Source organism: Rhinolophus hipposideros (genome assembly GCF_964194185.1).
Source record: "Rhinolophus hipposideros genome assembly, chromosome: 4".
NCBI classification, from domain to species: Eukaryota; Metazoa; Chordata; class Mammalia; order Chiroptera; family Rhinolophidae; genus Rhinolophus; species Rhinolophus hipposideros.
Window position 1 is genome coordinate 20,416,554 of NC_138050.1, and position 119,217 is coordinate 20,535,770.

General features: G+C 41.0%; 1 protein-coding gene and 1 pseudogene across 2 annotated transcripts; both read left to right on the forward strand.

Annotated features, from left to right (window-relative positions):
- The first annotated feature begins 6,101 nt into the window (after window positions 1-6,101).
- Window positions 6,102-6,617, forward strand: LOC308496848 (PRELI domain containing protein 3B-like; annotated as a pseudogene). The gene has a single exon. The product of its transcript is annotated as a PRELI domain containing protein 3B-like (transcript).
- Window positions 6,618-36,298: 29,681 nt separating this feature from the next.
- On the forward strand, window positions 36,299-114,551 carry FAM124A (family with sequence similarity 124 member A). The gene is made up of 4 exons (XM_081046635.1): window positions 36,299-36,519; window positions 47,157-47,188; window positions 64,793-65,526; window positions 109,867-114,551. The coding sequence occupies exons 1-4, from the start codon at window positions 36,455-36,457 to the stop codon at window positions 110,665-110,667; spliced, it is 1,632 nt and encodes a 543-aa protein (XP_080902761.1). The 5' UTR covers window positions 36,299-36,454; the 3' UTR covers window positions 110,668-114,551.
- The last annotated feature ends 4,666 nt before the right edge of the window (window positions 114,552-119,217 follow it).

Here is a 119,217-nt window from a genome sequence, read left to right on the forward strand (position 1 = left end):
CTAAAAAAATTAGTGGAAGAGTCTGGTGAGTTGAAAGAGGGTAGGTATTTGAGGAGCATCAATTTTCACCACCTGAATGGAATACAAGGTATGGCACTCATGCAGGATGTCACTATTTCTTGGCGCTGGGTTCCCAGTAACGGTAGGGCTTCTCTGACTGAACACACACACACACACTTTTAAACACATTCACGCACATACACATTCATACAGACATGCGCTCCCATATACACACATATTACTCCTCCCTCCCTCCCTGCTTGTCTCCCTCCCTCTCTCTTTTCCCCTCCCTCTCTGTTCCTAGCTCCTTAAATACCTAGAAGTCACTGGCCACATTTATTATCCAAACAATTAAAAGTATTATCAAAGAAGCTACAAAAGTTGGAATGTGTCTACTGATTTAGTTATTTTGTCTACCCTCTTCTGTCCACTCCAGACCTTCAACACCTTTAAAACAAACACTGTACAGTTTATGAAAAACCTACTGCCCGACCCCAAATTTCTGATGGTTGCTTTAGGTATTTTTCATAAACATCTATAAGATTTTTTTCCACATGCTGCTGGGGGGGAGGAAGTTTTATTTGAAAAAGCTTCATGACTGTTCTGAGTCTTCTGGTTCTCCCATTAATTAATCTCCAACAAATTTTTCAGTAGCTTTGGTGCTAAAATCCTGCTGCATGTTAGTATTCCCTGGGGAGGTTTCTTGGGAATCCAGATGTGGAAACCTCTGCTCTAGAGCCGTGTCTCTCACAGTGTACTCTAAGGTCAAGCAGCATTGGCATCACTTGGGAGTTTTGTAGAAATCTGTGGCTCCACTGGGGTCTCAGTGAATCAAAATCTGCAACCAAGACTCCCAGGCGATTCTATGCACATGAGTGCTAAAGAAATGCCTACAGAATACAGTCATTCTTTTCTCCATTCTTATTACCTCAAATTCTGACTCTATCTACTTAATTAAGAACATTATATAGTGCACTTAAATTGGATTATTCTTCACCTGTACCTTGCACCAGTAAAATTTAAATCCCATCTTAGACCACAGGTAAAAATAGACTTTAAACTTTGTAACGTCCCTCTTTGAGGTCTCATTCCATTTTATTTTCAGAAGGATATTCCCCATAGGTCTACACCACTGGCGTCCTGAGCTTTAGCGTCCTACACTTCTGGACTTTCGCTTCTCATGTAGGTGTCACTTCCAAGCCTGTTTCATCTTAGCTGTGACATTGTCAATCATCTCCTACTACCTAAATTTTCAAAATCTTTCCTTTGACAGACTTCCCAGGCTCCTATCTGCCTTTCACTGTTTTGGCCAGCTTTAATTTTTGGTTCATATGGAGACCCCAGTTTCTGGAGGCTCTCAAGCCAGAGGCAGTGACCTATTCCAAGTCTAAATTTCATTTCTAGGAAATTGTCTGCCAATATCCACTTTCTGGCTGTTCCTACTTCTCTTCGAAATGTCTGGATAAAGGTGATTCATCAATCACCTTGACATTTCATCTTCCCACTGCTGGATGCTTGCTGTTACTCAAACCGCTTCCTTGAGGATCCTCAATTTTTCATGTTCCGTCTAGATATGACATAGACGAAGTAGATTGAAAACACAGGAGAATAGTGATTGGCTTGTTATAATAATAGAAGTATCAAGTAAGCAATGATATTTAGAGCAAGAGGGTGGTTATGAATGAATTCTGTCTCAGTGTCTTTACTTCCAAAGACCTTTCTACCACTCCCTCTCAGTCACTTCTCCCTGGATCAGACCTTGGACCAGGCCATCATCAGGAATGGTCCACCTCTGACACCCTGAAGGCCAATTTCCCACTGTCAAATTTTTGATGAAAAAAACGTTATCTGTCCGTCAGACTTGTACGTATTACCTTTTCCATGCCTGTTGACCTGATTCAGGTGAAATCAACCAGAACATGAACTCAGCCTGTCAGCACCTTCCAAAGAAAATCAAATTACCTAAGAATGGCATCATTTCTGAGGGCAGTACTGAAGATTTTGTGGAATCACACAGAAAAGCTGCATCACATTTGCTTCAATATTACTGTTCCCCAAAGTCCAGTCCTCCCCAAAGAGGGCTCTACCCTCCGTACTCCCGGAACTTAACCCACAGATTCCTCTCTTTGATACGCCCTCCTCTCCTACTCAAGATTTCACCCGACTTCTCCCATCCCTCATTCAGGGAAAGTCCATTCTGTTCCAGCTCCTGCTCCTCAAAAGTATCCGCTGAAGCTAATCTTAGTGTCTAGCAGGCTGCAAAATTCCAGGAATGCAAGACAGGAAAACATTCTGGTAAGAGATGAGACCAAATGGCAACGAATGTGGAATAATGAAGGCGCTCCAAGGAAAAGGGTTTGAGAACGAAACCACTTAAAATCAAGGTGTGCGTGCATTCTCTATGCCTCATGTTGACCTAGGTTTTTACATCACTGTGTTTCAGTGTACGAAAATCATGTGAATTCACTACAATTGAAGGATTACAGTGCACATGTCCATCCCTTCGGGCTCATAGCACAGAGGTTAGATCCAAGGGCTCGGGTGTTCACCTGCCTCCTTACTAGCTCTCAACAAGCTACTTACCTCCTCTGTGCCTCATCTTTAAAATGCGGATAATAAAAGTATCTGCCCCCCGCCCAAGAGAAGTGATGAGGTTTATAGAAAATCATTGATGCATAGTGCTAAACACAGAGCCTGGCCCAAGGTAAGCACTAAATGCATTTCAGTTATACTAAGGATCAGAGTTGGTCACAAACCCTTCTTTTGAAGGGCTCCCATTAAAACAGCATTTTATTTTGGTAACTGTCCTTTTTTTTTTTTCTTACATAGCTTCTGTGTGGATCAAAAGACAAAAGAAATAAAGATATAGAGTGAAGGAGATGTTGGTTGAAACACTGGACTTTTAAATAAAAAAGTGAGGAAAAGGAATATAATTCCTATACTCCAATGAATTGTTAGAGAAATAGACTCCAAAGTCAAATCAATATTGTCAAGGAAAATGAAAGCTCGTCCACTTTCTCCCCTGCCTTCACTCAGGTCCACATCCAACTTATTTCTGTTAGACAAGGATAAATTTTATTTTCAAAGGGTCTTTCAGCAGAGATTTGGCATTCTCCCTGAGCAACCAATTCCTTTTCTTCTGTGAGACTGGAAAATGCAGGTCTTTTTATTCTAGAAGTGGATGTGTGTGTAGAACGAAAACTGAGTGGTGAGTGTACATAGAATTGACAAAGGTTGCTGTCTTTTATTTACAATTCTGCCTCCTAATCACCACACATGATTTGTAGTGAATAGGAAATAATTGCCAAAAACGCTGTACTTTGACTCGTATATTCTTAGAAAAACCTTACAGTATTTCCTTAGTGTGTAAAACCCTTGTCACTAGTATAGTTTTGTCTATCTAAATTTGTAAAAACGATGTTAATCATATGAAACTATGACTGCCATTTCAAGGACAGGACTTCAGCATTCTTGGGTTGTAGAGGGATAGCTCTGGCCCTGGTGTGCAGGAAACATAAGAAGGCATGGGGAGAGGCAGGAAGACCAGCTCTGAGGCTGTGTGGCAAACAGCTGAGAAATGTTGAAAGCCCAGAATAGGCAGTACAGTGGGGGACGGGAAACAGGGAAGAATGTAACGGTAAGGAAGTCAGACGACAGGACAAGATAACAAATTTCTTCTGTCTAAATTTTTGTCATTTATTATAACTAGTCTTCAGGGGAAAAAAGAAAAAACTTCCCGTCTTTATGTCTGGCAATGCATTATACTTGTATAGAGTTCCAGGAGAAGAAGAGGAGAGAAATAATATTTCCTGAATGTCTGTTAGGTCTTTGGAACTCTTCTCTATCTGTACCCACTCCCTTGGTGATTTCAACTAACCTCACAATTTAAAATATCTATACATGAAGGGCTTCAAATTTTCTCTTTTTTAAAAAAATATAGCTAACATACAATATTATATTAGTTTCAGGGGTACACCATAGTTATTCAACATTTATATACCTAGGAAGTTATCATCATGATAAGTCCAGCAACCATCTGACACCGACCCACGCTATCACAATGTTATGGACTATATTCCCATGCTGTACATTACATCCCCATGACTTAACTCGTTTTATACCTGGAAATTTGGACATCTTATTCCCTTTCACCTTCCCCCCTCCCCTTTTTAAATTTTTCAGTTACAGTTCACATTCAATATTATTTTATATTAATTTCAGGTGTATGGCATAGTGGTTAGACATTTATATAATTTAAGAAATGATCCCCCTGACTAGTCTAGTACCCATCTGGAACTATACATAGTTATTACCGTATCATTGACTATATTCCCTATGCTGTACTTTACATCCCCATGACTATTTGGTAACTACCAATTTGTACTTCTTAATCCCTTCACCTTTTTCGCCCAGCCTCTCAACCCCCTCCCATCTATTACCCAACAAATCTAGTACCCATCTGATGCCGTACATAGTTATTACCATATTACTGACTATATTCTTTATGCTATACCCTGTATTCCCATAACTACTTTGTAACAACCAATTTGTACTTTCTAATCCCTTGCCATTCATTCACCCACCTGCCCCAACCCCCCTCCTATCTGGCAACCATCAAAATATCCGCTGTATCTATGAGTTTGTTTCTGTTTTGTTTGTTAATTAGTCTTAGATTCCACATATAAGTGAAATCTCATTGCCTCTGTCTTTCTCTGTCTGACTCTCCTCTCAGCACAATTCTCTCCAGGTCAATCCATGTCGTCGCAGATGGCAGAACCCATTCCCTTCCATGGTTAGGCTTCAAATTTTCCATGCCTAGCTTTAACTTCTTTCATGAACTCCAGGCTTACATATCCAGCTGCCTACTCAACTTCACCTGCATGCCTATTAAGCATCTTAAACTTAACATGCACCTAAATGGACGTGTGATCCTTCTCCCTCCTCTGTCTTTTTCATCTCAGTTATTGGGTTCTCCATTTATAAACGTTCAGGTCAAAAATCTTCCAGTCATCCTTGACTCCTCTTTCTGTTACATACCTTTTCCAGTATAGGAAAGTCCTATTAGCTTTACCTTCAAAATATACCCAAAAGGACTCCTCCTTTCCGGTAACAATAAGCTGTATCATTCAAACCAACCCTAACAACAAAAAATTTTGGACAAAAATTTTTTTTTAATCTAAGAGCTGAAAGATAAAAGGGAATTACAAAAACTGAAGAGAAAATGATAATTTGTGAACTGAAAAAAAAAAAGAAAAGATACATTTCCCCAAGAACATGTGCGTAGCCCAGAACATTTTCCTTGTGAATATAAACATTCTGGGGATATAATAAGAAACTCTCCCTGCGATAAGTTGAGACCTTGAAGAGTCTACAGTGAGGGGATGGTGCAGGAATGGTTTTTCCTCACATGGAATTACACCTCAGCTTTATTTCTGGATCATCTAGTGAATCTCAAGCCTTAGAATTGATTTAAGTTGATTTCAAATTGGTAGCATCCCCATGCCTGGCAGAACCAAAGACAAATCCTTTCTAGATGAAGCGTCCTTAATTAATTATAGGTCCCAAATTATTCCTACAATATTTTTTTCAAGTAAAACATCCAGTATCTAGTAAAAAAAAAAACCAACAACAACAACAACTAGGCACGTAAGGAAGCTAGAAAGAACCAGCAGAAACAACACATAACACAGATCCACAAGGCTTAGATATAGGACTTACCAAAGAGTCTACAAAGTGATCATCTTACTATGTTTGAATAAACAAAAGACAAATTTGAGGATCTCTGCAAAAACAAAGAACAAAAGTATACAAAAACGACAAAGCAGACAAAAGTAGAATTTTGTAGAAATAAAAACAAAAAATTTAAAGTTACATGGATGGATTCTATAGAAGGTTAGACACAACTGAAGAGAATTAGTGAACTGGATGATATTTCAGAAGAAATTACACAAATTGTAGCATGGAGACGCAAAATCATTAAAAAATATAGTGTACAAGTAGCCAGCTGGGATGGATGGGGGGTGTGGAGGGGTGGGGGCAGGTGTTGTCTCAGCCTCATTATTTCCTAGTACGACCCGGCCATCACACAGGTCACTACCACCATGAAGATCTGGACTTTCAGAGCATGTCTTTTACATCCATGGGAAGCTGTTACAACAGCTGCAATGCAAAGATATCCAAACTCTATGAATTGGAAAGATACATAAATCCCTCTGGAAAGTTGCACAGCCATAAACTTCTCATCACAGAGTGGGTATTGCCTCCCATTGTGAATTTACTTATTGTTGCAGCAAGAACCAAAGCTTATGTGTAAGAACATTCTATAATCCTGCAAAGAAAATAATGGAACTTAAATCCACTAATATTTCATTTATAAATATATATTTTAGTAGATGGGAGATAAATGCAAACCACATCCCCAAGACCCAGAAAAAACATTTTTAACTCAAGAAGTTATAATGACTTTGAAAGGAATCAATCTCAGCAGTTTCCTAGAAGGACCAATGGCAAGTGCCAGATCTTCAAATGGTAATAAAGCCTGAGAATCAATGGACTGAGTAATACATAAAATAAATGCCAACACTGATAAGTTGATCACTTCAGCAAGAGGAAGATAAGGACACTCACAGCAGCAGCAACATTTGTAGAGAAATGATAATGAAAATTGGGATACAGCATCAGGTTCCCCAGGTATCTCTAAGCTGGCAATACATTTATTTGTTATTTTAAAAATACAACTACATTTTAGGTAGAATTTTTTTTCTTAATAACCAGAAGAAAGGCTACGTGATTTCTGACCAAACCAAAGAGGTACAGGTTTTTATGTAAATCATCCAAAATTAGTGTTGTTCGAAACGTTCACCTAATTTTGAAGGTCTCAGTCTTTATGTGAAAATTTAGTAATTTTTGAAAAGTACTTTGAAATTGGTATTGGCATTCAATCTCCTTAAGGTCAAATTTGAAGCTTTTCACACATTGGAGCTCTAGCTGGCTTCGGACCAATCTCAGAACAAAGCAGAGCCACCTCCTACATACACACGATTGCCCAGCTGTGGAAAACTCCAACAGCTGCCTAAAGGAACTCACTTTCAAATGGAAAAATTATCTCGTTTTAAAGGCAAATTAATTTATATAAAATAATCTGCTCTGCTATAAACCACTACTAAGAATCACAGTGTTTTAATTTGGTACTTAAATGATACTTTGGAGAGAAAAATCACTACTAAATGTGGTTTTATTGTATTAGCAAGCACTGTATTAATTTGCCAAAGTTTTGTAACTTAGTGAAGTTACAACATTCCTTCAATTTGTACTTCCAAAAGTCTTTATGATTTAGTATGTTGTACCATGGGCTTGTTATGTCAACTGAAAATATAGACATACCTGAAATAAAAAGTTTAGTACAGAAAGTACCAGAAAACGGTGAACATATAATGCAATATATAGATGATGTGTTATAGAATTGTACACTTGAAACCCATGTAGTTTGATTGACCACTGGCACCCAATAAATTTTAATTAAAAAATAAAACAAAAATGAAAGTAACAGAAAATGTCCATCGTGAGAAGTTTTCACATGCATTAACTCAGAGTCCAAAAAAGAGTAGAGAAAGTAGGGAAGAAGCAATACTTCATGAGATAGTGACAATTTTCTAGAACAACAGAAGGGCACCAATCACATATTCAACGAGCTATGAATCACAAGCAGGAAAATAAAAAGGATTCCACACCTAGATACATCCTGGTGACAATTCAGAAAACCAAGGACAAACAGGATGTCCCAAAAGCAATTAAAGGAAAAAGACATATTATCTTTAAAGAATTGACAGACAGCAATGCTTTTCAAGAGCAATAAAAGAAGTCAGAATGCAGTGAAATTACTGTCTTGATGATTTTTTAAAAATCTAAAAGTCTGTATCTAGCTAGAACATCCATAAAGGTAGAAAGCCAATAAAGATAGGTTCAAACAAATAAAACTTGAGTTTTCCATGAGCAGATATGCAATGAAGAAAGTTCTGAAAAACGTATTTTAGGAAGAAAGAAAATGATCCCAAATGAAAAGTCTGAGATACAAGAAAAAATGAAGACCAAAGATACAAGCAAGTATGAGCATAACTTCAAATAAATATTAATTATGTAAATTAATAATGATTATAATTTCCTTGGTTTTTAAAATATATATATAATTAAATAATAGCATATAAGTCAGAAGAGGTGTGAATGGATTTTAAACTATTCTAATGTCCTTATAATCAGCCAAGAAGAAGTGACTAAAGTATTTAACAATACTACACTTCGATAAGGTAACAACGCATGCTGTCATTTCCACTGCAACAACTAAAAGAAAAGAAATATAGTATATAACTTCCAAACCAATCCAAAGCTAGCAAAATAAAACAAACAAATGTGGAAGGAAATAATAAATTTAACAGCATAAATTAAAGACATTAAAAACAATTATGTAGTAGAAAAGATCAACAAAGCCAAATACTTTAGTTGAATTAATAATTCTCATAAAAAAGAAAAAACACACAAATAACAAATATCAGGAATGCAAAAGGAAACATCATTATAGATCCTGCAGTCATTAAAAAGGTGTAGGTGCCTGACCACTGCAGTGTACAACCGAAGCTGTAGCTGAATAATAATAAATGTCAACTATAATTATATATATATGCATATATATGTATATATATGCATATATATATATATATATATATATATATGTATGTATTGCCACTGGATATGGAGTACAGCATAGGGAATAGAGTCAGTGGAATTGAAACAGCTACATACGATGTCAGAGGGGTAGTAGATTGGGGGAGGGGACTTATCACTTTGTGAGGGGTATAAACATCTAACTATTACATTGTTTTGTACACCTGAAACTAGAAAAAAAGAAAAAAGAAGTACAATCTGGATTAAAAAAAAGGCATTAAGAAGAACTTAAGAATAATTTAAGGCCAATAAATTGGAAAATGTATTTGAAATACTTGTAGACTAATTCCTAAAAATACAACCAATCAAATGTGATTTAGAAACAAAAATAGAAAATCTGCATGATTTATAACCATTTAAAAAATGGAATCAGCAATACAAAATCTTTCCACCAAGTTTCTAGGCCCAGATGACTTCAGGAGAATTCTAAAAACTATTCAAGAAAGAAATAATTTCAATCTTTCTCATCAAACAAACTCATCCAGACAATACAAAAGGAACTCATTTTATAAGGCTAGCAAGTCCTTGACATAAAAATTGTCCTGAGACATATATGAGGGAAATCGCAGGCCAATCTTTCTAGTAAACACAAATGCAAAAATTCTAATCAAAACATTAGCAAATAAAGTTCAGAGATAGATAAAAATGTAATACATCACAATCAAATATAGTTTATTCCAAAAATGCAAGGTTGATTTGACATTAGACAATCAATGTAATGCACCACAGAAATAGCATAAAAGAGAAAAACTATGTGTTTATCTCAAGAGATTCAGAGAGAGTTTTTGATAAAATTAAACATCATCACAAAAACTCTTAGTAAACTAGGATAGAAAAGAATCGCCTTAAGTTGATTAAAAGTATCCACCAACATCATACCCAACCTGAAACACTAAAAGAATACTTTGAAGCAAAGAATATGACAGGAATGCCTACTAGTACCACTTCTATTCAACATTTTACTGAAGTTTTCTAGAAAGTTCAGGAAAGCAAGTAAGGAAGGAAAGAAGGAAGGAAGGGAGGAAGGAAGAAAGGAACGAAGGAAGGAAAGAAAGAAAAGGAAGAAAGAATTTTACAGATTAAATTGGAAAGATTGAAACTATCATTGTTTGAAAATGATGTTAGTGTGTAACAAGTCCCAAATCAATTGCATTTAACACTGAAGTTGAAAGCCTTAAATTTAATGCATATTTATATATGTATGTATTTTGAAAAATGGACATATAGAAGTATATTAAGGTTAGTTTTACAAATTTAATTAAAAATAAACTTTTTCAATTGGTTAGAAAAAAATAGATCTTTAAGTATAAGTTCCTTTTTCCAGCTTTATTGCGACATAATTGACATATAACATTGTGTAATATACGATGTGTTGATTTGATCCACTTCCGAGTACATACTGCAGAATGAGATTACCAGTATAACATCACATCACATAATTACCTTTTCTTTTTGGTGGTGAAAACATTTAAGATCTATTCTCTTAGCAACTTTCAAGTATATAATACAGTATTATTAACTTTAATCACCATGCTAAACATTAGATCCTCAGAATTTATTCATCTTATAACCGGAAGTTTGTACTCTTTAACCAATATCTCCCCATTTCCACACCCTACTCCCCTCTCCCAGATCCTGGTAACCACCACTCTAGTCTCTATTTCTATGAGTTAGACTTTTTTAGATTCCACATATAAGTGATGCCATATAGTATTTGTCTTTCTCTGTTTGACTTATTTCACTTAGATAGTATCCTCAAGTTCCATCCATGTTATGGCAAATGGCAGAATTGCCTTCTTTTTTGTGTGCCAACAGTATTGCATTGTGTATACCGATCACATCTTCTGTATCCATTCTAAGTATACATTCTTTGGGCCTTTGCCACTTTAATTTATTTTAATAAATGTTCCTAATTTATGAAAAAAGTTTAAAGATTTCAATAACAATTGTTTCTTATTGCTGTACCCTTTCATAATGATGCTTGTGACTATTGCTTGCCTTTAGATAATTTTGACATACACCCATGTCTTACAATTCTTCATTTTTGCCTTACCTAAATTGAGGCTTGAATTAAGATTAATAAAAATGTTAACATGCCTATGTACATAAACTATCTTTAGGTTTTTGGGGATAGTCACCAAGTAACTCAAACATTTGCTCCTTCAACTTGTAAAAGAAAAGATCATAGAAATAATTGGGTTGGCTTGACATTCTCCAAATTTTAGATAACTCATAACTTTACATAAATGTATTTCAGTGACTATGGGTTTCTTCTTTCTTGTTAAAAAATATACTCTTCTTTAAGCACAAATATTGACACAATAAATATCTATAATAGGTGGAAAAGAATAGTCTCTTTAATAGATTGTTCAGGGATAGCTGGATATCCATATGGAAAAAAATAAACTTGCCCCCATTCACCCATGTTCAAAAATCAGTGTAGACCTAAATGTGAAAGGCAAACTATAAAACTGATATATAAAAATGATATTAGAAAATTTCTTCATGATCTTGGGTAAAGGAAGGAAAGAAATTGATAAATTAAACTACATTGAAATTAAGAGCTTCAGTTTATCAAAAGACACCATGAAGAGGGTAAAATGGCAAGTCACAGAGTAGGAGAAAATATTTTCAATAAAAATAACTGACATAGGACTTATATGCAGGCTACATAAACAGCCACTAAAATCAATAAGAAAAAGATAACCCAATTTTAAAAAAAGGAAAATTACTTGAATAGGCACTTCATGACATAGGAAATGCAGATATTAAATAAATATATGTAAAGATGTTCGACCTCACTAGTAATCAGGTAAATGCAAATTTAAAACCATTCTTAGATATTAGATAAGACCTGAATAGCTAAAATGTAAAAGAATGATAATAAGTGTTAGCAAAGATGTAAAACAACTGAATCTTTCATACATTGCTGGTGAGAATGTAAATTGAACAGCCACTTTCAACAACAAACTAGGATTATCTATTAAAGTTGAAAATACCCACACCACACGATCTAGAAAGGTATATATCCTGATACAGACATATAAGTGGATAGAGATAGGGACAGAGATAGAGATCCATATGTTAATATACCCAAGAGTAATGTATACTGATAGACATATAAAAGAATGTTCATAGCAGCATTATTAGAAATAACTGGAAAATGGAGACAACCCCAAAACACTCAATATGCAATAGTTTTAAAGAATTGTGATCTATTCATTCAATTTAAAGTTGTGCAAACATATTGTTGAGCAAAAGAAGCGGGACACAAAAGAAGACATCCAATATGAGTTCATCTTTTAAAATTCAAAAATCAGGTGAAACCAAACATCACACTTATGTGGAAAAACTATAAAACAATCAAGGAAGTGGTTCCCATAAAAGTGAGAAGTATGGTTTTCCGGGAAGCTGATGCTTATGTTTGAACCTGGGGAGTGCTTCCACGTACACCACGAGCTGTTATCTCTCTCTTTATGTACTTTTCTGAATGTAAATTATATTTCCCTATACAAATGGATTGTTAATAGTCTTTTTTATAAAGTCTTAACTTGTGTAAGTTTCTTAACTTCAGTTCCCCCAGCTTTAAAAAATATATAATAATCTCTGTTGCTTTATAAGAGGTAAGGATTCTGAATATTATAATAACTTAGTACAAAGTTTTCTTCAATTTCCTCCCAACATCCAAACAGCTGAGGGTGAAGCAGTTCACAGGAGCAAAAAAGATTGCAGCATCCTTTTTTCATTTACCTTGGTCCTGGAGACCATTGGCTGGAGGCTAAGGGGGAAGGGTGGGGAGCTTTGACATAGCCAGAAAAGACTATCTGTCTACTATCTATCTATCTATCTATCTATCTATCTATCTATCTATCTATCTATCATCTATCTATCTATCTATCTATCTATCTATCTATCTCCCCTTCCCTCCCACCTTCCCTCTCCCTCTCCCTCTATCTCTCCTCTCTTTAATCTTCCTACTACCATTTGCAAGGATTAGCTTCTTTGAAGTGGGAACATGTCCACCTCTACTGTTGCTTCCCTATGCCCTTGGTTGTGGGGAGAGGGTAGTGGCAGATTGAGGAAGTGTCAGAGGAGTACATGAGGAGACCAAATGCTCAAGTCCCGAGATCTTTAAACAAACAAAGGAATGTTTTAGGTGGAAAAGAAGATAGAGTGAGATGGAGTGGACAGGTACCTAGCAGCCTGCAAAGTCATTTTGTCCTGCCACCACCACCACCACCACCACGTTATGGAAGAAGAAACAAGTGAAGGAGAGTCAGCAGGAGTGCATAAATCTTAACTTGCTCTATTGAACTGGGACTCCTAGTGGGGTCCTTGTTCTCCCCTCTGCTGACTCGTGAAGTCTCATCCTTATTAGGTAGGATAAATGGAGCAATAATAGTAAACGAGCCAACCCAAGGAGGACATATGAATGAATTTCAGCGGCATTATGGATTAAGGACTTTGGTGCTATAAACTAACCATCATGTTTAACATGGATTACACAGGAAAATACTTTCCAAGTTCCAAACATACAGGACTAATTTAAAAAGTCCTCTATGCACTCATTTTTTTAAATTATTATAATTTATAATTGTGCTTTCTAAAAATTTTGGAGCTATAAACTAAAAGCCAGGTAAATCATACTCATTAAAAAGAACCAGAAAAAGATAATTTTAAGAGAAGCTAGTAGATGTCATCAGGCAACTGGGATACATTGGTTACTATGGTTGAGGACAAGCCCTACTACCAAGACTCCTGGCAGCTTAGTGTGGTGACAGAAACATCTAGCATTTCCCTATAGAGGAGTGACCAGAGGACTGGGAAGAGAAGAGGGGACTTGCTTCTAACGAGCCCAGGGCATTGGCAGGTTCTCTAACATCTCTGGGCCTGTTTTCTCCTCTGGGAAAGTAGTATGATTGACTATATTACATTAATGTCATTTTTAGTTCTAGATGCTGTGACTCATCTTTGATTCACTGATTGATATATATTTTTTTATCTCAAAAGCTTTAAGTGAAAAAAGCCAGACATACACAAAAGGCAACATATCCTGTGATTCTATTTATATGACATTGTAGAAAAGATAAAACTCTAGAATTCAAATCCATAGTTGCCAGGGATCACGGGTGGGAAAGGAAATTTGGACATACCAGATTCTCTATATCTTGGTTTTTGTAGGGTTTACATGACTATATATATTTTTCAAAAGTATCAAATTGAGCAGTTAAAAAGGCTGTTTTACTGCATGTAAATTCTATCTTAATAAATCTCACAGAAAAAATTGAAGTTGTAGAAAAGTATTTAATGACATGGAATAGTGACCATGTAGTATTAATAAAGGAAGAAAGCAGATTATAAAATAATCTATATTCATTTTTATAGATCAAGTATTTTATAGATAGATATATAATACATGAATACAAGAAAGAACAGAGGAAAGTACACCAATATTTCAACTACAGTTGCTTTTAAGGTATTGAATAATGGGTGGGCATTAATTTTAGATTTTTGGTCATATGTATTTTCCACGTTTTCTTTAATAAACACGTATATCATGTAATTTTTTTAAAGTGGATTTTTGTTGATGGTGGTGAGGTTCAGGGTTTTTAAAGAACATTTGAATGCCTGAAGATGGCAGAGCAGATAAACACTGTGCCTATATCCTGTGAACATATTAAAATTAAACTAAATTATAGAACAATCAACCTAGAGAACCATCTGAAGTCTAGCCAAACAGAAGTCCTAGAATTAAAAATTTAAAGGAAAAGACACATCAAAACCAGCAGGAGGGGCAGAGACATGGAACAGGCCCTCCACCTGTGCATGGTGGTTGAGAATCAGGAAGGATACCTCCCCTGCATTGGATCCCCTGGAGAAGCGAGGCACTCCAGCCGCACATCAGGCTTCCTAGGCTGGAGTACTGGTGTCTAGAAAGAGGAGCCCCCACAATGTCCTGCTGTGAAAAACAATAGGGATTTTGACCATTCAGGTGGGATGGAAGTCTGTGGGAAACCCAGCCATCCTCTTAAACAGCCCACACACAGACTCATTCATTCACAGGCACTCACTTTGGGCTCCAGCAGAGGGACCGTGACTTCGGGGACCTCAGAGACATACAGGGGGGCAGACTGAGGTATGTGGCTTTGGGGGAGGACTAAAGGACAATTGGCATTTTCCTTGTGAGGGGTCCTTCTTCTGTGTAGCCGGCAGGTAGGCACCATCTTGCCTGTGTCCTGATCGATATTTTTAAACGTTCCACTTCAGAGAAATAATTTATTTTTTCTGGTACTGATTTGTAGGGGAAATTTGTCACAGATTTTTTTTTTCTTTTGTATAATGTACATTGAGTGACTCAATTAATAATATGCTTACTACTGTTTTACAAAGGACACAAAAATGTGCATTTAGTAAGCTTTACTGTATCTTACCTCTATAAAATTTAAAGACAAAAATTAAGGTAAACTCGGTATGTATTTCCTAAAGTTTGCTCCATTAGTCCCATAAGATACAACTTGAAAAAAAAAGGTGAAGGTGACAGAGTAAGTGAAGATGACAGAGTAAGTGAACACTATGCATTCCTCCTCCCATGGCCACATCAAAATTACAACTAAATTATAGCACAACCACCCTTGGAACCACCTGAAGTCTAGCTGAACAGAATTTCTATAACTAAGGATATAAAAAAGAAGCCACACAGAGACTTGTAGGAGATGAGAAACGGCTGGTCCCACACCCACGTGTGGCAGCTAAGAATTGGAAGGGATATCTTGGCTGCAGAGGTCCCCCCTGAGGAATGAGGAGTCCAAGCCTTACACTGGACTCCTCAGACCCGAGGCCTATTGCAGGGAAGAGGAGTCCCCACAACAACTGGCTATGAAAATCAGCAGGGACTGAGTTGGGATGAGAGGGAGGGCTGCTGTAGACTCAGGCATCCACTTAAAAGGACCAAGCACAGACTCACTCACTCACAAATACTTGCCCTAACCTCCAGAGAAGAGACAGCAGCTTAAAGTCACCAGGGACATACAGCAAGAAACTGTATTGTCTGAGTATAGGGCGAGGGCTGAAGGGGCAACTATCTCCAGAAATAAAGTTCCAGCAGGAGCCATTGTTCCTTTTTTGAACCCTCCTCACCACCACCCCACACACAGCCTACAGGAACAGGTGGGCACCAAATCCGAGTTTCCATTACCCTGACTAACACCATTCTCACCCTACCTGGGTGTTTCTCTCAGATCCCACCCCACCCAATTCACACCCCTGTCCCCAGCATCTTTCAAAGGCTAATCCACATAACTGGCCACTCTGTGGTCTTTCCTGAGATCTCTGAAAGGTCCACAAACTCCAAACAAGTAGAGGCTGGCCTCAGTGTGCTCTGTACCTCTTGCTAAGTGGCCCCAAGCCTGGCAGTAGTGGCAGCCAGCCTTGGTTCACAGCATAGCTTCTCCCAAGTGTCTTCAAGCCCAGTACAAACAGCTAACAACCACAGATTATTTTGTAGCTCTTACAAGTGGTTCTGGGCCAGGCACAGGCAGCTGCTGACCTGGGCCTGGACTGAACCCCCTCCCAAGAGGCTCTGGAACCAACAAACCTGGTGGCCAGCTTCGGTGACCACCGAGTTAGCACCACAATAGCACCAAATAACACACCCAAAGCGTGGCTTGACAGGCACCAGAGGCCTGCTAAACCAAATCCCACCCTATGGGATCAGCCCCAACAAAACAGCTTATCTGCTATAGTCATGGCCAGTCCTCACCAGTCAGCCTGAGAGTCAATCCCACCTACTGATGTGCCAATCACAATCAAAGCTCAGTTACAACAGGAGAGTACACACAACCCACTCAAAAGACACCCCTGGAGCACCCAGCTCAGACGACCAGGGAGACTGCACCACTGGGTACCACAGGACACCTACTACATCAGGCCACTCCACTAAGACTGGGAGATATAGCAGCCCTACCTTATACATAGATAGAAACACAGGGAGGCAGCCAAAATGGGGAGACAAAGAAACATGTCCCAAATGAAAGAATAGGACAAAACTCCAGAAAAAGAACAAAGCGGAGGCAAGCAATCTACCAGATGCAGAATTCACAACACTGGTTATAAGGTTGTTCAATGAACTTAGGAGAAGAATAGATGATCTCAGTAAGAACTTTAACAAAGAGATAGATAGATAGATAGATAGATAGATAGATAGATAGATAGATAGATAGATAGATAGATATACAGATATAGATATGATAGAAAACATAAAAAAGAACCAGTTACAAATGAAGAATACAATAGCTGAAGTAAAGAATACATTAGATGGAATTAACAGCAGATTAGATGAAACAGAGGATCAAATCAGTGATTTAGAAGACAAGATAGCAGAAAACACCCAGTCAGAACAGGAAAAAAAAGTTTATAATATTAGGATAGGTTAAGGGACCTCTGGAGAAACATCAAGCATACAAATATTCACATCATTGAGTTACCAGAAGGAGGAGAGAGAGAGCAAGGATTAAAAATCTAGTTGAAGAAATAATGACTGAAAACTTCCCTAACCTGGTCAAACAAATAGACACATAAGTCCAGGAAGTGCAGAGAGTCCCAAGCAAAAGGAACTCAAAGAGGCCCATACCAAGACACAGCACAATTAAAATGCCCGAGTTTAAAGACAAAGACAGAATATTCAAAGGAGCAAGAAGAAAGCAGGTAGTTATTTACAAGGGAGGTCCCATGAGACTGTCAGCTGATTTCTCAACAGGAACTTTGCAGCCAGAAGGGATCGACACAAAATATTCAAAGTGATGAAAAGCAAGGACCTACAACCAAGATTGTTCTACCCAGCAAGGCTACCATTTAGAATCGAAGGAGAAATAAAGAGCTTCCCAGACAAGAAAGAGCTGGAGAAATTCATCACCACCAAACCAGTATTACAAGGAATGTTAAAGGGACTTCTTCAAGAAGAAGGGGAAAAAGTAAAACAAATAAATAAGGAAATATTGCAAAAAAAAAAAAACCCACCTCACTGATGAAGGAAACCACATAATAAAAACAGTGGATCAACCAACATTAAAGCTAGTACAAATATTAAAAGTAGGAAGATCGTGTGTAATTACAATAGTAAATTAAGGGATATACACAAACACACACACACACACACACACACACGAAGTAAAAAAATAATGACAAAAACATAAACATGGAGGGGGTGAGTAAAAATCGTAGTGATTCTAGAATGTGTTCAAATTTAAGCGACCATCAACTTAACATAGACTGCTATAAACATAACTTGGTGTATCTGAAGCAAATGGCAACCACAAACCAAAAATCTACAAGAGATACACAAGAAATAAAGAGAAAGGAATCCAAGCTCAACATTATAGAAAGTCATCAACATATAAAAGAGCAAGAGAATAAGAAAGGAACAAAGAAGAATTTAAAAGACAATTAGAAAACAACTAATAAAATGGCAATAACTACATATCTATTAATAATTGCTTTAAATGTAAATGGATTATATGCTCCAAAGGATAAAGATGTGGTACATATAGATAAAATATTACTCAGCCATAAAAAAGAACGAAATTTGTGACAACATGGATGGACCTAGAGGACATTATGCTAAGTGATTATTTCAGACAAAAGATTATTTGTCAGACAAAGACAAATACCATATGATCTCAGACATGGAATAAAAAGTAAACATTAATAAGTAAAACAAACAAACTCATGGATACAGAGAAGAAACAGATGGTTGCCAAATGGGAGGGGGTTGGAGAGCTGGGTGGAAAAAAATGAAGTGATTAAGAAATACAAATTAGCAGTTACAAAATAGTCACAGGGATGTAAAGTACAGTTTAGGGATTATAGTTAATAATATTGCAATAACTATGTATGGTAGCAGGGGGGGTACTAGACTTATCAGGGGGATCACTTTGTAAGTGATGTAAATTTCTAACCACTATGCTGTACACCTGAAGCTAATATAATATTGAATGTCAACTGTAATTGAAAAATGAAAAATTCTTAAAAAGCTTTCTGGTATCAAATAAGGAGGAAAACTCATACTGCACATTAACTTACCAAGGCTCTATAAGGATAGGTAGTAAAGATGTTTTTAAACATAAGTTTCTCAGAACTTTTCATTTGCATTAAAACAATTAATACCTAATATGCAATGGACTGAATGTTTCTGTCTCCCCAAATTCACACATTGAAATACTAACCCGAATGTGATATTATTAGAAGGGGAGGCCTTTGGGAGGTAATTAGGTCACAAGAGTGGAGCCCTCGGGATGGGATTAGTGCCCTCATAAGAAGAACCCCAGAGAGCTCTCTCTCTTTCTGCCTAATGAGGATACAATGAGAAGGCGGCAGTCTGCCACCTGGAAGAGGGCGCTCATCAGAACTCAACCACGCCAGCCAGCATCCTGATCTTGAACTTCCAGCCTCCAGAACTGTGAAAAGTAAATTTCTGTTGTTTACAGAAATGGGATTCCTTTGTTTACAGAAATGGCATTTTGTTTTAGCAGCTCTAATGGATGAAACACAATATAACTAGCATTCTGAAGAACTTGCTGTAGAAAATGCTAATGCTCCACTTCTCTGTTCTCCCTTCCAGAACAAATGACCAAGAATTGCCCATAAATGTTGCCTCTTCCTCTTCATCTCCCACTTCAATAAGGCTTTCGGTTTCTGTACTCCAAGGAAAGGATTCTTTTCAACATCAACAATAACCCTCATACTCTCAACCCCATGGACTCATGTCTGGCCCCAAGGAAGACTTGACCTATTAGCTGATTGCAGCAGACGGCTGCTCCTGCATTCTGGAAGCATCTCTCCTATGGTATTTGTCTCATTGTGCTTTCTATTTTTCCTTTTCCATAGCTGCCCTCCCTCCCAACCTCCTGTTCTGATTCTTTAACCCCAACCAGACTTCTAAATGGGGTGTTCCTCTGTGCACTGGGTCTTCTCATCTTTGCCCCATCTACACTCTGGCTGGTCATCTTTTCCTTCCCCACAATGTTAAATGACATCTTTATGCTGATGGCTCCACAATTTTATACCCACCCAGCCCTCTTGGTCATATCTTGCTCCCCCTTTCTCAATATACCCCAATAATATCATGTTTTCCTAAAAATAAGACCTAGCCAGACCATCAGCTCTAATGCGTCCTTTGGAGCAAAGATTAATATAAGACCCAGTCTTATTTTACTACAAGACCAGGTATAACATAACATAACATAACATAACATAACATAACATAACATAACATAACATAACATAAAATATAGGGTCTTATATTAATATTTGCTCCAAAAGACGCATTAGTTGATTGTCCGGCTAGGTCTTATTTTTGGAGAAACATGGTATCATTTCTTCACTATTGCAAAAAAAGAAACAAGTTTGATTTTATTAAGTTTTTCCTCTAAAGCTCCTTTAAGCTCCATCTGTGATGTTCTAAGAGCTGCTCATGAACCTAAGACTTGCAGGTTGGCTCCCCTTGCCCTAATATCCTTAGCAAGGACTTCCACATGGGCTGCCACATCCCTGCAGTGTCACACAGTTAAGGCAGAAATGGAGCAAGCCCAGATGTTCTGGAAGGGACTGAATTTCCCCATGATCTCTAAAAAAAAAAGGTTTTCCTTCCTTCAGTTAATGAGTGTCCGTAGAAATCTCTCCTGCTGGCCACCGTTGGGCTGCTAAAAGTCTGGGCAGCTGCTGTACTTTCAGATGGTGAGGCACGGCAGGCATACTCTGTACTCCTCTCTGAAGTAACTGAGGACCACACATGACTGAGACAAAAGGATGAATCAGGCCCATGAATGAGTCTTTAATAAAGGCTGTGGAATTGTACTACGAAGTCAATGCTCCCAGTGTGTAATGGTACTTTCTGGTGCCAATTTAATAAATTATATCTCTGGTGTGGTGTTTGCATAGCTATTAAATATTTTCATTATTAGAATAGGAAATTGGACAGCAAAGGATGGAGTTTCAAGCCCCATGTTCGACTAACACAGTGGGAATGCTGGAAGTAAAACCAGATTCTACGCTCTTCAAACTCGGGTTTGAGGAAGAAATGCTTTAAACTCTTGTGTTACACACTCTACTGTACTCAGATAAGCAATTCTGCTTCTAACAACCTATTCTACAAATATATTTACACATGGACAAATTAACAAAGAGTTATTATAAGAACATTCATTGAGCCATGGTTTGAGTTCATCAGTAGGTTACTATTTTACAATGTGCAACTCATTCAATGCAATATTAAAAGGAAAGCTTTTTTTAAAGGAGACAAATCTGAATGTATTCATATAGGAATAGCTCTAAAATAGGTGAAGTGAAAAAGATCAAAGCAATGTATTTCATATATAATATTCTAGTTTGGTTAAAAAGAATAGATTCATAGATGTGAGCATATGCATGGAAAATATCTAGAAGGAAGCAGAAAAACTCTTGGAGGGAGTTAGGTAAAAAGGACAAGAAGTTTAGAAGGAAAAGAGCCTCATTTTTCACTGTAGTTTTGTTCCATTTGAAATATTTCACCATATGCATATATTTTTAAGATTAAGAAATCTTATCACAAATTCAACTTTTATTAACTTAATATAACTTAATGAAAGAATTTGTTAAGATGCTTGAAATCCTTTTAGACAATTTTGTTCTCTTCATTTTTATTGTGCCTGAGATCTTTCAGTTATCTTTTCTTACCCTTGTAGCTTCATTCCAACTCTAAGCAGCTCACAGAAGCATTTTTCAAAAAAAAAGTAAGTCTGTTTTGTTTACCACTATATCTCCAGCACCTAGAACAGTACCTGGTGCACGAGGGAGACAAATCAACAATTAAAATATAGAGCTCTGTGTCTCCCCAAAAGTAAGACCTAGCCGGACAATCAGTTCTAATGCATCTTTTGGAGCAAACATTAATATAAGACCCAGTCTTATTTTACTATAATATAAGACCGGGTCTTATTTAATATAATACAAGATCCAGTCTTATATGAATTTTTGCTCCAAAAGATGCATTAGAGCTGATTGTCTGGCTAGGTCTTATTTTGGGGGAAACACGGTATGTCAGATGGTGGCTAGTGCTGTGAAGAAAATAAAGCAGAATATGGAGGGGTGAAGTATAACTTTTTTAAAAAGTCATTAAGGAAAGTTTTATTGATAAGTTGATATTTGAGTACAGACTTAAAGGATTTAGTAAAGCAAGGCATAAGGGTATTGGGAGTCAGAGATTTCTAGGCAAAAGAGTAACAAATACAAAGGCCCTGGAGTGGGAGTGTGTCGATCAAATAATATGCTAAATTTCTTTTAAATGTTACAAATCAAATATCCAAGGATCATTCCTGAACTTAACACAGGAGTATGAATACAATAGATTTGATCTACATTATCATTTCTGTATTTCTCAGCGTCAAAGACACTAACCAAGAAAACAATTTTATTATCTCAACCAAATGGGTATTACTTTCTATGGGAACTCAAGCTGACGTAACTAGCCTAAGAGAATTGAGGTGATTCTCCCAAGAAAGTATGGGTGATTCCTCTAAGAACCAAAGTTGCTTATTAACAAGTTGTAGCTATGCAGGGCAATTCTGCCAATGACCCTGAGCCACAAGAGTTGAGCCCCCCTTTTTGGAGATTATGCCAATTAGGACACCCAGTCAACACCTGCCTAATGGAGTAATCTACCCATATAACTAGATTCAGGTTCACATTGCCTAACTCTCAAGTCTGATTTAAATCTGTAACCCCTGGCCTGGAATCAACAAACCTGGCTATTGCCCAGCTCTCCACGTGTCTGACTATGAGCCATAGCTTCTCAGTTGTTTTAATGACACGTTGTTTCACTTTTCTGTCAGGCTTTGTGATTCTTCTCGGCGACTTCTTCATGGATCACATCCTACTCGACCTCCACATAGTATTTGACATCCTTGATGACTAGACCCCTTCCCCAAACTCTCACCTACTTTGGCTTCCATAACATGGTTTCTCACTAATCCACGATTGTTCTTTCCTAATCTCCTCCTTCCTCTGCTCTTCCCTTAAATACTGTTCTTACCAGGGTCTGCTCTGACTCTTTTCTCACTGGCTCTCATTTAAATGCTCATAAGTCTCCCTACATTAATTCATAGGGAGAAGTGAGGCAATTTTCTTGCCCATCCCCGCTGCAATTACCATTGTAACTTATAAGTAATGTCACCAGCTGAGTGTTAAACAGAAAATCCAACAGCACAGTACTAACGTTAAACATACATAGAAGAAAACAAAGGAATTGTGTATAAATACAAAACTGATGCTATTTGTGTCTGTCCAAGACCAGTCAAGCTGCCTTGGACGTTCTTTCGTCTCAGAGAAGCACCATTGGAGTGGGATTTTTAACTAAGAAAGGAGAAATATGAGCCATTGTATTTTACTCTTCCTGAGGAAAGACTTTATAGAAGAATGTGGTCAGCAAGTGGCCTAGAGAAGGAGCAAGACCGTGAGGCTCTATCTGTGTGTCCAACACGCAGACCAGAGGAGAGGGAAGCCGTGTGGCCTAACCTGAGAGCTCATCGTGTGGGTTACACTCTGTTCTCCCCAACCTGCCCGGCGGTTTGGTTGAGGTAAGCAGTCTGTAGCCAGGCTCTTAGGAAAAGAATCCCACCCTGGTCCTCAGGAGGAAACCCTCCGTGGCTGCAGACCTACGTCTCCCAAGCGGACTGTGACCTACCACAGTCGTGATGTTTTTGGCTCTTCCGGGACTAACTTGGGAGTGTCTCTCTCTCTCTCTCTCTCTCTCTCTCTCTCTCTCTCTCTCTCTCTCTCTCTCTCTCTCTCTCTCTCTCTCTCTCTCTCGTTTTTGTTTGTTTGTTTCCCTAAGACCCAAGCAGAAAAGAGGAATCAAATGACTTCTCAACTGCTTTATCCTCCTCAGGGAAAAATTTTTAATGAATTACAACCTTCTTCTGTCTGGTTCCTGTTGAGAACACAGTTCTTTCATATTACAATACATTTTGAACTAAGTATTTCTAACTGAATATTTCCCTAGCTTTGTGTTTTTCTTTGGTTGTGTGCTGTTTTTTTTGTTTTGTTTCGTTTCGTTTTTATAAGGGAACAAAAACCACTTGTAGAAAAAATATTTTCATATAAAAGTAAAAACTGCTTCATCGTTTTTATCCCAACCTCCAGTTTAGCTAAGCACAAACAGGATTTTTTAAGACATAGCATTAATAGTGGCTGGAAACAGGTATATGAATATTCTGGACCAATGATTCAATAAGAATCATTCATCGTACTTCCCTCACTTGGATTTTATGTTCAGCAAGCAACTTTCTGATTACTATTTATCTTACAGTAATTTGTCTTTAGAAAAAGAACTCAGTACACTCTTTGGAAGAATTTAGTGCTTATATGTCTCTCTCCAAATTAATGAATTGACATGATCGTACATCGATGCTTGTACATCAATCTCTTATGAGTTAGGTATATACAAAACAGCCCCCTAAAACACTGGAAGCTTCTAGCAAACTAGAGTTCCTTATCCTCTAACCACACCTGGTATGACTGCCATTCTGTGAACCCTGACTGGGGGAACACTTGGTTTATCTCGATAACATCTCCACATGGTTCTGTTACAGCAAAACAGCTCTCGTTACCTCTCCTACTATGACCTCTATGTGCATCTGCCCTAACTGAATGTTCCACAGGCATGTCAAGCCCAACATTTCTAAGACATAATTCATAGTCTTGGCCTGCAAACCCATTCTTCCTACTGTTCCTGGAGGTGTTAGGAGATCACAGAAGAGTTTTAAGCAGAGTAGTAACATGACCTTGTTTGCATTTCTATAAAATGTCTCTACCTGATGTAGAGAATAGATTGTTAGAAGGCAGCAGTGGACAAAGGATGTCAATTAGGAGGCCACTGCAGTCATCTCAGTCAGCAATGATGTTGGACCAAGGGGGTAATATTGGAGATGGAGAGACAAGGACCATTCAAAAGACTTATGAGGTGTATTTGTGCTGATTGAAGGTAAAAGGTGGGACAGGTGGAGCTATCAAAGATGACTCCTTGGTTTCTGGTGGATGATAGGATTATTTACTAAGAAACATGGAGGACAAGCAGCAGGTTTGGGGAGAGAAATTATCATTTCTGTTCTGGACATGTTGAATTTGACGCATCTCTGAGACATCCAGTGAAAACACCATGTAGAGAATGGGGCTCAGCTGGGAGAAGTGGCCAAAGATACAAATTTAGAAGTCATTGGGCCAATGATAGGACTTGTAGGCATGAGCATGCATAGGGTCACCAAGGAAATGAGTGGAGAATGAGTAGGGGCGAAGAGGGGGTGGAACTACTGTAATACTGAGACTCCAACACAAGAAGTCAGAGTGATCTCTAGGCTCTGGCAAAGGAATCTGAGAAGCAGCAGCATCCAGAGATACAAGCAATCCTGCAGGGGTGATGTCCAGGGAAGGGAGTCCTCTAGGGAGAAGGGCGGGCCCTCTGTGTGGGCTGCTGCTGCCAGGTCAAACTGAAGTGTCTATAATTTTTCTCTTGGGAAAAATTCCATGATAGAATCAGAAAATGTTTCCTTTTTTGAAAAACAACTCTCTGGATAGCCATAGGTTATGTTTGGAAATGCATAAATGTAAATCCTAGTTACATATAATAAAGGAACTTTTCAAAAATGATTTATATGGCACCATAATATGGAATTCAAAGAAAAACCACATACCGTAATTGTTCATCCACAAAGTTTGTCACTGCAATGTCAGACGTCTGAATGTTTCCAAATAGTCCAATGTTTGGCATCATGTAAACCAAATAGGCAGATGTTTGGCAGCCATTTTTTTTCGTGAATCATTCTGATATTTAGCATCATGTGTAAAATGACCTAAAGCTTTCCACAGCTCACTAACCCACCTACCACCTTTTTAACATAAAGCCAGTGTTTACACCTTGATTTTTTATGTTATGCACTGTTGTTCTCTTAAATCACTTAGAACACCATTTGTCAGCGTTCCCAGACTCACAGATACAATATCACTTGTACTCCCACCATGAAGCCAAATCCAGATAAATTTTGAGTCAGTGGCATGAGTCCTCCGAGATCCTCATATTGGGCTTTGCTTGTTTCCTAGGTGACCAAGCTGTGCAGCTAGTTACTATTCCAAAGCACACAGCCAGATTCCCATCACTGTGATATATTCCACTTTCTATTCAATTTCATCCCCAGGAGAAAACTCAGGGGTTATATGGAATTGCACATTTAGACTTGCCCTTCTGTCAAACATTAATAGGATCATGGAATCATCATGCAGAGAGAGACCAGGGGAACTCGCGGAATCAATCTACTCCCGTCCGCAGGAGAATGTTTAACCTATCTCCAAGGAGCTAAGGAATCCTTATGTTTATAAGGCAGCTCTTTCCCCTCCAGAAGAGAAGATTCTACAACGTCCAACAAACAATTCTCACTGCTTAGCAACCTCTATCCTGTGAGAACCCTGGGGTGACATGGCATCAACAACCTTCACGGTAGGACATTGCTAGTCAAAAACAGACTGAGAAAATGACCTAATTCACCTAGAGATGATCCAGATATAATACTTTGAATTCTGGAAAATATTATGGAAAAGTGAAATCATCAAAGCACAACCATTCACAACATAATGTTTTCCACATTAGATTACTCATGCCTGGAAGAGTCCAAGGTCACTTGGGTCAATTTTTGAGGGGTTGTGGGAATTAACCACTGTCACTCAGTGTACCCATTTTTCATGCTTCTTCCAGTAAGTAAATCTCCCAGTGGGATGAAAATTATTTGAACTGTGTTTGCTCTTTTACATATTCTGTCCTGCCCATGAAGACTGCTTTAATAAAACTGTACTCGTAAGTCTTTTTTAAAAAGAAAGTGAACATCTTTCAGAATTTTTCTAGTTTCCTCCAAGGGCTTAAAAAAGGCATCATAATATTCACAGCTCATGTGTTCAGTCACCCTTCCAGCAACATTTGAAGAATCCCTACTGTGTGCTAGGCTTTTATTAAGTGCTGGCATAGAAGCATCTGCTGTAATGATACTCACCAGGTGTCAAGCATTGTGTTAGACAGTGACGGTACAATGGTGAATGGAATCATCTGGTCTTCATGAAGCTTATAATTTAGAGGTGAAAAGAAGAAATGATCAAAGAACCACACAAACAAATATAAAATGACCACTCTGTTAAGGTTCTCTGAATGCAGAAATTGGTGGGGGTCCATCTAGTCAAGGAGGCAGGTGATCTGACAACCAAGTAGCCGTCAACCAGGTGAAGATGAGCCAGGAAGAGTATTCTAGAGAGAGAAACTGGCGTATGCAAAGGTATGTGCCTGGAAAGAAAGTTGGAGGAACTAAACAAGGCTAGTGTACTTGGTGCAGAGAGAACACAGAGAGAATGGGATGGGGGGCTGGACATTTGATACAATTCTGGTCTCCATGCTAACAGCACCAGGAAGCCATTGCAATCCCGTCTGACATGGCCAGATTTGTCTTTCAGGAAGAGCACTCTGGCTACAGTACAATGACTGGATAAGAGGGCAGGAATGGATGTGGGAAGCTATCTAAAAGACTAGTGTAATAAGGTAGCCTAGAGAAGAGGAAAAAATGGACTAAGAAGATGGCAGTGGAGTAGAAGGCAAGATTAATATTTCAGGGCACATCGAACAAGCAGAAATGACAGGACCTGGTGATGAATTGATAAATCGTTAAAGGAAAGAGAGTATTTTAAGGATGACATCTAGGGGCGGCCGAATGGCCCCGTTGGTTAGAGCCCGAGCTCTAAGCAACAGTGTTGCCGGTTCAATTCCCACACGGGCCAGTGAGCTGTGCCCTCCACAACTAGACTGAAGGCAACGAGCTGCTGCTGAGCTTCTGGAGGGGCGGCTAGATGGCTCAGTTGGTTAGAGTGCGAGCTCTCAACAACAAGGTTGCCGATTCAACTGCCACATGGGATGGTGGGCTGCACTCCCTGCAACTAAAGATTGAAAATGGTGACTGGACTTGGAGCTGAGCTGCGCCCTCCACAACTAGATTAAAGGCCAAAGACTTGGAGCTGATGGGCCCTAGAGAAACACGCTGTTCCCCAATATTCCCCAATAAAATTTTTTTTTATAAAAAGGATGACATCTAATCTCTGGCTTGCATACTAGGACAGATAATGGTTCTCCTCACTGAGATGAGAAACAGGGAAGACAATCATGGCAGAAGTTAGGGTAGGGGAATGGAGCGGGGGGTTGGCGATCATGATTTCAGTTTGTATAACTTTAATTGGAAGGGCCTTTGAGATATCCAAGAAAAGCTGTCAAGGAGATATAAGATCAACAGGTCTGAGGCACAGAAGAGATGTCAGAGCTGGATTCTCATTAGAAGTCATATGTGTATCAATTGAAATCATGGACTAAGGGAGAGGGTGCCAAGAAAAGAGCTTAGGAAAAGACTGGAGGACTCCAGTCCATAAAGACCATAGAGGAAGCTGCATGGGAGACAAAGTAGACAGGACCAGAGGGGTGGGAAGAAAACCCAGGAGCATCACACCATGAAAACCAAGGGAAGAGCCTGTTCCAAGAAGAAAGGAGGCATCAACCATGTCTAAGCAAACTGAGACCTATCTAGAACAGAAAGGAAATAGACATTACAAACATGGACAATGCTTTCAGGAAATTTACTGCGTGAAGGAGTGGCAGTTGACAAAAGGTGATGTGGGGTTACAAAGACTTTTTCTCTTTCAACATGAGAGAGGTGAGTGTATTTAACTGTTGATGGGAGAGACCTGAGGAGAGATTAAAGACAGAGCAGAGAGAAAAGGCAAGCAATAGTGTAGTTTCTGGCAATAGGAGCCTTAGATGCAGAGATTTGATTTTGAAGGTACTCACTGTGGGTGTTGAGAAGGTCAGGTTCTCAGACTATATTAAAAACAGCAACCGTGTTGCCAGAGCAAGCAGCTTTGTTGCCAGTATCAGGGAACCCCAAAGATACTGTCAGTTGTTCCTCTTGTTGCCACCCTAAGGACAGCCCGTCTACTCAGGACACTGCTTATTGGTTGACCCAGCAGAGCAAACGTCTGAACCTGAGGCTTTGCTTAACATCTCCAGTCAGACCACCCAATAGGGTTTCTCATTCAGCGACCCCATAAGACTTGTAAACCCACAACACAGAAAAAGGGCTCAGGAACCCCAGACATAGGTGAAAAAGAAAAGCAAGTAAGGTGAGTATAGCAGTAGATGTTACATAAAATATCTAGGGGGATTATGGCGGAAAGGAGGACTTTCTCAGCCTGACTTTGGGTTTGAGAAAGGTTATCACATTGTTTTCAAACTGTCAGGTTACTTCTTAACTCTTGAATATACTGGCAGCCATTTAAGGGCAAGTATTGTGCCCTTTTTATCTGTGAGTCCCCAGAGCCTAGTGTCATCCGTGATACAGAGCAGTTGATGGACCAGGAGGCAGGATCCATCACAGAGAGTGGAAGGAGGGTAGAGAGAGAAATGAGGCTGGAAAGAGAGCCAAGGTGGGATAAGCACGGTGTTGTCTTCTGTGAGTAGATGGTGGAAATGAAGGTCCTTAAAACTGTGCTGTAGGGCAATAGCTCTCGAAGCAGCAGATCTATCCAGAGACCTTTCAGGGTGGTTCAACTCTGAGACACATAAGAAGAAGTCTGTATGAGCTTAAGGAACAGGTGGGGAGATGGAATCAAGGGTAGAATGGACTGAAACTGGTGGTCATAAATTTATATCTTGGAATTTTAAATTGCGGTTGAAGCAGGCACAAAATGAAGGCAAGAATTGGGGTGGAAAGGATGATAGTGAGCAAATGCCAAGGTCCTCATTGGACGAGGGGAGGAAATAGGATGACCGTAATACCAACATACCAGAAGCAGCAGTAGGGGGCTGGAAAGGACAGCTGAATGGCCTAGACCTCAAAAAAGAACGGTTTCTGACCTTCCCTCTTTCTATTCGGTGAACTTTTTTCATTCTTTAAGTCTCAACCTTCGTTTGCTACTCTGAGAAATTCATTCCCATTCATTCCTCTTCTTTACCCCCTCCCCGCCCACCCTAGTCAGGATGTATTGTTTCCTCCCTTCCACTGGCTCTAACAGCATCTTGTACATGTTTCTGAATTGAATTGCACACACATCGGTCATAACATTAATGACAGTGTATTGAGGTTTGGGGTCTACTGGTCTGGATCGCCCACTAATGACTGTCAGGGTTCAAGGGCAGGGTCTCTATCGTATTTGGACCCGATCCAGCAGGATACCTAGGTAAACATCATTTTGAGGAGAGAGTGCATGGCATTCGTGTGGAGAGGGTCAAGAGCATTTGGACAGTAGACACATACCCAAGAGAGTGCATGAAGAGAGATACAGATTGGGAAGCTGACTGCAGAGCAAAATGATAATCTCCAACATTTCCCACATGCCAGACACTAGCTCAGCACTCTCCATACAATAACTTCTCAGTCCTCACAAAGCTCTTAATGTGCCAGTGACACAAACAAGGAAACTGACTCTCTGGCCAGCATCAAAATTCAGTCCACCCGTGATACATATTATCCTGCCTCCGACCTGAGACTTCTTCAAAGGCAGTGTTATGGGCTAAATTGTGTACCTCAAATTCATATATTGAAGCTCTAACACCAGTACCTAGAATGTGACTGTACTTGGTGATAAGTTCTTTAAGGAGGCAATAAAGTTAAAATGAGGCACTTGGATGGGCCCTGATCAAATATTACTGATGTCTTTATAAAAAGAGGACATTTGGACATGCAAAGAGACACCAGGGCTCTGTGTACAAAGAGGAAAGACCAGGAGAGAGACCTCAGGAGAAACCAAACCTTGATCTTGGACTTCTAGCCTCCAGAACTGTGAGAAAATAAATTTCTGTTGTTTAAGCCACTCAGTGTGTGGTGTTCTGGCAGCCGTAGCAAACTATAGGCAGTTAGAACTGTGGAAGACTGGGTCAGGGCAGGAACGTGTGAGAATGAGAAGAGGCAGAGGGCCAAGTCTGTCCAAGTTTAGAGAATTAATACGATGATAAATAGATGACCCAACCACAATTCCCAGAAGGCACATCTATCCTCACAGGGGCCTGCAAGGCAATGTCCTGGGTCTAGGATTTCACCGTATTCTTAAGTTTCCGTAGCACTTTTCCAGAGGTCTTTCTCATTCCGTCTCATCTTTCGCCCACCACCCGGCAGTTGGAGGGGTAACCGTGGGCACATTGCCGGACGTCTGGTCTTGGACTGTAGGTCTCATCCCATAAACTGCAGGCTGAGAGTTCTTGGATAGGCTCCCAGGCAGGACCACTATCTCTGCTCTCTTTTATCGAAGCCGAGTCATTTATATTTTAATGAGATTATTTTCCAACTCAACAGTTTATCTTTAGTTTCATTTTCCTCTTGCCATCTGGCCCCCTTATGCTCACATGTAAGGCTAGTGGCTTTCTTTGTCTAAGTAGATTTGTCAATAGTTTATAATTTTTCTTGTCATGATCATAATATTTATTTTTCACATCAGACAAACTCTTCTGGAGACTTGGAAGAAAGTTTTGGATTTTTTTTTTTTTTTTTGTCATGTCTCTCTTTAACCTGAAATTTTTGTTTCTGGGAAATGTGTTTTTTAAAGTAAAGAATTAAATAAAAATGAATGAACAAAACTTTCCAAGCCAATATATCTTCGAGTTCTCATTGCTGCTGGCAACCCTAAACTAATACTTCATTTAAAGAACTGTAGTCTATCAGGCTGGCCTTACAGCAAATAACCAAGAAGGTTTAGACTCATGCCGTGGAAGTGGCCTAGCTTCCCTATGACTTGAAACTCAAATTCAGGAAAATCTCATGTGCAGGAGAGTTTTATTTTTTATCTGTTTTCAATCTCTAGCCCTTAAAGTTCTTATCTTAAAGCTGCTTATCTTCTGCTATTCAGAACCCTTGGCCTGCTCCCAATTACTTTTGGCCTTCTCCATTACTAATCTCTTTCATCATCAATCTCTTTATTTTCCATCAGATTATTTTGAGATTTGTTTTCTCCAGTAAGGGACTTTGAGATTCCAATCCTACTCTACTGGCTGATGTGTACCTGTCAAGTGTTTGTCAGGAGCCGTCTAAGGAAGGGTAGGCTTGTTGGAAAGCCTGGCCTTACCCAGGGGGCCTGGAACATAATAAACTGCCCTCTCCTGACCTCAAAACTCCATTAGGCCAGCCACTGCTTCTGGCCTGTTCCCCAATGTGTCCCAGGCACCCAGCCACTGCCTGGCACAGTGAGTGCTCGATACATAAATGGATGAATGGACTTGTTTTCTAATACCAACCTCAACAAAGATTGAAACAAGTATTATCGGTGAAATACAACATGAGAGTGTTGTTCAGACCTGTTTGAGCAAAAGTGATTAAAAAAAATCAATGATGTCTTATTTATATGATTCATAGTTTCTAGAGAGCTTCAAGTCTCCTGTGAGGATTTATATCAACACCCATTTTAAGGATAATGGGAGCTTCATAAGGTTTTGTTGAGGATTAAGGAGATCATGAATGTAACATCCCTACTACAATCCCTGACATGTAGTGAGAGCTTTTAAAACAGTTGATGGTCTACCCTTTTCCTCTACTGTGTTTCCCTGAAAACAAGACCTAGCCAGACAATCAGCTCTAATACATCTTTTGGAGCAAAAATTAATATAAGACATGGTATAATATAATATAATAATATAATATAATATAATATAATATAATATAATATAATAAACAATAAACATAATAAACATAATAAACATAATAAATATAATATGATATGATATGATATGATGATATGATATGATATAAAATATAATATAGTATAATACCGGGTCTTAATTTTTGCCCCCAAAGACACATTAGAGCTGATTTTCGGCTAGGTCTTATTTTTGGGGAAACACGGTAGTGCCTTGACTGATTCAGGTTCAGAGGTCAGGTTTTGCGTTTCCTGGCCTATTACACTTCCTGCCATACCTCAGCATTCCTCCCACGCTGTCCTCCGACTCTGATGGGAAAATCTTTAGGGCAGCAGGCAGAGTACCCGAAGCAAACCAGTGGCACTCTGCTCCCATCTTACAGGGGTGAGGAAGGAGGGTATTGTACTCCCATTGATTAAAGTGATTGATGCTAAATAGTTAGAATTAGAGCCAGGGAACCATGCAAGATTATGAGCAAGATACCCTATGGTGATCACTGCAAGTCCCCCTGCTGATTCCCTGCTGACAGCTCTATTTCCAAAAACATAACAAATAAAATGAAGCTCCTCAGACCCGAGGATTGAAGTGGGAGCCCACGCAGAACCATGATACATCAGCTCAGAGGGATAGTGATTACCATTCAGACTTTTCTTCCAGATAATAAATGCATCACTGAGATGCCATCAGATACTGTGCCAAAAATAAATGATAACACTTGTGTCCCTTTGGTCGAGGGGACCTGAATCAATGCATCATTTTGAGATGTGGCCCAAGCTTTTTATCTGGTCTGACCTTTCTTTGCATATTTAAAAAAGACTGAAATAACTTAAGTAGCATCTCATTTTCCACAGCCCTCCTTCTAAAGGCCATGCTAATGTCACTCTTTCTTCTCTGACCTTTTTCTTAATGCAGTCTTCCTGAGAATGGACTGGCCCATCCATTAGCCCTCCAGGTAGATGACTAGAACTCCATGGCATATAAGGGTCACCTGGCTCCTCCACTCACTCATTGGGTGGCCTGGGGCAGGCACTTGCTGCAGTTTAGTTTCCTCCACTGTAAAATGGAAAAATACACCTACTTCACAGAACTTTCTTTGTCAAGGGTTAAATGAAGTGACAAATATGAATTATCCGTTCTCAGAATAGACAAAGGTAGATTCCCTAGTGGCTATAAGAATAACAAGATGGTAGAATGTTCATTGTACTTATCTATTTTTCCACTTTTATCACTCCCTTTCACCTGGATTCACTGACTCTATATTTGTCCTTCCACTTTCCAAATAGGCAATAATTGTCTATTGATTTCCCGGAGATGTCACATTTATGTAGAAATATCTATCACCTCTGCCATACTGTGTTCTTCCAGTCACCTAGGTTTCCTTTACCCCCCCTCTAATCACATGCTCAGTGCCCCACCCTGCCTCACACTTGCTGGTCCCCACCTGGGACACTCGCCTCACTTCCCACCTCCACGCTGGGTCTGCTTCCCCTTCATTTACCCATTCACAAAAGGAGAATAGAAGTGTAATCTCATAATGAAGAAAAAACACAGGTAAATACGCCAACCGCAAATCTGAAATGAATTATCTTTACTGAGCATAAAATTAGTTTTATGTAAAACAGAAATGGATATATTTTATTTATTTATTGCTCCAGGTGTTGGGTATATAGCAGGGAACAAACAGAGCCCTTGCTCTCATAGAGCTGGCATTCTTGCAGTAAAGTTGGGGAGGGAAGAGCAGGTAATTAGTAACTAAATCTATCATGTGCTAGGTGCTGTTAGAGTTATAAGAAAGAGTAGGAGAGGTAAGGGGATTCTGTGATGTAGGATTAGTTGGGAAGGGCTCTCTGATGAAGGACCATTTGAACATGAAGGACATATAGCAGGCGTCTTGCAGAAAATCTGGCAGAAAGTATTCCAGGGAGAAGAAACAGCAAACACAAAGGCCCTGAGGCAGCAGAGGGCTAAAATGTCCCTTCCTGACACTCAAATTTAAAATGTTCTCTTTTTCTCGGAGCACACTATGCTTTTCTTTCATAGCATTTACCTCTGTTTATGTTTTATATATTTCAAGATATTTAACTCACTTAACTAGTCTCCCCCTCTGGATTACAAACTCTGTGAGGGCAGGCACCATATCTGTTGCTGTTTTCTTTCATTTGTATATTCAGAATTCACTCTCCTGTCTGGTTAAATCATTGAATGAATTGATAAATTTAAAATCATCATTAATGGCATTGTGTAGTAAATCAGTCACAAAATTTCTTTTGTCGTGTGAGAATTTTCTTTTAGAAATCAGTACTTGGGCGTCGGGAGAAATCTCTGAAGAACTGGCATGTTCCTTTTTCTCAGCTAATGAGCACAAATTGAGTAGAATATATTCATGTCTGTTTTGTGTAAAAGGAATTTTATGCTCAGTAAGGAAAATTCACTTAAGATTTGGGGTTGGCATATTTACCTGATGAGGAGATTGCATTTCTGTTCTTTTATTAATAGTTTTCTCTTTTGTGTAATTTAATTAAGATAAGCATCAGAAAGTGATATTTAGGTGGGGAAGGAAGAAATAAAGGGAGGGAAACAGGAGAGAGGAAAAACAATATATTCCTCTTTACGGTATCATTTGTCACCCAGAGTAACACTGCTTTGCAAGTTGGGAATTATCTATCTTTAAATGTAGCCATAGCTGCCTGTGACTAGCGCTTGGCATATATCAGGACCAACGTTAAGTATTGTACACACATGATCTCATTACATTCACAACAGGCTATAGGGTAGATATCAATAGCCTTATTTTACAGATAAGTAAATTAAGCCTCAAAGAGATTAAATAACTTGTCTTAAAACAGAAGAAAGTAGAAATGAGTGCCTTCTAATTACTTGGACATGGCTGTCAGAATTAAACCCAATGGTTCTGGTCCTCCCTCCCCTTAACCTTCCATACCACCTTATCTGACAAAGGGAAGTGAGTCCTTCCAATAATGATCATTAACTCACCCTAGGTCTTGACAGGGGTACTTTGCAAACATCTATCCCTTTACTGGAACAACCCCTGACTGAATCACATTGAATGGTCTTTATTTTAAAAGACATTTTGTTAAAAAATAGCAAAACAATGCATGGCACCGATTGTAAACTGGAAAGTTGGATGGTGGGAAGCCACTCAGACCTGTGCTAAGAAAGGGGATAATGAATTCAGTGTTGGCAATTCTGAGGAAACTAGAAGAAAACACCTGGATATTCCTATTGTCCCAGAAATGAAACAGATCCCTACTTGATTTCACTGTGCGGTGGGGTATTTTCCCGTGCAGTTCGCTGCGCTGGTCTTGGGAACCTCGGGGCTATCCCTGGGCCTCTGATTCACAGAATGTGGTTCCAGGGGAAAGGGGTGGCTCCCATAGGCACACAGACACTTAAACACGCCACCCGCGGTTACAAATCACAGACAGGCACAGGAGTAATCACATTCAGTACATACACAAAAGTGTGCACTTCCAAACACATACCTCACCGTTACACCACAAACACAGGCGCACGCGACCTCACACACTTCTCCCACTCATGCACGCACACCACACACAGGCGCGCCACACACGAGCTCATAGATGCTCGCGCACATGTGGACATCTGCGCGCACACGCTTACACTCGTGCTCACACCCTCTTGCGCGTGCACGTACCCTCACTCACATACACACATACACACACCGCGCGCACACCCTCACACCCGGAGTACACACCCTCTCGTGCATGCACTTACCCTAGCGCGCACACGCTCACACCGCTGAGCAGCGAGGGGCGGGGCGCGCGGCCCCTGGTGCCCGGCCCCTGGTGGCCAGGAGAGGGCGCGGCGCGGGGGGCCGCGGAGGACGCCGGAGTCGGCTGCCCCAGCCGGGGCGTGGAGACGCCAGCAGCGAGCCCCGCCAGCTCTGGCGGCACTGTGCTGGGCGGCCCCGAGGGAGCGTGCCCCAGGTCACGCCGGCGCCTGCGAGCGGAGCGCGGCACGGAGCGCGCCATGGACCGCAAAGAGGGCGCTGGCGAGGAGGATGACTGCGTGGACTCGGGCGCGGAGACCGGAGGGTGAGCCGACGCGGGCCGTGGGCGGGGGGCGCTCTCCGAGTTGCGCGGCAGCTCCTCCCCGGCCCGGGACCTTCCTGGACCCAGCCGCCGAGCGGGAGCTGCAGCGGTGGAACAGGGAGACGGGGGCTGCCGCTCTCGCCCGGTCCCCAGGGAAGCCAGAGGGTCTGTGGCGGGCCCGCGCCCCCCCCAGGCCGGCCCTTAGAGCCCAGCTGGGTGGTCCATGGTTCCCGGGGGCAGGATGGACCCACCCCGGGGATGGGGGAAAGTGGAAAGACTTACGGTTCAGAGTACCTCCCTCCACAGGCCCCCACCCCAGCCCCTCTTGTCCTCCGTTATTACTGAGATGATGTGGAGTGCCAGGCAAATGCAGTGTCCCCGAGATCATCGTTAGAGAAACAGGGATGCTTTTGCACTTGTTTCCGGAGGACTTTCTTCTTGTATCTCCGGAGCCCTCTGAAGTCCGGGGTGAGGGCTTGGGCATGAGGCAAAGAGGGTAGGACACCCGGCACCTGAAACTCTTTCAGCAGTCGTCTAAGAGGATAGCATTTTTCATTTTATGGCTTTCCATAAAGATCCCCCACCCCCAACTCCTCCACTCCCCCGCCGAACTTCCTCACCTCTTTGCGCACCTGCCCCACCCCTAACTATTTGCCTTAGGTACAGGTGCAATAAAGATCGTGGGACGAAGACCTAGTTAGAGAAATGTTCGCTGTAGAGTTTGAGTTCGCTTCAATGGACTCAAACAGTTACCCCAAACCTTCAGAGACTAATTAGCCCTCTCCCAACAAAACCGGTTTCCTGAATGTCCCTTAGGAGGTGAAAGTCATTGTAAAGTCTTCCACCCAGCCCCTATCTCTAGAGGATTTCCCTATGCAGAGTCAGCGCCATGTCCAGGATGCCTTTACCGACCCAGGAGGAAAGGGTGTCTTTTCCTGTCTGGGGGAGGGAGGGCTGGAGCTGCCCAGACAGAAAACCTCCATCCTGGAAGGTTGGGAGGTTTAGACTAATTTCAGGGGTTGGCAGCATTGTGAGAGTGGCAGAAAGAGAGTCCCGGTCCAGAATGGACCCATGAGTCTGACCAGCCCCAAAGAAGGGCTCCCTACTCAGCCCCTCCTGCAGGCCCACCCCCACTCTTCTTTGCAGCCTCCACGGCCACTGTTCGCACAAATCTGGGGCTTTATACCCTAAAGCATTTACCCTGTAATGGACTTTCCCTGTTATCCAAACTTGTGATCATCTATGGTTCACTACAGTACCCAATGATATTCCAGTGGAGTAACCTGACTCCAAATACTGAACTCCCTTACTTTTTCCCCACACTTTGTATGTGTGGCATTTATCAACTTTAATTGAAGATCCTTAGCTTCCCCTCCCCCCTGCCTCTAGTTATCTGGACCGTGAATAGAAGAAAGCAAAATTAACCAGCTCATTTTCAGCTAGGTTAAATAAAGCACCAACTAGTCCATTTGTTTTCAATTTTCAGAGCTCACCTAAAACAGATATTTTTTCCACGGTCTCCCTCTTGGAGAAATGAGTGGAGAGGAATCCCTGACCCAGGGGGGTGACATCACCCCAGGATCCCAACGAGCAACATGACAGCTGCCAGGACTCCTGGGAATGGGTTTGCTGAACATACCATGTTTCCCTGAAAATAAGACCTCGCCGGACAATCAGTTCTAATGCATCTTTTGGAGCAAAAATTAAAATAAGAACTGGTCTTATATATAATATTATATTATTGTCATGCAGGGTGTCATGCGGGGTCTCAGTTCCCACTCCCCGCACAAGAACACAGGATATGCTGAGGTCAAAAAGGAACACCACCGAGCCATAGATAGGGGAGTCATACCACTATATTCTCGCTGGTGGCTGGGTTGGAGACACAGGAAGCAGAAGCCACATGATCAGCAACCTGCCGTCCGCTTTTCTGCCAACCAACCCCTTGCTAACTGCAATCCGCCATGGTAACTGCAATCCGTGCTTGCTAGCTCAGTCACGGCAGTTATATCAGTGGCTAATGGCTAACTGGTTACAGCTGATGGCCAACTAGTCACAGCTGATGGCCATCTACTACCTGAGCCAGCACCTTTCATCATGAGGCCAAGAGCCTGGAAACTGCTCTCCTGGCTCTGTCCCCACAATTATGTAAGACCCAGTCTTACTTTACTATAAGACTATAATTTTACTATATAATTTTACTATAAGACTATAATTTTTGCTTCAAAAGACACATTAGAGCTGATTGTCTGGCTAGGTCTTATTTTCGGGAAAACACAATACTGACACCAGAGCTTCTGTTCTCTGCCTGTCACAAAAGTTTGCAGTTGTAACAGGACAGAATTATTTAAAGAATTCTTATTGCGTCAGTAGCAGCCTTAAAGATACAGGTAGAATGGCCTGCATTTAAATAAAATAGTTTCTGTGTATGCTTATTAGTCTTGTGTTTGCCACATATTCACAAATCCCTTGAAGTTTAGTTTAGTTATCAAAAAGCTGTTCATAGTTTCCCTGCTTTTCTAGAGCTTGCCCCCTCTTACCCTCTCTAGCTTTCATATTGCTGCCTAATGTTGGGTATAAAATACAGAGAGAGCACTCAATATATATTTGCTATCATTATTATTTTGTAAACACAGATCTGATCATGTCTCTCTACCGTTCAAACTTTTAGTGGCTCTGTCACTATAAAAGGTGAAGAGCTCAGCATAGCCTACAAGCCCCCATGTTATGGGTTTCCTTTCTCTCTCACACACACCTTGCTTCTTGGTAGGTCCATCCTTGTACCCTGCATCTAGCCACATCAGCAGGGTGTTTCCAGGTCCTTGCTTTTGTCAAACTGCCCTCTTTGGTAGCTACACCCTTTTCCACCTGGCATGCCTGTCCACCAGGTGAAACTCTACTCTTCTTTTTTAAGACTCGGCTCAAGTGGCACATCCTCTAAGGCAGGGATCCTTAATTTGGGGTCCATGTATTGCCTCAAGCTTATGCAGAATGATATCATTTGTGAATTTTTATGAGAAGAGACTGATCTTTATCAGATTCTTAAAGTAGCCTGTGATTCCCTCCAAACCAAGTTTGAGCAGGGTGTGAGAAATTTCATTTTCAATAGGTTGCGTTTGAGGTGTTGGGAGACATCCAAGTAGAGATGATGAGCCTGAATGTGCCTGCTTACCTAGAGCTTAGAGAGGAGGCAGGAGTGATGACATTGCATTAGGGAACTATCTGCCTAAAAGTGGCCATTGAAGCCACGTAGATTAAATCAATTAGAGGCAAAAGCAAATACTTCCCTAGTATTACTATGTGCAGGTACTATTCTGAGCCATTCCATTATTTCATTAATTCATTTAATCCTTAAACAACTCCGTGAAGCAGTTACTACTTAAGGCCAGCCTTGAGAAACTACCAGTGTCAGGTAAAGGAAGATGAGCCAATAAAGGAGCCTGAGAAAAAAGTAGGCATGGAATAAAAAAAGGGAAGAATACGGTATACCAGAAGCCTAAGGAAGAAAGAAACAGAACAACTGTGCTACTGAAAAACTAAGATGAGAAACGTGAAGTGTCTTTTTAAATGGAGAGAATGAAGGGAAGGTAAAGTAGTATTGACACTGGAGTGCAGTGGAGTGGCGGAAGTGGAAGCCAGGAAGGAGTGGAAGGTGAGGAGGAGAAGAGAGCTGGAATCCTTTGTCTGGAAAAGGGGAGAGAGAAGGAGAGGCCGTCGCTGGAGGAGAGAGTGAGGTGAGGAAAGGATTTCCTAAACACAGGCAGTAATTGGACAATAAATATGCACAGAAAGGATTCTGTACGAGGGAAAGGATAAAGATGAGAAAAGCTGATGTCACGTCAGCTGTCTGAAAAGGTGGAGGCAGGTGGACTTCAGACCACCTGTGTGGATGGATTGGCTTTGGATAGGAGGAGGGACTTCTCCCCTCCTAAAACTAGCAGGAGAGAACGCAGTATGGGTTTACATTTGGTGAAAATTCAGCCCTCTCCCAGAAGAATGGACATTTGAAATAGTTGTTTGGACAATGTTGAGTGAGGACCCAGGTGAGATTAGTGGTTACATGTTTACGGCGGGAACAGTCTGCCTTGCTATTTCTTTTCCTGCAGCAGTGCTTAACTACCTAGGGGCAAATAGGCAGAGAGATGGTGAGCAGTTGGGATCCCCAAGGCTTGGGGGAGAAGGGCTATTGCTAGTGGAAACCCAAATTAATTTTAGAATTAAGAATAAAAAGCATTTATTTGAGCAAAAGTTGCTGCAGCCTGGGAGACACACATTCAGGTAGCAACTTAAGTTGTGCTCCTCTGACAGAGGCTACCTTTTATAGCAAAAGTTCCTGCCCGAATTCCCAATTAGGTCATTTTATGTAAAGGAGGTATCCAAATTTGTACGCTTCTGATTGATCCGAATTATGCACTACTGATTGGTAGGCAATATGCGTCCAGATTGGTCATTATGGAGCAGTTCTGACTGGACAGGGCAGGTCTTAGTACATTGGTCAAAAGAGGAAACCAGGAACTCCCTCATAATAGTTGACTCAGGTGCATAACAGAGCAGGGCATAATACCGTAAGCCGAGAGTTCAGTTGGAGGTTCTTCCCAATATACAGAGTCTGTGAGAAGCCCCCATCAGAAAATGCCTGCTAGGCTGCTGTTAGTTATAAAATTTGGGCCCTCAGTTGACCATGGGGAGTCCATCTCTGCAGATAAACTCCTTCTCAGGGTTCATATAAAATGAATCTTCTCAGGGCCCACACAGGGTTGCTGATATGAACATAAGAGCAAGGGATTTGGATATTTTTTTGAGCTGATTATTGATCCTTTCATAATTATGGTCAAAGAGTGGTTCCAGGAACCATTGTGGGTCCCACGGCCAGTGGGCAGACTGTACTGATCACTTTGAAAGTTACAATCAAAAGAGCCAAACTGCCAGGGTTCAAATTCTCGTTCCTCTACTTAGGAATTGTAGAAACTTGAGCTAATTACTTATCCTCTCTCTGCCTTCAGTTTTCTCCTCTGAGAAAAGGGGACGACAATAATAGCAACCACCTCATAGGATGATTTTGATAATTAAATTAGTCTATACATTTAAAAGCCTGTAGGAACAGTGCCTGGCATAAATGAGTCCTCAGTACGTTATTGTTGCTCATAATATTGTTATGAAAAACACTCCAAGGGGCAAACTTAGAGTTTTATATAATAAAAATGTGTATTTCCAGGTGTGTTCAAGACCCTATGTTCTTTATATTCACCATAGTAGATGCTCTGATGCTTTTCAATGCCTTACACAATTTGATCATCATTCAGAACATCTGAGACTATAGGACATACCTCAATATTATAATTATTGTTTTACAGATGAGCAAATGGAGGTTCAGAGAGTACATGACTAATTAGTGATGAAGGGGAGCAGAGTTTGCCACCCCAAAATAGGCCTCTTTGGGATATTATTTTAGGCTGGCTAATTTTAAAGAACAGCAGATATGGGAGAAGCTCTGGAAACCAAGTAGAAGTTACCCTTTGTAGAAGGACACTTACATTTGTAAGGCTATTTCCCTCACTGTGCCAAGCCTGCTTACGTGATGAATGGAGAAGGCCTAAACTTAAAGCTGCATAACAATCTTACCCTTGTTTACTGTGCTTTTCCTGGTCACCTCCTATAACTCACTCTCCACCCCCAACATCTTCTTTTGTCTTTAGCTGAAGGTGTTGAGGTGGTGGCTTCTGTCTTTTGGCAAGTTACTCAGTTTTCCTGGGTCTGTCCCATGTATACAGGAGGTATACATGCTATTAAACTTTAATTTGTTTTTCTCCTGCTAATCTATCTCATGTCAATTTGATTATTTGACCAACCAGAGAACCTAGAAGGGTAGAGGAAATTTTTTCCTCCCCCACAGTGGTTTACCTTGAAGCTTGGGTCTCTATTGCACTTCCCACATAGTGAACTTGACTCTCAACTCCTGGAATTAATTCTCGTTTTTCGCTCAGACATATTATTTTGCTTAAAATGCTACCTTTGCAGTCTGACCCACCTAATACAGGCCAAGATTAAAAGCAAACTAGTATTCTTCTGTGGTGATTGATGTCATATCGAAACTCCCATTTTCCACTTGAAAGCAAGCCTTGTGCTTCTGTGTACTTTTTATGAGGAAAAATCTGGCAAGTCAGCTACTGAGGGTGGTAAACTATCTTAAGCAACAGAATCCCTTGATAGAGGAATAAGCAATGTTGTAAACCCAAACAAACAAAAAAAAACACATAGAATAAGTAAGACAAATGCTTTATAATACGTGTTTCATTAGTGAGGTCTCCTATATTTGGCTTCTAAGCCACTCTTTCAAATATGACTATATCTGATGGTTTATTTTCATTCAAATGTTTGATCTGGCATTAATCGTCCTCCACTTCCATGTCACCTGTCCCTGAGCTTCTGAAAACATAGGGTCTGTCAACAAAAGAACATCCAGCCTAAGAGAAGTCTTATAAGAGTTTGTTTGAGCCAAACATAACAATTGCCCGGAAACAAAATCTCCATGAAGAAAATGTTAAGGAGAATGGCTGTTTTGCAGCTCATTTTACACATCAAAATCAAAGGAGGCGGTATAAGGAGGGTTACATGAAATTCATTGGTGGTAGATTATTAAGGAGGCGGGAGAAAGCAAAGCAGGGGCATGGGGATCTCTGGGATTAGATAAAAAGCAAATGGAGAGGGACGTACTTCTTTTACATTGTTGGGTACAGGATAGTTACCATTTACAGTACATAGAGATGGTGTGTGGGCAACAAGATAACAATGTGTTCTGCTCTGTTGCTGGGTAGTGGTATCCTTGAGAGATCTAGAAAAGAAAATTGCCATTTCAAAGGTATGTTATCTGCCATTTCAAAGATATGTTATCCTAGATGCACAAAGTCAACAGACAACGCAATTTCAAAGGTAAAGACTGACTGTTGTCAAGGAATCTGCAGGCCTAGGGCATAAATACCTGCCATGACTTGCTTTTAGTTAGGAATTTTTATGTTCAGACCATCCTGTGTGGTTTCTTTCGGTGTCTTTTAGTTTGTAGGGCCCACACTTCTGGCCTCCTCTGAGTTTCTCAGGTTTCACGTAAGGCTCGTTGTGTGTCCACAGATCATACCATGGCCTTTATCTTTGGGTGTCCTCCAGCTGACACTTAACTGAGATTTAAGACATAACAAAAAATTCACAGATCTAGAGTTTATAAATAGGTGGATGGGAAAGACTGGGTAGAATAAATTTTATAACGGGACAGGTTTCAAAAAGGTAAAAGGAGAAATCTTGCATAGAAGACAAGATGGTCTATTAGGCACTTTACAATCTTTGTGTTCAAGTTGGAGCTAGTTAACTCTAAATTACTTTGGCATCTAATTCAACAGACTGAGAGTTAACAAATGAGGTCCATGAGGCACTGAGCTGATGTTTTACAGAAATGCCAAGATCAGTTCTCATGCCAAGATTTTCCTGGAATAGAGAATTTAGGAAAGTATTCATTGTATACATATGAATTGATAATTAGGTTGTTGACAGTGGTAAACTATCTTAAGTGCAGACCCATTTATATATGATTCCTATATGTATAATCATAATTAAAATACAGCCAAGGGACTGCATTTAACATTCTCTTCATCACTGCCACAGATACTAAATAAATAATATTTGGAAATGTCTACGATATGGGTAAGGTGTGTGAAAATATATAATCCTTGTATTCTGCTCATCTGTATTGTGTCCATAAATTTCTCATCCTAAAATTCATGGACTCAACATTTCATGCTGCTTTCTGGCAGAGTTGAATGTCTTATGTATAGCCAGCTGGGTAAATTCTTAGGATGTGAGACTAGTAAACAGGATTCCCAAGACAGGTACCAACTGCTATTCCCTTCTACTCTAAAAGAGCTGCGGAGTAAATACCCCTCCAGAGACCAAAACCTATTTCGTATATACAAAGTTGTTTTAAGCTTTACAGTTTGTCTTTCACTGGCAATATTTCCAGTGAATAATCTTTTGGGGGTATTTGGACTGTATTTTAAGAGCTATAAAAGTGTTCATGCCTTGACTCAGTCCCTGCTCTTCCTCGTGATAATTATTCTAAGGAAAAAAAAGTAACTATCAAACTATATTTATAAATATCTCATCAACATGTGCTTTGCAAAAGTGAACAATCAGGAACAATCATATAGCTAACAAAAGGGAAATGGTTGAATAAATTATAGTACATCACTTTATCTAAAATTATAATTATAGGAACCATGTAACAGCATGTTTTGATGGTGTTTTGTGAAAAGAGCAGTTTAAAATTGTATCTCCATCATTATGGCAACCACGTACAAATTACACGAACAGGATCAGAGCCTGGAAAGCAATGTGAGATTTTAGGTGACTTTTTTTTCCTATTGATTTTCTGGTTTTCATGGTGGACAGGGATGGAAGTTGGGGTGATGGATGAGACTGTAGACCCATTGGTCATGGAAAGAGTGGTTTGTGCTGTATAATGTCAAGCTTGAACTTCATCCAGAGAGAGACATGATCACATTTGTACTTTGCAAAGATTAAAGATTGGCTGCTGTATGGGGAAGGATTTGGAGCAGGTGAGCGTGACAGTCAGGACACTGACCAGTTGGCAGGCCTGACCTGGGCAGGGCCTTTAGTGACAAGAAATATGGAGAAATTCGTGGCAGGGATATTAGTTGTGCTAGCACTTGTCCTGAAATACTACTGTTGCACTTTAAGATTCTTGAAATACATTTCAAATGTAAATTTCATTCTACATGTATTTCCATCTGTATGCAGATCTTTAAAATGTATGCATATGTGAAATCCATCTGCCTCAAGAATATTTGGAAAATGCTAGCTGAAAATACTGACAAGTTTTTAATACAATAAATCGTCCTATCGCACATCCTTATTGAATGTTTGATTTGAATTGTCATGCAATTTCTTTCCCGTCTAGCCATCTTAAGGTGATCCTATGTAATGGAATTGTTTCATTGTTGCATCTACCGCAGTAGATGTTTGTGGAGCACTGATTGCATTTATATATAGTTACATTTCTAAGCATTGGCCTCAAGTTTATTTTTGTCCTGCCTGATTCCAGGAAACATGCAGTGCACAAACACTGGGGTTACAAATCCTGGTTTTCAGAATGTTCCTGATCCTTCCTCTTTCATTTCCCTTAGCCAGCCAGCGTGTCACCTTGCCCTCGCCAGTTCCTTCTACCTGGCCACCGCCCTGCACACCTAGTTCAAGCTCTTAATCTCACCTCCTGGTCTGCTTACCAATAATACCACTTTAGTCTCCTAATCAATAATATAAAAAATTGGATTAGATCTAGGAGGATGCAGTTGGTAATACATAAATGGATATGCAAATGTTAGTAGTTGTTATTCTTACCAGTTTTAAAATTCAGTGATTCAATGACTACTGAAGTATTTCATCGGAAAAGAGAAAACCACATGCTGTTTTTCTTGCATTTCCTTCCTCTACCAATATATCGGTGCATCAGTTTGTGGTAGAAATGTAGATTATTTTAACTAGTAAGAGCCATGCTTTTTAAGGTTTTTTTTTAAGTTTTACATATACTGTACTTTTTTAATGTGGTAAGACACTCGGGAGTGAAAACTGGATGACTTAAGAAAGGCACTGTGAGACTAAGTAAATATAAGGAGAGCATATCTATAAAATTAAACAGAATTAACCACGTTATGTGCACCACTGTGTCCTCTAACTACCACCTTGACAGACTAAATCCCTAGATGCCTGAGAGATTAATTTCCTACCGAGAATGACTTTAGGTCACTTATAGGAGAAAACTAATAGCTTCTATACCAAATACGTTGCCAGAGAGGGAAGGCTTAGCAGCCATACTAGCAGGGCAGAAGCTTAGTAGAGATTAAGCAGGCAGATCCTTGGCCAGAGGCCCATTCGCACAGAGGCCAAATGCCAGCGGCTGATTTCTTAGCACAGAAAATGATGGCTAATTTCACCCTGGCCCTAACCCTGCCATTTCCCTTTCCCAATCAAGGCCCACATCCTGTTACTGCACTTACTGTCAAGCAGGATTTCTTCTTAGATGGACCTGAAATCATTCAGACATCATTATGCCTTTGTGTTTCCTGATGGTCAGCCACACCTTGAATGTGGAAGCCCTCACAGCTGGGGTCCCCTGCTTACTCTCCCCAGGGTCCACTACTCCTCTGCACAGAAACATTTGCCCCTGTGATGGTATTTGGTGTGGTGATAACATTTGAAGGGAACCTTTTGGGGAATTATGACCCCTTTGAGAATCTTTTGAAAACTCTGAGCCTTCCCAGAAAAATAAGCATCCATTCAAAAATTTGCCAGCAAATTTAGATGGTTCGGGACCCATCTGGTCTCCCATCTGAGACAGTCACGGAGCCCATATGAAGGACTCTGGATTTCTAAAGTGCTTTTCAAGTTTTGCTTTTAAATTCACACGTAACTTTATTTTGCACAAACAATACTCAGCACTATTGTTTTTAATTCGTGTCATTCCTTTACGAGTTAAATGCTACCTACCACTGACTTTAAAATGCTAGCCTGAAGAAATCATTTGGATAAAGAAAAATAATGTCTAATCTTTCTAATACTAAGGTTTTGTGTTTCAGGTCTGACTACAGCCACATGTCCTCCACCAGCAGTAAGTATGGTTTAAATTGTCCTTCAGCCGGGTTTTCATGGTCCCCCAGGGATCAGTCCCGTCTACACATGTAGAGAAGGCCGTCCCCGTGACCCCGGCTTTAATAGGAAGACTCACCAAAATGGAGGCTTTTCCTGGAGAATTTGCACCTTGATTGCAGGACTAGATATGCCGCTACTTTCCCTATGGAAATGCAGCCTGGAGGGACTAGCTGAGGCTTTATGAACACAAATGCTTCTAAAACACCTTCTCTGAAGAATCTGAGATAACGCATTGATTCAACAAACATTGATCAAATACTTACTGCCTGAAGGTTAACAGCTTAGAACACATTCATTGGATCCATGGAGTGGCCCCAACTCTGATAGGCAAATTTCTTCCCTTGTATTTCTGTCTGCAGGCAGATGTCATAGGTAATTATTAATATTATATAAGGGAATACGTTTATAAACACACTCAGCCTAGAAAATCTTACTTCTATATTAAATATTAAATTTCAAGTAAATCTATTCATGGGAAATTAGGTCTTATGTCTAGGAATAATTTACAGTGATTAAGATGTGTAAATGACCAAAGCCATTCAGATTGATTAAACATTTATTTTAAAATAACAAAAAATTGTCTTATGATAAAGTGCTGATTTTTAAAATCAGGACAAAACACTTCAGTATTTACTATCTCACTATCATGTTAAACTCTCAATTCTAAATTGTTCCCAGTTGGAAAGACATTTAATTGGATTATTCTGTTTACTAATGGCCTGGCTTGGTTTTCCTTTACAATAAGAGACTGTGTAGAAAGCTGTATCTCTGAAATTGTAATTTAGTGTCACATTATATTTAGTTATTAGTATAACTGCAACGAGCAATTTCTTTTCATTTCAGCCAACTGGAGACTTAACATTGCCCCTTAGTTATTAAGAACCATTAGTAATAATGAGAACAATGCTCCAGTGACTTGCGTTCACACCCTGAAGCTTTAGCATTTCTAAAATCAGAGAAAGCTCTCTTGAACTTTCTTTGTGCCGCCATTTTCATTCCACTCTCTTTTGCCCAGAGGCTATATATTTTTAAAGAATGATTTTTATAAAGTACTTGTCCAAAGCCTTTGCTCAATTTGTAGCTCTCAAATCAGCCCTCTGGGTCACAACAAAGCACTTCTCTTGTCAGAGAAACTGGTAATTCGGTTTGGGATGTTTTCCTCTCCATTATTTTAATTGCAATCTCTGAACTGGAATTTCTCTTAGTGCCACTGGGATCAATCGCGTTTTATTGCTCTTTCTTTTCTCTTTAAATATTTGGTGATTCCTGCCTCACTCTTCAGCTCTGGGGCCTCTTCGTGAATGAGAATGTATATTTATATGTGTTTTATATTTCAGTTAGGAAATATATTTGGCTACAAATAATGACTTGAGAAAAAAATAATGACTTGAACAAGTAGAGGTGTATTTTCCTCTAACATTAAAAAAAAATGAAGTCCAGAGGAGACAGTGCAGGTGTGGTGTAGAAACCCCTGCAATCATCCCACTACACCATCCTCAGCTTTTGGCTTCCATCCTCAGAGTTGCCTCAGAGTCACAAAATGGCTGCCTCCAACATAGCCATCACATGCCTGTTCTGGGCAGTAAGAAGGGATGAGTGGGTATTGGTGGGCCCCTCGATGTCTTTACCCCGTATGTTGCCTGGCCTGCCTTTCCTCCTAGCCAAGGAACATAAATCCTGGTCACACCCATACTCAGGAGAAGGCCCTTAAGCAGTGAGTGAATGGTAACAGTGAACCCTTTCTGGAAAGAAAAAAAAAAAAAGTCTAGAGTCTTAAATCCTTTAAAACATAAGTTCAACAGTGCTGCAATAATAAAAAATATTTTCCAAGTAGATTTTTAAAATAGTGTTTCCCCACCAACTATATAATCACACAGAGGACCGAGTAGAGAGCAAGTTAATGTGTTTACTATCTACCCTGAATGATTCAGTTCTAGGGTCACTCTCCCTTCACAGCTGACTTGGTGGGGCTGGTGCCCCCTGTGTGACCAGTGGGGCCCAGGGGGCTGACCATCCCAGTTCCCGTTTGTCGGGCCTGGAAGCAGCTCTTGCGTTTCACTGTGATTCTACTGCCCTCAGTCAGCCTCTCTCACTCAGTGGCTTGTTTCTGAATGATGCCTGACTGGAATTTGAGCATTGGTTCTAACCATTCCTTGTTAAGAAGTAGATTTTTCTATGTCTGTGAGTTGTTCTTATTCAGCAGTCACATGATACTCCTTTATCCATTGGTTCCTGAGTTCACAGGGCCAGAAATGCTTTCTTGGCGTGAGCTAGGTTAGAGACAGTTTGTTCACAGTTGGTTTTCGTCCTTACCAAAATTGTGAGGAAAGCTTCTTCCAAGAACACCAGTCAATGTTTAGTCGTCTTTTCCCTCAATGCAGGGGCTGCTTCCTCATGCTGCCTGCCCCTGATGGGAAATGAAGAGAGGTCATCACCAAGACAAAGTACAAGAATTAGGTGTCCTAGGTCCTAGTCCTGGTTCTACCCTGAATGAGCAGTGTGTTGTCAGACAAGTCAATTACCCTCTCTGGGCATCAGTTTCCTCCTCTGTGGAATGATATGGTTGAGCTGGATGGCCTCTAAGGGCCTTTCCAGAAGCTCTGGGATGCTAAGATGTAAATGTCTTAGAAACTCCTCTAAGCAGAGAAGAAGGGAAGAAGGGAAGATGGAGGAGAGGCAAGAAGGAGTGAACAATTGAGGAATCTGTACCTTTGTTCTTGGTCCCTGAGTAGAGCCTGGAGGAAGGGCATCCTCTCTGTTGGCCCATAGCATTAATCCTGAAGTGAGGGCTGTTCAGAATCACCCTGAGCTTCTAGACTGTGAGCTGCCTGTAAATTGGTGGCAGTGCAGACATTGTGGTGTGGGGCAGTCACTGCTTTTAATCCCTGTCCCCTTGAGAAAATGGACAAGGTACAGGGTTATAGAGGGCATGTGGATTGCTGGATATCCTGTTTTTCCTTAACCTCATGGATCATGGTGTCGCATTTCCATTGTGTCCGATGTCACTTTCAACTCTGGAGCAAGCAGCTAAGGGGGCTTCTTTAATGAATGGTCTGGTGTTATGCAGGTGAATTTTTTCTAGTTGTGTCTGGTCCATCATTGGCCTTTTTAGATTGGCAGGGCAGACAGGCTTTTTCTTTTTTCTTTCTACTCCTTTTTTCTTTCTGTTAGGTTGGTGCAAAAGTAATTATGGTTGTTGCAATTTTTTTAACCTTTTAAACCACAATTACTTTTGCACTAACTTAATATAAAGCTAAACACACTGTAAACACTCAGGAGACCTCAATAAATCATAATGCTTCCCAAGGAAGACAAATTTAATTTAAACTCTCAGAATTTTTCCAGAATCCTGGTAAGGAGATCATCAAGGCACTATGTACAATTTGCATTCTTAAGTGTTAAATAAATAAGGGGAAGTTTTATAAACAGGATAAAAGAAAAAACAATAATTATGTTGGGAAAAAAATCAACTGTGCCACGTAATGTTAATGGAACTCGCATCATGTTTGATTGACTATTTCCGTTCCAATAAAGATTATAATCATACGTGGAGAACTAATCTTAGCACATGCTGGGGGCTTTTAAATGATATTTTTAGGACAGTATAACATTTCTTGGAGATCTCTAGCCCCAGGATAATGCCAGTAGGAAGTGGCCAAAGAATGAACTAGTTCTCTCTATTTGAGACTGTTCTCTGTTTGCCCCCCTAATTTGTGTCCTAAGACTGTTCCTTTTCAAACTCAGGTATAGTCATTAACTCTACCTGGCCCTTCTGAACTGCCTGCCAGTGACAGCAGGAATGTGTTGCAGTTCTGAACCGCTTCATACTTTTTGAAGCACAAATGGTAGAAGATCAGTTGAAGTGACAGAGGGCCATTGGCAGTGTCCTGTGGAATTCGCCCAGTCTGAAATTGTGGGGAAATGGCCATAAACAGTGTGTTCTGCTGATCTGAGTCCAGGAGCATGTACCAAGCTGTGTGTAAGAGGCACACGTCATGGGTAGGTGGGAGTCACTGAATCTTCTTCAACCGCCCAGGCCTCAGATTCCTGCCCTCCGCCAGCTTTCTTTGCGTAGCTTCCTGCTCTGTCCTGCCAGTGACTCAGTAGCTTGCCCGTTTCCTGCATACGTGCTCCCTGCTGACCCCGAGCCTTCACAGACCGTAGGACCAATGGAGTTCTGTCCCCTCAGCTGTGCTGAGGTCTGTGACCTGCCCTTGAGGGAAACCCTGACTAGGCTCAGCAAGTGTTCTGGGCCCCTGGATACAATGCACTCTCATCTCAAGGAAAAAGCGTCAAGTGGGTGTTTCTCACAGAGGAGAGTCGGGGTGTCTTGGTTAATTGCAAGGCACTGTAGCTGATCAGAGCCACATTGGGGACTTGCCCACTCTGCCTCAGTGTCAGTCTGGGAGGACATCTCATTGCTTCCTAAGGCTACCTTTTCTCACAGGCATAGCTCTCTCCACATAAATGCCATCTTCTCCCTTTCATTTCTCTGTAGTTTCATCATTTCTTTGAAGTTTCAGGATACTGAAGCAAAATATGTTTTGATTTTGTCCTTGCCACAACTGTGCCTCCCCTAAACATGGAGGGAAAGATAAGCCTATTGTGATTTAATTAATGCACAAATGTAAGGAGTTTTAAAAGCAACACATTGAAAAGATATGATTGCATACTGTAGAACTCGTCACTCATAAGGAATATTTGAATATATATCATCTGTATTTCCACATCCAAGAGCTAAATTCAGACTTGGGATAATGAAAGATTCATTATTTTCTTTCAGTTTTTATTAGAGGACTTATTGACATATTTTGTTCATTTTAGAGCCAGTTTTTATCACGTCCCCCCAAAAAAGAAGATCTGAATTTTGGAAGAGGAGCTAATTTAACTTTGATCCATTTGTAAATTTCATAGTTTTTTTCCTTTGGTGTAAAGTACCTTCCCCATTTTAATTTCAGAGCAAATATTCTTTCGGAGTCTTATTCCATGAGATCTAAGCAAAACTCAAATCTATTCATTAGTTCTTCTGAAGAACAATTTTAGCCATTGAACATACTTAATTTTGTGATTAGCATGTAATTGGCAAAGGAGAATGTAGCTTTTTAGACAATGTTAGTTATGGATGGTAATATGGTCTTTAGGGACCAACCTGACAAGTATCTCAGGTCCATCACTAGTTTCATTTGTTTTCTACTTCCTCAGTTTCCAAAAGACTTATTAGTGATACTAATGATGATGTTTGATATACTGTTGTAAACCCAACAGTTGACATAAAGCGTGTAGCCCCCAGGATGTAGCGTGTAGCTTGTAGGTGACACTAATAAAAAGGCCACAGTCCTGGCTATGTCATTTTTGGCAGATCTGGGTCTTGCAGCCACTCAGGTGGAGGGTTAGTCATAGCCTGAGAATCACAGAATGCCACCTGGCACAGGTTGGGGTATCGGCTCACTCCATGTTTTGTCAGCTGCCCAGAGAAGGCATTCTCGGCCTGGCAGAGCACATAAAATCACCAAACTGGAAAATTTATTACTCAGTGTGGTCTAAGGACCGCTGCATTGGTCCTGGAGCTGTTAGAAATGCAGGATCCTGGTAGCCCATCTCCCCAATAAGCAAGATTGCTCTTAAATCATCCCTGGGAACTACGGTTTGTCCAACTTTCTTACTGTTAGAGTCTATTTTTTAATGGTGTAACTTGTAGGCTCTAGGATTTGCAGGATGTCTAGAGGAGAAAAAATTTCACTTGACAAATATTTAAATGATTTTATCGATAATTTCAAAGAAGAAAATTGTTCATCCTCTAAGAGTGGTTTATTTTAAAACATGAGATTTATCCTTTATCAGGCAATCTAGAGGCATTCGTTTTTGTGGGGGTTCTTTTTTTTTGGGGGGGGGCTTTTTGAGAAGCAGATGGCAGCCTTGTCTATAAGACCATGGACGTAGCATTGAAGCCTCTGAGGTGAGTGAAGCCACTGATGCTGGAAGTACGAGTACACTTAGACTGTTCCTTGCTGGTATAGGGTCTATAAGTTCAGAGTCCTCCGAATGGGAACCTGAAAAGCTGGACAGTAATGCTGTTTGACAGCTTATAAGAAAAAAGCGATAACCAAAGATACACATCAGGAAATCAAGGGCTGTGGACAGTATACCACACACACAACCCCTTTGATGCTTTTCTGCACTGGCATCTGTTCCCCCCAAAATAGGGTGTAATCTTTCTGGTTTCAAAGATAAGTTTTAATTGTGTGCCTTCAACTATGTAGAGGGTGTCGATTTTTATCCAGGATATGAAAGAAAAATGAAGGCAGATTTCTCATACCATATTTTCGCTGAGAATCTGAAGTGACACTTCAGGGACATCTGGTCTACTAGAGTTGTCCGGTTCCCCAAAGGAGGGAACAGGAGTGCTGAGCTGCCATTGCATATTCCCCTGAAATGCATGGTGCTTTTCTCAATTTTAAGTAATTATTGTTATCCAGATAATACATAGTCATTGCAGAAAACTGAGAAAATACAGATTAGCAAAAAGAAGAAAATTCAGAATCCTGCTATCCAGAAAGAACCAGTAGTCTTAAGTTGGTGTCTTCCTTTACAGGCTTTTTTTTCTGAACGTCTATATTCCTATAAATATATATTATTACCAAAATATGGTATTATATAATTTTATAGTTTAATTTTCTCACCAAGTATATTGTGAACATCTTTCTATAGCAATAAACTTCTACAGTAGTTTGACTGTCTCAGTATTCCATTATATTTCTGCACTGTACTTTATTCATTAGTGCCTTATTGTTGGTCTTGTAGCTTATATTCATTTTTTTACTATTATACACAGCATTGCAAGGAATATTTTTGCACTAAGTCTTTATACATGTCCTTCATCATTTCCTTAGGACCAGTTCCTACAAGTGGAATTACCGAGGTAAAAAGCATACTTACTTTTTAAAGCTTTCCAATCCCTATTGGGATACGTATGGATACACACACACACACACACACACACACACACACACACACACAATAACAATGGGCAAAAGTACTCTGAAGAGTAGATGATAAACAGGGAGACTCTCAGGTTTTGGAGACCCAAAGTTGAAGTCTTTTCTGCGGGTCTCATTGGAAGGCTGGTAATGATCCCCCCCCTGTTCCGACCTCAGGCAGCAACACAGCCACAGCAAAGCCATCAGTGTTCTGCAGGCTTTATAGAAAGTATTCCCCACTCTAGGAGACAATTTCTGTCTTCAATATTGTTGTTGTGAACCTCTGCGGGGATAACAAGTTGGAAGCATTTGGGGAATGTTGTGCAAAACTCAGGCCATATCCACTAAAGGGTACAGTATTTAGAGCAGACGAGGAAAGCAAGGAAAGCGTCAGTCTCCCTTCCTTTCTTTGTAAAACTTTTCTCCTTCCTCCACATTAATTAAACTTCTGTTTTGGAGAACATACCGTTTAGGGAAGGGAAGGAATGTTCCATCTGCTCTTGCTCCCCCTTTTATTTTTATCTCACCTTGACATCTTCTGACATTATTATGGGTACCAAAGATAGTGAAGCTGAGCTGTTCAACCGGCATTTGGAAAACTGATTTTTCCTTCTTTGTAACAGTTATGAGACATCTTTCCTTTGTCTACGGCAAGGAGAACTGGGCTTCCTCTGTGATTCCATATTTAACATTTCATTGCCTCCATTTGGAGCATAGTTTGGCTAAAACGTGTGGAGATCACAGATAACCGAGACCCAGAAGTTGGAGGTCTTTCTATGAGATGGCATGTAGAAGGAGTCACTATCAGTTGGGTTATAACACTTTCTACTATCCACTGAAAACTCTTTAAGAATCTCCTAGTATAGTATGAATTTTCACAGCCACATGCTCAGGTATAAAAGCAGAACTGCTGTATTTCTCTGTAACTAAGCTGAACTTCACCCTTGAGCTGCCACCCTCATCGCCTGGCAAGCGAAGGTCTGCTCTGCTCCGGGATTCCACCACTGCAGGGCTCAGCACAGGAGAAGTTCAGCACGTAATCCTTTCTCAGAAACATTCTGGCATCCAGCCTTTGGTCAGGTCCTTTCCAGTTTTCTTCCTTTCACCGGAAGCTTAAACTTGACATCTTCTGAGCTGACAAAGCCGCCCTTTGCAGCATCACACATTCTGTTTTTCCTTCCAATTCATAGGGTGAACCCTCTGCTCTAGGTTTTTGGCCTACCTGGCCTCAGAAAGCCTTCTCTGTCTCAAAAATATATGGTTTGAAAAAATATATAAAAATCCAAAAACTTGACTAGTGGGTATAACTGCCCCTACCCTCCCCGAAGCAACAAACAGGAAATGGCTCTGCAGGTGGAGGGCCACAGGCAATAAGGAAATTGTGGGAAAGAGAAACTTTGGTTACTATCCCTGTGATGCATCCACTACATCTTTTAGAACTTATCATCTCCCATTTTATGCTTTTCTTATATTTCTCATGTATGAACATCTTACTTCCTCAGCTAGGTTGTAAGCTCTGGAAGGGACCATGTTTCCTCCTGCTTTGCAGTCCTTGGGGCTGTTAGCAAGAGTAGGCACTTCAGAGTTAAGGGCAGCTAAGGTGCAGAGGGAAAGCCCCAAGTTAGGAGTTGGAACTGGTTGACATGGGCAAGTTACCTGATCTCATCTGTAAAATGAGGGGGCTGGACTAAATGCCTTACCCACCTTTAATTTTCTCATCATATTGAGTAAGCTTGTTCTTCAAATAGGCTGCATGATACATACATTCTAAGGAAACATGGAAACAAGGCCTAGAGACTTGCCAGTATCATATTCACATTGGCAAAGCACTTGAATATTTCATTGACTTTTAGGCCAGAAGTTAAAAAAATGAGTCTACAGGCTCGATTTCCTCCACTGCTAGTTTGTTCATGAGCAAAGCCAGGGCCAGAGTCTGCCTCTGATTTTTCTACTTCGCATTCAGGGTATGTTTTATAAGCACGTAGGTAGTGTTTTTTTCCTAGAACAGTTGTAATAGCGAATCATTGTTCATCTGATTTCTCAGCATCCTGCCAGAATGAATCCCTTTTAAAAATAAGACTTAATTAATATAATAGTGAGGGTTTCTCCCGCTAGCTCTAGGGTATGACCGAAGCCTGGAGTTCTTGATGAGCAAGTCCTTGGGATAGGTTTTGGTGAACACCCTCCTCTCTTGTCTGTTTTGTTTTGATTAATGTGCTTGTTAAAATAAGATGGATATTCTAATCCTGTTGTTTGCAAACCCTGCGGCCTTGTCTCCAAATTCTACTGAAGTTCTGGCTCTCTCAGGATGCTTTCCTACTGATGAAAATGACAAGACATGATGTAGTCGAGAAAGAATGGAAATTACTGAGTAGAATAAAGGATTCTGTGTAAAATACTAGATACGCCAGTCATTTTGAACCCTTTAGCTTTTATCACAAAGGGTCCTAGTACATTATTAAGCATTGGATACTGGTGTGTGTCAGACTATGTTACCTTCTCATAAACTTTCAAAATTATTGTGGTCCAAAGGACTTAAATCACTACACTAGATATGTTTAAGTGTTTCTAGCTGCATTTATACCTACTCAGACTACTTACTTATCAACTTTCTGGTCCTCTTCCAGAATGCCGGTCAAGCTGTGTCGGGAATTTAGTGTTCTTGTCACTACTCTCTGGTTAGGGTCTGGCCTTTGCTTCCTTCCCCCTCCTCTTCCCACCTGGAGATTTGTTTCAGAATGAAGATTAGAAATAGATTCAAAGTAAAGCGGATGTCTCATTTCCAGGTGGAAAACAATGCATAGTATCTGAAGTATCTGCCTTACTTTCTATGTTTTTTCTTTCTTAATAGTGTCCTGGTTTCAGAATTAGCTCGAGAACATCCAGTTCCCTGACATTCTTTCCACAATGGAGATGAAAATTGAGAGAGCAGTCCAGTAACACAGTTATAGCAAAGCCATACTTCTTACGAAGCCTGAGAGAGGGGCCAAAGCATAAGGAAGATCCCGTATTCTTCTCCTCTGTCAAATGAAGATATGGGTTTGGGCCTAATCATTTCAGCGGATAGTCCATTCTTCAATTGCAGGAAAGTTCTGTGAATTCAGGCTAAGGGAGGAGAACCTTTAGATCGATATGATGATCCATTATGTTAAAAACTCATTGTCACCTCATTGCCACCAGATTCCCACTAGTTCCAACCCTACATCTAAGTTTGACTTCAGTTTCGGGCTAGAATACCAGCCTTGCTACTTTCACAGCCCAAGGTTGCAGGCCAAGCAAAGACCTTGTCGAAATCATAAAATTACTAAGAACCGAGAAAGTCTGAGATGTTTCTCTTATGTGTTAGCAGGGGCAAAGAGGATTGCTGCAATTTTTTTTATTAGTTCAGAGGTTCAAGGAACTGGTTTTTACAAACTGTAAAAAAAGAGACGAAAGCAGGTTATTCATTCTGGATGAATAGACTCTTGGGGTAAGGAATTCGAGAGCCCCTTTCAGAGAGCATTTTCAGGCATTCTGGGAACACCAGACAGCTTCATGGGGGAGGTTGGCCCTCTTATGGCACTTCAGGATGCCGTGGGTTTTGATTTTATTATCATTCTGAGGCGTCTCCCTCCTGCTTTCTCACTTCATCATTCTTCACCGCCTCAGCCTATGCCTTGCGTATGTCTTTGTTACACACCTGATCCGCCATCTCACCTGGGTGTACCGCCACTGAATCAGGCAGGTATCCAAGCCCCCAAACAGCCACAGTGTGGGGCTTTAGAAATGCCAATATGGAGTTTGTTAACCCTCTAAGGAGTTTATTAGACTTCATGCATATGAGGTTAGAGGGTCTCAAGCCAGGCTTCAGGGCCAAATTCTCTAAACCAAGCAGCCTACAGCAGCTGGGGGGACCCTTGTTCCGACTGTTAGCCTCCTGAGGGTTTAGGAGGCACTGAGGTGCGGGCAGTACTTATGGCACTGGAATGTGCTTGCCAATTTCTTAAGTTGATGGTCAGTGGTTATGGCTACTGCCTTGGGAATCCCATTGAATATGGGTTTTGAAGTCCAGTGAAGTGTTTCTTGCACTAAGCTACCTGACTTCATCTTATATATTTGTTTGCTTATTGTGTCTCCTCCACTAGATTATAAATCTTAGGAAGGCAGAGATTCTTTTATTCACCACTGTATCCTACAGTGCCCAGCACAAAATAGGTCCTCAGTAAACATTCCTTGATTAAATAAATGATTGCAACTGAATTGCAAATTGTCAGTGATAAATTGTGGATAAAATCACAGTGACATCAATCATTGCCCCAAAATTCTAGAAAGCAGTACCTGAGCTTGTCCTATCCTGAGACTTGGTGAGGCATTTCCTTTGGAATGAGAGAGCTGGACCTTCAATTAGAAATACCTGCTGCTGGAAAGGAAGTGCTATGGCAACACACCAGTTTTCCAGTTTTTGGAGGAGGGCCAGTCTGGCAGGCACTGGACAGCTGGAGACAGGACAGTGCTGGCAAGGCTGGTGTGAAGCTGGGGGATGCAGAGAATGGCCTCAAGGGGTTCTGGTGCAGGCGGCACTGAGTGGAGGTCCAGCCTCAGGACGTCATCACGCAGAAGGACCTCAGTGTCCTCCCTCTCCTCCACCAGACTCAAGCTTAAGACATCCATACAGGTCAGGGATTGCCGGACCTGCCCAGGCTTGATGGTCAGCCCATCCACAGCAGAATCTCCCACCCACACTGCCTGAAAGGGCTAAGCCACAGTTTCAGAGCCCAACCAAGCAAGCTGAGGTTTGGGTCAGGAAACCAATGGGATGATTTTAAGAAGAGTGGACGTGAGAGGTGAGAAAGCACACTGGTGAGGAACACAGAGACCCCAAATGACCTTTAGCGACTCAGTTAACTATTCACCTGCAAAATGGGAGAATGCACCTTTGTCATAATGTTGTTTTAAAGATTAAACTAGATAATATATGTAAAGCTTTTAGGACAGTGTCTAGCAAACAATAAGAGCTTACTACATGGTTATTATTGTGTAAATTATTTTCTGTTCAAGTTAAGGAATCCAAAAAAGGGATATACAGGAGAAGTGAAATACTGGGGAAGAAAATATAACAAATACCCAGGTTGATAGTGCACTTTCTGCCTCATAGAAGGTCTGAACGCATGCGGTGCTTTACTTCAAGTTGTTTCTGTCTTACATCCTGAAAGCAAAACCTAATTGTATGTAATCACATGGGAAATAATCATCCTTGTCCCCTTGGGAAGCCCAGACTAATTTGAAAGCTTTGTTCATATTGCGTGGCCAGCTCCCGTCCTCTAAGCAGCCCTGGGGAGGCCCATCCGTCCTGGGTCCCTTTTTGGTCTGTGCGTTGCCCTAACTGAACAGGTGCTCTCTGCGGTCCTTCAAGAAGACGTGTAATAGATATGATAAAGGCAGAGCGTATCCTACAGTCGCGGCGTCTCTGCTTCTCCCGGGAGGCGGACAGGCTTTTCATGACAATTAATTATTCACATTTTCTCTCCTTCCCCTCAAATACTTGGTTTCCTATCTAGCTCCGTGGAGGCAGATTTTTCTCTGGGGCGTGTGTAACCCAAGTCCCCTGATGGCGGTTTGGCGCTGCATTCTATGGCTGTTTGAGCCTGTGTATCTTCGGCTCATGTGCAGTGGGCACATGCTGGCAATGGCGGGAGCATACTAATGCTGTCGATCCTTGTCCTTCCTCTTCTCGGGGCAGGATTTTAGCCACTGACATCTCCCTGGTTCTTACAGTGCAAAGGGGGCGGGGAGCTCTGGAGTTGGGTCAATTGGCTGCACCCACAGCTGCCCAGGCAAGCTGGTACTTGAGCCAGTGTTTGGTCCAGTGCCTTCTAGCCCCACCCCCCTGCTCCGACCGGGCATCTTGCCCTTTTGCAAAACTGTGAACATTCACTCATCCATGCAGGCTCAGTGTGGCCTTTGTTACTGCTCTCTGGGAAACCTTTGTGCTGCTGATCGGGGTGGCCTGACACTGAGCACCCTGACAGCTCTGTCTTGTAGACTCAGAAGCTACTGTATACCATGTCTTTTCACACCAAGGTGCTCACGCCCATCTGCAGGCTTTCTCTGTGTCACTCTTTGCTTTTGTTTCACTGTGGCGCCACCTGCAGTGCTGGTCTCTTTCAGTTGCCCTCAGGGGCGGTGCTCAGATGTAAAGACCTGGGCCTGTGCCATGGGGTGCTGTTTCTGCGTTATTCCTCAGAGACTTGGGGCCAGAAGAAAGAGATGTACATGGGTGTCCAAGACATCAAGCTATTGGCTGGTGGCTGAGAAGCCAGCCAGTCAAAAGGAGGCAGGAGAGCTGTAGAGAGAGGCGAAGGAGTAGCATTGTGGCCAGAGGTAGCTGGCGAGTGACAGCTGCTCATTCTGCTGTCACATGAATCCAGCAGAGAATGTGGCCTTTCTCTGCTCTGTGAGCACACTTCTCTGCAGAGCTGTGGGGTGACTGTGCACGCAAAGTTAGATGCTGGATGCCCTGGGCAGGTTACTTCACCTCTTTGTGCCTCGATTTCTTGCTCTCTAAAGTGGGGACAATAATAGCACTGCCCCTCCTTCTAGGGTTGTTGTGAGGATCAAATGAGTTCATCCATGTAGAACACCGAGAAAACACCAGCCGACCTACAGTGAATGTCTTACAAGTGTTAGCTAACAGTGTCACGCCAGGTACACGGCCACATGCACACCTTGAGTGTGGAGCAGGCTCTTCACAGGGCTGCCTGACTGCTGTGTCAACTTTTCCCAAACACTTTCTGCAACATGTGTCCATTTCGTCTCTCACAGAAATCATCTGTAATTTTCGCAAGTAACTTTCATCCCCAAATTGTTCACAGCCTTTCTGCCCCTTTCCATTTATATTGAGCATTCATTTATGTTTAGCAAAGTCACGTCTCCACTGTTGGGAGATCAGGGCACCCTGGAAATGCGAAATATGCATTTTACATGATTGTGGTATCATCTCCTACCTTTACTGAAGTTACTGACTGGCAGTAACTTTCATTGGTTTGGATTTTCACTACTTTTGTTTCTACTGCACTTCTGCTCAAGTGGTGCTCATGTTCAACGAAGCAGGAAGTAGCTAGGTGAATAGAAAGAACAAGCAAAGAAAAGGACCAGAATAATCCATGAATTCGGATTGTTTCTCAAGTCATTGTGATGAATTTTCCCTGATTCAAATCAATACGGGGGCACACACTTATGAGATAACTGTATAAAAGCAAGAATATGGTCTAAAGATAACTGGCCCATCCTTAAACACAGCCCATCACCTCAGCAACATACAGGTCCAGTTGCCAACAGAAATCCTGTCCTGGAAGTCATTGGGGCATCTCAAGCCAACATGGCCAAGGAACGCCCCACAAACCTGCCCTTCTTCCTCTAATTCCTAGCGCAGTTGAGCATTCACATCAGATCGGTTGTTCAAGCTGGAAACATCAAGGTCTACTTCTCTCTTGCTTTCTCTGCTCCCCACCCCCAGGCCTATGGGCTCCAAGGCCTGTCACACGTGCCTCCGGAATAGCCTGTGAATCTGTGCGTCATCCCCTGACTTTGCCTGAGTATCTAATATTGCTGTGTAACAACCATCCCCAAACGATGGCTGAGAACAACAGTCACTTATGATTTCCCATGTGTCTTGGGTCAACTGATCCAGTCCCAGCTTAGTTGGATGGCTCCTACCATGTGTCTTTGGGTGTCTGCAGTTGGCTGATGTAGGTGGGCTCAGCGAGAGTGGCTCTGCTCCACGTACCTCTCATCTTCCTTTCTGGCGTCAGTTAGCTGGTCTGAGTATGCTCTTCTCATGGAAGGGTCAGAAGCACAAGAGGCATCCTAAAACACATGTCACTCTTAATTCTTTCTATTGGCTAAGCTGGGCCTGTTGTCTAATCCAAAGTCAAAGAGTGGGAAAACACACTTCACCCACTTAGTGGGAGTAACTACAAAATCACAAGGCAGAGAGCAGGAGACAGGGCCGGATAAAGAACTAGGGCTAATAATGCAATCTCCTGCATGCCAAGGCCTTGTTATCTCTTGCCTGGCCCCTTCACTCGTCTTTCAACTTCTTATTTTGCCTATAGTTAACCTCCCCCTGACTTGATCTCGACATCCCTTTTTAAAACTTTCCATGGCCCCTCATCACTACCAAATTGGGCTGAAGCCCTTGTACAACTTGGCTCCGATCCATTTTTTCCTGCTGTATCTGTTGCAGTGTTTCAGAATTACGCACCACCCCCTTCCAAATGTGCTTGTTGTTTTGCACAGTTCTGTGCCTTCATAGTCTTCTCTCTTCCCACAGCAATCTCCCCCACGTTGGAGGTCATTATCACTGAGATGTCATTTCCCTTTCAAGACCTAGTCACGTGGTGCCTCCTCCAAAAAGCCTTCTCAGACACCCTCTGGAGAAAACGTTGCTCCTTCCTTTGTCATGTGGTAGTAAATTGGAATTGCATCATGCTCATATTTAACTCATACAAATTGGGGAATACGTGCTCAGCCAGAGAGAGGGGGAGAGTTTAAATGATTCCACCCACTATTCTCCTCCGTGATCATGGGAGACTTCACTCTACTGTTACCTTACTCATCTTTTGGTTCCAGAAGCCTTTTGAGTTCTCAGAATCCTCTTGTAGAGTGAAAGGCACAGCCTGTGTGGGGGGTCTAGACTATTCTTTTATAACACAACCATGAAGCAAGCCTGTTATTTCACCTCGTGTTCAATCAAAGGAACATCTATCTGGCTGTGTTGTCTTGTTGCAAGTCAGTACCTTCAGTACTGGGTTGGAAATGTAAGGGACTTTCAGTGGTAAGTGTCTGTAGGTAATGTTTATTTCATGGTGACTTTAGAATCCAACCCCTGCCTAAGATAACTTCTCTACTATATTTCCTATAGGCACATATCAGATTGAATTTTAATTTTTTTTACTTCTGTGCTTCCCAACTGAATCATGAAGTGCTCATTTGTGGCCTATGGTTCTTTAGAGGGCTACTTACTGCCTATGGTTGTGCAGGCGGTGCACTGAGCAAGTCTAAGGGTGCACTATTCACACCAGAGTCTATGTAAATGGACTCCCGTCATACTTGGTGATACCAGCTTCCTTGTCTCCCCAGTGCCTAGCACATACTGATTGTTCAAGAAATGTGTGAATGGATGAGTACACGAGAAAAAAGTGCAACAACAAACTATTCCCAAGTGAGATATCTAACAGTCAGAGTTGGGATGAAAATTCAGCCAGGTTTTGATCCAACAAAATGAAAACCATGTTGTTACAGGTGCATATGATGGAAGGTACCTGTAAGCCCACTTGGAATGTCTTGTTTCCCTACAACAACAGCAACAACAAAAATTACCTTTCATCCTGTGAATGGGTCAAGAGTGTGGTTCCTAGAAGCAGATCACACTTCTCAAACATTACTGACTGCATGATTGTCATGTGCCTAACCTTAGTGGACATTTCGAGGCCCATGTGTGAAGACAGATCTAGATGCTAGATGACTCTAGCCCCCCAGTCACCACAGACTTAGAGATTTCTTGATTGCCCTTGGATGAGTCATTAAAGCTTATACAAAAATGCAAATAGAACCATATTGTTAAAGAACAAGACTTTTATCAGGTTGTCTGATAAAATATGCCGAATATTTCTGAATTAGAAATATACCAGTGTGGCCAGCAAACTGTTCACCCCTTGGGAAAGTGTTGCCAAGTTAAACAGTCAACTTGACACTTAGAGTCAATGCTTCCAGATGTTCTGCCAGAGGATATAGGGAGAGTAACTGACCCCTTCAGGATGTATGGACTTCTGGGTGGACAAGGCCTGAGGAGAGGCCCAAAAGACAGCGTCGCACAGACAGTAATGGTCCCACCATGCCTCCCCCACCCCTAACCGTAGCTGCAGTAAGCTCTGACAGCAGGAACACTGGGCATGTTCCCGGAATGTTCTGCGTTGTGTTTCTAGCAGCAAGATGTTCATAACTAGGCCACCCCACCATTAGGACACTGTTGGCAGGATGGCTCAACAGCCGGGGCTTCCTCTGTCAATAGGAGTCAGTGCTAGCACAGCACCTAGCGTAGGGCATGAAGAAAGGATTCCATAAATGTTAAATGAATGAACAAAATAAACAAATGAAATAAGCAAAGCAGAGGAGTGCAATGGTATAGGGAACATTTGCAAGATAAGGCTACAGTTCGGGAAATACTAAATGGTGGACACGTAATGCTGCAGCACCTTCTCTAATGGGCCCGCTGTCCCTTCCAGATCAATCAATGCAGACTTAACTTTCTGCTGCCAGAGAGAAAGTGTATTCAACCTGATGAAGTACAGAACCAGAGTTTTCCTAACACTGGCCAGCTTGGGAACCATTCGTAGCAATAGTTCATTAGTCTTGGGCTGCGAGGGTCCAGGAACAGTAGTTTTTGCAGATGAACTTGGAGTCAGATAATCATAACGATCCGGGAGTCGGTGCATTTAGAAATGAGTTTGCCTTTGTGCCGAACGCTTTGCATGTCATCACCGGGCACCTGAATGAAATGGTCACAATCTGGGGATTTTTGTGTGTGTTTCTTTTTGTGCTCCCAGGCGAGCTTTCCGTGGAGGAGGCGCAGGACCCTTTCCTGGTTAGCATCCACATAATCGCAGACCCCGGGGAATCCCAGCCCCTACAGGAGGCCATCGACAAGGTCTTGGCTTGGGTCCACCCAGACCTCCAGCTGTTCCGCGTCTCCGAAAGGAGGGCTTCCCGGCGGCGGCGGAAGCCTCTGAGGGTGGCGCAGCCGGCGCTGGCGGTGGTCCTGTTCCTGCAGGAGGAGTACGGCGAGGAGCAGATCCTGCAGCTGCACCGCACGCTGCAGCGGCCGCCCTGGCGCCACCACCACACGGAGCGCGTGCCCGGCAGGTTCCTGCCCTACCTGCCCTGCAGCCAGGACTTCTTCACGCTGGCGCCCGGGACGCCGCTGTGGGCCATCCGGCCCGTGCACTACGGCAGGGAGATCGTGCGCTTCACCGTCTACTGTCGCCATGACAACTACAGCGACATCCTCAAGTTCTACGAGCTGATCCTCAGGCGGAGCCCCACCCAGAAGAAAACGGACTTCTGCATCTTCCCCATCTTCTCCAACCTGGATGTGGACATCCAGTTCTCCCTGAAAAGACTGCCCTGTGACCAGAACCCGGTCCCCACCGACTCCTCCGTGCTGGAGTTCCGAGTCAGGGACATCGGCCAGCTCGTACCGCTCCTGCCCAACCCCTGCAGCCCCATCAGTGAGGGGCGCTGGCAGACGGAGGACCACGACGGGAACAAGATCCTTCTGCAGGTACCCTGGGGGCCGTCTGTCTGACGGTGCCTGTCTCCCTGTCTGTGTGGGGGAACCGAGAAACTAACTAGTGGGTTGGCTCTGCCAGAAACACGAGTTAGTACCCGTTACAGAGCAATGAGTTAAGAAAAGGGAGGGATCGACGACCCTCTGTCTGGCCTTGTACTAAGTCAAAGTGTCCATACTGTACAGAGACGTGGCGGCTCTTTCCATGGGCTCTTTTCACTTTACTGTCATGGCCACGTGCCTCAGTCAAGCAACTACCAACCCTCCTCTCCCCCCAATGCCTCTTCACCCACCTGTGTTTGAACACCCACTAAATGCTCCTGGGCGTTCACCTGGGATTTCAGATGAGTTTATACCCCGGGGAACTTGTTATTAAAGATTCCTGAATCTACTCCCTCACACTGAAGGAGTTTTTAACCGATGTATTCTTTACTCCCACAAAGGAACATAAGGAAAACCCAACTATGAAAATAGTTAAGACATATTGCACTCAGTAGAGATGGTACCTTGTTGCCACCCGCGGGAGGACGGTTGTGGGGAGCGAGGAGGGCAGCGTAGGGTTAAGAAAAGACAGTAGCCATGAATAGAGTGAAGCGGGGCCAAAGGTCTCCCATCTCAAGGACTGGGCCCCAAATCGGGCCTACGCATAGTTTTTATTAGTTAGGTGGGGAAGTAAAGGAGATAAAGCTTGTCAATCTCAAGATCTGTGAATCCCATACATCATAATAGGAAACTGATTCAAGCCAATCACCCTTGCCTGCAGGCAGCAGAACCTTAAGTCATATAATATGTATATTATCCCAAGGGGCAAAACCTTTATGCATATGAATAGATGGAGAGCACAGCATTGAATCTCTTCCCTTGCAGGTTGTGGGAAGGAATGCAGCCACAGAGGCAGAGCCTCTCCTTAGCAGGGGGAAGGTGGGGGGCTGTGCCCACCTCTATGAACCCCGTGGGTTCTACTGTTGGTCCCCATGTGACTGCCTGGCTTGAGTTGTCCCCATGGGGAATCTTACTCGTCATTGGCTGACCAGCCATCTTTCTGGGGCCAAACATGGAGACATAAATAAGGTGCAAGCACAAAGGTGAAGCAAAGTCCCTGAAGGATCCATCTCACAGACTCTCCTTGCTTTAGGGGCAGGTACAAGGAGACAGATGGGTAGGCTGCTGCGTGGCAACAGTACCTGTTTTCTTCTTCCCTCTGGTGCCATCCCATCTACCCTTCCACTTCTGGGCAGTGATCACTTGAAAATGACTTTCTCATAAACATTTTAAGGAGTAAGTGATGCCTTTGGAGCTTCTGGTTTCATTAAGCTTGGGAAGGGGTGAGTGAATTCATTTTAAGGAAATGGATCCAGTAGACTGTCCTGCTCCTTCCTTGGTTAATGCTTTTGCTCAATTACTGGACCCTTTGCTCCTCCCATCCTTTCGGTGGTGGTCCAACACTCTTTGAAGACCATCAATTAAATTCTGAATTCAAAATTCAGCATATAGATTTAAGAATGGCCTACACCTGGTCCTACCTGATAAACGCTTTCAAATCCAGGCTTTCTTGAATTAACACATAAATCAGTTTGATGAATATAGGACTTTGTTTTTCTGAAAAGCCTCTGTGTGTGAGTTCTGGCTTTTGGCTACTTGAAAGGAGAAAATTGATAGCAAATTAGGGGCCATTGTCTTGAATGGTGCTGATTGTAGTTACTTGAATCACAGGTAAAGTTTCAGTGTTTGTTGGGTTTGGCATTAACCATCAGAACGGTGATCCACATATCACAAAATGAATTGAGATGTTGGCATATGTCAGATAACGGGTTAAAACTACAGCCAGGCCACATTGTTCATGTCAGAAAGGTCGCCTTGAGATAGTTACTATTTATAGGAACTAGATAATTTTCAGATTTCCCTTTGAATTATGCAGATAAGTAAATAATATTACTTCATTATACTTTATAACTGAAAGCTACCATTCGCTCTATAATCTCTTTTAAAATGTGAAAAAAAATTTTCTTCTGTGTTGGAAGATTGCCGATTCTTTATGCAAAATATAACGCAGGTGAATAAGTAAAAGTTAATGGAAGGCTTTGTTTCTAAAAGACCAAAATGAATGTGATTGTTTCTGAAGGGACTTCTTCCTTTTTGCAATAATTAGAATACTTTTTTCCTTCGATCCCTACAATAATATAAATGAAAGAACAAAGTATGAAAGCTTGGCCTGCACTCTGCTCAAAGGAACCATTGAAAGACCATCGCAAAGATGATCCACACATTTAAACGGTTATAAAATCTGTACAGGTGCAGGCTTTTGAAGTTATGGCATGAAAGTGTGAAAAGGGTAAGAAAGAATATTTGTATCTTAGGCCTCAGGAATGCAGACCTCTGTTCAAAATAGTAATATATCAAGGAGTTAAATTAATGTCGGCAAAAATGACTAATAACCTCCTCATAAATTTTGATTACAGCCATTTGAACAGATTACTGTTACTCCATCACTGAAGGAAGCAAACTTCTGCTCTAGCATGAGATACACACCTGCCCATCTCTTTAAGTTACTTTTAAAGGTAAAAATGTATATTTCAGTCTTCAGCAAAATTAAGATATCTAGGCCAGGAGGGAAAGGATGATATTGAGAGAGCTCATTTTTATCCACATTTTCCTTAGCAGTTTGTTTCCCAAGTTCCATCTTCAACTATAATTTTTGATATAAATGATTTTGCTCAATTGCGTGGAGTTATACATTGAATAAAAATCGTTGTTTAGTAGTTTTTCATTACTTTCTTAACATATAGATTGCATTTTATTTGCTGGTCCTGCCCCATTAACTTAACATTCCATATTTCAGACACCTCCTCCTCCCATTTAATTCCTCTGCAGAAGAAAAGCTGAGAGGTTTTTTTTCTGGAAGTTACTCAGCTTCTTACAAGAATTTGGAAATGTTTTTTACTAAGATCTGATAAGACGGAAAAAAAGCCTTCCTCCTCCTGAAACTCATCTCTTCTTCTTTCTTGGCATTGCCGAGTTCTGGGGAATAGGCAGGGGGTGGGTGGGTGGGGAGTTGCTAGCATCAGGAGTTGCCTGAGATCCCTCTGAAAAAATGTGTCTTAGAAATTTGTATTAATGCCCGATGATACTAAACTACAGCTTTCTGGAATTTAGGTCCGTGTTTGTGAGTCTTTTCACATCTCCTAGAACTAAACTAACATTGAACATTATAGTTCTCTTTTTATGTTTTCCTTTACTTTTTATTGAAGGATAATATAAATTATATACATACGAAAAGTGTACACATCATAAATATACAGCTCAATGAATTCTCACAAATTGAACATTTGTGTGAATGGAACCCAGATGAAGAAACAGAATAGAGACAGAAACAAAGAGAAGGCCTCTCCTCCCCTACTCCTGGGACTCCCTTCCCTTAAGTGAACATATTAATTACTCTATATTGCTTGATGGGGGGGAGAAGTACCTGTTGTTTCTGAAAAATGGTTTCTTGGTATCGTCACAGGAAAGAATGCAAAGACGCACAAAATAAGTAAAGCAAGCAAAGCCAAGCAAGCAGTAGAATTATTAAAAGAAGTATATTCCCAAAATAGTGGGAGTGGGCAGGCCAGGAGAAGAGCAACTGCACCGAAAAACAAAGAGGCTTAGGAATTTATTACCCTCAAAATGAGGTCATGAAATATTTAAAATTTAAGTGTGGTGTTATAGGTATTCCCAGACTGGTCCTTGCTGACCACTCCTTCCCGTTGGAAGGAGGGGATTCCCTTGTCCTTATTTGGCCCTTGTCGGAACTGTCATGGCAACACGGGGTGGAGATTTTTCCCAGCCTGCAATGCTAATACTGGTAGTATTATAGTTCATTACAATTAGCTCAAGTTTACCTTGAGGGGCAAGATGGTATCCAGGATCTGTTCTCGGTCACTAAAATCTAGTTCTGGCCCGTCTGGTAACTGCACCTTTTCTTAAGGATGATCTGATCTCCTCCCTCATTTGTCTCCTCTTACTTTTTCCTTCCCTTCCTCCCCCATCTCTCCCTGCCATCCTAGTCTTAATGCCTACAGTAACTTACCTAGTCAAAAAAGTTGGAAATATGAGTATGTTACCTTTTTTTTTTTGTATGTAGGTCTCACATTTTTAAAACAAGATTTAAGATGGCTGAAAAAGACATATACTACACAAAAAATCATTAGATACTGAAAGTATTTAAAGTAGAATAAAAATATTGATAGGAAAGTAAAATAAACAAAGTGTGACATCCAAAATGCATGTCATTTTCTGTATGCCGTCTAAAACTGTGCTGTACAATGGGTAGCCACTAGCCACATGTGGCCATTTAAGTTTAAAATTGTAGTTAATTAAAATGAAATTAAATTAAAAATCCACTAGGCACATTTCAAGTGCTCAGTGACCACATGTGTCTCATGCCTACCACATTGGACAGCACAGATACAGAAAATTTCCATTATCACAAAAAGTCTGCTAGACAGTGTTGTTCTAGAAATAGGCCCCAAATTTGACTTTGAGTTTTCTAGCAGCAAAAGCAAAATGAAAATCATCAGTGATGTAATGTAGAGTCTGTGAGGTAAGACTAAATCGTGCTTTAGATGCACCAGTATTCATAGGTCTGAGTCCTGATAGCAGTGTCCCCCCATCTTCTCACTTTCATAGTGGTGTCCACAGGCCACTGTCAACAGTACCTTGACAACCACAACAAGGCTTCACAAAGCTTTTTCTTATCTAATGCCTGTGGGCCAGGGTGCCCAGCAGAAAGGCCACTGTACAGAAGGAGGCTGGGTAAAACAAGGTGGACCCCCTGCAGCTCTTGGGGGCTTCACTTAATCCCAGAGGCAGGGAAGTCCCCAAACTTGTTTCTCACAGCTAAACTTCCAATACATAGTGAGTGACAGTGAGCTTGGCTTTTTTATTCCCGACCGAGTGCCAGCTGTCCTTTACCAGCTACACCCAATGAACCAGTAAACAATAGTTATTATTACACAAAGGCAAATTGATTGCTGCTGGCCAGGGCTGGGGAAAATGGTCATGAAAGCCTTCTTAGATGAACCATGCTTGAGCTGAGCTGAGAGTGGGTGTGGGTTCAAGGTGTCCAGGGGAGCCCCAGGGCAATAAAAATCACAAAGGCCTGGGCAGAGCTGTCTGGCCAGGGCAGTGGTCAGGTTCCTGAACTGCCGTTCTGAGGGCAGGTAGATGTCTGGTGAGAAACCAACATAGGAAAAGGGAAACCACTTTTCAGATGCTCTAGCCAAAAACGCAAGGGTTAGTTTGATGCCACCTCTTTCAGGAGACCATGTTTACCCCACTTGCAGAATACATGCAGAATCCAACTACTTCTGGCCACTGTCACCACCTGCTCCAAGACACTGGTGTTTACTCAGGAGCCTTTTGACCCATCACCTTATTTCTGCCCTCACCTCTCTACAATCAATTCTCCACTGGACAGTCAGAGGTCCTTTGAAACATAAGTCAGACCATGTGACTCCTTTACGTAGAGTCCCCAGGTGCTGCCTGTGCCATCACACGCAAAGTAAAAGCCGATTTCCTCATAGTGGCTGATGTTACCTCCCCCTTCTACTCTTCTCACCTCTGCTCCCCTCAGTCTGCCCCAGCCACCCTGGCACCTTGTTGATCCTTCAGAACACCCTGTGCTCATTCAGTGTCCTCTGCCTGAAGCACCCCCTGCCCCCAGCTGGCCACTTCATTCCCTTACCCATCTCAGGTCTCTGCTTAATGTTTCCTCATTTGTGAGGCCTTCCCTGGTCACTCTGAAAAGCTCTCCCTCCCCTGTTCTCTCACATGCAGACACACCCGCAGCCATCCTCCCTACCTGCTTTATTTTTCTCCAGAGCACTGTCATCTTTCAACATATTATATATTGACTGAATCACAGGTTTGTCTATCTCCTCCACCAGAATAGAAGCACCTTGAGGGCAGGGACTTTATCTGTTTTGCCCATGGCTATGTGTCTAGTACCTCTAAGTGTCTGGTGCATATTAGAGGCCCAGTATTGAATGAATAAAAGAAGGAAAGACAGAGAGAATGGGAGAGAGATGGGAGACTTTGGGCTATATCAGGCATACACAGCTGAGTCAGAATGAGTCCTGGAAAGCCTCCACATGGTGGTTGAGAGAGGCAGGTGGGGACTGTAGAGTGACAGAGGCCTAGAGTAGGAGACCGGGACAGGAGGTGCCTGCAGGGAGGACTCCTTGGCCGTGGTGTCTGTTGGCTGACTCTGAGTGGGATGCCAGCCATTGAACACATGGCAGAAGGCACAGAAAGGAAGTAGAGGGGCCTCCCATAGCCTCCCTGCCCTGCACGCCAGGCAGGAGGCCCTGTGGGCCAGCTTCCCGTGCACACAGAGAACAATGGCCATGCTGGCTGAAGCCGCTCTCCACCCCTGCCCTACCATCCAGCCTTGGGAGAGGCCTGCTTCTCCCAGGAGAGACTAGAAGGGTAAGGGAGGGCGCAGCCAGCATCTCTGGGAATGCTGAAAGACACACACGATTGTGGTTCACTCCTCAGCCTTATTGCCTCTGCTTCTAGCTGCCAGAAACAGGGACAGATGAGCTCCAGTTGGTCAGCTTGTTGCCCAAGTATGAGCTGATGCAGGGAAGAATTTATCTAAGAAATAATAATGATATGATAATGAATATTAATTGCTTGCTTAGTTAGTACCACACTTTAGGCTAAGTGCACCCTAGCACAGTACTTAACCCTCTCAGCATTTCTACCAGCTGGGGACCATTCATATCCCCACCTTGCAGATGCTCACCCTCTGATTTAGGTCAGGTAAGCGCCACTCCCAGTGTTACCAATGGCAAATGGTACGTAGGCACATTTGACTCATGAACCCACACTAGCTGTGCTGCTCTCTGTTCTTTGCCAAGGAACCTAGTAGCGACCTCGGCATTCCCTCTACCAGTGCTTCTCAAACTTCAGCAGGCATGAAACACAGATTCCTGGGGCCCTGCCCCCAGAGACTGATCTAGGAGGGCTGGGGCCAGGCCTGAGATCCTGCATTTGTAACCAGCTCCCAGGTACACTGCATGTTCACCAGGCACAGGGTCTTTGAAGACAGGACTACCCAGTCACTGCTTCCTGTTTTATGCGTATTACCAATGTGTGGGGCAAGTTCACTTTTTAAAGTATATTATAATTGTACTTAGTAAGAGGCTCAGGACAGAACATCAAAAGTATAAGTTACAATATTGTGGTGATTATTTCACAGTATATGGAATCATGGTGTACACCTGAAACCAATATAATGTTTAATATCAATTATCTCTCAAAAGAAAAAAGAGTACAAGTCAAAGCAGGTGTCTGGAGGGAGAGCACAGCTTCCTGAAACTGTCTTTATCTTGTTCCCAGCCCCAGGCCTGATGTCCGATGCACAGCAGCTACTCAGTGGACATTAGCTTGTCCCTCCTCCCCCTGGGTCTCTGGTATCTCAAGGCACAGGTGCAGTGACCCAAGGGTTAGGGCATCCACAGATGGAAGCAGGAAGACACTGTATGAACAGGAGGCCATAAGGTATGGCAACTTGTTGCACCTACCCCGGGTTTGTAGCTCCCAGTGCAGACTCTGAAGAAAATGGCTGTTTTTCATTCTCTGCATCACACGCGCTGGGGTATTTTACCCGTGCAGATTACCCAGGGTGCTTGAAAGTCACCCCCAGAAAATCATTTCCCAGAGTATCATCTGGGACTGATATTTCTACAGAATGTGTAAGTGACATCATAGCCCTTTCAGGCCTGGAAGGGTCATTTACTTTTAGTAAAACATAAAGTGAACTGTTATTATCCGTAAGCCAGGTTGACAAGACCTGGAATCAGGTCTTTGAGGCAGAGGGAGGAAAGGGAGGAATTTGAAACAGTGTTTTCTGCTCTCCCTCTGAGAGCAAGCAGCTTTCCCCCTTGGCCTGCCTGTCTCACTTAGCTTGTTTAGTTTAGTCTGTCCAGGGCTCTACTTTCAAAGAGATTGGGTTTGATGACAGATGTGAGGGAAAGGGCTGTAGCTCCCAGCAGGCAGGGCCTGTCCCCTGCACACCGGCTGCATTGTGCTTGGGAATAAATGCGATGGAAATAGGCAGTGCAGCCTTTTCGGACGCTGTTAAAAGAGTCTGCAAAAACTGAGTAGCTCCTCTCAGCCAGACATGGTACTGCAGGGGGACAGCAATAAACAAGAGTCCCTGTGCTCCAAGTTCACAGCTGGTCCAGACCATTCCGTGCAAGCCACGGTACAGGAAAGTGGGGTGCAGTGGGTATGCTCCAGAGGGCCGCCTCCCTCCAGGGCCGGGGAAACAGGGAAACTATAGCAGAAACTTCTGGAAGCCAGCAGTTTGAGTGCAGATCCCACAGACCCAGACCAAAGCAGAAAGAGAAACCCAATGTTCATTGTTTGATTGGAAAAAAAAACAACATCCAGATCTGAAAACACAAACATTTCTGGGTGCTAAAGCTCGTGTTCCTTGTGTAAGAATCGTTTAAGATGACAATGAATGGTCTTCCACTATGACTGTTTGGAAGCTGTGCTAATGTTTTTCGAGCGGCCTTGGATCAAGTCGGGGGGACTGATGACGTTAAGAGCTGCAACCATGAAGGTCTTTGGATCAGAGATGCTGTGCTCTTTGCTCTGGATCAGTTTTAATATCTATGATTGCTCTTTGAGAGAGTTTAGAAGAGGAAATAAATTACAAATGGCATAAATAAAACCTCACAGGGACAGAATGGGAACAACCACTTGGGTGGACCCGGGCGGTGCTCTGTCTTCCTGTCATTTGTCCGTGTTCTTGTTCCCATAAGGTCCCTCAAACCCGAGCCAACTCCTCCTGCATCTTCAGGGACTCAGTGTTCACCTCCCCACTTCTCCTGCATGTCAGCCCCCGCCCCCCGTGTCAGTGGGTTCGGTGGCCACTGGCTCTGAGATATCTCTTCATTGAAACTGACAGAGCTTTAGGAGTACATCATGTTATCTTCATAGCAATGGCTTCCACTTAATTAAGCATATGTCTGCATCTCTCAGGGTCCAGACATTATATATATATACAATCTTTAATCCTCAAAGGCTAAGAATCATTTTTACCATTTTGCATGCATCACAAGTTTGGCCTCTGAGCCATGGTTTGGATTTGTATCCCACCCCTTGCTAGCTCTGTGACCCTGGGCAAGTTACTTTCTCTGTGTGTGCCTCACTTTCTTTATTTGTCAAGAAGGGATAATACGAGAATCTTGTAGGACTGCTGTATAAGCCAGGGCTCACTCAGGGAGACTTAGGAAGAATCTGGCATAAGGGCCACACACAATCGTGGGAGCTGGCAGAGACAGCTGTGCCCCTGATGTTGGACCTGAGATCTCCCCAGACCAGCTAGGCCAACAGTCAGGACAGAAAGCTGATGGCAGGTTGAGGAGCTTGAACCCACAGGAATAAAGTGGAACCCAGGTTTGTCCGTCACCACCTCAATTTCATGTGATGTGGTGACCGGAAGAGAAGCTGGGACCCTTTCTTCTGGACCTAAAATGCACCTGCCCAACGCCAGGAGAAACTGAAAACAGAGCTCCAGTGGGAGCTGGAGTTCCTGCAGGCCCAGGGCCAGCCTCGTGCCCACAGGTGGGCCAGCAGATGAGCGACAGCATGTGTAAGCCACCAGTGCCTGGCGCCCTGCTCCAACCTTCCGAGCATGAAAAATGGCGGTTCCTTCATTTCCACCTCACATTCCAAGCACATTCCACTTGTGACCAACCTTCAACGGAATCATATGGGGAAGGGAATTCAGGGAAACATAGTTCCAACGTGGCTAAAATGACCTAATGTAAAGCCACGATGGTTAGGGAATGAAGTCAGTAAAATATAGGGAAAGGATTTTTTTCTAGTTCTATTGAGATATAATTGACATGCAGTAATTATGTATGTCAATTATGACATAAGTTTAAGGTCAGAGCATAACGACGACTTACATATATTGTGAAATGATTACCACAATAAGTTCAGTTAACATCCACCATCTCATATAGTAATCAGCATAAATGGCTTTTTTCCCTTGTGATGAGAACTCTTAAAGAAATTGAGACATTTCCTTCTTTTTTATGGCTGAATAACATTGCACTGCGTGTGTGTGCGTGTGTGCATGTGCACGTGTGTGTGTGCACGTGTGTGTGTATCACAACTTCTCTATCCATTCATCTGTTGATGGACACTTAGGTTATTTCCATGTCTTGGCTATTATAAACAATGCTGCAATGAACATGGGGGTGCACATATCCCTTCAACATAGTGTTTTAATTTCCTTCGGATAAATACTCAGAACTGGAGTTGCTATATCATAAGGTAGTTCTGTTTTTACTTTTTTGAGGAACCTCTCTTCTGTTTTCCGGGGTGGCTGTACCACCGTGAGTTTAAGGGTGTTCCCTCCTCTTCAGTATTTTGGAAGCATTTGAGAAGAATTGGCTTTAATTCTTCTTTAAATGTTTTGTAAATTTCCCAGTGAAGCCATCTGGTCCTGGGCTTTTATTTGTTGGAAGATTTTTGATTAATGATTCAATTTCCTTACTAGTAATTGGTCTGTTCAGATTTTCCATTTCTTCCTGATTCACTCTTGGTAGGTTGATGTTTCTAAGAATTCCTCCATTTATTCTAGGTTGCCCAGTTTATTGCCATATAGATAGGTATTCATCATAGCTTCTTATGATCCTTTGTATTTTTATGGTATCAGTTGTAACGTCTCTTTTTTCATTTATGATTTTGTTGATTTGGGTCCTCTTTTTCCTTGGTTACTCTAGCTAAAGATTTGCCCATTTTGTTTATCTTCTTAAAGAACCAACTTTTAGTTTTATTAATCTTTTCTATTGTTTTCCTGTTCTCTATTTCATTGATTTCTGCTCTCATCTTTATTATTGCCTTCCTTCTGCTAACTTTGGGCTTACCATGTTCCCTTTTTTCTAATTTGTTGAAGCATAAAGTAAGGTTGGTTTTTAGAGATTATTTTTGTTTCTTAATGTAGGCATTTATTTACTGTTTATTTCTCTTTTTAGCTATGTCAGTTTTTGCTTCATATACCTAGGTGCTCTGATGCCAGGTACATAAATGCTTTAAATTGTTATATCTTCTTGAAAGATTGACCCCTTTATCATCATATAATGACCTTTTATGTATCTTCTTACCATTTTTAGTTTAAAGTATAATTTTTCTGATAAGTATGGCTACCCCTGATTTTTTATGGTTACCATTTGCTAAAATATCTTTACTCTCAGTCTATGTGCGTCTTTAAGGTAAAAGGGAATCTCTTGTAGTCAGCATATCATTGGATCTCTTTTTTCTTTATCCGCTCAGGCATTCTACATCTTTTGATTGAAGAATTTAATCAATTTACACTTAAAGTAGTTATTAATAGGTATGGACTTACTATTGCCATTTTGTAACACCCTATTTTAAACTGATAACAATTTAACACTAATAGCATTCTTAAACTTTACACTTTTATTTCTCCTCCCCCTCACATTTTAGGTTTTTGATGTTGCAGTTTACATTTTTTTATATTGTGTAATCAATAACAGATTACTATAGCTGTGGTTATTTTTACTACATTTGGTTGTTGTTGTTGTTTTGCCTTTTAAACTAACGTAAGTGAATTACACACCACCATTCCCATATTACAGAATCTAACATTGACTATATAGTAACTATCACCAGTGATTTTTATGCTGCCTTCTTAAGTTTATATGATGTTAATTAGCATATTTTTACTTCTACTCAAAGAATCCCTTTATCATTTTTTGTGTGGCAGGTCTAGTGGTGATGAACTCCCTCAGCTTTTGTTTGTTTTGGAAAGTTTTTGTCTCTCCCTCATTTTTGAAGGACAGCTTTGCCCTGTTTAGAATTCTTGGTTAACAGTTCTCATTCCCATCCCATTCTCTCCTGGCCTGAAAAGTTTCTGTTGAGAAATCTGCTAATAATCTTACGAGAGTTGCCTTGTATGTAACTTCCCTCTTCTCTCCTGCTACTTTCAAAATTCTTTCATTGTATTTGACTTTTGGCGATGTAATCATGCAGTGTCTCAGTGTAGCTGCATTTGAATTGAACCTATTTGGGGTCGTTTGGGCCTCGTGGATCTGGATGTCCATTTCTCTCCCCAGGTTTGGGAAGTTATCAGTCATTATTGCTTTAAATATACTTTCTGTCCCTTTCTCTTCTCTTTATGGGATTCCCATAATACAGGTATTGTTTCTTTTTATTGTGTCCCACAAGTCTCATAGGCTTTCTTCACTCTTTTCCATTTTTTTCTGTTTTTTTCTTTCTCACACTTTTTTTGTTTTTTGCTTCTCTGACTGGATAACTTCAAAGCCTGTTTTCTGGGTCACTAGTTTCTTCGTCTGCGTGGTTAAGACAATTCTTGAACCTCTCTATTAAGTTCTTCAGTTCAGTCATGGTATTTTTCAGCTCTAGGATTTCTAGTTTTGGGTGGAGTTTTTTTTATACAGTTTCTATTTCTTTGTTGAACTTCTCATTTTATTCATGCATTGTTTTCCTAAATTTAGTTGTTGTCTGTGTGTTCTTGTAGTTCACTAAACTTCATTAAGTGAATTATTCTGAATTATTTGTGTGACAGTTCATGCATCTCCATTTCTTTAGGGTCAGTTATTAAATGTTTATTAGTTTCCTTTGGTGGTGTCATGTTCACCTGATTTATCATGATACATGATTTCTTACACTGTTATCTGCACATTTGAGTAAGTGGTTTTCTTTTCCAGACTTTGCAGATTTGCTTGGGCAGAGACCGTTTTTCACCATTCAGATCAGCTTGGTGTTCTGGATGTGTCAGCTGATAATGTCCTTGGGCAGATGGGGCTTGCTATCAGGGTCTATTTTTGGGTGAGGCCACTTCTTGGCTCTGAGGTCAGGTAGAGGTATGGTGACAATGGCTGAGAATAGTTGGATATGACTGTTGGCTTGGTTCCCTGCCAAAGTGAGGCTATAGGATTGGTTTCACGGTTGCCTAGGTTCTCTGGTCAGGCTTACTAGACAGTGGTGACTGGGTACTCTACTCAGCAGTAGGCAGGGATTTAGCTTCTCTGCTCTGGAGAGAACAGAACAGGTCCCAAGGCCTCCATGGCTCATTGTTTGGGGACCCAAATCAGGTTAGACTGTGCACTGGATTTCTTGGCCAGATGGGACCACCAGTTTTGCTCTGCAGATAGGGAAACACCATGCTGTGCTCTCTGTTCAAGTGCCACTGCGAGAAGGGCTATCGGATGGGACATGCAGCTTCCTATGTGTTCTGGTTAGGTCTTCAGGTCAGACAGGCTGAAGGCTGTGTTCAGCAGCGGTGGGGCTATGAATTATTTCCCCTGCCCATGAAGGGCTCCATATTGGCCCCAAGACTGGGGATCAAATTCGGCAGAAATATTCACCAAGTTCCCTGGCCTGACAGGCTACCATCCTAGCTACAGAAGAGCAGGGTTGCTGGGTGGGTTCTCCACTCAAGTTCCACTACAATTGGTCTTGTAAGATGGGCTCCCAGAAGCTCTGGTTATGTTTTCAGGTTGGGTTGGGCTGGAGGTTGTATTCAGCTTTGGGTGTGACTGTAAATTGCCTTCCCTGCATGGTTGGGGCTGCAGAACAGGCCCCAGGGCTGGCAAGGCTTTTTTCCACAATCAAATCAAGCAAACATGCATGCTAAGCTCCCTGAACAGATGGCATCACTATCTTGGCTCTGCAGGCACAGAGCCATTGGTCAGGTTCTCCATTCAAGCGCTGCTATAATCAAGCCTTCAGGGTGGGCTACCAAGATTCCCAGGAGCTCTGGTTTGATTTCCTGTTTAGCAGTGTTGGAAACTATATTCAACAGTTGGCAGGGCTGTGGATTAGCTTCCCTGCCTTGGGGGTGGGGGGAGGATTGAACACATAGGCTGACAAGTCTCTTACTTGGGGAGCTAATCAGGCAGACCTGTGCATCAAACTCTCTGGCCAGACAGGATGACCAGCTTGTCTCTGCAGATGGGCAGAGTGACAGTCGATCTGATAACCAAGACAGCTACCAAGTGACTAATGGATGGGTAGCATATACAGTATGGGTACACTGGACAAAAGGATGATTCATGTCCAGGCAGGATGGAGTGGGGTGGCACAGAATTATTTATGCTACTCAGAACAGCACATAATTTAAAACTTATGAATTGTTTATTCAGTTGTTTATTTATGAAATTTTCTGTTTAATATTTTTAGACTGTAGTTGAACACAGGTAACAAACCATGAAAATCAAAATTGTGGGGGACTACTGTAATGGTTAGTTGTTCTCCTTGTGAGGGGAGTGAAATCAGGGAAGACCTATGTTACCATCTTGGTGACTTCACTCCAAGAGAAAAGATTAGAATGGTAAATACTGGCACACATTAAGTTTATTAAGTGTTTGCAGCTGCTGCTGTTATTGTCATCATTGTCATCACCACTGCCATTATCATCAGGGCTAGTAAGCCACTCGCCCCAGGCCACAGAGCTAATAAGTGAAACAGCAAGAATTCAAATGCACAGAGCTGGCTCTGCTATTAACTAAATTTGGTAGCTGCCTGTGGCATCCCACTTTCAGGGGCCTTTCTCCAGACCACAACAAAGCACCTTTCTGCCTGAGACCAGAATTCAAGATGTTTAATTGGTACATGTGAACATGTGCCCATTTCAGCCAAATATGTAGGGTTTACTTAAATTATTCTTATGTGATGCAGGCTGAAACACTTATGAATAAATGTTAGCAAAGCCACAAATTGCTTTCAAGTGGTTCAGCAAACCACTTTGTATAGATTCTATTACATATATATTATTATACATATATGTATACATACAAATATTATACACACACACACACAAACACGAGGTCTGACAATTAAGTTCACGAACTTGTGACAGTGATGTTGCTAATCTATTTTGATATCACAGGGATTATTCATTATGAATTTGTACCAACTGGACAAACAGTTAACCAAGTTTACTACTTGGAAGTGCTGAAAAGGCTGTGTGAAAAAGTTAGACGACCTGACCTTTTCTCCATCAATGTATGGCTCTTACATACAACGCACCAGCTCACATGGCACTGTCTGTGAAGGAGTTTTGAGCCAGTAAACAAATAACTGTATTGGAACATCCTCCCTACTCACCTGATCTGGCCCCCAATGACTGCTTTCTTTATGCGAAGATAAAAGAAATACTGAAGATGCTATCATAAAAATGGCAACGTGAGGTTAGCCTCTTGAAATCTCCCCTTTAATTTACAACAAATTGAACAACTATAACTCCACAAAGTACTCCCTGTGCAGCAAACAGGCAAGAAGAGAAGGCACACTACTGAAATCATCTAAAGGTGGGCAAATTGCGCAAGCGGGGGAGGAGGGGAAGGAGAAGTGCAGAGACGGGACTGCGCAGGCGGGGTACGTAGACCTAGCTCAGTGCTCCAAGCTCGCTGCATCGAGAACTACCGCAGCTGCAGGAGAGGGAAGAACTCGGACTGCTAGGGCTCTGCTTATGGCCCTCAGGGCTGAGGGGACAGCACATAACATGGCTAAACCCAATGCTCACGGCAGAGACCTCAGAGCAAAGACTGAGGGAAGAAGGCTGAAAACGGTGGTTTAAGCCCTCACTGACGAGCAGAGAATTGAAGCCTTAGGCACTGAGCCTAGCTTCCCCCGATCCACCCTTCCAGAACTCACCCTGCCCCCACCTGCCCCATACTAGAAGCGGAAACATAGCAGTGTCAGATCAAAAGAACAAAATATTTGTAGTTCTGAGAACTGTGGTCCACAGACACAAACTTGCAGCCCAACTAGTTCCAGCAAAGGGGAGGGAGCCAAGGAAACAGGACTGACTGTGGTGGTGGTCACTGCCATTGCTCTGGGCCACCTCTCACAACCCACCCTGCCCCTGTCCCCACCTATCTGGGCGGATCCCTGCAGGAGTAAACAGAGCTGCTGAAACACAGGGGCTCTGAATTTGGTGCAGGAAGAGCTTTGCAACTTCAGAAGCTCTACACATCCCCCTACGAAGGTGCCCTATGCCCCAGGCAAATTGTTCACAGAGGAGAAGCCTGCCTTACAGGGAATCCCCCCATTATGTGAGAAGCAGGGATAGTGCAGAGAAAATATAACACTATAGTATGAGAGATAATAAAAGGCTTCAATCGAAGAGAAAATAAAACATTCTACCAACACCTACTGAAAAACGAAAGAAAGACCTCTTTCTATCAGCCTGTTGCAGAACCCACTCCTGTAGATGTCTAGGAAGAGAAACAATAAATCATTAATTGCCATGAATAACCAAAGCAACAAGAAAGCCCAGAAAGAAAGTGAACAGTCTCCAGAAAATGAACTTAAAGATATGAAAATATGTGACTTAAATGACAGAGAATTCAAGATTGCAGTTCTGAAAAAATTCAATGAGATGCAAGAAAAAATAGACAGGCAGTTCAATGAACTCAGAAACATAATCAAAGAACAAAATGAACCTTTTACCAAAGAGATTGAAATTTTAAAAAAGAACCAAAGAGAATTTCTGGAGATTAAGAACTCTAAAAGAAATGAAGAATGAAATAGCCAGTTTAGCTTATAGAGTTGACCAGATGGAGGAAAGAATCAGTGACATCAAAGATAGAAACCTGGAAATGACACAGATGGAAGAAGAAAGAGACTTGAGACTTAAAAGAAATGAAAGAACTCTGCAAGAACTTTCTGACTCCATGAGAAAGAGCAATATATAAATAATGGGCGTACCAGAAGAAGAAAAAGAGAAGGGAACAGAAAGCATATTCAAACAAATAGTTGAAAAGAACTTCCCAAAGTTGTGGAAAGAACTATATCCTCGAATCCAAGAAGCAAATAGAACACCTAATTACCTCAATCCCAACAGGCCTTCTTCAAGGCACATTGTATTAAAGGTGTCTAAAATCAATGACAAAGAAAGAATCCTCAAGGCAGCCAGGGAAAAGAAGACGGTAACCTACAAAGGAAAGCACATTAGATTATCATCAGAATTTTCAGCAGAAACTCTACAAGCCAGGAGGGAGTGGAACCAAATAGTCAAACTATTGAAAGAGAGAAATTATGAGCCAAGAATAATATATCCAGCAAAGATATCCTTTAGATATGAAGGGGGAATAAAGACCTTTCCAGACATTCAGAAGCAAAGGTAATTTTCTAACACACGACCTGCACTACAAGAAATACTGAAGGAGGCTATTCGACCAGCATAAATAGGGATAACTTGTAACAACCAAAACATAAAATGAGGGAGAGTAAAGTCTTGAACTGGAATATGAGAATGGAGAAAGTAAGCATGCTGAAAAAAATGGAATACTCTAAATAGGAAACTTTTTTTTTGCATAAACTTAATGTAACCACTCAAAAAAAATCCAGAACTGAAATATATAACATAATAAAAGAAGAAACAGAGGGGAAAATCATACAAGACGACTACAAAGAAATAATAGACAACAACAAAAAGGCAAAGAAACAATGGAAACACAGTCTTACCAGAAAACTAAAGATAGAATGATAGGAAATCCTCACATATCAATAATCACCCTAAATGTAAATGGACTGAACTACCAATAAAAAGGCACAGAGTAGAAGATTGGATCAAAAAACTAACCCCAATCTCCATGAGACACATAGGCTACCTCCAAGAGACACATCTCAGCTACAAGGACAAACAGACACAATGTGAAAGGGTGGAAATTGACATTCCAAGCACATGGTATCCAGTGAAAATCAGGTGTACCCATACTGATACCAGATGAAACAAACTTCAGGATAAAAAAGGTAACAAGAGACAAAGATGGACATTTCATAATGATAAAGGGGACTATACAACAAGAAGACATAACAGTCATTAATATCTATGTCCCCAATCAGGGAACACTGAAATATACCAAGCAACTACTAACAGAACTAAAGGGAGAAATTGACCAAAGCACAATTATAGTAGGGGACCTAAAATACATCATTGACAGCTATGGATAGGTCATCAAAAGAGAAAATAAATAAACATCAGCCCTAAATGACACATTAGATGAAATGGAGATAATTGACATATATAGAGCACTTCATCGAAGAACATCAGACTATACATTCTTTCCTAGTACACATGGAACATTCTCAAGGATAGACCATATAATAGAACATAAAACTAGCCTCAGCAAATTTAAGAAGATTGAAATCATACCAAGCATATTCTCTGATCATAGGCTTTGAAATTGGATATCAACTGCAAAAAGAAAGCAGGAAAAATCACAAATATGTGGAGGTTAAACAACATACTTTTAAGGAATGACCAGATCAAAGAAGAAATAAGAGGAGAGATCAAAAGATACATAGAAACAAATCAGAATGAAAAACATCCTACCAAAATTTTTGGGATGCAGCGATAGCAGTTTTAAGAGGGAAATTTATATCATTACAGGCCTATCTCAAGAAACAAGAAAAATCCCTGGTAAATAACCTCATGTTCCACCTTAAAGAACTAGAAAAAGAAGAACAAATGAAACCCAATGTCAGCAGAAGAAAGGAAATAATAAAAATCAGAGCAAAACTAAATGAAATAGAGAACAAAAAGACAACAGAAAAAAATTAATGTGACAAACAGCTGGTTCTTTGAAAAGATTAACAAAATGGACAAACACTTTGCTAGACTCACTAAGATAAAAAGAGAAAAGACACAAATAAACAAAAACAAATAAAAAAATGGAAGTTATCACAGTTGCCACAGAAATACAAAGCATCATCCAAGAATACTATGAAGGACTATATGCCACCAAATTCAATAACCTAGAAGAAGTGGACAAGTTCTTAGAAACATATAGCCTTCCTAGGCTGAATCTTGAAGAATTAGAAAATCTAAATAGACCCATCACCAGTAAGGAAATTCAGTCATCTGAAATCTTTGTAAAAGCAAAAGTCTGGGACGAGATGGCTTCACTAGTGGAACCTACCAAACCTTCAAAGAGGATCTAATACCTGCCCTACTAAAACTCTTCCAAAAAAAAAAAAATTGAAGAAGAGACAATACTCCCTAACTATTTTATGAGGCCAACATTACCCTGATACCAAAACCTGGTAAGGATAACACAAAAAAACAAAATTACAGATCAATATCTCTGATGAATACAAATGCGAAAATCCTAAACAAAATTCTAACAAAGCAAATGCAACAATGCATTAAAAAGATTATTTATCACGACCAAGTGGGGTTCATCCCAGGGGCACAAGGATGGTTCAACATACACAAGTCAATGTGATACACCACATAAACAAAATAAAGGACAAAAATCATACGATTATATCAATTGATGAAGAAAAAGCATTTGACAAGATGCAACATCCATTTAAAACACTTAATGAAATAGTATAGAAGGAAAATACCTCAACATAATAAAGACCATATATGACAAACCCTCAGCAAATCTCATAAATAATGGTGTAAAACTGAAGCCCTTTGCTCTATGTTCAGGAACATGACAGGGCTGTCCCGTTTCACCTCTGCTTTTCAACACAGTGTTGGAAGTCCTCGCCAAAGCAATCAGGCAAGAGAAATAAATAAAAGGTATCCAAACTGGGAATGAAGAAGTTAAATTGTTACTCTTTGCAGATGACATGATGCTATATATAGAAAACCCTAAAGACTCCACCAAAAAGCTATTAGAAACAATCAATGAATACAGTAAAGTTGCCAGCTACAAAATCAACATACAAAAGTCCATTGCATTCCTATATACTAACAATGAAATGTCAGAAAAAGAAATAAAAAGAAAAAAATTTATTTTGCAATTGCAACAAAAAGAATACCTAGGAATAAACTTAACCAGGGATGTGAAAGACCTATGTGCTGAAAACTATAAGACATTTTTAAAAGAAATTGAAGAATCACAAAGAAATGGAAAGACATTCCATGTCCATGGATTGCAAGAATCAACATAGTTAAAATGGCCATATTACCCAAAGCAATATACAGATTCAATGCAATCCCCATCAAAATCCCAATGACATTTTTTAAAGAAATAGAACAAAAATCATCAGATTTGTATGGAACCACAAAAGACCCCAAATAGCCAAAGCAATCCTAAGAAAAAAGAACAATGCTGGAGGTATCACACTCCCTGACTTTATCTTGTACTACAGGGCAACAATAATCAAAACAGCATGGTATTGGGAGAAAAACAGTCACACAGACCAATGGAACAGAATTCAGAACCCAGAAATAAAGCCACATAAATATGAACAGATAATTTTTGACAAAGAAGCAAAAAACATACAATGGAGAAAGGACAGTCTCTTCAATAAGTGGTGCTTGGAGAATTGGAAAACCACGTGCAAAAGAATGAAACTAGACTGCTGTCTGTCACCATGTACCAAAATTAATTAAAAATGGATCAAAGACCTAAACGTAAGACCTGAAACAATAAACTGCATAGAAGAAAACATAGGTACTAAAGTTATGAACCTTGGGTTCAAAGAGCATTTTATAAATTTGACTCTAAAGGCAAGGGAAGTAAAAGCTAAAATAAATGAATGGGCCTATATCAAACTTAAAAGCTTCTGCACAGCAAAAGAAACCATTGACAAAATAAAGAGGCAGCCAACTGAATGGGAGAAGATTTTTGCAAACAACATTTCTGATAAGGGGCTAATATCCAAGATACACAAGGAACTTATACAACTCAACAACAAAAAAACAACCCATTTGAAAAATGGGCAGAGGACCTGAAGAGACATTTCTCCAAGGAGAACGTACAAATGGCAAATAGACATATGAAAAAATGCTCAATATCACTAATCATCAGAGAGATTCAAATAAAAACCACAATGAGGTATCACCTCACACCAATTAGAATGGCTATCATCTACATGACAAATAGTGACAAGTGTTGGAGAGGCTGTGGAGAAAAAGGAACCCTCATACACTATTGGTGGGAATGCAGACTGGTGCAGCCTCTATGGAAGGCAGTGTGGAGGTTCCTCAAAAAATTACTAAGAGAATTACCATACGAGCCAGCAATCCCTCTCCTGGGTATCTACCCAAAAAATCTGAAAACATTTATCCATAAAGACATGTGTGCTCCAATGTTCATTGCAGCTTTGTTTACGGTGGCCAAGACATGGAAACAACCAAAATGTCCTTCAATAGATGAATGGATAAAGAAGTTGTGGTATATATATATACAATGGAATACTATTCTGCTGTAAGATGAAATTGTACCATTTATGACAACATGGACAGATCTTGAGATTATAATGTTAAGCCAAATAAGTCAGACAGAAAAACTAGAGAACCATATGATTTCACTGATATGTGGTATATAAAACTGAAAACAACAAAAGAACAAGAACAAACAAATGAAGGAACAAAAACTCATAGATATAGACAATAGTTTAGGGGTTACCAGAGGGAAAAGGGGGAGGGGGACTCTAGAAGAGGGTAAATGGGGTCTAATATGTGGTGATCGAAAGAAAACTGACTCTGGGTGGTGAACACACAATGTGAGATATAGATAATGTATTACAGAATTTTACATCTGAAATCTATGTCACTTTACTAACAACTGTCACCCCAATAAACTTTAATTAAAAAAAAGAAAAGAAAGAAATACTGAAAGGAAGACATTTTTATGACATTCAGGACATCAAGGGTAATACGACAACAGCTCTGATGGCCATTCCAGAAAAAGAGTTCCAAAATTGCTTTGAAGGGTGGATTAGCTGGCGTTGGTGCATAGCTTCCCAAGGGGAGTACTTCGAAAGTGACCGTAGTGATATTCAACAATGAGATAGGTAGCACTTTTCCTAGTATGAGTTTGTGAACTTAATTGTTGGACTTCGTATGTATACATATAAATAAATGAAATGATTAAAATGTTATAAACATAAAATGTATCTGTACATATGTAGATAACAGAAGTTAAGACAAAATAACAGTTGTATCTAGGGTGTTCCTTGTACTATTCTTTCAACTTTTTTTATGTTTAAAAAATTTCATAATAAAACATTGGAGAAAAGTGCACTTGTTCTGAGCCATTTTCAGGGGATAGTTTTGGGCACCTTTCATCTGTAGAGCCCACTGAATGATATTGTCAGATTTTTATTTAGAAATACATAAAACCTTCATATACTAGGTAAAATATAAAACTGCTTTTCTACTCCTAACTTGGGTACCTAAAGCTCTATTTTCGTGTGCATTGTGACTGTGACTCCTCCTGTCTGACCCCAAAGCCAGTTTGAGTTAATGAGGCTCAGTAATGCTCTCAGGAAGCATGTGTTTGCTTATGGCAGAACTGGGCAACTGAACTTTAGAAGGTGATAAGGCCCACATGAGCCACGTAGATTAAAGATTTACAATACTGTAAATTAAAGGCCATTGTAACAATGTCTATAAGTAGGAAGGGAAGTAGTAGGGGCAGAAACTTGAGTATTATCTCACTAAAAGACAAGGCCACCTAACTGGGAACACTGGCCTGCGCCGTGTTGCCACATTCCTTGGCTTCTGCTCACACAGGGCCCTCTGGCTTCCATCACGCACCGCTGCCCTCATACTGGCACTTGGGAGTAGGGAAAATCCTGCAATAGCATCTGCTGCCATAATTAGTCCTTCTGGTAGTTGTTGACATCAACACAGACCTGTCGTCTTTACGTAATGGGGAATTTATACCATGCCTAAATTTAACCGGTTGTTCCTTCAGGCACCTTGAGCTCCTAATACAGCAGTAAACAACACAAATGGAAATTCCTGCCCTCGTGAAATGTATATTCCAGCAGGAGGAGTCAGATAATAAAGAATAGATATAAAAAAATATATACAGTATGTTAGAAGTTCCTATGGGGGGTGAGGGGAATGGGTTCAAACTACTTTTTAAAACTTGTCATATAAGGCTGAATCTGTTTATCAGAACCCTATTTATTAAACCTTCAAAACCTAAAGATTTTTAGTTAGTTTAGTTAAGTAATACTTGTCCTTACAAGTGCTAAGATGCACTGTAATACAGACCCAAAACTTCTAGAAACATGTAGATTAACCTCCTTCGGAAGGAGGAGATTTAAAAGTTTATCACTTCCTGCTATTTTAGTTAACTTACCCTGTTAGTTTTTAAATGCACTCTTCTGCTTTGGCTTACTATATATTATACAAAATATGTAGAGGAGTTTTTTTTCTGAAGTACCTGCATCAAAATCACCTAGAGTGTTTGACAAAAATGCAGATATCTCCACCTACTGATTTATATCCTTTCGCCTGAGGTCAGTGAATCTGCAACAAGATGTTTTATTCTATTCTATACTTCCAGAGCTTTGATGTTGGTTTGTTTCCTTGGATTTTTTTCATGGAGGTGTAATTGACAAAAAGTTATATTAGTTTTTTAATATAATAATGATGATTCCAACATAATGAATCAATATTTGTATATATTGCAAAATGATCACACAATAAGTCGTTAACATCCATCACCACAGTTACAATTTTTTTTTGTGATGACAACTTTTAAGATCTACTCTCTGTACTTTCAAATATGTAATAAAGTAGTATTTAACTATAGTCACCGTGCTGTGCATTATATCCCTATGACTATTTATTTTATATCTTAAAGTTTGTACCTTCTAACCACCTTTACCAATTACAACTACCCCCAAACCCCCGCCTCTGGCAATCATAAGTCTGTTCTCTGTATCTATGAGTTCAGGATTTTGTTTTTTTATTTTTAGATTGCACATACAGTAGTCCCCCCTTACTTACGGTATCACTTCCTGCTTTTTTAGTTACTTGTGGTCAACTGCCATTCAAAAATATTAAATGGCAAATTCCAGAAAGAAACAATTCATAAGTTTTAAATTGTGCATGTTCTCAGTAGTTTGATGAAATCTCGCACCATCCCACTTCGTCTAGACCGGAATGTGAATCATCCCTTTCTCAAGTGTCTACACGCAGTACACACTTCCCACCCATTAGTCACTTAGGAGCCATCTCGATTGTTAGATTGACTGTTGTGTTATTTCAGAGTTTTTGTTCAAGTAACCCTTATTTTACTTAATAATGGCAAAGTGTAAGAATCTCGATGCTGGTAATTCGCATCTACTAAATAGAAACCGTAATGTGTTTTCTTTAAGTAAAAAGGTGAAAATTCTCAATGAGGAAAGAAAAAAATCAGATGCTGTGTTGGTAAGATCTGTGGTAAGGATGAGTCTTCTACTCATGAAGTTGTGAAGAAGGAAAAAGAAATTTGTGCTAGTTTTGCTGTTGCACCTCAACTTCAAGTTATGGCCACAGTGCTTGATAACTGCTTAGTTATGATGGAAAAGGCGTTAAATTTGAGGGTGGAAGACATGAACAGAAAACGTGTTCTGAATGATGACAGCAGGTTTTGCCGGGAAGCACTGAGGGTATACGAAAACTTTGTCAAGGGAGCCCCTGAAACGTGTGACACCAAGCTACTTACTGCAGGTAGGGATGGTTACACAGATTCAGGAATAGGTTTGGCATTTTATCATCTCACATCATCACAAGAAGGGTGAGTACAGTACAATAAGATATTTTGAGAAAAAGACCACGTTCACATAACTTTTATTACAGTGTATTGTTTTATACAGTATATTGTTATATATAATCATTCTATTAGTTATTGTTGTTAATCTCTTACTGTGCTTACTTTCCAAATTAAATGTAATCATAGGTTATGTACATATAGAAAAATATGGTTCAGTACTGTCTTACAGTTTTAGGGATCCACTGGGAGTCTTAGAACGTTATCCAGCAGATAAGGAGGGCTACTGTATAAGTGAGATCATACAGTATTTGTCTTTCTTTGTATGACTTATTTCACTTAGCATAATGCCCTCAAGGTTCATCCATTACAAGATTTTGGCTGAATAATATATTCTACTGTGTGTGTGTGTGTGTGTGTGTGTGTGTGTATGATTTTGCTTTATCCATTCATCCATTGATGGACACAGGTTGCTTTCATACCTTGGCTATTGTAAACAATGCTGCAGTGAACATGGGGATATAGATATCTGTTCAAGGTTAAATATTCGTTTCCTTTGGATGAATACCTAGAAGAAATTTCTGGATCATGTGATGATTCTATTTTGTCTTCCATTATGGCTGCACCAATTTACATTCCTACCAACAATGCATAAGGGTTCCCTTTTTTCCATATCCTTGTCAACACTTGTTATTTCTTGTCTTTTTGACAATAGCCATTATAAGAAGTTTGAGATTATATCACAATTGTGATTTTTATTTTCATTTCCCTTATGATTAGTGATGCTGAGTACCTTTTTGTGTATCTTTTGGCCATCTGTATGTCTTCTTTGGAAGAATGTCTATTCAGATCCTCTGCCCATTTATAAATTTGTTTGGTTTTTTGCTACTGGTTGTATGAATTCTTTATATATTTTGCATATTATATAAATATACCATATTATATACCTTATCAGATATATGATTTGCAAGTACTTTCTCCCATTCAGTATGTTGCCTTTTTCTTTCTGTTGGTGGTTTCCTTTGCTGTGCAGGAACTCTTTGGTTTGATGTAGTCCCACTTGTTTATTTTTGCCTTTATTGTCTTTTTATTTTATTATTATTATTATTTTATTTATTTAATTTTTTGGTGTCAAATCCAAAAAATCATCACCAATACTAATCTCAAGGAACTTATCACCTTTGTTTTCTTATAGGAGTTTTATGGTTTCAGGTCTTACATTCAAATCTTTAATCCATTTTGAGTTAATTTTTGTATATGGTGTAAAATAGGGGTCCAGTTTTGTTCTTTTGCATGTGGCTGTCAAGTTTTTCCAAAACCGTATTAAAGAGACTGTTCTTTCTCCAATGTATAATCTTAACTTTATCATTGTAAATTAATTGGCCATGTAAGCATGGGTTTATTTCTGGGCTCACTATTCTGTTCTATTGATCTGTGTTTGTTTTTATGGCTATACCTTACCATTACTGTAAGGTTACTTACAGTAGCTTTGTAATTACTGTAGCTTTTTGATTACTGTAGCTTTGTAATGTAGTTTGAAACCAGGAAATGTGATGCCTCCCAGCTTTGTTTTTTCTCAAGATTGCTTTGGCTATTTGGGGGTCTTTTTTGGTTCCATACAAATTTTAGGATTGTTTGTTCTATTTCTATGGTAAATGCCATTGGAATTTTGGTAGGGATTACATTGAATCTGTAGATTGCTTTGCGTAGTATGAATATTTTAACAATATTAATTCTTCCTATCCATTAGCATGGAATACCGTTCCATTTATTTGTGTCTTCTTCTATTTCTTTCAGTGTACAGGTATTTCACCTCCTCAGTTAAATTTATTCCTAGGTATTTTATTCTTTTTTGATGCAATTGTAGATGGGATTATTTTCTCAATTTCTCTTTCTGATAGTTTGTTATTAGTGTATAGAAATGCAGCAGATTTTTGTACATTGATTTTGTATACTGTAACTTTACTGAATTTATTAGTTCTGTTTTTTGGTGGAGTCTTTAGGGTTTTCTATGTATAAAAAGCCATCTGGCTTTTTTCTATGTATAAAAGCCAGTTTTACTTCTTAATTTTTGATTTGGATCCCTTTTATTTCTTTTTCATACCTAATTGCTCTGGCTAGGTCTTCCATACTGTGTTGAACAAAAGTGGTGAGAGTGGGCATTCTTGGCTTGTTCCTGATAATAGAGCAAAAACTTTCAGTTTTTCTCCATCAAGTATGATATTAACTGTTGGCTTGTCATGTTTGGCCTTTATGTTCTTTAGGTATGTTATCCCTATACTTACCTTGTTGATAGTTTTTGTCCTAAATGGATGATAAATTTTGTCAAATACTTTTTTGTATCTATTGAAATAATCATATGATTTTTCTTCTTCATGATGTTAATGTGGTATATCACATTAATTGGTGTTGAACCAAACTTGTATTCCTGGAATAAATCTCACTTGAACATGGTATATGATCTTTTTAATGTATTGTTGAATTCAGTTTGCTAATATTTTGTTGAGGATTTTTGCATCTATGTACATCAGGAATATTCACCAGTAATTTTATTTTTCTTTTGGTGTCCTTGTCTGGTTTTGGTCTCAAGGTAATGCTGGTCTGGTAAAATGAGTTTGGAAGTGTTCCCTCCTCTTCTATTTTTTGGAAGAGTTTGAAAAAGCTTGGCATTAATTCTTCCTTAAATATTTGGTAGAAGTCACCAATGAAGCCATCTGGTCTAGACTTTTGGGAGGTTTTTGATTACTGATTCAGTCTTATTCATAATTGGTCTGTTCAGATTTTCTATTCTTGATTCAGTCTTGATAATTTGTATGTTTCTAAGAATTTATCCATTTCTTCTTGGTTGTTCAACTTTTTGGCATCTAATTATTCATTATACTCTCTTACTATCCTTTATATTTCTGGGATATCAATTGTAACATCTCTTTCATTTCTGATTTTATTTATTTGAGTCCTCTCTTTGTTTCTTGATAGGTCTCACTAAAAGTTGTCAATTTTATATTTAAAAAAAAAAACTTTTTCCTTGATCTTTTCTATTTCTTTTTTTTCATCTCTATCATTTATTTCTGACCTGATCTTAGTTATTTCCTTTCTTCTGCTAACTTTGGGCTTCATATTTTCTTGTTTTTCCACTTCCTTGAGGTATAAAGTGAGGTTGTTTATTTGTGACCTTCCTTATTTCTTGATGTGGTATTTATCACTAGGAAGTTTTCTCTGAGAACCACTTTTGCTGCATCCCATAAGTTTAGGGATGTTGTATTTCCATTTTCATTTGTGTCAAAGTTATTTTTATTTCTCTTCTGATTACTTCTTGGATCCATTGGTTTTTCAGTAGTATGTTATTTAATCTCTACATGTTTATCAATTTTTTTGTCTTTCTTCTTGAAATTGATTTCTAGCTTTATACCATTGTTGATGGAAAAGATACTTGATGTAGTTTCAATCTTGTTAAATGTATTAAGATTTTGTTTTGTGGTCTAACATATGATCTGTGCCGGAGAATGTTTTTATGTGTGCTTGACAATATACGTATACAATTTTGAAAATTCTAAAATGTATGTCATTTTAGTCTGATCCCAGTGTATTGCTTATCTGAAATATTTGTTGTCAGAAGTTGCAAATGAACTTTCTCTCTTGCACCCCAAAAGAATGGGTATCTTCCTGAAATTGAAAAGCAAAGAAAATACCTGAAACTGCAAGGCTGGCTACCTGTTCATTTTCTACAAATTTCCAGGAAATTAAGTTTCAGAGTTTTACCTGTCACGTAGTTTTCATAAGAATAAGATGTTTAAAATGTTCTTTGTTTCTGATTCAAAAGACATTCAAATAATATAAATGAGAAATGTAATTTAGTTATTTAAGAGAAGGCTTAATGTTGAACACTTCTAAGCAGTGATCTGAAGTATAGGGGATTAAGATGCCTTTATGTTAATGTTCACCACTGGTTATCTCCATATTGTGGCCCAGTAAGATAGTCCCTTCCCAGTACTCCATTGGTAAGAGCCTTCTCCCCCATTCACACAAGTATAGCCGGAGCGCCATATTAATAACCCAATAACCAATACCCCAATCCTGCCTCCCAGTTGTGGTTGCTGTATCTAAACTATCTGTGCACTGATGTCATTTTGGCATTGTGGAACTAGTATTGATTGGGAAAGAAAAGTTAGTCTCCCTCCAGACTGAACTTCCCTCCAGTCTCCCTCATGACTGAAGCTTTAACATGTAAAGCTTGAGAGTGGTCAGCAGCTGTGTTTTCCACCACATAGAGAAAGCCATCCTGCCATGAGAGAGAAAAAAATATCTGTGCACAAGACAAGCCCAGAGAAGAGAAAGAATGGGCCTTGTTACATAGGAATCCTTAGTTCCACTTATTCCTGTGGTTCGCTGCAGTTCTGCAGTTATGTCCCCTGGCACTCTTACATCAAATCTCCCTTTTTAACAGTGTGAGATGAGTTTCTGTCCTTGACAAGCAAAAGAGTAAAACCTTCAGTCTTGAAGGACAGAATTCAGTTTTGATCACCATCTTTTGAGAAGGCAATAGGAAGGACCAGTGAAAAGAGTGGAAGTAGTAGTAAATAGGATCAAGGAGGAAGCTTCCAGGGCTTGGGCATGCTGTGCTGTAGGGCCCTGGAAGCCAGTACGTGAAATTGCTTTCCAAAAATCCCCTTATGTCTGATGATTTTGATAGTTGAGTAATGAGTAGCTTAGCACCTTTCTTTCCTGAACCAAACTCTCGCGTCAGTTGCCCAGCTGTTCCTGTGATTTATCCTTTAACTCCGGATTCATGTGGGACATTTCAAGTAGCTGAGCCTTCCAGCCTCAGCTGGCTCCCCTCTTCCATGAACCCAAGAACCTCTGGTTATCAGAGGACTGCAGAGGCAACAACGCCTTGAGGGACGCAGAATCCAAGAGAACAAAGACATGCAGAGCTAATGAAGCAGTGATGGAAGTTAGCAACAACCTGAGAATGTTGCAGAAGTCTGTTAGCAGAGAGGACATAGATAATGGTTTGACTTAAATCCAGGAAGATGGGCCATGGGAACAACTCCTTTAAATTCTAGAATCTCTGTGAGAGTAACCACAAAAGAAGGCCCTACTTGTCCCTCCTTATTGGGACACTTCCTGGTAAAAACAGCTGTCCGTGTATAATGTAAGTCAGATAGAAAAACAATCCCAAAATGTTTGAAATGACATAGTTGCTTCCTTAGTGGATATTTATGTTTCAAACCCAGAAAAAATATATAATTAAGTACAGAAATAATAAAGTAAGCCAAACCTATAATACTACACTTGTTTGTGTTAGGTTCAGAAATCATTTGTTCATGTTTGGGAGTCTAAAAATTTGTTGTGTTTTAGAGAAGATGGTCTATTAGGACAAAAGATCAACCCATGATTCCAATTTACAGTGTAGTTTAGAACTGATTTATTTTTGCAGTTTTAAGTTGAGGAATGTAAGGGTAAAGTTTCAGTAAAACTTACAACATTGAAATATTTAAGAGGATTCAATATTTGCCATGTTTATGTGTTTAATTGATTACATTTAAGCACTTGAAAGGTTTTGTTTATTAATCAGACTACTGAATGACTTAAAACAAAAATTAATACAGTAAATGTACAAATGCAATTTAAGATGTTAAAGGAAATTAGTCAATTAAACTGAAAGAGCCCTTTTAAAAATAAGTGTTAATTGTTAACATTGCTATATTAGTTACTAGAGTAATAAGATTTGAGAGTTGAACTTAAATCAGTAAGTTTAATAAAAAATTGGGCTTGAAATTGGTACTTTAATTGGATATTAATTTTTCAAAAGTAGCTTTTGGATATTTTCCCCGTGCACAAAAGCAGATCAGAAAACCTACATTGACATTTTAGAATTTTAACTGAGTAACTAATGGAACGTTAGTTTAATCCCAACCAGAACTAATCTAAATGTAGCTGGGTCTGGTCCCCAGATAGTAGAAGGTCCAAGGACCCAGCCACTGAACAGAGTGAGTTCAAGACCAGTGAGACAATTTGGGGGGCCCACATTCACTCATGATGTTCTGAGAGAGGTCCTCCTTACTCAGGCCTCTCTCAGATCCCACGTGGATCTGGCCCATCCCCTTGATGGTCTTCTGCAAGTCCAGAGCCCAACCCGAAGCAGTGACCCCAGACCTATATTCATCCTCCAGCCTTGATACCACAGCAGGTTAAAGTGGTTGGTAAATTCTTCAGGCAAATGGCCACCTGACTACATGTCAGGTTGTTGCCATATCTGAAAATGCAAGCCTGAAATGACTCCTCCTTTACAACCTATGAAGATACATTGCATCCCATCTTATTTATCTTCAGTGAAAATGCTTATTTAATTGACATATTCATGGCACATCTATCAAATTGTCCCATCGTTATGTCCTTCTGTTTCTGCATCTGTGTCTTGAATAGTAAGCACTTCAAGGACAGGACTTTGTTTGTTCTTAAAATATTTTTACTTCCTTTTCAATCACCCAAGAAAACCCACACAAATTCTGACCAGGAGAGCACCTAAGGACATAGTGAGTTCTTGATACATTCCTGGTGTGCTTATTAACCCACGAACTTTGAGGAGCTGTCCTAAATTCCATTTGCTAAGTAGAGGCATTGTTATCACAAGACTGCTCTCAACAGTCAGCATTTTTCCCCAGTGACACAGATTTATGGAGAAGATTAGATCCATGTTTGGCTCTTTAGAATCTACAATGACAATGACGTCAGAGTGCTCTGAGGAAAACTGGATGGAGATTGTGTCGAGCCTGAGTCTTTGTTCTGCGGGGCAGTTAGTTGATCTCTTCTGATGTAGGCAACCTTGTTTCTGGCACAAGCATTATAAATATATCCAATAGTTTTCTGTTTTAAGTGAGTTAGCAGATAATACTGCAGGAGGAAACTTATGTAAGCCATAGCAATGGTTGCGACTCATGAGAATTCAAGCCTTAAAAAGCAAGTTTTGTTATTAAAACAGACTTGCAGATAAGAACAAAGTAAAAAATTATTGAGGGAGGAAGATGGCAGTGGAAACTCGTTCTTCAGAATTTCCATTATCCATATCATTTTCCAGACAAAGGTTAATTGAGAGGAAAAGCTCAGTGTACTTTAGCCAAAATAATTGTATAAAACAAGAGGGAAAACGTGAATGCTAATCTAAGTAACACAGTGGGAGGTAAGACAAACACAAAAGAGTATTCCTGTGCTAGCTCTGCCTCTCCCACTAGTTTTCTCAGTGCAGACTGCACAAGGCACGATTTTCTGAGGCTCGGTTTTCAGTTTTTCAGAGTCACAGATATTTGGAGCTGTAAATTACAGGAGTTTGCTTCACAGTAAGAAAGGGTTTTTTTTAAGTTTTGAAGAATATATAGTCATGAAAGGATATACGATCTAGCCATTCAGAGTATCACTTTCAGTAGCCATAAAAATATGTCCACAAGAAAAATAAAGCCTAGGCAGAAGGGAAAATCAGGAAGTCGGCCCTGTGCTGGCTGCTCATTAAAATCACTTGGGAAGCTTTTCAACTGATGCCTGGAACCCACCCTGGAGGTTCTGGTTCAGTTGCTCTGATGTGGGCTATTTTTTTAAAGCTTCCCAAGTGATTCTTATGTACAGCCTGGATTGCAAACTACTACTGGCATACGTAATACACTACATTCTGCTCTCGTTTCTGCTTCTCTCAGCATGGTTTCCTGAAAGCCTTAGTCTCGAGGACTCTCCCAGTATCTGTTCTGACCAATACATGTATTCACTGACCCTAATGACAGTGCGGGGGCTGAAGTTGAGGGCAGCCAGGAGAGGACCATGATGGCTGGCCATAGCCTGGCAGTAATGTAAGTCTGGTCACGTCCACTGGAAGGTTTTGAAGGTGTTGGGTAGACCTGACTCATTGGCGTTGCCTCATGTTAGGTGTGGTTTCGTTTCTGATACAGGCAGCTAGCTCAGCTTTGCACCAGCGTCACCTTTGAGTTTTGATAATCCACTTTTATTTATTAGGTTGGTGCAAAAGTAATTGCAGTTTAAAAGGTTAAAAAATTGCAAAAACCGCAGTTACTTTGGTACCAACCTAGTGTTTATGTCATATAGTGGTGATGGGTGCCCACTTATCTCTGAATTAGTGGTTGGAGTACATTCTGAAAAACAAAGAAGGTGATAAGTACCTCAACTTGAAGTCCAGAGAAGTTCCAATTGGAGACCAGCCATTTCCCTCGTCAAGGCATGCCAGGTGGTCCAGTTCAGCAGAACCAGAACTCCATCCACGCACCTCCATATAAGAGGGCAGGGAGCACATCAGGTCAGTAGGTTATCTTTGAGTGAACACATTCCTTCTACTTCCTACAAGATCAAGGGTCCTCAAACCATCCTCACGAACTAGGGGACTAGTGATTGTCTTGTCTTTATCATTCTGAGCCTCTGAGGCCAAGATTTGATGCATCAGGCTGGTGTTGCCAGGGCTCTGAGGAAGTGGCAGGAGGGAAATGGCGAAGCAGAAAGAGGCAGAGTGTGTACACTGTGTTTGTTGCCTGGGTGAGGGGAGGTCAACAGACCGAAGACCATAGACCACATCTGGTCTGCCGACTGTTTCTGTAAGTAAAGTTTTATTGGATCATACACACACACAGAGCAATTGAACCCCTAGGTCACTCACCTCTTTCTCATTCCATCAGAAGACTGAAGCTTATTCTCTGGAAAGGTGGGCCAGCAGAACTAGACCTGAGGATGTGAAGCACAGTCAAGGGTGGGAGTGTACACTGCAGAAGAAGAATTGTGTATCCTTGGCTGCATGCCCACCAGCCCAACACTCCCCAACTGGCTTCAAGAACATGGGCTGTTTCTAACACCTGCCCAGGCAGGAGCCTGAGCAACACGGGGGAGAACTGGACTAGTAGCTATTATACCACCCAATGCAGATATTGAACATTTCCATCACTGCAGAAAGTTCTCTTTAACAGCACTGCTCTAAGAAATAAGACTCAGGAGTAAGAGCAGAACCTTTTTTCTTCCATTATAAGCTTTGTAGAACTACTTGGCTTTTAAACTGTCCACATATCCGTTTATAAAAAAAAAAAAAAATTTAATTTAAAAAATGATGAGGCATTCCCATAGAATTCTGACCCCCGAATTTATATAAGGGCTTTATGTTTTCATAATACAAAAGGTTAGCACTGGTTCTCAATTGGGGGCATTTTTTCACCCCTCCCATGCCTGGGATGTTTGGCAATGTCTGGAGACATTTTGGCTTGTCACAATACACAGCAAAGAATTATCTGGCCGAAAATGTAAATTGTGCCAAGGGAGAGAAATCTTGAATTAAATTAAATCTCTAAGATTCCAATCAGGATCTCAAAATATGTGTATGTGTATATTTTTTTTTTACTTAAATGAATAATCTTGTGGCCTGCAGTATAGTAATTGACTAAAGTTCAGTGCCACAGGCTAGCATTATATTCTCAGTACTCCAGAAAATTAAAAGGAAGAATTGCATGAATTATCCGGATAATTCAAACCAAAAATATCCTTTCTCTTGATTATTGTTCAAATAGAGTAAAAATGGGATTTTTTATTACTTTTTAATTGAGATATAATTGACATATAACATTGTGTAAGTTTCAGGTGTACATGTTGCTTTGATAACATTTGTATATTGCAACATGACTACTACAGTAGCATTAGCAAACACCTTTATTGGGTCACATAATTATCATTCCTTTTTTTGTGTTGAGGATAGCTAAGATCTTCTCTCTTAGCAACTCTGAAGTTTATAGTAAGTACTACTGATTATAATCCCTTTGTTGTATTAATATATCAGATCTTCAAATTTATTTATCTACTAGTTAACAAGTTTGTAACCCTAAATAATATCTCCCCAATTTCATCTCTCCCTAGCCCCTGGTAACTACCATTCTACTATCCGTTTTTACAAGTTCAGTATTTTTAGATTCCACATATAAGTGATATTTGTTTTTCTCTATCTGACTTATCTTACTTAGCATAATGCCCTCAAAGTTCATTCATGTTGTCACAAATGGCAGGATTTCCTTCTTTCTCATGGCTGAACAGTATTCCATTGAGTATACACATTTTCTTTATCCCATTCACCATTGATGAACACTTAGGTTATTTGCATATTTTTCATGATTCTGTTGGTAGATTGTATGTTTTTAGGAATTAATCCATTTCTTCTAGATTGTCCAACTTGTTGGCATGTAATTGTTCCATAGTTGTCTCTTATGATCCTTTGTATTTCTGCGGTATCCATTTTAATGTCTCCTCTTTTTTTTCTGATTTTACTTGAGTTCTCCATTTTTCTTGGTGAGTCTAGCTAAAGGTTTGTCAATTTGTTTATCTTTCAAAAAAGCAGTTTTTAGTTTCATTGATCTTTTCTATAATCTTTTCAGTCTAATTTATTTCTACTCTGATCCTTGTTATTTCCTTACTTCTGCTAATTTTGGTGTTAATTTGTTCTGTTTTTCACGGTTCTTGAGATGTCAACCAAGGTTATTTATTTGAAATCTGTCTTGTTTTTGAGGTAGGCATTTATCGCTATGAATTTTCCTCTTAGAACTACTTTTGCTGCATCTCCTACGTTTTGATGTATTCCATTTTCATTCGTTTCAATCTATTTTTAAATTTTCTTCTTTGACACATTGGTTTTTCAGTAACATGTTATTTAATCTCTACATATTTTTGAATTTTTCAGTTTTCTTCTTGAAATTTATTTCTAGCTTCATTCCATTGCTGTTGGAAAAGATGCTTGATGTTATTTAAATCTTCTTAAATTTATTAAGTATTGTTATGTGATCTAACATATGATCTATGTTGGAGAATGTTTCATCTGAATTTAAGATAGGGTTTTCTATATATAACACCATATCTTCTGCAAACAGATGATTTTACATCTTCCTTTATGCTATGGGTGTCTTTTTTTTTTCCTTGCCTAATTTCCCTGGCTAGGACTTCAAGTGCTATGTTGAATAGAAACAGTGAGAAGAGCTCCTTTATAATGGTCATCTCAGACATCAGAAGCACAGGCAGAAGGCAGGCAGGTCAGTGCGGTTTTTCCCTGAAGTGCAGAGAATATGAGAGGCCTCTCTTTATAAATTTGAGCTCAATTAGCCACCACAAGTCCTTCTTAAAAGGCACATTTATTCTCGGGGTTGACACCACTATAGGATATCATCAAATTGCAAAGGAAGAAAGCAAGAGAAGAAGAAAGGAGCAAAGGAATTATAAAAGAGTCAGAAAACAATGAACAAAATGGCAGTAAGTACAAACCTATTAACAATTACTTTAAAAGTAAATTGAATAAATTTTCCAATCCAAAGATGCAGAGTGGCTGAATGGATTTAAAAAAAAAAAAGCACATATGTGCTACCTACAAGATACTTAAGATGTAAGGACACACACAGACTGAAAGTGAAGGGATGGAAAAAGATGTTTTATGCAAATACAAACCAAAAGAAAGCTGGTGTAGCAATACTTATATCAGACAAATTGACTAAGAAAAAGTCTGTAATAGACAAAAAGAACAGTCATTTTATGATGAAGTGGTCAATCCAACAGAGGACATAATATTCGAAAATAGTTATGCACCCAACATAGGCACATCTAAATAGATAAAGCAAATATTAACAGACCTAAATAGAGAACTATACAATATTGAAGAGGACTATAATACTCCACCTTTACCAATGGATAGATCATCCAAACAGAAAATCAGTAGGAAATATTGGCCTTACATGACACATTAGGCTTGAGGACTTAATAGATATATACAAAACATTCCATCCAAAAGCAACAGAATACACATTCATCTCAAGTGCTCATGGAATATTCTCCAAGAGTGATCATATGTTAGGCCACAATATGGGTCTTAATAAATTTACAAAGATTGAACTTATGTCAAGCATCTTTTAAAAAATAATAAAGTTCAATGACTTTGGGATAAAAAAGCAGCTTTTCCAACCAAATGATGTGAAACAAGAATTCAATTCCGAGAAGAAAACTGAAAAATTCACAAGTATGTGAGATTTAAAAACATGCTACTGAACAACCAATGGGTCAAAGAAGAAATCAAAACAGAAAAAAATCTTGAGACAAATTAAAATGGAAATGCACCATAACAAAACTTATGGGATATAGCAAACACAATTCTAAGAAGTTTATAGCAACAAATACCACCTCAAGAAACAAAAAATATCCCAAATAAACAATCTAGCCCTTAACTTTATACCTCAACATACTAGAAAAAGAACAAATGAGCCAAAATTTAGTAAAAAGAAAGAAATAACGAAGATCAGAGCAGGAATAAATGAAATGGAGAAAGAAAAGAAAATTTAAAATATCAATGAAACTAAAAGTGGATTCTTTGAAATATAAACAAAATTGATAAACCTTTAGGTAGACCCACCTGCAAAAAAGAGAATACTCAAATAAAATCAGAAATGAAAAAGGAGACGTTAATTTAAAATGGTTACCACAAAAATACAATGATCATAAGAGATAACTATGAAACAATTATATGCCAAAAATTGGATACCTAGAAGAATGGATAAATTCCTAAAAACATACATCCTGCCAACACTGAATCATGACGAAATATAAAATCTGAACAGACTAATTACTAGTAAGGAGATTGAATAAATAATCAAAAACCTCCCAACAAGCAAAAGTCCAGACTAGATGGCTTCACTGGTGAATTCTTATGTTTAAGGAAGAATTAATGCCAATCTTTCTCAAAGTCTACCAAAAAATACAAGAGGAGGGAACACTTCCAAACTCATTTTACCAAGCCAGCATTATGCTGGTACCAAAATCAGACAAGGACACCACAGGAGACGAAAATTACAGGTTAATATCCCTGATAAACATAGATGCAAAAATCCTCACCAAAGTAACAGCAATATGAATTCAACAATATGTGAAAAGGGTCATACACATGATCAAATAGGATTTATTTCAGGACTACAAGGAGGGTTCAACATTCACAAATCAATCAATGTTATACACCACATTATCAAAATAAAGGATAAAAATCATATAGTCATTTCAATAGGTGCAGAAAAAACATTTGATAAGAGTCAACATTCATTTATGATTTTTTAAAAAAAAAAACCTCTCATATTCTGGATATAGAGAGCATGTATGTGAACATAAAAAAGCCCATATATGACAAGCCCACAGCTCACATCATACTCAATTGTGAAAAAAAAAGAAAAGAAAAAAAACAACAAAAAAACTCAAAGCTCTTTCTTTAAGATCAGAAAAAAGACAAGGATTCTGACTCTCACCACTTATACTCAACATAGTATTACAAGTCTTAGCCAGAGCCATTAGGCAAAAAAAGAAATAGAAGACATCCATTTAAAAAAAAAAAAAAAGAAGTGAAACATCACAATTCTCAGATAACATGATATTATATAATGAAAACCCTAAAGTCTCCACCAAAAAAAAAAAAAGTTACAATAAACAAATGCAGTAAAGTTGCAGGATACAAAATCAACATATAAAACCTGTTGTGTTTTCATACACTAAACAAACTATCAGAGAAATTAAGAAAGCAATTCCTTTTGTAATTGCATTGAAGGAACAAAAAGTACCTGGGAATAAATTTAACCAAGATGAAAGACCTATATGTGCATTGAAAACTACAAGACGTTGATTAAAGAATTTGAAGAAGACACAAATAAATGGGAAGGCATTCCATTCTCATCGATTGGAAGGATCGATACTGTAAAAAATGTGCACATAACCCAAAGCAATCTACAGATTCAGTGCAATGCCTATCAAAATCCCAATGGTATTTGTCAGAGAAATAGAACAAACAATTCTAAAATTTATATGGAACCACTCAGGACCCCGAATAGCCAAATCAGCCTTGAGAAAGGAAAACAAAGCTGGAAGCATCATGCCTACTGATTTTAAACTGTATCACAAGACTATAGTAATCAAAACAGCATGGTACTGGCATAAAACAGACACAGATCAATAGACAGAATAGAGAACTCAGAAATAAACCCATGCTTATATAGTCAATTAATTTACAACAAAGGAGCCAAGACTGTAAAATGGGGAAAAGACAGTCTTTTCAATAACAATTTTGGGAAAATTGGACAGCCACATACAAAAAAAAACAAAAAACAAAAAACAAAAAAAACCTGAACAACTATCTTACACCATGCACAAAAATTAACTCAAAATGGATTAAAGACTTGATTGTAAGACATGAAGCCATAAAACTCTTACAAGGAAACACAGGTGATAAGTTCTTTGAGATTAGTCTTGGTGATGATTTTTTGGATTTGACACCAAAAGCACAAACAACAAAAGAAAAAATAAGTGGGGCTACTGAAGTTTTTTTAAAACTGAAAATCTTCTGCACAGCAAAGGAAATCATCAACAGTGAAAAGGTCACCTACCAAATGGGAGAATACATTTGCAAATCATATATCTGGAAAGGAGTTAATATGCAAAATATATAAAGAAGTCATACAATTCCATACCAAGAAACAAAACCAAACAAACAAAAACACACAACCAATCTGATTAAAAATGGGCAGAGAACCTGAATACACATTTTTCCACAGGAGACATTCAGATGACCAACAGGTACATGAAATCATGCTCAACATCACTAATCATCAGGGAAAAGCAAATCAAAACCACAGTGAGATACTACCTCACACCTATTAGAATGGCTATTATCAAACAGACAGGAAGTAAGTGTTGGCGAGGATGTGGAGAGAGCTGACCCTCATACACTGCTGGTGGGAATGTAAAGTTGTGCGACTGCTATGGAAAACAGTACGGAGGTTTCTCAAAAAATTAAAAATAGAACTACCATATAATCCAACAATTCTACTTCTGGATGTTCATCCAAAAGAAACAAAAACACTGACTCAAGAAGATACTTGCACCTTTCACGTTCATTGCAGCATTATTTACAATAGCCAAGACACGGAAGCAGCCTAATTGTCCATCGATGGATGAATGGATAAAGAAAATATGGTAAAATACACATAAAATACACAATGGTATTTTATGCAGCCATAAAAAAAAGGAAATACTGTCATTTATGAAACATGGATAGACCTTGAAGGCATTATGCTAAGTGAAATAAGACAAATACCATATCATCTCACTTAATATGTGGGGGGGAAAAAAACCCTAACTCATAGATACACAGAACATATTGGTGGTTGCCAGGGGTAAGGGGGTATGAAGAGAGTCAAAACATACAAACTTCTCATTATCAAATAAATAATTCCTGGGCACAGCATGGTGACTATAGTTAATAATACTATGTTGTTATTAAAAGATGCGAAGAAAGTAAATTAAAATTTTTCATAAGAAAAAAATTTAAATATGTATGGTAAGGAGTTAAATATACTTTCTGTGGTGATCATTTCATAATATATACAAATATCAAATCATTATGTTGTACTCCTAAAACTAATACAGTGTTATATGTCTATTATATTTTAATTTAAAATTTTTTAACTAAAATTTTTAGAAATATTTTTAAAGGCAACATAGGCTTTGCTGGTGGTAGTACTCTTTGAAGGTATATGAAAACTACCCAGAGGACAGTGAAAGGACAAGCAAAATGTGATGTTTTTCTTTAGGACAAAAATGTGATTTCTCATGTGAACCAATTGCCCAGTTTCCTTGAGACTGCCCCTAATTTTTATTAGTCCCTGGGTTAAAAGGGACTCTTTACACAGCAGACAATGCCCCCACTGGTTGTACTTCAGTCAAGGACAAAACAAGAGGAAATAAATGACCTTTCTCAGAAACAGGAGGTGTGAAGGTGAAAGAGAATTCCCTGGCCATGAATGACCCATGAGACACCGTGATTGAGCGGTGATACCCTGCCAAGGGGACTGCATCAGGGCAGAGTCACCTTGAGCAGGGACGCGATCCATGTGCCAGGGAATGAGCCTGCTGACACCCAGATCCTTGAGAAAGATGCTTTGACTCACACCTCTTTACTTTGCCAGCTACAAACTGCCTGTGCTTGAAGTTGCATGAGAAGTTCATGGATCTATTACTACATTTCAATTTTTTATGTTTTATTTTTGGTGATTTTAGGGACATTAACAGGATCGCTCTGGCTGCTTTAAGCAGATTCATTTATGTAATGCTCTCTGTTCCTTAGAGAAAGTTCCATAAATAGCAAAGAAGAGAACTACTGGAGTCCAGTGAGTCAGCTAGCCTGCACCCCCTCAGACAGAAAAGAAAGGAAGCCACTTGAGGTACATTGCTGCTGTCACTTGGAGAAGCTCTGGAGGGTAGCCCCTGAGAGCCGAAAGCCCGGGGAGCAGCGCGGCTTCCAGGAGAGGAAGGCACAGGGTGTTGTTTCACTCTGGAAAGGCCAGTGGGAAGAATTTCCTGAAACATGTACTATGATTTAGTCTCAGCATCTAGTGTTCTGGTCAAGCAGACGCGAGAGGCTGGAAACAGCCCCCTCCAGCGGACTGGCACAGAAAGAAGCTCCATCCTTTGCATAAGCAAGTTGTCTTTAGGACAGACAAGACTGCTCCACCTCGGGGAGGAACTGGACAATACCACCATATCTGCTACCCCACAACAGGCACCTCCCACACCAGCCCTCGGCCGAGATTGGGAGCTGGGGGCGCAGAGTCTCTGCAGCCACCCTCCCCCAGCTCCCTGCCCCAGGATCCTACCGCTGTCTCCAGCCAGAGCTGTGCCAGCTGAAATCCCGCCCACCCCGCAGGTACCTCCATGGTGCAGTGGGCACCCCTCCAGTGAAAAACACCACCTCTCCTCAAAGCAGTAGAATTTAGGGTTTATTTGGACTCCTGATGGGGTAAAAATAAGATAGAGCACAGGCAGATTTCTGTTAAGCAAGCACAGGGCTGAAAATCTATAAAACCGTCAAGTATCCATCCCTCGGACAGTTGTTCCTGAGTTTAAGGCAAATTGAACACCGCTCTGTCCCTGATGGTGGAAAGATTCAGAGGTCGCCTAGCAGTTCCTTGCATGAGAACCTTGGCTTTTTGCGTCTCATGCAGCAATACCACAAAGCCTTCCTATTTCAGGCAGATTCATACTGCACACGTGCTCCCCAAGAGCATGCTCCTCAAATAAGGCTCTGAAGATAGAAGTCACAGCGTGGCAGACACTTCCCAAGTCAGAAAATGACATTAGGGCACTGAGAGACTTGGCCCTTGGGGAAATAAGACATTTGAACTATTCAACATTGTCGCCCCAGAAGTGGCCTCCAGGACTTCCTTCTCTAAAGAGCCTCATGACATATCTTAACTCTTATTTAGCCAAACACAGGGATGGGTTTGTCTCTCCAGCAGCCATCCAGCTGTGCCACCTCTCAGGCACACCTGGGCCTTCCGAGGCTGCTCCTTACCCCATCCCGAAGGGGTGACTCTTCGTTTATGCTTATACTCTTGTAATGTATCAGGCACTGGGCAGGGCGTGTGCTGAGCAGGGTCTCCCTTGTGGAGCAGAGAGCCTGGCAGAGAAGAGAGACCGCTGACCAGAGAGTACAGCGCACTACAGGGCAGCGACAAAAGGGCTGGGCTGGGAATCTAGGGGACACTGGAGCACAGAGCAGCAAGCCCTGGAGAGTGGCTCAGACCCAGGAAGACCCGGCGCCGCTCAGAATCTTCCTCACCATATTCAGCTAGGTCTCCCATACTCATAAAATCTGGAGCTACTTAAAACTGAAGTGTCATTGTCCTGGGGAGAATGGCCTTGTGAACTGTGATTCTTAGAAGAACCACCCCTACCCAGTACAACCTGTGCTAAAAGCAATCTTTATGGAAGCCACCCTTATCAGAACACCTTGGGAATTTCAGTATGCTCTACAGAGCCTGAAGAGCAGGAACAGAATCAGCAGGTCATGGGGACAAACACACACAGCCCTCCATACACACAGAACGGAGAGACTGACGATTAAGGAGAAGATCAGGAAGGCTGGACAGAGAATGCTCAGAAAACCCTGAATATCTGAAGCGATGATTGAGAAAAAAACTCACATGAGCAACTGAAAATATGACTCATTTGTCCCAAAGCTCAAAAAGGGAAAGACAGCTATGGTATCTTCTATTAATAAATGGTCTTCCTACCACTCGTCTTGCCCTGTCCCCCCACCCAGACCCCCCACACCCCCATCCAATCCTTTCTCCTTCACTCTGCTGCCACAAATAGGGCCATGCCACCATCTTGCTTTCAAGCCTTCAGGGTTTTTGTTCAAGCCTGCAGGTCCTTCTGTTTGTATGTGATTCAGGGCGCACCGTGATGAGGCTCCTCTCACTTCTCGGGGCTCACCTCCTGGTTCACGCCTCCAGCTTCCGCTCAGGCTGCCTCCATGCCTGAATGCCCTTTCATGCTGCACTGCTGCCTTCCCAATGGCAAACACCTCTTCCACTTCCAAGATTTCATCCAAGCATGACATTCCAAGGCAAGCTTTTCCTCCCCTTTCCCCATACCGCCTCACTCCTCTGTAAAATCAACAGCTCCCTCATCTGTGTCCAACATGCCCCATATATTGCTACTCACTTTATCATCACGGCCTCTCCCTCAGAGCTCTATGATTCTGCCTGTCATCGCCTTCTCTTGTCTGAGTTATTTCTTTCTGTCTTCTATCCTTTCGATGAAATATAAGCTTCATGTGGTCAAGGACTGAATCCATGTCATTGCAGTTACCTCGCCTTTACTTGTAATAAGTACTCAATAAATGTATATGACATGGAAATAAATTTTCCAAGTGGCTATGGGAAAACCAGGTTCCTGCTGAACAGGGTAGCAGAGGGGTTTGTTTTCTAGGGAAGGGCCAGTGTCTCAGCTTGCTGCGTGCCATGAAATATCCCTTATAGTGAACCACAGTCAGAGCCCTTTTCTTATTGCAGGGATTCATAAATCAGATAGATGATCCTGTACCAAATAGAGCCAGACCCACTATCTCCAAATCCATTATTTAACCGAAACTTTGCATTGTAAGATTGCCCCCCTGTTGACTCGAGCTCTGAGCCAGACCAGAGGAAGAATCTGAGAGAAACAGACCAAGTAAAAGAGAGGACCCCAAGTCCATGAAACAGCTTCCTGCTGAGCTGCAGGGAGGGCGGGGAGAGTAGGAGGACGTGTTAAGACGTGGAAGGGTGCAACTGCTAGCCCACACCCTGTTCGGCATCCGAGGGATTAGTCAGTAGTTGCAGCTTCCCTTCCTGTGCAGGCTCTGGAAGGCACAATACATGGTCAGTGATTCCTAAGAGCAAGTAAATAAATGCTATTCCTGAGAGCCCCTCACTCGTTGAAGATTTACCACCCTGAACCATGGGCCAGCCCTACGATGTGTCCTGGTGGTCACACGGGTACTGGAGTCAAGTCCCTTGTTGGTCTGACCTGAGATTGTGCATCTCCCATCCTGATCACTTCCGTCCTCTCATCGGTAACATTTCCAAAGAAAGGTCCCTTGGTTGGAGGGAAAGAACCCTTCAAGCATTCTTTCTATTTTTAACGGTAATTCTTACTTTCTCTATCAGGCTCAGCCAAGCCCTCGTTCTTGTGGCTGGTCTATTAAGCCCCTGCGCGTGTACTTGAGGAAGTGTTATTCCCTCGCCAAGGGACTGCCATGTCCTCCTAGGTCCTTATCAGTATCACCCCAAGCTCTGCTACCTCTGTCTTTGCTTTAGAGTTCGGAGAATGAAATTTCTGGCAATGCTTTATTGCCACGACATTGCTGGAAGTTTCCAGTTAGGAGAAAGTGTGTTTCATGATGTGTTTAACAATAAATCCCCTCCCCAGGTGACTAATGGGATGTTCCATCTTGCCCCGACAGGCACAAAGGGTGCACAGGAAGTTTCCTAAACCCAGCAGAGCTCACCACTCGTCGGCACAGAAACCTCACGCCATGCCCTCCCCGAGTGCCAGCACACCGAGCCATAGCCCTGGCAGCAGCCAGCAGCCCCTGCTGGACAGTCCACACCTGGAGCCCAGCCAGATGGGCCTGCCTGCTGGGCACCAGCAGGAATTCACCAGCAGCAGCCCCAGCCTTCCCTGGTCTTTCCAGAGAAGCAAGTCCTTGTTTTGTTTACCCACAGAAGACCCCTCCCCGGCCTCCTCCTCAGCTGTCCCAGAGTGGTTTTCAAACACAGGTGCCCCCGGGCACTGGGCGTCAGAGTGGAGGCACACCCACCCGCTCTCCATTGATGACTTAGAGGGAGCCCAGGAGACGGACGTGGACACAGGCCTGAGGCTATCCTCCTCAGACCTGTCCGTGGTCTCTGCGTATTCTGCTCCCAGTAGGTTCTGCTGCTCCTTGGAAACACCCCTCCCCTCCGAAACATGCAGCAGCAACTGGCCCAGGCACAAGGGTTCCACAGAAGGACCGCTGCCCGCTGGGAGCGGGGTGACCACGGAGACCTCCTGGGCTTCCCTCCCTCTCTTTACTAAAGGGCCTTGCAGCTCCTCGGTGACAGCAGTTGCTGCTACCCCAGCTTCTGGGGCCCCCTCACTCACAGAGTCATCCCCCCAGCTCTCTGGGGGTGCTCCCAGTGCCGGATGGACAGGCAGAGACATCCCACCGCCCTCAGCATTGGCTGGACCAGGGGACAATGACACAGAGGAATTCTACATCTGAACACCCTCTACTCTGGTTTTTCAGGCACACAGGCTCAGGCCCCACCACCGCTTTGGGGTCTGAACACCGCCCGTGTTCTCAGCCCAGCTTTCCCAGGCCTTCTGGAACCTAATTATCTGTTTCACAGGGATCGCTAGCACATTTGCCATGCCACCCATTCTTACCTGAGTGCTGGCATATTTCTAGGGACTCAGTGGGAAAATACTGGCATTTTTATGCAAATTCTCAAGAAACTGAGGTCATAAAATATATATATTTTGAACACTCAATTCCATTTGAGATATGGTTGAGTGCGCTTCTACAATTTAAATGCTTCATATAATTATTTGAAATGAAAAGAAAACCTAGTCAGCCAAAGCTGATTTGGTAGTTTTTTCACTCTGTAAAGGAAGAAAAAACTAAAGCCAAAATGTTGAATGTGGGAAAGATACTAAGTGACTTGTATGATAAGTGCACAATAATGTAATGTACAGCTTACAGAATTCTCCAGATAGATTTACACTACCAGGGAACAGTGACCCTAAGAAATCCCAAGTATTGCATAGAGTGAAAAAAGTCCACTTGTTAAGACAGCTGTAAACATATCAGACTACAGTAATACCTCACACTTAGATGCCATGCAACATCTGAAAATCTGGATTTACACTCAAGTGGCGAGTATGCTTTATAAGGCTTTAGCATGAGTAACAGACTCTTGGTGCATTTAATCTATGATGACTTCCAAAAACTAGATTTGCTTCCACCTTTCAACAAAACATTCACAAGTGAGGGGCTATAGAAGACCCCTCCACCACCTGGATTTATTTGGATCACTGAGGAAGAATCGATCGTTAGAGTTACAGAATAATAGGATTTAGACATAGTGGGTAGGTAGTCTTAGGATTCTTCAATTTTAAAAACCACAATCTAAGGGCTACATATGTATATATCTATAGAAATGACAGGAGCCATATTTTATACTGCTTTCTCCAGTAAATATGTATTGCCACCCTGTCTTCTTCATTTTTAAATAATTTGTAATATTGTAACTGGCATGTCGAATGCAGATGACTAAACGCCCCCTCTTCTCCGAATGGAAAGCTTTACACGAAATGCTCCCCTGAACAACTACTGTTGTCACATTTCTGGCCTTGCGTGAGTGCACCGGTGCCTTCATTGAAGCTGGAGCTCTCGCCCAACCTTGGGCCCTTCCTGCCTGTCTGCTTCTGTCACAGAGTGAATGCTAGTTAAATTTCACCTCTCCCACTCCCATAAGGGTCTGTTTATAGTTCCCACCTCCACAATGCCAAGTGCGGGCATCAGGACCAATGCTGAGCTTTCTCTCTGGTTTCTGTTTACTTTTGGGAAAGAAGAGCATGGATTTGCCTTGCTCATTTTCCCCCAGCTGGTGCTCTTTGTCTAAATTTTCACCTCTCTGGAAGTGCCCACACCAGCCCAGATACAGCCCCAGAATCTTCCACACGGCCCTCCTGGCTGTTACCAGTCATCAGACTTGCGCTGAAGCTTCAATCATTGCCATACCTACAGTGAGAGCCTTCGATCCTGCCCCAAACATCCTGGATATTCCAAAATTCCAAATTGCAATATTCTCCAGTTTAAGTAAATAAAAATATGGTCTCTTATGCTTGTAGACCAGGAGTGAGCAAACCTGTTCTGGAAAGGGCTAGATAATAAATAGCTTAGGCTTTGCTATCCAACTGGTCTCTGTTGAAACTGCTCAACTCTGCCATGGGTAACAGATAAATGAGTGGGCATGGCTCAGTTCCAATAAAACTTTATTTACAAGCATAGGTGGAGGGCCAGATTTGACCCAAAGATTGTAGTTTGCCAATCCTTGAGCTGCGCTGCGGCAGATGTAAGATCCCAGCCACAGTCGGCAATGAAGAATCTAGGTCTGCAGCCCGCTCTGCTGTAATACATGACGCCGAGAGAGGGACCTCCTCAAGTCATGCCAGTGTCTAGGGAATTACAGGGCATAGATCAGCGAGGGGCTTCTTTCTGCAGAGAAGATTCCTAGAAAGCCACTCACTTGTCCACCTCCTTCCTGAAAAAGTGGCAGTCAGTAGCTGATGATGAAAAGCAACAGGCTAATGTTAGGAAGGAAAACTAACTTCGAGGTGTCTAGTGCCAGGACCATCTTTGCTGCCAGTTCTCATAGGATAGCAACACTGAATACTGTAGCAATGCACTTTGCTCAGTAATACCTGAGCTGCTGCAGTATTTGATTATCCATTTGGTTGTCAGAGAACAATTCTTAACTATAATTGATGGTTGTTGCCGTAGTAGTATCTTGCCGGTATTTCTACCTCTTTATGTGCTAGATTTTTAAATCCTTGAGCCTGGGCAAGTACATGAATCTTTTTAAAAGAAACCTGGTTTACTGGCACAAAACTAATCAGTTTTGATAGACCGTTAATGCTCTTAAAGTGGTTGTTGTGGGTATGAAACAAACGGTGAGAATTTGAATTGTTCCCTCTTATTATAGTATTGAATTTAAGTTTACTTAATTTATCAAGTCATGTTCATGCCCTGATTTTGTATACTTGTATCTATTAATAAACATTGTGATATTTGATTTTTTTTAAAAAAATGGAAAAGAAAAGCAACATGCTAAAGTTAGGGAAGAAGAGAAAAGTAACTTAGAGGTATTAATGCAGCCTCCGAGGTAGGGGGAGGGGACAAGCTCAGGTGTAGCCAGTCAATGAGGCATACATGAGCGGACCAACTGCCAAGTGATGGCTCCTCCTGTCTTCATCCTTAATCAGTACACTTAGTGTACTCGCATGCACACCCAGAATTGCTGTAGAGCTCAACTCTGATACTCCCTGGTCCCACCCTTTTTCAGCGACCCACCCTCAGCACACTCCATTCACCCAAACTGACCCCAAAGGATGTCAACAACACCATTGAAAAGCAGAAAAAGCTGGATGCCACCATATCACAGAGAAGGAATGGAAGCCGCCCACGGCCCACATTCAGGCCCTCCCCTCCCCTACCTTACCCTACTCTCCAGTGCTGTGGTTGGAAACAGCAGTCACTCTGGAATAGGAGTCACAGAGACACTAACAGAACCCTCGCTTCCACTTCTGGCTATTCACTAGCATTTTCGTCCTCGAGAGGAGCTCCTGACACCCATTGATAGATCTGATCCTTGGATTATTACTGTTGTGATAGATGCTGGCATACTGTAGGTGCTCAATAAATTTGTTCAATATAAAAGCATTGAGGTTGTCTGATAAATTATTTCTCCTGGATTAGGCCCTGGGATGTAGGAAATCAAGATTTTGAGCCCCAGTGTTTTGTCATTTAATGGAACCCAGTTTCTTCCCCCAGCTTGCCCCAGAAGGGTTGTGTTAATAACAGACCTGGTATAGTTCAAAGCCCATCCCTTGTTGGACTGTTTTCCAAATAAGACTCCCCAGAATTACTGCTCACGGTCTCACCACGGCCTACCCTAAACACCCCTTAGTATCTGCTTTAAAGATCAAACATTTCTCAGGGTGGTCCCTAACTGACTTGCTGAGCCCTATGGAAATCATCTTGGGTCACCCTTAGAGGTGGGGTTGGAAGCCATCGAAGAGGCTTTTGTGATGTTGAGAATGCTGTCTGGGCTGCAGTGCCGGATGCCCCTTGGGCCAAGGGGCCAAACAGCGGAGGAACAGTCACGTGGACGTCTATTGGACCGTACTGTCTAGTGCATTCCAGGTGAGACCAGATGTTTACCTTCGTCAAGAAGACATTGAGTTTATGGCTGTTGTCTTCAGGCCCAATAAATCAGGAGAAATGTATATATATTCCTATCCCCCTGCTGGGCTTTCTGTAGGTGAAAAAATTCTCCAGTCCATCAGGTAAGAGGCACCTGAGTAGACTTGATTCCTGGAAGAGATTCTAAAAGAAAAAAAAAAAACTAACTGTGGAGGGTTTCTCCCTCCGAAATCCCCTAACAGTATCAATGACCAGTTCTGGCCTGTGTTCCCACGACTGAATTTCAAGAGAGCAGCGGAAACAGCTGAATAGTCACTTTCTACCTTTCTGCCCAAGGCCACATTGCTCCACATGCCTGGTCTGGACATAAATGCCCCCTTCTGACTTGTAGGATTCTACTTCTCATTAAGCCTCTGGAAATACAATTGATAGGTACTGCAGAGGCTTGAGAAAAATAAGAGAAATCAACATGAATAAAAATAGATTCTTGAAACATCTTTTGTCACAATTATTATAAACGAATGGATTCATGAAGGGTTAAGAACCTGAATTTAAAGATTTTTATATAATTATATTTTTCCAACTTCTACTGAAGGCTTTTTTCCTGCTGTTAGGCATAGACGCCTAGACACAAAATTACTTTAAATGACGTAATGTAGCTGAGTGAACAGTGGGGGCAAACATAAATGCTAATGGTGTCATACTTGGGTCTTTTTAACAGTCAGTTTCTATTTTAGAGGTGTGATAACTATGGTCCAGTTATGTGACCACTTTAGGAGTAATATATTCATTTCAGAAGTCACCAGAACATTGGGTGAATTAAACAGGCCCCTTCCCTGTGCCCCTATGACACCCTCCGTAAACTCCCCATTTGTGATGAGGGTCCCACCTCCAGTTGCCTGAGATGATGAGAAAAAAACGGAGCTGCTTTTGAGAATGAGACACAACCCCCCAATGGCCTGTTCTGCTTGGGAGTTGGCCCACCCCATTTGAAATATTGATCTTACAAACTGAGCTTCTGAAAGAAGCTGACTGGACTCCCTTAGGTCAGCTTTGCCCAGTCCCCAGTACATTTTGGATAGGGGCCACTCAGAATGTGTGTGGCACAGTTCAAGAAATGGCCTGCTGAACAGAAACACTCGGGCTCAATCGCCTCACTGAAGATGGCTGCGGGAAAGCTTTGGTGCCACCTGGTGGCCACCATGCCCAGGAGGGTCAGCAACTGCCCTTTCCATTTAAGACTCCAGCTGGATGAACAGGAGGGAGGTATTTCACTTCTGTTCATTATTCTGCACCTAAGTATTTATTTCTACAAGGTATTGAGGCAACTTAAATTAAGTTGCACTAAGACAGTACAAACAGAAATAGAAAATCAGGGCTAAGGAAAAAAAGAGTCTATAAATATGTCAATCTTAAAAACATAACTGCTGTAGATGAATTTCCTAGAAGCCAAAGCAAAAAGGGAAAAGGGAGTAGCTCAGCAGTTGTCACTTGTGTTAAGAGAATCTAGTGATGTTGTCTTATTTCATTGTAATTAAAGTTGCCTCAATGTTCTTCCTCAACTTTCTCAGAAGGGGATTTCCATAAGGGATTTTCTCTGTTGGGTTATTCATTTGGTCCCAGTTGGTAGCTTTCTTGATTGGAGGATGAATTCACAAGGCCTGGAGGAGTGAACACAGCCATGCACTTTGCACCAGCCTCCCTAGATATCTCCAGCCTCACTGTGGGTACAGGGAAATTTCGCCCTCACGAGAAAGCCTGGAGGCTGGCTTCTTCTGGTTTCCTGAGGCCAAATCTGTACAGTTTGGCAAGTGGAGCACAGGATGTAAGGTTCACATCCTACTGGGAAACTCAAGGTTCCTACCCACAGTTCTAGCCTGTGTGGATGGAGAGTCCACATCTACTGGAGCTCCCTCTGCAGCCTCATCCAGGCTCTGCTATTGCAAAGTCAGCTCCAGTTCTCTAACCTCCCCCAGTTAGGAGGCTTCCAGACACGTTATAAATGCTCTCATCCCACCTTTCACTGAGATTCCTGAAAAACTGTTAGGAATGGGCATCCCTGCACTTCTTTCTTCGTTGCTCTGAGTGGATTTGCTTATTACCACTCATTCAGTAAGCGTATTCTGAGTCCCACTGTGTGTTAGGCAGTGGACTAGGTGCTGAGGACCTAGGATTGAATGGGACATCATCTCTCCTTCATGGAAATAACTTCCTGTAAGCATCACTGCTATTTACCACTCAGCTGTATATTTTATAGGCCTCCTGATGAATCTGGTGGAATTAACCTCTGCTACAGTTAAATACGGAGTCTCAGTTTTCAGCATCAAATAGACCTGGCTTCCAATTCTGACTCCACCACTAACAATGTGAACTTAGGGCAAGCTTTTTCACTTCTCTGAGCCTGTTTTACTATGTGTAAAACATGGACAACAGTGGAGGAACATTACAAAAGTTAAATGATATAATTTGTACAAAAGTTCCTATACTGCCAGCAACATAGCAGGTATTTAATGAAGGTTGACGTTCTTTTTCTTCCCTCGGGCTACAGAACGACCGGTCACATGATCTGCCCAGCAGGCTCCAATCTCCTTCACAGACTCCCTGTGCCAAGTAAGGCAGACAAGGTTTGGCTTCAAAGTGCTCTTTACAATAAGCTGTTCTACCACCACCTCTCAAATGTCTGTCTGGACAGAAGTCCACCCGACAGGAAATCATCTTTCCAATATCACACACTCAACCTCACTGGCTTTGCTCTTCCCTCCATTTCAAGCCACGGCCAGCAAAGGCAGACTTGGTGCTGGTTACCACTCAGAGCCGCTCCTTCTCCCAGATCTCCAGCGCTGAGCTTCCCTTCCCTAACCACTTCCCTCTGGCTCCTCGCCTGTCAACCCTCAAGCCTGTGGAACCCACTCCCCCATCTCCTGCCCATCTCCTACTCCACCTACTCCCTGCACCCTCTCCTCTGGCTTCAGGATCTGCCTGCTCCCCCTGGAGCCCACGCTGGGCATTTCACCGCTGCCTCTGTAGCACCTGCCCGGCTTCCCCTCTGGCCTTCTGATGCCTCCTTCAAGAAGTTCCACGCCCTCCTGGGGAATTGCTCTGTCTCCACCTTCTGGCTGTCAGACACACTGCAGAGTCGCTCCCATTCACGCCACCCATCCACAGCTATTTGGACAACTTTCATCCACTCTCACAGGCTTCAACTTTCCAAACCTGTTTCGACTTCCCAAATGCCCCCTAAACAGCCTTGGTTCGCACTACTCTCAGCAGCTAGCCCTGCCACCTATTCCACCAGGCCAGGCTGTCCGTAATCCCTTCAGGCTCCCTCCTTATGCTATAAAATGTGTCTGACTATAAGTAAGAGGCAAGAAGAGACTAACGAGTAGAACAGATTTACTGCCAGGTCCTCTGCCATTGGAAATGGTCTGACAACTGCAAATGTAAGCTGGCACCGCAGAGGAAACAGATTTGTGCAGCAGGGAGACTCTTCTTCCTATTTCTACTGCAAGAGTTATGTTCTGCTTTCTGCACAGTGAGCCTCCTGTGCCCAATGCAAGTAAATCACCCTATGCCAGGGGCTCTGGAATTCTCCTCAGCCATAAAGGTCCATGGCAGCTGGGCCTGTGTTCATCACCTGAGCTGGCTCTACAGACCTGCAGTGACCCCCGTGCTCCTCTGGTCAGTATCAGAGCCCCCCGCTCTGCCCAGGCTTCCCACAAGTGTTCCCTTTCCAATTTTGTCCTTGCTGGACACAGTGAACTGGCTGCAGCTATGGAGACGGGCAGGGCACTCTTGGGCACCTGGCAGCAGGCTCAGGATTGTGACCCAACCACATGTGACCTGGGAACTCTGCCTGGTCACAGCTCTGTTCTGGGTCCAACCCAGACTTTGCTCTCAGATTTGACAAACACTGGAGCTTTCAATTAGGCATGGCCTGTCCGTCCTCTCCTGTCCTGCAGGCCCAGGTCTTGCCTCTCTCACACACGCAGTCACACTCCTTCCTGCAGGCCACACCTGAATTTTCAGATGCCTGCTATATACCCCACAGTGTACAGGTCTGGTTTCCCTGTGCCCCAAAATCAACATGACCAACACACACAGGCAAGCACTCATGCACGCACACACATGGGAAAGGACCAGTTCCTCTGCTGGGTTTCTCAGTTCTGTTCATCGTTTCTTCTCCCGCATCGTTCATATTCAAACACCAAGAGTGAAGCACCAAGAGAGCCTAGTAGAAGCAGGGTTTTGGAGTCACACATACCCAATTTAAATGTCATCACTGAGACTTATTGGCCGTGTGACCCTAATCAAGATATAGTCATCCCTCAGTATCCACGGGGGATTGGTTCCAGGACCCCCACAGATACCAAAATCGATGGATACTCAAGTGCTTTATATAAAATGACATAGTATTTGCATATAACCTACTCATCCTCCCATATACTTTCAGTCACCTCTAGATTACTTATAATACCCGATACAATGCAAATGATATGTAAATAGTTGTTACACTGTATTGTTTAGGGAATAATCACAAGAAAAAAAGTCTGTACATGTTCAGTACAGAGGCAACCATGGTAAGACTAACTACATAGTACATATCAGGCAACAATGTCACTTTTTTCTCCCCAATATTTAACCCCCATCTGCGGTTAGTTGACTCTGAGGATACAGACTCATAGACGCAAAGGGCCCACTATACTTCATTTCTCACCCTTGGTTCCCTCATTCGCAAAGTGGAGCAAATCAAAGCCAGGATGAGGCTTTGTCTAGGATGAGGCAAGTGCGTCACTTGCCTCGGGGGCAAAATTTAAGAAAGCGCCAAAAACTCACTCAGCAAGATTA

Bases quoted from the DNA above. Each gene is read 5' to 3' on its own strand.
- FAM124A (XM_081046635.1), top strand. From the start codon at position 36,455: ATGGACCGCAAAGAGGGCGCTGGCGAGGAGGATGACTGCGTGGACTCG. The intron at 36,520-47,156 runs GTGAGCCGACGC...TTTGTGTTTCAG, and splicing joins TCGGGCGCGGAGACCGGAGG to GTCTGACTACAGCCACATGT. The intron at 65,527-109,866 runs GTACCCTGGGGG...TTGCCCCGACAG, and splicing joins GGAACAAGATCCTTCTGCAG to GCACAAAGGGTGCACAGGAA.